Source organism: Loxodonta africana, chromosome 1 (genome assembly GCF_030014295.1).
Source record: "Loxodonta africana isolate mLoxAfr1 chromosome 1, mLoxAfr1.hap2, whole genome shotgun sequence".
Lineage (NCBI taxonomy): Eukaryota > Metazoa > Chordata > Mammalia > Proboscidea > Elephantidae > Loxodonta > Loxodonta africana.
In genome coordinates this window covers 163,373,326-163,511,141 of record NC_087342.1, presented here as the reverse complement: position 1 = coordinate 163,511,141, position 137,816 = coordinate 163,373,326, and the positions used below count along the sequence as shown (strand labels likewise).

The 137,816-nt window shown below is 40.6% G+C and overlaps 1 protein-coding gene across 1 annotated transcript; it reads left to right on the top strand.

Annotated features, from left to right (window-relative positions):
* The first annotated feature begins 19,435 nt into the window (after positions 1-19,435).
* On the top strand, positions 19,436-99,583 carry SIM1 (SIM bHLH transcription factor 1). The gene is made up of 11 exons (XM_003404325.4): positions 19,436-20,169; positions 29,841-29,923; positions 33,337-33,426; positions 33,995-34,103; positions 34,244-34,329; positions 35,006-35,205; positions 35,422-35,528; positions 36,241-36,388; positions 58,630-58,798; positions 90,920-91,322; positions 93,387-99,583. Exons 1-11 carry the CDS (start codon positions 19,995-19,997, stop codon positions 94,112-94,114), a joined length of 2,298 nt encoding a protein of 765 aa, XP_003404373.1. The 5' UTR covers positions 19,436-19,994; the 3' UTR covers positions 94,115-99,583.
* Positions 99,584-137,816: the final 38,233 nt, after the last annotated feature.

The window sequence follows — 137,816 nt, the reverse complement described above, 5'->3', positions numbered from 1 at the left end:
AATGGTGTTGCATTCATTGTCAAAAAGAACGTTTCAAAATCTATCCTGAAGTACAATGCTGTCAGTGATAGGATAATATCCATACACCTACAAGGAAGACCAGTTAATACGACTATTATTCAAATTTACACACCAACCATTAGGGCCAAAAATGAAGAAACAGAAGATTTTTATCAGCTGCTACAGCCTGAAATTGATCGAACATGCAATCAAGATGCATTGATAATTACTGGCGATTGGAATGCAAAAGTTGGAAACAAAGAAGAAGGATCAGTATTTGGAAAATATGGCCTTGGTGATAAACAATGCCAGAGTTTGAATGATAGAATTTTGCAAGACCAACAACTTTTTCATTGCAAATACCTTCTTTCACCAACATAAAGGGCGACTATAAACATGGACCTCGCCAGATGGAACACACAGAAATCAAATTGACTACATCTGTAGAAAGAGATGATGGAAAAGCTCAATCGTCAGTCAGAACAAGGCCAGGGGCCGACTGTGGAACGGACCATCAATTCCTCATATGTAAGTTCAAGCCGAAACTGAAGAAAATCAGAGCAAGTCCATGAGAGCCAAAATATGACCTTGAATATATTCCACCTGAATTTAGAGACCATCTGAAGAATAGATTTGACACATTGAACACTAGTGATTGAAGACCAGACGAGTTGTGGAATGACATCAAGGACATCATCCATGAAGAAAGCAAGAGGTCACTGAAAAGACAGGAAAGAAAGAGAAGACCAAGATGGATGTCAGAGGAGACTCTGAAGCTTGCTCTTGAGAGTCCAGCAGCTAAAGCAAAAGGAAGAATTCATGAAGTAAAAGAACTGAAGATTTCAAAGGACTGCTCGAGAAGACAAAGTAAAGTATTCTAATGACGTGTGCAAAGAGCTGGAGATGGAAAACCAAAAGGGAAGTACACGCTCGGCATTTCTCAAGCTGAATGAACTGAAGAAAAAATTCAAGCCTCGAGTTGCAATAGTGAAGGATTCCATGGGGAAAATATTAATCAATGCAGGAACCATCAAAAGGAGATGGAAGGAATACACTGAGTCATTATACCAAGAAGAATTAGTCGATATTCAACCATTTCCAGCGGTGGTATATGATCAGGAACCGATGGTACTGAAGGAAGAAGTCCAAGCTGCTCTGAAGGCATTGGTGAAAAACAAGGCTCCAGGAGTTGATGGAATATCAATTGAGATGTTTCAACAAACAGATGCAGCACTGGAGGTGCTCACTCGTCTATACCAAGAAATATGGAAGACAGCTTCCTGGCCAACTGACTGGAAGAGATCCATATTTATGCCTATTCCCAAGAAAGGTGATCCAACCGAATGTGGAAATTATAGAACAATATCATTAATATCACACGCAAGCAAAATTCTGCTGAAGATCATTCAAAAACGGCTGCAGCAGTATATCGACAGGGAACTGCAAGAAATTCAGGCTGATTTCAGAAAAGGACGTGGAACCAGGGATATCATTGCTGATGTCAGAAGGATCTTGGCTGAAAGCAGAGAATACCAGAAGGATGTTTACCTGTGTCTTATTGACTATGCAAAGGTATTCGACTGTGTGGGTCATAACAAACTATGGATAACACTGCGAAGAATGGGAATTCCAGAACACTTCATTGTGCTCATGAGGAACCTTTACATAGATCAAGAGGCTGTTGTTTGGACAGAACAAGGGGAAACTGATTGGTTTAAAGTCAGGAAAGGTGTGCATCAGGGTTGTATTCTTTCACCATACCTATTTAATCTGTATGCTGAACAAATAATATGAGAAGCTGGACTATATGAAGAAGAACGGGGCATCAGGATTGGAAGAAGACTCATGAACAACCTGCGTTAGGCAGATGACACAACCTTGCTTGCTGAAAGTGAAGAGGACTTGAAGCACTTACTAATGAAGATCAAAGACCACAGCCTTCAGTATGGATTGCACCTCAACATAAAGAAAACAAAAATCCTCACAACTGGACCAATGAGCAACATCATGATAAATGGAGAAAAGATTGAAGTTGTCAAGGATTTCATTTTACTTGGATCCACAATCAACAGCCATGGAAGCAGCAGTCAAGGAATCAAAAGACGCATTGCATTGGGCAAATCTGCTGCAAAGGACCTCTTTAAAGTGTTGAAGAGCAAAGATGTCAGTTTGAGGACTAAGGTGCACCTGACCCAAGCCATGGTATTTTCAATCGCATCATATGCATGTGAAAGCTGGACAATGAATAAGGAAGACCGAAGAAGAACTGACGCCTTTGAATTGTGGTGTTGGCGATGAATATTGAATATACCATGGACTGCCAAAAGAACGAACAAATCTGTATTGGAAGAAGTGCGGCCAGAATGCTCCTTAGAGACAAGGATGGCAAGACTGCATCTTACATACTTTGGACATGTTGTCAGAAGGGATGAGTCCCTGGAGAAGGACATCATGCTTGGCAGAGTACAGGGTCAGCGGAAAAGAGGAAGACCCTCAATGAGGTGGATTGACACAGTGGCTGCAACAATGAGCTCAAGCATAACAACGATTATAAGGATGGCGCAGGACCGGGCAGTGTTTCATTCTGTTGTGCATAGGTTCGCTATGAGTTGGAACTGACTCGATGGCACCTAACAACAACAACAAAAAAAAAATGCCCTCTCCCTGAGGGCTTTACTAGAGAATTCTACTAAACATTCAGAGAAGAGTTAACACTACTACTACTAAAGGTGTTTCAAAGAATAGAAAAGGATGAAATACTCCCAAACTCATCCTATGAAGCCAGCATATCTCTGATACCAAAACCAGGTAAAGAAGCCACAAAAAAAGAAAATTACAGACCTATGTCCCTCATGAACTTAGACACAAAAACCCTTAACCAAATTCTAGCCAACATATCAAAAAAATAATTCACTTTGACCAAGTGCGACTCATACCAGGTATGCAGGGATGGTTTAACATTAGAAAAACAACCGATGTAGTTCATCACAGAAATAAAAGACAAGAACCACATGATCATATCAATTGATGCAGAAAAGGCATTTGACAAAGTCCAACACCCATTCATGATAAAACTATCAGCAAAATAGGAATAGAAGGGAAATTCCTCAACATAATAAAGGGCATTTATACAAAGCCAACAGCCAACATCATCCTAAATGGAGTCTGAGAGCATTCCTCTTGAGAACAGAAAACAAACAAGGATGTCCTTTATCACCACTCTTATTCAACATTGTCCTGGAGGTCCTAGCTGGAGAAATTAGGCTAGATAAAGAAATAAAGTGCTTCCAAATTGGTAAGGAAGAAGTAAAAGTATCTCTATTTGCAGATGACATGATCTTATACACAGAAAACCCTAAAGAATCCACAAGAAAACTACTGAAACTAATAGAAGAGTTAAGCAGAGTATCAGGATACATGACAAACATACAAAAGTCAGTTGGATTCCTCTACACCAACAAAGAGGACGTCGAAGAGGAAATCACCAAATCAATACCATTTACAATATCCCCCATGAAGATAAAATACTCAGGAATAAATCTAACCAGAGAGGTAAAAGACCTATATAAAAAAAACTCCAAGAAACCAAAAGAGACCTACGTAAGTGGAAAAATGTATCTTGCTCATGGACAGGAAGACTCAACATTGTAAAAATGTCTATTCTATCCAAAGCAATCTATAGATACAATGCAATCCCGATCCAAATTCCAATGACATTTTTTAATGAGATAGAGAAACAAATCATCAACTTCATATGTAAGGGGAAGACGGCCCAGATAAGTAAAGCATTACTGAAAAAGAAGAACAAAGTGGAAGCCCTCACATTACCTGATTTTAGAACCTATTACACCGTCACAGTAGTCAAAACAGCCAGGTACTAGTACAACAACAGATACATAGACCAATGGAACAGACTTGAGAATCCAGACATAAATCCATCCACATATGAGTAGCTGATATTTGGCAAAGGTCCAAAGTCTGTTAAATGGGGAAAAGACGGTCTCTTAAACAAATGGTGCTGGCATAACTGGATACCCATCTGCAGATAAATGAAACAAGACTCAAAGCTCACACCAAGCATAAAAACTAACTCAAAATGGATCAAAGGCCTAAATATAAATTCTAAAACGATAAAGATCATGGAAGAAAAAATAGGGACAACGTTAGGAGCCCTAATACATGGCTTAAACAGTACACAAAACACTATTAACAATGCACAAACACCAGAAGAGAAACTAGATAACTGGGAGCTCCTAAAAATCAAACACTTAGGCTCATCCAAAAACTTCGCCAAAAGTGTAAAAAGACCACCTACAGACTGGGAAAAAGTTCTGGGCTGCACAAATCTAATCGGCATCTGATCTCTAAAATCTACATGATACTGCAAAAGCTCAACAACAAAAAGACAAATAACCCAATTAAAAAATGGGTAGTGGATATGAATAGGCACTTCACCAAAGGAGACATTTAGGCAGCTAGCAGATACATGAGGAAATGCTCGTGATCATTAGCCATTAGAAAAATGCAAATCGAAACTACAATTAGTTACCATCTCACCCCAACAAGGCTGGCGCTAATCCAAAAAATACTAAATAATAAATGTTGGAGAGGTTGTGGAGAGGCTAGAACACTTATACGCTGCTGGTGGGAATGTAAAATGGTACAACCACTTTGGAAATCGATTTGGCACTTCCTTGAAAAGCTAGAAATAGAGCTAACATACTATCCATCAATCCCACTGCTTGGAATATATGCTAGAGAAATAGAAGCCCTCACATAAACAGATTTATGCACACCCATGTTCTTTGCAGCACTGTTTACAATAGCAAAGAGATGGAAGCAACCAAGGCACCCATCAAGGGATGAATGGAAAAATAAGTTATGGTATATTCACATAATGGAATACTACACAGCAATTAGGAACGACGATGAATCTGTGAAACATCTCATTCCATGGAGGAATCTGGAAGGCATTATGCTGAGTGAAATTAGTCAGTTGCGAAAGGACAAATATTGTATGAGACCACTATTATAAGAATTCATGAAAAAGTTTAGACACAGAAGAAAATATTCTTTAATGGCTATGAGGGTGGGGAAGGAGGGAGAGGAGTATTCACTAATTAGATAATAGACAAGAACTCATTTAGGTGAAGGGAAAGACAACACACAGTACAGAGGAGGTGAGTACAACTGGACTAAACCAAAAGCTAAGAAATGTCCTGAATACAACCAAATGCTTCAAAGCCCAGAGTAGCAGCGATGGGGGTCTGGGGACCATGGTTTCAGGCGATATCTAAGTCAATTGGAGTAACGAAACATATTAAGAAAATGTTCTGCATCCCACTTTGATGAGTGGAGTCCAGGGTCTTAAATGCTAGCAAATGACCAGCTAAGATGCGTCAATTATTCTCAATCCACCTGGAGCAAAGGAGAATGAAGAACACCAAAGACACTAGGTAAATATGAGCCTAAGAGACAGAAAGGGCCATGTGAACCAGACACTCCATTAGCCTGAGACCAGAAGAACTAGATGGCGCCCAGCTACCACAGATGACTGCCCTGACAGGAAACACAACAGAGGATCCCTGATGGGGCAGAAGAACAGTGGGATGCAGACCTCAAATTCTCCTAAAAAGACCAAACTTAATGGTCTGACTGAGATTGGAGGGACCCCAAAGGTCATGGTCCCAGGACCCTCTGTTAGCGAAGACTAGAATCATTCCTGAAGCTAACTCTTCAGACAGGGATCGGAGTGGACTATAAGACAGAAAATGATACTGGTGAGGAGTGAGCTTCTTGGCTCAAGGAGACAAATGAGACTATGTGGGCAGCTCCTGCCTGGAGGCAAGATGAAAAGGCACAGGGGGACAGGAGCTGGTTGAATGGACGCAGGGAAATACAGGGGTGGAGGGAAGGAGTGTGCTGTCACATTGGGGGGAAAGCAGCTAGGGTTACATAGCAAGCTGTGCATAGGTTTTTGTATGAGAGACTGACTCGAATTGTAAACTTTTACTTAAAACACAATAAATAAAAAAATGAATTTAAAGTATACAGATATTTTTGACCTGTCAGATTGGGAGGAAAAAGTTATAATGTGCTCTGTTGCAAGGCTATGGACAGTATTGTATAAATGGAAATAGTCAGCCTCAGACATTGCTGGTGGGAGTGTAAATTGGTACAACTTCTGTGACGCAATTTAGTAAAGTTAATCAAAAGTACTAGGAGTTTCTGGGTGGTGCAAATATTTAAATTCCCGATTACTAGCAGAAAAAGTTTGGTGTTTCCCTTCTGGGAGGTCATAGCCTTAAAAACCTTATGGAGCAGTTCTACTGTGCACACATGGGGTCACCATGAGTCACAATCATCTAACGACATCAGAAGTACCCTTTGACCTAGCAACTCCACTTTTGGAAATGTGTCCACGGTTACATGTTTAAACAGGTAAATGACAGGTGTGCTGTGTTATTCATTGCAATATTTTTTGTGATAACAACAATGGGAAACAACCTAAATTCTCTCAGTGAGAGACAGGTTAAATAAATTATATTGGTACATCTTTAAAATGGAATGCTATGCACTTGTCTACAGAAAAAAGGACGAGGAAAGCTCTCTTTGTGCTCTCATGGAAAGTGAAAAATCAAGATACAGAAGAGTATAAAATATCAATTTTAATATTTGCTTAAATATGCAAATACAACAACAGTAAAAAATCTCCAGAAGGACAATATGAAACTAAGTAGCTGTATAGCAGCAGGCACAAACTGGGGACCCATAGATGCGTTTGCTTTGAATTGTGAAGTGTTTTAAAATTTGATTCACTTAAAAATCTAGATTTCCATGTAAGGATAATGTCTTAGTTTCTTAGCGCTACTATGACAGAAATACCACAAGCGTGTGCATTTAAACAAACAGAAACTTATTTTCTCACAGTTTAAGAGGTTGTTGTTGTTAGGTGCAGTCCAGTCGGTTCTGACCATAGCGACCCTATGTACCACAGAATGAAACACTGCCCAGTCCTGTGCCATGGTCACAATTGTTGCTGTGCCGATTGTTGAAGCAACTGTATCAATCCATCTCTTTGAGGATCTTCCTCTTTTCCGATGACCCTGTGCTTTACCAAGCATGATGTCCTTCTCCAGGGACTGATCCTTCCTGACAACATGTCCAAAGTGTGTAAAATACAGCCTCACCACCCTTGCTTCTAAGGAGCATTCTGGGTGGACTTCTTCCAAGACAAATTCATTCTTTTTTTTTTTTTGGAAGTCCATGGTATAGTCAATATTCTTCACCAACGCTACAGTTCAAAGGCATCAATTCTCCTTCAGTCTTTCTTATTCATTGTCCAGCTTTCGCATGCGTACGATGCTATTGAAAATACCATGGCTTGGGTCAGGCTCACCTTAGTCTTCAAGGTGACATATTTGCTTTTCAACACTTTAAAGAGGTCTTTTGTAGCAGATTTTGTATAAATTTGAGTAATAGTTGTATTAATTGGCCTTCCATGTAGGCGTGTGGATATTATCCTATCACCAACAGTGTTGTACTTCCGGATAGATCTTGAAATGTTCTCTTCGACAATGAATGCAATGCCATTCCTCTTCAAGTTGTCATTCCCGGTATAGTAGACTATATGATTATCCAGTTCAAAGTGGCCAATACCAGTCAGTTTCAGCTCACTAATGCCTAGTATATGGATCCTTCCATTTCATTTTTGATGATTTCTAATTTTCCTAGATTCATACTTCGTCCATTCTATGATCCAATTATCAGTGGATGTTTGCAGCTGTTTCTTCTCATTTCGAGTCATGCCACATCAGCAAATGAAGGTCCTGAAAGCTTGACTCCATTCATGTCAGCAAGATCAACTCTAAGGAGGCACCTCTTCCCCAGTCATCTTTTCAGTGCCTTCCAACCTGGGAGGCTCACCTTTCACCACTATATCAGACAATGTTCTGCTGCTATTCATAAGTTTTTCACTGGCTAATTCTTCTCAGAAGTAGACTGCTGGGTCCTTCTTCCTAGCCTATCCTAGTCTAGAAGCTCAGCTGAAACCTGTCTGCCATGGGTGACCCTGCTGGTATCTGAATACCAGTGGCATAGCTTCCAGCATAACAGCAACATGCAAGCCCCCAGAGAACAACAAACTGACAGACACGGGGGTTTAAGAGGTAGAAGTCCAAATTCACGGGAGGGGCTGAATTTGGGAAAGTCTATCAGTTCTGGGGAAAGGTCCTTGTTTTGTTTTTTTTCAGTTCCTAGTCTTCAGTTCCTTGGCATCTGTCTTTCACCCTCTGTACTTTCTTGCTTCAGTGCCTAAGCTGCTCCTTTTATATCTCAGAAGTGATTGGTTTAAAATACACTCTACACTGATATGGTCTCATTAACATAACAAAGAAAATCCTATTCCCAAGTGGGATTACATCCACAGGTACACAGGTTAGGATTTACAACACATATTTTTGGAGGACACAATTCAATCCCTAACAGGCCAGGTTAGTTAAGATAAGAAATGGTGCTAGGAACTTTGTATTTTCACTGTTTTGGGATTATACATTGGACATAACTAGAGCAGAGCAGAGTGGCTCTGCAGTGGGAACATATCAGAAGTGGAGCTGTGACTCATGGATAGATACTTTCCTTCTAAACCTAACTCCAGGTTCCCTCAAGAGGCTTGGGAGTTACAGCTCAGAAAAGGCTTGTCCAACCTGTCCAGCCTGCTTAGCCTCCCCATTCTCCCAGGTGTGCCCAGGAGCAGGACTGACTTACCCATTAGCTGCAGTAAGCACAGTGTATAGGGCCCTCGATAACTTTAGGGCCCCCCCAAAAGTTTTAATTTTAGTGTTTTTTTAAAATTAGCAGAAAAGACAAATATAATACTAGTGAGTATATGATAATGAATCCAACCTGGATTACATTCATCTTTATACCAATGCAGTCATAATGTATAATTTTTTTTTCTTTTTTTTAATGGAGGAAGGGGCCCATGAAGACAAAAGTGTCAAGGGCCCACAAAGTCATAATCTGGTCCTGCACAGGAAGGAACACTCGCCATTGAGAGAAGGTCTAGCCCTCCCAGGCCCGCACTGAGGCAGGGCCCCCTCCCTCCAGCAACCACTCCCCTACACAGATCACATACACCTGGGGCCCTTTACGCTTAAATACTTCACAAAATTGGATAACATTTTCTGGCCAAAAACAGAACCATTGCCCAGCTGCTATTTTTCCAAAGTATCCCGCCCTTAATTGACTAGCCCAAATCCTCTGATCCCTCTACCCCACAGAGCAGCTGAGAACTCTGCAACCCTGGAAGTTTCCAGGGGTACCCTGAGCACATCCATGCCCTTTCAGACCCAGTCTGGCTTGGCTCCAGGCCTCCTCTCTCTCATCCTGAGGCCATTCTCTTTCTTAAGGAGGAGGGAATGACCCTTCTTCAGGGACCCCCCACCCTAAAATAAAGTGAGCCCCACCTGCTTCACAGCCGTATCATTTTATGCCATATGCCTAAGATTCCACAATAGCAGGAATGCCACTTTATATCCTTTTCCCCCTTAAGCCTTCTCTTCCAAAGACAGGCTGAGAAAAAAGCAGACAAAAGTAATGGTTCTCAGAGTCTGGATCCCTGATCAGCAGTAACAACATCACCTTGCAACTTGTTAGAAATCAGACCTTACCCCAGACTCATTGCTGTTAGGTGCAGTCAAGTCAATTCAACAGGATGAAACATTGCCTGGTTCTGTGCCATCTTCACAATCGTTTCTATGTTTGAGCCCATTGTTGCAGCCACTGTGTCAATCCATCTCATTGAGGGTCCTCCTCTTTTTCTCTGATCCTCTACTTTACCCGAAATGATATCTGTGATGGTTAATGTTATGTGTCAACTTGGCTAGGCCATGATTCTCAGTGGTTTGGCAGATATTATGCACTGTGGTTTTTTGCAAATAGTGTGCCCGTGTAATAAGGTGCACTGACATATAACACAGAAATGACAAAACTATGATAAAAGTTCTGGCATAGTGCACCCTTGCATATACTGCGCATGTCTTGTCACATTCAGGAAGTGAATTTTGGCCTCATTCATCTTCATTCAATAGTCTGAAAATGTTACTTTTGATCTTATTTGTATAAGAAAGCTGTAAGTCAAGAAGTCATGGATTGAGTTTGGTAGTACCCCAGTAACTGGAAAATAAACAATTGAAGCTGCGTTTGTTTTTATTAATTTAAGTTGATAATTATATCCCTATCACTTTTGAATAACATTCAGAACCTTGAACTTCCTGAAGCCTGTCCATAAATCACGCACTACCAATTGGAAGTGTAAAGCAATGCGAAGCCTACTCTGGGATAAATGGCATCAAGTGGCTATCGATAGGAATCTCCATTCAATCTGCATTGACATAATTATCACAGTCGTCTTCTGATTCTGGCTTTTAATTGGAGGAGTAAACAAAGCAAAACTGATAAAGGATCACTCTTGGCTCAACAGCTGAATCCCAAAACCTTATCAGATAATCTTAAGTGAAACCGTTACGTCTGCTTATTTCATAAGGTTGCTATGAGTCGAAATCGACTCGATGGCAATGGCTTTTTTTTTTTTTTAATTATGTCTTATTAGTGCCAATGTCTTTGATTAATGATCATAAGTCACCTTAGTCATATGCTTGTGAGCATATAAAATGGCCCTTGCTTGTCATTGTGATCTCTTTACTAGAGTCTGAAACCCTGGTGGCATAGTGGTTAAGAGTTCAGCTGCTAATCAAAAGTCAGCAGTTGGAACCTGCCAGCCGCTCCTTGGAAACCCTGTGGGGCAGTTCTACTCCATCCTATAAGGTCACTATGAGTCAGAATTGACTCAACAGCAATGGTTTTTTTCTTTCTTTCTTTCTTTCTTTTTTGGTTTTTGCTAGAACCAGCCAGTTATAGATTACATTATGCACATTTTTTTCAGTTTATAAACCTAAATCTTAGAACCCTTTAGGATCATGTCAGGAATTAAACGCAAGTCCTACACTGCTGACTTCAAACTGAAAGCTGTTGCAAGGGCGGAAGAAATAAGCAACAGAGTGGCAGTGAGAGAGTTCAAGGTTGCAGAGTCATCCATTCGAAAATGAATAAAGGAGAAAAAGAAGCTTGAGAAAATGAATCCACAGAAATCCACGCCTCTTTGGCCCAAAGCGAAATGGCCTGAGTTGAAGAAAGACTTGAAAGAGTGGATTGTTTTTCTAAGGGAAAAAAATCAAACTGTTTCTACTGTCACAGTTCAAGTCAAAATAATGCTTTTGGCAATTGAAAGGGAAGCCCCAGATTTCATGGCAGACTTCACCTGGATTTCTAAATTCATGAAAAGAATGGTCTTTCTATGAGAATGGGAACCACTGTAGACCAGCAACTTCCAGATGATAGGAGCATAAGATGGTCAGCTTCTGCAAATTCATCACCAAAGAAATCTCCGAACTTGGTATCTCTGCAATGAAGTCAGACGATGATGATAATGAGTGAATAAACTAAAAAGGCATATTTTAAGATGAAAACAGAATTTTCTTCTGGTGACTTTTATTTGTGGATTTCAAAGACATTGATTATCAAAAATTATGTTTCAGTTTAAGATTTATGAAAGCAATAAAATATAAACAACATTTTGTTCTTGTAGTTTTAGGCCTAGGGTCATTTCTTACTTGCTAATTTCTAGCTCTTCATGCGTTCATACTCTTCGGTTTCAAAATGGTGTCCCATTTCTACCATGAGCCCATTCAGTTCACCATTAGTGGCACTTGGTTTTGGAAAATACCTACCTTAACTGAAGTTTCCGTGAGATCAATTTCGTCCCAGTAGCATCAAATCTTTGGACAGAAAAAATTGAAATTGAAGTCAGCACATGTAAAAAAAAAATTGGTGCAGAACACTTGTAAAAACAACCTGTCAGAGTTGCTCGATTTGCAAAAACATAGTAACACACATTATTTGCATAAAATTATGGTACTCATCCTCCTTTTTGTGATCTAATAAGAACAGCCATCAGTTGAAAGCCAATGGGTTTTTAGGGGGTGTGGCCTGCATCCAAAATATGTGGATCTTCTGGCAAAGCTCTCTCTGAATCCTGCATCTTACTCATCATCCTCTGACCTGTGGTTCTTGGGGAATGAGCCAGCAGCCTTCCACCTGACCTGCCAGTTTTGTGTTCATCAGTCCCAGCAACCACATGAGTCAGGAGAAGCCTCCAGCCTGATACCCGACCCATGGATTTGGGGCTTACCAGCCTCCACAACTGTGTGAGCCATTTCTTTGAGATAAATCTCTCTCTCTCTCTCTCTCTATATATATATACACACACACACACGCACACACACTTCATTGGTTTTGCTCCTCTAGAGAACCCAGCCTAAGACAGTGTCCTTCTCCAGGGACTGGTCCCTCCTGATAACATGTTCAAAGTACATAAGACAAAGTCTTGCCACCTTCAGTTCTAAGGAGCATTCTGGCTGTAGTTCTTCCAAGACAGATTTGTTCATTCTTACGGCAGTCCACGGTATATTCAATATTCTTTGCCAACACCATAATTCAAAGGCATCAATTTTTCCGTATTTCTTGTCCAGCTTTCACATGCATATGGGGCAATTGAAAATACCACGGCTTGGCTCAGGCACAATTTAGTCCCCAAAGTGACAAATTCGCTTTTGAACACTTTAAAGAGGTCTTTTGCAGCAGATTTGCCCAATGCAGTACATCATTTGATTTCTTGATTGCTGTTTCCATGGACATTGATTGTGGCTCCGAGTAAAATGAAATTCTTAGACAGCTTCAATCTTTTCCCCACTTATCATGATGTTGCTTATTGGTCCAGTTGTGAGAATTTTTGTTTTTTATGTTGAGGTGTAATCCATACTGAAGGCTGTAGTCTTTGACCTTCATCAGTAAGCGCTTCAAGTCCTCTTGATTTCCGCAAGCAAGGCTGTGTCATCTGCGTAAAGCAGGCTGTTAATGAGTCTTCCTCCAATTCTGATGATGTTTTTCTTGAATATAACCCAGCTCCTTGGATTATTTTGTTCAGCATTACAGATTGAGTAGGTACGGTGACGGGATACAAACCTAACACACACCTTTCCTGATTTTACCCCAGAGCTACCACTCATAAACTCTGGGGCCCAGCAATCTGTTTGTATCTGTGCCTTCCTGATTCCCCCCACCGCCCCTCCCTTCCAGGTGATTCCTTTGCTCGCTCAAATTCCAGAACCACTTCACTAAGAGCAATGATTTCCCAAGGCAGGTTCCCATGTCCCTGAGCCTAGAGGTGATGAGTCAAGGGTGGGGCAGAGGAACTTGACTCTCCACAAGCACCCAGGTTGCCCCTAAGCATGTGGTCCCTGGCACCAACTGACTAATGCAGATCTACTTCCCCCTGCCCCCATCAGAGTCCTGGGGTGCTACTGGGAGGGCAGCTTGGACTGCAGCTACTTGGAGACTCCAGTCTCAGGCAGGTCCAGGCTTTTTCCCCCCAGCTTCCCTCACTGCTTGGCCTGAGGTGGTGCCCAAAACTCTGGCTTTGTAGTGCATCCTCACTCCCACATACCCCTCCCAAGAGCTGCTTGATGACCAATTCTCTCCCCTTTTCCTCCTCCTCCCCACATGACCTTACTGAATGTTGATTTCCGTTCTAACAGAGATTTTGGATTCCTAAACTGGGGGGAGGTCTGAGTGTTTATATTTTAATGAGCCGCCCCCGCTCCCACCCCAGGTGACCCTGAGGCTGACCTTATCTGGATGCCAGTTATCTTTTTATAAATTAGAGGAATCTGCCTCACAAGAATCCCTTACCTACCTTGCCTGGATCTTGCAGGGCCAGAGGGAACTTTTCCAGGGGCTCGCGGCGTATTCCCTGAGAACACGTGGCGCCAGGGGCTACACGGAAAGTTGGGGCTGAAAGAAGGGGAGAACCCTCCAGAAACCTATTTCAGAAAACAAGCCTGAGAGGGTGGGGGAATAGAGTTAGAGACTTAGAGACACGCAGACACCCCTCCCCCCCGTATCCAACCCATTCTGATGCCCTTCACCCATTCCCAGGCCCCTGGCGCCACCCCATCCGCCCCTTACTGGCTCCCCCCCACCCCACCCCATCCTCCTGAGGCCTCGAGGGCGCAGGCCCGGTGTGGTCACTTTTACCAAGAGCATGGTTTGGCCTAAAATTCGGGAACCGATTTAAGAATCAAATTGTCTTTCAACCTGAAATCGCAAACCATTGTACATCATCAGCTTTTGAACACTTCTGTTGTGCCCCTGTGCCCGGCTTGGCTGAATTATGCACACACATCACCCACAATCGATTTCTGGAAAGGAAAATTGTGAGAAGTGTCCGTGCCTTGAGCGGCAGGCACCTGTTCTCTCCAGTCCTCCGAATGCGCAGGATCAGAATTTTCTAGCTACTGATCTTGAATAAATCACGTCTTTCAAAGTTTAAAATTTATGTCTGCAAATACAGGGGTGCACATTTAAGGAACACTCTTCCTTATCAGAGACCAATTCAAGGTTATCTTTTAGACTACGGTTTCAAAGTCTGGGTGAAAAATAATACGCAGAATATTTAGAGAAACTATATAAAATCCTTACTTGCATTGGCCACTCTCACATTCATGTTAGTGCATTTCGTTCTGCCCTTCTTTTTCTTTCTTTCATTCGTTTTTTCCCCCAAAGTGTAACCACTCAAGCTAATTTTTGGACATTTTAATGGTCAATTCAGGCAGAAGCCTGAGAAGCAGTACCTTAGAAAAGTTTGGGGTTTGTTTGTTGCACAAAATATCTTATATTCTTATACCCGCCTAGCTATATTCTCCTATATCAAGATCGGATAAGTAATATTTACTGTAATTTTACAAATATTAAACATGACCCTTTTTTTTGGAGGTTCTTCGCATCCTTTGTATGCACGCGGGCTCACCCCGCTGGGTCGAAGTTGTGGGGGTCCTTGTTTCTGCCTCAACGTCACAACGACTTCACAGAAATGACAATGTCTAAATGTGGTAATAAAATGATGCTGGGCAGAATTAATTCATATACATGGAAGAAAAATGTTAATATTTCCCTAGATAAATTCTCCTTCTCAGTGGTAAATAGTGACTGAACATCTAGATATAACATACTGAGATGTTTTCGTGACCATCTTCAGATTTCGCGTCTTGGTTATAAATATAACCTTCATCCTGACCTTGGCCATTGAGTACAGTCCATATCTGTGTGATCTGTACAATTGTACGCATGTGATGTGCCGGCGTGTAAAAGTACATTTGTGCGTCCGTCCCTAGCAGTCTTTAAAAAGGGGAGAGGGGTGGAGTGGGAAAGGAATCACTCCAGTTCTGATTTTGATAAGATGCCCAAGCAGCAGGGCATAGGAAGAGTTACCAAAAGGCAGGACGCAGGACTGTGCCCGAGCAGAAGCAAAGCTCTTGGTTCCAGGCAGCTCCACAGAAATCTGGCTTGGCGATTTGCACTGGGATCCCGCTGGGCTTTCACTTGCACTTTTACAACCTAAGAGTCAGCTTTTCTAGTCTGGACCCTGCTTGATGTTGGAAAGTGTTAGGAGGCGGTAAGAGGCCCCTCTCCTGTTCATTCTGGGCGCGAGCAACACGCGGGATTCCGCACACACAGGTGCTTAAATTCCCGAGCCGGCCGCGGCGGGGCGCCTACACCAGGTGGAGTCTGGGTTTGGCTGCAGGCCGGCTCCCTGCGGACAGCGTCGGGGAGGGGTGGCCCGGTTAGTGGAAGGGACTCTCAGGAGACAATATCTCTGTCATTCTAGGCGGTTCTCCCTCTTTGGTCTGGGAGGCGGGGAGGGGTGGGAGACGGAGGGGGTATTTTTCTTACAGATTGGTACTGGCTTTCCTCCTGCCTTAGGATAGTGTCCTCGGGCCGCGTAGACAGTGCGGAGGGCGGGCGGGCAGAGGGCTAAGTTTTAAGGCAGCAGCTCAAGGAGGCGACGGCCTAGACCCTGGGGGATTTCTGTTTGTCGTTGGTGGGTCACCAGTGCTTCTCTCTTTACTTTCTGGGGCTTTATTCCTTACACTGGTAAAGAGGTAGGTAGGCTTCGCCTTTCAGGGTCAAGGAAGTTATTTAAAATGTCCCTTGTTAGAGGCAAACACAAATTCTCTGAACACGTGGGAGGCACCTGAGGTTTGGGTTCATGCCCCGGCTCGCAGGGCGCGCGTGCGGGATTGGCGGGCAGAGGCGCCGAGAGGGTGCGGAGCCGGGCCCCTGCGCTTAGGCGAGGGAATGTAGGACCCACGTTCCGGATCCCAGCCGAGGTTCAAAGATTAGAAAAACAGGTGTTACGTCGCCATGCTAATTCATTCTCTAGGTAAACGCAGCTCAGACAGTTGTGTGCCGAGGACTTAGAGAGGGTCTGTCACCTCATGGTCGTGCATTCACTTTATTAAACGACATCTACTCGGTGTGTGGACTGGTCGGCTTCATTAGGAAGCTGGAGCAGCCCACTTGCCCCTCCCCCCACCCACCCCCACCCACTCCCACCCCGACCTCTTCTTTGGCCGGTGTGAAGACTTCCTTACGTAGGGGAAACGCTGCATTTCTTCCACGTGAAACGGGCGGGTAAGAGGAGCCAGGAACCGCCTGACTCCCAGAGGGCCCCTGCTGAGGGCACGAGTTTCAGACCCAGAAAGGCGTTTTCATACCTGCACTTTGTTTGAAGTAGAGGGTTTAAAGCAACCGCAGATTTGACTGAAATCCTCTCTAGAACTCAGTAGTAACAGAAAAGAGCTTCTAACTCCTACTGTGTCGTGGCTTCCCCAGGCGGCTCCTCCTTACCTGTGAGACCCTCCGTGGGGGGTGGGGGGGTCATGGAAGGTTTTCTCTCTCTCCACATTCCCCCCCCCCGCCGCCTTAATGTAGTAGCTAACTTGACCTTTTCTGCTCTCTGTAGCTACTGTGCATTTCTATCTTCCTAAAAAAATTTTTTTCTTTTTTTTTTTTAACCATCTCTGGTTAGACGGGCATCCTTCGGTGGTCGGAACCTCCCCGAGCCGGGTCTCCAAGTGCATGTACAGCCTCTGGGAAAATGACTCCTCCATAGTTGGATTCCAGTCTTGAAACAGCTACAAAATTTCTGTGTTTAGATCTTTTCTTTTTCTTTCTTTCTCTTTATCCAGAATAGTCACCCCCTTTTGCCAGGTGTGGCCCAGATGTGTAAATATCCTCCAGAAAGCTCCGGTTGTCATTCAGCGAGCTTATTGCCATGGAGTGGCAAGGAGGTGGCAGATGTTTGTATTTTTGAACACTCTTAAGGTTGTTCCGAATATCAGCCGAATGGCACACATCCCTCTTCAGAGTATTTGTTTTCTCAGCGGCAATTAGAGCCACAAACGAAAGGGAGAGAGCACGATTCTCACAGCCTTTCATACGTATCTCCAAGAACGGGATCGTGGGCACCAGCGGCACCAAAACCAAGCGATCAATCGCATCTGTAGAGTGATTCGCTAACAATAATAATTGACTTCGGGGCAACTCAACTTTTTCTCGGTTGTCTTTTTCATCACATAACGGAGAGGGAAGGCGCTTCAAATTAGGGGGTCTGTAAGACAATTTATCAGCAATAGGGCTTGCGAGCCTATACGTAAACGGCTCCTAGTGGGAAAATGTGAGTGCTGTAAATTCATTCATGCAGACTGTATTCCTTCTATCAGGAATATTGGTGTTGGAATTTTGTCTCCGAAAACAAAATCCAACAAAAGTCTGACATTTCAGATAACGGATTGTTGTGAGATATCTATCAGTCTCTCTCTCTAACCCTATTTTACCTGAAATGTTACCTCTTTTCCTCTAGTGACCCCTCGCCACTCCCATAGGAAAATTCCCGGCAGAGCTTTCCACGGTGAACAAATCAGCCCCCGCAGACCCGACCCATTTCGCAAAGATGCTCCTTTTTGAAATTAAGTTAATGACAGCTATTCTACTAATCTCCTCTGGCGATGAATTCTGTGGTGCTACGGTTTCACAAACAGAAAAGGGAAAATAAAGCCCAACACCGCCCCGCGCGCCGTCCTTCTCGCTACCTGCCCGAGGGAGGGGCGCGGCCGCCAGGTCGGCCTTTGGGCGAAGCCCGCCCGCAGTCCGGGTGACTCCCGCTTCGCCTGTCGGGAGCCCCAGACGCTGGCAAGACCTCCGCAGCCCGGGGCCTCAGGCCGTCGCCTCGGGGAGGCTGGGCACAGCGGGGTCAGGGAGCGGGGCTGAGCACACAGCAGCCAGACCTCAGGGAGCGAGAACCGCAGGTCCCACACGCCGCCCGCCAGGCCCGGCAGGCCAGAAGCGGCGGCAGCCGCCGGGCGGCGCCGACCTGGAAGCGGGGGGCTGGTTAGGAGCGCGACCGCCACGCGGGTCGCAGGGCAGCAGGCGGGGCGCGCGGCTGAGGAGCCGGGGATGTTCGCGTCAGTCAGCCTGGCCGACCAATGAACGCTGCGCCCTGGGGCGATTCGGACCAATCGGAAGCGTGGAAGGCTTGTGAGTGGCATCAAGGGAGGGCGGGCGAGAGAGGACCTGGGAGTGAAGTTGAGGCTAAACCCTGTACGCTATAAAGAAGTTACGGGGGGGTGTTTTCGGCTTCCAATTAGCTATAATACTAGCTTTGTAGCAACTACAGAAGAGGAGGATTCTAAAACCACCTCACCCGTCCCAAAGCCCGCATTCCCCCTCCTTCTCTCATGCACCCCTCCCCCAGTTCATAACCAGGAAAAGGGAGCCGGGGCGCACTCTGCTCCTCTCTGCGGGTGGAAAGCCGAGAGGCCCGTGGAATTGCTTAGTTGGACGGCAGGCATGAGTGCTATTAAGAGGTGGGCTCCTCCGCACCCTTTGCCGCCAGTGGGGACTGAAGGTAGGTGAAGCAGAAGACGCCCGGCCCCGGCCCCGGCCCCGGCGCCGCAGCTCCCCCGGCTCCGCCGGCTCTGCGGCCCGCGGACGGGGAGAGGCCAGGACGCCCCCACCCGGAGCCTGCGAGGGGCTGTGGTGAGTGTGCCACCTGTTAACCTGGCGCTGCCGCGCCCGGCTCGTTGCCGCCCTGATGGGCAGGAAGAGCGCTGGGTCTCCTCGGAAGTCCCGAGGGACTTGATGTGTAGGTGCCCACTTTCTGAGGAATCTCTTAGACTTGAGACTCAAGTTAGAAAGGGAGCCAAGTCCCAGGTCCTCCAAGGTCGGGGGACTGCGAGCCGCCGGTAGCGCTGCGGAGCATTCCGGTTTGCAGAAACGAGCTTGCCTGGGGCTGCGCCTTGGCCGGGGCGCGGGCCCGGGGGCCGGCGGCGGCAGCCTCCTGAGGGTCTTCACACATCGGCGTTTTGTTGTTCGGGCAACTTCCCAGGGGGCTGGCGAATGTGGCTAGCAAGGGTGAGGGAATGCGAGCATTATTTGCAGGGTCTCAGTCTCGCTGGCTGATTTCTCTGACCTTAAGAACCAAACAAAAACACCGAGTCTGGCAAGGAAAGCTGGGGCTCTCAGAGGCCCTTTGCGGCGGGTTTTCGGGACTATGAGTGACTGTAGAGCCGCAGATGTCTTATGCTCTGGTGTTGTTGTCTTCACAGCGGCCTGAAGGAAATTGTCTGGGATTCCTGTTTTCCCCAAAGGGGCTCGGAGCCGCTTTCAATGCCGCGGGACTGAAGAGCAAACGCCTGGCGTTATTATGTCCATTTTCCGAGGACCCGGGTTTGCAGCGAGGAATCGAAGAAAAGGTTGGCTCCTCTGGGGTGCCTCTGGCATTTGATACTCGGAGGCCCCCAGGATTGCCCAAATTGCCGTGGATCAGCAGCTTTGCTATACTCAAGAAAATATTTTCATTTCGCAGCTCTGGTCTTTTAACTACCATCTGTACGTTCTCTCCGGCGCAAAGACTTCAGCCTCTTCAAAGTATGCTTTATGTTTTTGTCAAATATGATCTCTAATTGAAAGTTTATTTTGGTTTTGGATGAATCTGTGGAGCTTACGCTGTAAGAAAAAAGGGGGAAGGAGACACAATGAAAGAGAAGTCCAAAAATGCTGCCCGGACTAGGAGGGAGAAGGAAAACAGTGAATTTTATGAACTGGCTAAATTACTGCCTTTGCCCTCGGCTATCACCTCGCAGCTGGACAAAGCATCCATAATCAGACTCACCACCAGCTATCTCAAAATGAGAGTGGTGTTCCCAGAAGGTAAGTGACTTTGCCCAGACGGGATTTGGAAGGCAGAAGAGGTACTGGATTTGCCAGGTGGTGAGACTAGACCAGTGGGCAGAGAAATACATACGTATTTACATCTATACTTTCTGCGAAGGGGAAGGGAAGTTTACCCTGGCTGCTTGACTAAGGACCTTCCTGAACTCAGCGTTTGTGTTGCCTTTTCCTGGCTCCTTCTACTTCCCCACAAATACTCTCTCTTCAGTCCCTCAGATATGTTTGGTTGGGAAGCAGCCCAACAGTGCTTTTGTCAACACTTCAGATACTGGACTCAGTTGAAAGTACTACTAATCCAAACAAGACTTTCTTTTTTATTCCTTTTGTTACAATTGTATCCAGTAGAAAGCAGGGACACTGCCAAATTCTTGTATTTTTGCTAGGTATAGATAGACCCATGTACATGGATCTAGCAAAGCTAGATAGTAATTTCTCTGTATTTCTGTAGTTCTGCAAGCAAGGAGCACTCATATTTGTGAGCAAAAATGTCCTGAATCTACCCTGTCTCTTAACTGCTTATAGCAAATTCATTCTGGGTTTTCAGCATGTTCAAAGATTCTGAAACTAACGCTGGGGCTTGCTGATTTGCAAATCTGGGCTTGATGTGTTTCTGAGATAATAGGCTAGTCCCAAAGTGCGTGAGATTAAGTTATGATTACTAGTCTGCTTAGAAAATATCATCTGGGTAGTGGGTTGGCAAATGAATTCTGGGAAAATTATATAGACCTACAAGTTAGAATTGCTGATCTGTTGACATGATTTAAAACTTGTGTTTAAATGATCAAAATTCACTGCTTGAGGACAGAGCAGCCTTCCTAGAACTGTCCTGTACAAACCATTTGTTCTTACTAGGAAAAGGACACTCTTCCATTTATCCATCCTTTCCTTTACCCTCGTACAAATAACATAAACACATTTTTTTAAAAGTGTTTAGATTTGTCTTTGCTGGGGGAGGGGAGGATTCAGGAATGTAAAGGAGAGAACTATACAAACAAAAATCCAAGAGAAAGAATCCTGCTTATTTCCAAATCAAAATTTCTTATTTGACCCCAGATATTTATGTTGTTGATTTCGAGTGTTTGGGATGTTGTTTTCTTTTAAGGAAAACGGGGAGAGAAAATGAAATCGTCATTATTGGGTTTGGAGTTTCACTTTGCTTGATTTTGACTTAAAAGTTATTATCCGAGTCAAAAACTTGCAAAATACGCCTCAAATTATTCAGAGGTATTAAAGGAAAACTTTCAAAATATAGTTAAGTTACACCCCAAAACTATAAGTAGTGTTATGGTCATTTTGTCTTAAAGCTGTTCCTTGGACAATTCTCCTCATCTGACCCTGAAAACCACGGGAGGAGAGGAATCAAAGCCTAAATTACCAGAAAAGTTAAAGAAATAGGAGGGGGGACTTGGATATTAAAAACCATAAAACCATACTTCCCATTCAAACTGTGCTGGGAATTGCTGGTAGGAAAATTACTATTATGCACACTGCCTTCTGTTTTAAAAAGAGATCCCGTTGTCTTTTATACTGTCAGCGCCTGCTTTATAAAAATAAAGCTATCGAGAACTCTGCTGGCCGCGCGGGTCCTAACAGGATTATTAGCAGTGATTTGTCAGCCCCTGCGGTCTCAGTGGGCTCCCTTTCTGCGTGATTTCTAGCGGGTCTCGTCAATTATCGGTGCCGATGTCGCTCGCTGTTTGATCATAAGAAGCATATGGTGCCGCTTGTAGGGCTGAGAGTAATCGCGGGACTAGAAGAATAGCTACGCCGGGTTCTCAGGCGAGCGCAGAGCGGGAGGAGAAGTCGCCGGGCTCTTCTGAGTGGTGCAGAGTGGAACAGGCTCGGCCGGGAGGGGCTCGGCTTGTTTTTGCTTTTTTTTTTTTTTTTAAGAACGCAAGCTTTCTTTTTAATTAAGTGCTAACTTCACAAATTTTAAATCGCGAGCTAAATAAATAGGGACAAAAAGCAAACTCTCATCGCCAACTTCTCGGGTTTTTTTACCTTTTATTATTGTTATTTTTAATTTTTTGTTAGAGAGCTCTGGTGAAGATGCTCACTGGAGTCTCTCTTGGTGGCCAGGCCCATCCCCTCTGGCTACTTGAACAGTGATTGTGCTTTCTGCAGCCCTCCTCACCTTCCGCCCCGGGCCCCTCCCTCCTATCCCTTCTTCAGTGGGTGAGTGTGAGTTTATGGGGAGGAAGGGGATGGACGATGTGCCAACTCCGGACACATCGTTTATTTCTACAGCTACTATTGAGCTCATAACTCATCCGCAGCCTACAACCGGTGAGTTAGGCAGGGTCATTCGAACAGCTGGCTTCTAGGGATGAGGTTTTCATTTTGAGGTTGGATAGGCTTCAAAAACGCCAAACCCGAACAAGGTCTTTAAGAATAGGAAAGAAAAACAAGAACACATCAACTTTCAAAGGAGTGGGTCACAAGTCGCAGAACCTGGCATAACCTGCAGAGGGTGCCAAATTTGGGTTCAGCAAAGTGAGAGAGTGGACAAGATTGGAGTCCATGGTAGTGGGAGAAACTGAATACTTTATATGGGATCAACCTTTTTTAGTGATGAGGAATGGAAACAATAAATTTGAAGATGAATTTTGTCTTTGCATCTATCTTGAAGCCATCCTAGTGCATAGTAGGTCCTCAGTAAAATTTTAAGAATGGGATAAAGAGTTGTTTCAATGTGACAAGCGTCCTATCACATGTAACTTATTTTTTTCCAGGTACATAATCTAAAAAATACAAGTAACTATAAATCTGGTGTCAATTCTTAGCTATAGGCATAACAATGACTGTAAAACCTCTCTGTTTTTGCTCATATCACATTTCACCTAAAATACCCTGTAATGACAAAAAGGCTAGTAAGTTAAATCAACAAACAAAAGCCTTCCATACTTACATTTGAAAAAAAAACGGAAAAAAACCCTCAAAATATAGCTCATTCTCCACTCCTACCATTGCTGAATACATCATCCCCCTCATCTAGTAGCTTCCCTGTCTGGGGGCAAGTTTCAGCTTTTCTTTTTTTTACCTAAGTAGATAAAATTGGGAAATTCTGATGGCATAGTGGTTAACTGCTACAGCTGCTAACCAAAGGGTCAGCAGTTTGAATCTGCCAGGCACTCCTTGGAAACTCTATGGGGCAGTTCTACTCTGTCTTATAGCGTCCCTGTGTGTCAGAATCCACTCGAGGGCACTGGGTTTGGTTTTGGTTAGATAAAATTGAGCTGTTGGGAAAAATGAGAAAAAAAAAAAAACCCCTGGATTTCTTAAGAATAAAGCATTAGATGGGAGATTTAATAGTTAAAAAAAGGAGGGGGGGAGATTTCTGTGAAATAATTAAAATTGCATCTCTCCCAATTGGTAACATTCCTTTTTAAAATTGCCTTGCAAAGGGAAAGTTGACACAATCTAGAAATGCATAAACCTTTGATGCTATCATATCCAGAAAGGCAGAATTAAAAAAAGAGATGGTGTGACTTTATTTGTGCACAGTATAGGACAAAGTCAACTAAAAAGTAATACATATATATTTGCTCTGCAGCTATAATGAAATCTTGACTGGAGGCATAGTAGTTCGCATAATAACCTTTGAAAGGGTCAAGCATGTTTTCACATCTATAGCCATTCAGAATCTTGGTAATATTATGCTACCATTTCAATGTCAAGATGTCTTGAGAAAATAAAAATAATCACAAAGTTGAAATTAATAACTGCTCAAGAGAGAGTCCAAAGACTGGAAGGACTAGGGTGCTTAAACAAACCTCCACAAATACTTTGTATAATATTCACCTCAAGTGAAATTCTTAATAGTGTTATATGTTTTGAGTCCAAGAACTGAAAGAGAGAAAGAGGCCCCATTTCCCACGTGGATCGGTGATTTAAAGCTGTTTTTCTTGCTGTTCAGGGAAATGATTGAGGATTAGGTTTCAATGTTTATTTTTTTACAGAAGTTTTTCTCATTTAAAAGCCTTTAAGCACAGTTTACGCTCCACGCTGGTTTTCTCTGTTTAATTCCAGTTTTGATGTTGACTTAAATGTGGAGTGCAGAGCTGAACTCTGTGCACGGCATTTGCAGGGCAGATTTATGTGCTAGAAATAGTAGATCGGATCAATGGAAGAAATTCTTTTTTTTTCTTTAAAGAGAGGGATCACTAATAAAACCAGTAACGAAAAGGGCATCATAACCTAGGTCAGGGTATAATCGCCCACCCGAAGCTAAAACTGGGCTTGATTTCTAGGCAAGTTGTTTTCAGTCTTAGGGAATCTCGCTTGACAGCCTTGAGCTTTTGCAGACACAAATGTGAGCAGAAGCTGAACCCTTGTAAACTTAAGGCTACGAGTGGACTCTTGCCGCAGTTCTCTATCCATTGGGCCAGGTATTACTCAAGACAATGAGGTATGGGCCCCGCTGACACCTCTTGATTTTAGCGAGCCACCCATTTTTCAGTCCCTGATCCAAGGAATTTTAAATTTTTGTGTGGGGGAGGGGAAACCTCAATTATTGCTGCAAAGAAGGTGCTAAAACGGCGTCAGAGAATTGCAGAGGGAGTCACATTCAGGTAGCCCTACTGTGTGAGAGGCCTCTACTCAGAGTCACTCCTCTCGGTGGCTCGTGCCAGACCAGGGCCAGAAGCCGTCACGGCCTCCGACGCGCCTCCCGTACGGACCAGAGCGCGCAGCCGGGAGGAACTTGTGCGCTGTGGCCGGGCGGGTCGCCTTGGGGCACCCCTGCTTTCCAGGTGTCGGCGGCCTGAGACCCCGACCGCCTCAGCTCCGGAGGCCGCAGCCAAGAGTGCGCCTCGGGCTCGCGACCTCCTGTCAGGGCCCGTTTATGGGTGCCTCTCCGCCCTCGGAGAAAGCCCGAGGACGTCTTCGCCTCCCTGCTGGTAGCAGTGGCCTCCCCGGCGCGGGCCCGCGCCCGCCGCCCCACTTGCAGCCCGGTTACTGCCCGGCGGACTGGCTGCCGCTAAAACCTTAAGCGAACATCCCGCTCAAGCGAGCCGTTTCCGCGAGGGAGGGCTCGGTCCGACCTTCTGGGGCCCCACTGCCAAGTAGAACCGAAACAGGATCCACCTGCAAGGTAGCGCTTGCCTATTGGCCTCACCCGCGCTGACCTTCCGGGCTGTAGCATCGTTGTGGCGCGGTCGGGCTCGAAGGCCCGTAGTTCAGGGGCGACGCCCTGACGCATTTCGGTCGCCACACATTGTAAACTTGTCACCCCCGTGTGCATTTCCGGTCCCATGGTTTACTCGGAATCTGGCGGAATCCCTCCGGCCCTCATTCCTGCAGTTCAGGTCCTCTGGCGCCCGGCTGCGACTTGGGCGCCAGGCTCGGGCCGGACCTGGGAGCCGAAGCTCGGGTGCCGGAGCACTACGAGGGCTCAGACTGCGGGTCAGGGAAGCCAGTTCCCTCGGTAACCGGCGGTCTCCACTCCAGATTTATGCTAATACTGCTGAATCCCCTGGGCGCTGCCACCGGGTCTCTAGCCCTCCGAGACGCTAGCTGGGGGAGACCTGGGTGGAGGTCGACGCTTTACACACACGGTGGGATCCAGCCAGCTGTGAGGGACGAAGTCTGTCCCGGAGATGCCGCGGAAGCCCTGGGAGCTCGGCCACATCCGCCTGGTGGCGGGAGAGGGCTGCAGGAGGGGCGGACCCCAGCCTAGTAGGTGGAGGCGGGTGCACCTCGGTACTTGAGGCATCCTCCTGCCCGGAGATTGCTCCGGGCGCGCAGTCCAGGCTACAGCTGCCCATTTTCCCCCCATTTCTTCCAGGGAGAGCCCAGTCGCTGCCGGGGCGGAATCTCGAACGCGAAGCCGCTTGGCGCCTCGGCCCCAGGGAAGGCTTGGACAGTGCGCACTGAGCGAGGACGTGCACGCCCTGCACGATACATGGGATTTGGGCTTACTTCCCTGGGCCAACCTCCTCTTTCAAACCTCAGGCCTAAGGGAAACGCGAGTGGCTGAGCCAAGCCCCTCCGACACCTGAAGTTAGGAGCTTGGCCTCGGAGGGCTTTTCCCACCGCAGTCACCAAGTTGTGATCAGGTCGTGGACCAGCTCCCTCCTCCCCCTTCCCCCATATCACCTAAAAAACATCGCGATCAGTCGGGGAGATGAAGGCTTAAGAAGCCACTGCAAAGGGGCCACATACCTATTGAAATATGTTTATTTATTTTAAGAATGAACAGTAGAACATGATTCTTTTGCTCATCTTCCTGTCTGAGTGAAGAAGGCTGTGATGCGGGGTCTGTAATCTGTATTTTGTCAAGGGTATGCAATTCATTCCGAAGGAAAAGCTCGATCAATTTATTTTTGCTGCTTGCAATAACACAGCTGGATGAGGCTTTGAGCTCACGCTAGACTGGGGCTCATCATTCATTCGCCAAGAACGGACCTAAATGGTGCCTGTGGGATTAGGTCAATTTTAGTGGATCTACTTCGCCTCATTTGGTTACTAATTGGTTTCTTGTTTTATAAATCGAAATCTCATTTTCAGGAAATTACAAAACCCGTGCAGTCAGTCCATTGAGGTAATCCTTGGGTCAGGGGGTATTTAAATGGAAATGGCTCAACCGCGCACTGAGGGTAAAGCAGCAGGGAAACTTGCCCGGTTTTCACATGAAATGTGAGCGAGCCTTTAGATCCATAGTAGATACTTCCCATCTAATGCTACTTATGTAAATATGGTGAACCAGCCTTTAAGGGAAAAGGCAGGCCAGGGAGAAGCAAAATTTATCTGCTAAAGTTAATGTGGCATATCTTGGAAATCTTCCAAAATAGATTATGTTTTCCTTTGTCTTCGGCCACTTTAGCTGCGGAAAAGCCTTTTGTCTAAAACCCGATTTAGTTATCGCCTCCCTCACAGAGCTCCTTTTCTCCTTTGCAAACCTCCGTTCCCTCAGCGTCACCGAATTACAAGAGAATCTTTAGATCTTGTTCCCACTGTAATCCCGCCGCAAAGGGAGTTGGTTTCCTCCTCATTTTAAACAGACAATCAAAGGATTTGAGAATTTTCTGCGGTAGGTCAAGTGCAGAAACGAAATCTCAGCTTACCCCCTCACCAACTGAAATTGGGTGCGGGAACGCATCACCGCAGGCAGGAGGCAAGGGGGGTCCGGAGAGAGGGTCTCTGGCACACTCTGGGATTCTCTGGAGGGGGGACCCTTTGCCGGGGCTTGGGGAGGCCTCCTCAGCAGCGCGAAGAGTGAGCGCAGCCCTGATGTTGGGTCGGAAAATCTCGGCAGGTAGACTAGTGCTGCCAGCGCGTTATAAAACATTAACTCAGACACAACCGTGTGACGGAGATTTCGACAGAGAACCTAAAGAGAAAGCAACGCTCCGTGAAAGCAGAACTTTCCTTAAAAGGTGGGGCGGAGGGGTGCGGAGGAGGGTTGGAGAGGCCCCAGTTAACCTGCGCCTGGACCGGTTGTTCATTAACTTGCGGGAAGTCTTATTTTCCCTCTTAGGCGCATACTAATGAGGCCGCAACCTGAGACACAGAGGAGGCCTGCGCCGAGAGTTCGGAACTAGTCTTTAACCCCAAGCGTGGCCAGGGGGATTTGCAAATGAATCAGGTGGGAAGGCTGCTCCTGGGCGTCTTCTGGCCACTCCAGGGGGCCCTCACAGTTTTAGAATAAAGACAGGGTGTCTTTCCTCCTCGGAGCGCAGGCGCCTTTTGGGGAGCCTCAGGAGATGTGTCCAGAGACACTAGCCGACCTCGGCCCGCTCCGGGAGCCCCTGAGCGAGAGCCCCGGCCCCTTGCTCCCGAGAAACTTTTGGGTTTCAGGCCTTTGCTAGGCCCAAGGGCGTCCAAAGGCTGGCGCCACTCGTGTCCTGGCCTCTCCCAGCAGGGACCTTTCCCCGCCGGCGGAGCTCATAGCCCGCACGGCCTCCCTAGCCAAGTCTACTGCCACCTGTTCTGGGTGTGTGTATGTAAGAGGAGGGGAGGGTGAACAAATGAGCACTTCGGGCCAGAAACCAAGGAGAAGGATGACTTGTCTGACAGGAGTGAAGGGAAGGTAACAAGAGGGAGGAATATGTGCAGGTAACTGTGTCTGGGGCCAGGGCCCTCCTAGAGCAGTCCAGGAGGACCACAGGGACCAAGGCAAAGGAGTCTCTCTGGGAGGGGAAACTGGGGCGGGCCAAACAGGCAGAAGGGGTTGAAGCTTGAGGGAGGGAAAGAGTCCCGGCACAGGCCGGGAGCTTCGGTGTTTGCAGAGCGGTGGGGAAATCGTTAGATTTATTTAGATGTGCAAACACCCAGAAAGACCCGAATCGAGCTTAAGGGGCGCTCATGGTTACTAGTTGTCTGGGTTTTTATCGCTTGCTTAGGGAGCAGCTCCTGATGAACGCCTTTTAAGAGTCCAACTCCACTTTTTATTGTGAAAGATCAGCCCCCATCCCCATATTACAATGCAAGTGTGTACTTCATCGTGTACTTCATGGTGATTCGCCCCTTAAAGCAGTAAATCACCTTTTTTTTTTTGTCATGTTAAGTCCTGTTTAATGGTGTAGCATAAAAGGGCTTAACTACCTAGCTAAAGTAATTTCAGTAGCAACGCTGTTAAAAGATGTTACCATAGTTTAACCTCGATCTCTTCAAGCTTATTCTGCGTTTGTTTTCATTTTTCTTCTGCAAACAGGCACTATAGCAGACTCCATGTTATGTGTTGTTATTATTTTTACATATTCAGTCCGGGAGGCTTGAGCGTTTTAGTTTTGAGGCATCATCCGCATTCGTGGCAAAGCCTCAACAGATCTTCATGTGGTAGCATCAAGGAGGGAAAGGGGCTGTCTTTGTTAATAGATACTGTACCTGGAAGATAGAGAAATTGAATGATTCTCTGTGTCCTGAAGGATACTAAGAAGGTGTCAGCCCCTCAGAGTAGACTAACTTCAGAAAAGCCAGTGCGTTTTCTGTTTTTCTCCTCTCTTTTTCTCTTTCCCTCCCTCTCTTTCTTTCCTTTTTTTTGGGGGGGGTGGGGTGGGGGAGAAGGAGGGTAGCTGTACGGCCGGGAGCTAGAAGTGGAAAGGCTGAGGGAGAAGGGTTGCGCTGGAATGCTGGTGAGACTCAGGCTGGAAGCCACTCGCAAGCAAACGGAAGTTTCCGAAGGGGATTAAAGTTAGAGGCCGAGGGGCGGAGAATGGCGGGAGAACCCGGCAGCCAATCAAGAAGTCCGCTAGGGATTGGCTGGACTTGGCCCGCTGCCTTGGGTCTTTGGGAGCGCAGTGGCTTTCGCTGGATGTGGGGACATCTTCGGGCTCCTGATAAGGATGATGAAAGCCTGGGGCGAGAAATAAAGGGTCCCTTTTTTTTCATTCCCGTAAGCATGCTAGTGAACCTACCCAAAAGTTATCGCTAGGGTGCGGCTCTGGGGCTCCGCCAGGGTAAGGCTGTCCCCACACTTGGCCACTTACTATGGGGGTGGGGGGGGAGGTGCACTTGGCCAGGGCCCTGCCCTGCCTGAGAAACCTGGGCTCGTCCTGGGGAGGAAGTCTGACCTCTGCTCAACCCTTCAGATGCTGGGATTCAGCGCTGTGGGTGGAGTACAGCGGGAAACCCCCATGATCTCGTGTCGTGAGTGTAGGCTTAACTGCGGGACTCGCCTCAGCACTGCCAGCGTCTTTGTGTCTCCACAGGCCTCGGCGAGGCGTGGGGCCACTCGAGTCGGACCAGCCCTCTGGACAACGTGGGCCGCGAACTGGGCTCCCACCTGCTTCAGGTACCGGCGCGGGTCTCCTGGAGGCAACATGCTTACAGGGCCTGGCCCTATGGGGGACTCCTTGTTTTCCAGGAAAATAGGATGCTGCCTGGATGTGGCCCTCTCGCAGCCCCAACACCTCCTCCAAAGTTAAAGCGTTTAGCTTCTTAACCTTTCTTGCTGTGGTGGCGCCTCGCGTGGTTGAGAGCGAAGCAAGGTGACCACCAGGACGTCGGGTTTACTAGAGAGGCCGACAAGGCCCCATCAGGGCAGGGGAACTACTGAGGGAGGAGGAGCTCCTCGACACCATTCGGCTGAGAAAACCAGGTAGTACCGGGCCAAGCCGCCGAGGCACGGCAGCAGAACCGCCCAAAATGAAGGATTTACAAAGGAAATAAGGGGAATCTGTTAGAAATGCTCGTTAGTGCTTTAAGCCTCTGCATTCTGGATCCAGCTGCGTCTGTAACTCGTTTCATCTCCCTGTAGTTCCCTGGCTTTCTCCTCTCTCCAAGCGCCCTCACCCAGGCCAGCCCAGACAATGTTCAGACCCTCTCATAAGTGCACACAACACACCCCAACATAATGAGTTTAACCAATGTGAGGCGCCCATTACCGCGTTGTTTGCAGTGCACACCGTTTTAAATTACCCGTTGCCCGCTTAAGTCGCAGAGCAAATATTTAAAATAGTAAAACTCCCGGTGGCATTTTTAGGCTTGACACTTGTCCCCTACCCTGCACACCCTTTGTTATTATTCAAGTCCACCACGAGCTCCGAGCTCCTTGCGTGGGAGCTTCGAGCCTAAACAGCTGCGGAGAAAGCAGAGCTGGTTCTCCCCCGTGGGCCAGGACAAGCAGGTCCCCCATACCATGGCGAAAGAGCCACAGCCTTTATTGTTCCAGTGATACCCGGCCCTTCCTCCCTCCCAGATCCGGAAGAGATCATTTCACAGGGCAAAAAAGGGCCTTGGGTGAGTATTCTCTCACCTGCCTGGCCTCCACATTTCTGAATTCTTTTAGAAAGGTGCTGTTCCTTCTTCTCGCACAGATACTTTCTATCATATGTCCCTACCCCCCCCGCCCCAGTTTTCCATATTAGCATCTAATTTCCCGCAACAATAAACAAAAGAACAAACCAGTTTCTCACCCCTTCTAGCTCTTGCTTACACTGCCATTTTCCTTCCCTCCCATATCCCGCAGTCTGGTATCTCTTCCGCCGCCTGTTCACTGACCTTGCATTCCCCATAGGATCCACTGTGTTTTGATTCTCAAATCCAGGATGAGATGCTCATCTCTTATCCTACCTGAGCAAGTTCATTTCACAAATATAAGCAGGCCAATTCTGAGCCAGACAGAGAGCCTTGCCCTCATGGAGTTTACATTATAAGGAGAGCAGAATTGCAAACCACGCAGCTGCACTGCATATTGTAACAGGTTGTGTGCATCCTATGGAGAAAAATAAGAAAGAGAAGGAGGAGGATTATGTTTGAGTGATGCCATTTAAAATGGGCTGGCCAGGGAAGACCTCATTGGAGAAGGTGACATTCAAGCAAAGACCAGAAAGAGGGGATATGGCTGATTGCTCCTCCTACTCCCATGGTTTCTTAAAATAGCATGATTTCCATATTCTGCTTGCTCTCTATTTGCACCTCTTTGATTTTCCCACTGCTATTTGGTTTTTTTTTTAGCTGGTTTAGCTGACCTGTAAAAGCTGGGGTCTCTCCAAAGTTCCAGCTCTGCTTCTCCTTTCACAGTTTAAGGTTTCTTGGATGATCTTAGCCAAAACCACTACCTCAACTCCCTTGCCCACATGTGCATGACTCCAGCTGGTATCGCCAGTCTAGACTTCTCCTGGGGTCCAGATCTTTATTTCCTACTGTCAGCTGTACACATCCAGATGGAAATCTGCATGCACCCTATGTTTAGCATCTCCAGGACAGGAATTCATTGTCTCCCTCTCCCAGACTCCCCCTCATACAAAATCTCATCTTTCAATTTTCAATCTTGGTTAGAGGGCTCAATGCCCTCCCTAAAGCCTTGAAGTCAGCCTCAGCTTCTCTTTCTGACACCAAACAGCATGGACTCCAAAGCCAGAACCATCTTTGAATTAGCCTCTCCTTTTCTATTCCCCTGTGACCTCCCAAGTTCAGGCTTGACCAGCTCTGCTCTAGATATCTTGCCCTGATCTCCTCATTCCCACTCCCTCCTCTTACAGGTCACCATTTGCACTCTGCTAGGAAAAACAAATTATTATTTAAGGAAAAGCAAAACAAAACACCACATTAAGTCATGTTATTCCCTTGCTTAGAAATCTCTGTTGGAACCCTGATGCCTAGAGGAGTTACCGAAAATTCCTCATATTGGCAGCCCAAATTCTCCAAAACCCAGCCCTGGTGTCCTTCCTCAGCCCCTGTCCAGTACACCAAATTTGTCACCGAGAATACCCAGACCCGCCTTCCCCCTAGTCCCTGTCTTTGCTCATGCCATTCCTTCTGACTCGGATGCTGTTTCTCCCTCCTTTAGTCCAAGTTCTCTCTTCAAGGCTCTGTTCAAACAGCACTTTCACGACCTCTCTGATTGTCTCCCAAGACTCTGGCCACCCAGTTCAAGAGTCAGCACTGTCTATTCAGCTGTGTGGTTATTATATCTGTCTTCAGGCCAGTCACCCTCACTGGACTTTGAGCTCCTTGAGAGCAGGGTCTGACTCATCCTTGTCTCCACCTCATTCACAGAGATAAAGGGACAGTGAAAGTCCAATACTTTCCCTCATGAAGAGCCTGTTAGTTTGTTGTATCAATGTAAACACACACACACTATAGCGCTACTCTATGGATTTGCTGCCCGTAAAGCCTCTCATTTCCTACATCTCACTCTCCTGGACTCTTTCCAGGGCTACTGGCTAGCTCCCCTCTGTTTCAAAACTTTTCAGACTGTCACAACTTCCATGTTGCCCAGTGCCTGCTGCCGTGGATCTTTACCAAGCCCTGTTAGTTCTTTTTCTCCTATAAGATGTTTCCACCGTGGAACTCTCCATGACTGATACAGGAGACCTCTGTTCTTTCAGTGACCATTGCCCCAAGAGTCTAACCCATCTCTTATTGTAGGCTTTGATTTTTTCCAGAATGTTTGTGTGTGTGTGTTACAGATGTGTCCATTTTCACCATTCTGGTGAATCCAGACTCTTGGAGGGCAGTAGCCTTGTCCACTATTTCCTCTAGAGCACTCCCAGTGTGTTGCATGTCCCCAGACTCAGATTGGGAATAATAAAAGAGGGGACCCTTGTGGCTAGTTTTCTATATCCTGCTTCCTGCCAGTCCTTCTTCACTCCATCTCCCGGCACTTCTAGTTGAACCCCTCTAACTTCTGCCTCCCTTCCCCAGTTTATCCAAAGTGCCCTAAAGAGGTCTCCATTTACTGTTTCTGCCCCCCCCCCCCAGACCCTAGATGGTTTCATCTTTGTGGTGGCCCCAGATGGGAAAATCATGTACATCTCGGAGACAGCCTCAGTCCACCTGGGTCTTTCTCAGGTAGGTGGTGGTGGTGGGGATGGGGGTGGGGGTTCTGTACCTCCAGCCTGAAGTCTTTATATTTACAGCTAGAGCTGGAGGCAAAAAGGGGTTGGTTTTCCAAAAGCTTTCATATCTGCAGCTCTGGACCTGGAAGCAATTCAGTTGAGAGGGGGCCTAGCTCTTTAAATTAGTGTATATCTTCCCTTTCCTCGACTTCCCTTATCCTTTAACATCCACCCCAGGCCCAAATAAATGGCTCCTTTTTTGAGTCTGTACCATAAGCCAGCCACTATGAGAGGCAATTACATACTTTATCTTATAATGTCCTTACCAGAATATTGCCAATCAGCTGCTGTTATTATCATTACTATTTTCATTTCTTAGATAAGGAAAGTGAGGTTTAGAGAGGCTGAGATAGGTAGCAAGCAGCAGAGTTGGAATTAGAACTTAAGGCTGACTCCAGAGTTCCAGCTTTTATCCCCAGTACTGAGAGAATCCCTAGCCCAACCTACCAGTCCCCCCAACCCTCTGCCCCTGCCATGGGGCAGTCCACCATCACAGGACAGTTATACTCTTCTCTTTACAGGTAGAACTGACCGGGAACAGTATTTATGAATACATTCACCCGGCTGATCACGATGAGATGACCGCGGTACTCACAGCCCACCAGCCCTACCACTCTCACTTCGTGCAGGGTAAGGGCAGACACATGCCCGAGACACTGTGGTCCTCGGGCCCGTCGCAGCCTGCTTTTAGCTTCTTCTCAATTAGCTGTCGCAGGCTGTGCCACCTGCCTGTCTCACATCCTGCGTCCCCCTCCGCTCCTCTCTCCCAGAATACGAGATCGAGCGCTCTTTTTTCCTGAGGATGAAGTGCGTCTTGGCCAAGAGGAATGCGGGCCTCACCTGTGGTGGCTACAAGGTGCGTGGCTGAGCTGGAAGCTCGAAGCCTCGTGGAAAGTCTGTGCTCAGGCCATCCAGTGCGGGCGGCGTGGGCGGGAGGTACCTGCCCCGCTCCTGGGTGGGTGCCCCGTACTAGTCAAAGCGCTGCTGGCTGGAACGTACCTCGTGGGTCACTGAACTCTGTGAACACCTAAACACCTAAGGACTAAGCTTTAAGACTAAGAACAGGTCAGGCTACTGTTCGACTGTGGGGCTCTTAATCTGGGGCCTGCGGATGGGCCTCAGGGTTCCATAAAGTGTCTGAAATGGTCAGTAACTTCGTGGATTGTCAGAGTCTACCCACAAAGTCAGATTGTAACCTGCAAAAAAAGAGTACTTAAAAATCAATGCTTTAGCTCAGAGCTGTGGTTCTCAAGTTTAATACAATTCCAGAGCTCCACCTCGCGATCAGATGCGTTTGGGTTGGAGCGACCCAGCCCCCTGCATTTTTACAATCTCCAGCGTAGTCCAGTGAAGCGATGCAGTCACAGTCACCCCTTGAGAGACCTCACAGTACCAATGACTTTGGACACTTTAGTGCGGGGCGTGGCCCACATAGCCTTTGTGGCTGAGGAAAGTCTCACCGTGTTCCAACCCCTCCCCCTACTTTTTTGGGTGCTTCATGGCTGTAGCTGAGTCTTCCTCCCCCACCGCAGGTCATTCACTGCAGCGGCTACCTGAAGATCCGACAGTACAGCCTGGACATGTCGCCCTTCGACGGCTGCTACCAGAATGTGGGCCTGGTGGCTGTGGGCCACTCGCTGCCACCCAGCGCTGTTACGGAGATCAAACTGCACAGCAATATGTTCATGTTCCGCGCCAGTCTGGACATGAAGCTCATCTTTCTGGACTCCAGGTGGGCGGGCATGGGCGAAAAGGGTCGCCTCTTACAGGGAGAGTAGCCTTACTCAGTGATGGAGAACTTCCCATAGTCCTTATGAGCCCGTTTTGCAGATGAGGTGACTGACCGGGGCCTTCGAAGTGAGGGCAGGCGCCCAGGTCTGAGACGCCTGTCTGGAGTGGGGGGCAACCCCACACCCTGGACTCATACCGCGGGCATTGTTCTCCGCAGGGTGGCAGAGCTGACGGGGTATGAGCCTCAGGACCTGATTGAGAAGACCCTGTACCACCACGTGCACGGCTGCGACACCTTCCATCTGCGCTGCGCGCACCACCTGCGTAAGACACCGCCCTGCCCCGCACCCTACCGTTCCTGCGCGTCCCGGGGTGGGAGACTCGGTTTCAGCCCACAGGAAGTAAACGGGTGGGAGCCCTACGAGCGGGGGTGGTATAAAGCGGCGCTGGGATACTGGGCCCCACCAGGTTTCTCGAACATCTTTGAACAGTATATAGAGGCCGATGAGGAGTTTCTGGGCGGACTCCCTCCACTCCCTGCCCCCACGCGAGGTCTTATTCTCCTGTTGATGTCCTCCCCCCTCCCCCACCAACTTCAACAAAGACACTAACAAAAACCTAGGCCAGTCCACTTTGCTCCCTCCTGCGCATTGACTCGCCTCGGCTTTTGATACAATTTTGGGCTTAATCTCCCGGGACAGGGAACGTGAGCGTCGGAGTTTAGCTGCTCAGACCCTTCCTTCCTTCTGTAGTTAGAAAATTGAATTCGCTGGAAATCCTCACCTTCAGGTGTTCCTCCTTTGGTAGAGGTGCAGCCATCGGCGGACCTGTTAACATCCCCTAAAGGGGGCGGGAGGATTCGATACGAATTAATCAGACGATCAATTCGTTGGAGAATTTCCCTGTTGTTTCTCCTTCCTGCCCGGCTCATATATGAGGTCCCACAGGGACCCCCACCTTCACCACCAGGGGTTGCACTTGGGGCTGTCCTGGGGCGGCCTCGTTCACCACCCTCTGCCTTCTGTTTCCCCATCAGTGCTAGTGAAGGGGCAGGTGACCACCAAGTACTACAGATTCCTGGCGAAGCATGGCGGCTGGGTGTGGGTGCAGAGCTACGCGACCATCGTGCACAACAGCCGCTCGTCCAGGCCACACTGCATCGTCAGCGTCAACTACGTCCTCACGTGAGTGGCCACCCAGGATCCCTCACGACCACTCCCGGAGACTCCCGCCACGGGAGGGTGCGGGCAGGGGCGAGACTAGGCTGGAGTCCACTAGGGACGTCGGTTCGGCCTCCCAGTGCTGGCTGCCCTGGGAGGAGGGAGCTCAAGCGCCTTCATCTTTCTGAAGAGACAGACTTCGTTATTTTCTAGAGAATGATTTAGGAGTTTTTCCTTCCACAGACCATATTTGCTTTCTACCCTGTTTCTTTTTTTAGCCTTTTAAGCGAACTCTGCATTGAATAAAACTTAATGCCGCAGAAAGAGCAAAAAAAAAAAAAAAAAAAAAAAAGGAAAGGGTCGGACGTACGGAGCCATTTATGGTTAACAAACAGGACATCTGTTTCACTTTTTCAAATCTGGGGTTTGAAGTTCTTAATTTTAACCAGAGTCTCCAATCAAAGTTAAGAGTTCAGAGAGAGTGGTTCTTTCCCTGAACCACAAAGCGGGTTTAAGTGACCAGGAGGGTTTGACTTTACCCCCAGAAAGCAAAGGGACCCGAGCTAATGCTGCAAGCCTTGGCCGGCGCCCAGGCCCTGCGCGTTGTGTTGCGGCTTCGCGGAGTGAGGAGCGGAGCTCGAGATGCCACCTGCGGGTGCGGCTGGAGGCTGTGGCGGCTGCGTTTGGGAGGTTGCATTTGAGCCTTATTCATTCTGGAAACAATAATCGTTTCTAGTTGCTGATGTGGCCCTGCAGGCTGATCACGTGGCCTGGTGTGTGGCTGGTGAAAAAAGCGCGTTCTGTACAATGTTTGTGAAAGTCGAGTTGCATAGGGTCCAAGCCTTTATAGAGTACCCTTTTGTGTGCGCAGTTGCCGGTTTTTTTTTTTTTTAAAGGTTGAAATTATAATGATTTTAGGGGACCTCAGGAGTTACCGTCTACTTTGGAAGCGTTGACACAGCAGACACTTAGTATAAATGCTATTTTGACATTAGGAAGTTGGTTAAAGGGTGCTATCTGGAATCCGACTAGACTATATATAGTCGATAAGGACTAGATTAATTTCATGATGTTCTAAATTGCCAAATTAAAAATGTAGTAGGTGGAAGTATTATGCTTGGCGGTAAGAGTATTTACTCTGTTCCCTGTTTAATAAGAAAGTATAATTCAACAGACTCAGAAAATGAATGTGGTTTAGATGAGGATTCAGTATTCAAGAGTAACAACTAGTTATTAAAAAGTCTTTTTATTTCTCTTATTTTAATTAGGAAACAGTGTTAAAGTAAATACTATTAGATTTAGTAATAGCAAGAAGCCTGTGGATTTTAATAGAGCAGAAAACATACTAATGTTTTTGGGAATCGTGAAACAAAACCGTCTATTTTATAAATGCAGTTTGCCGTATTATTAGAATAAACATAAGTGAAAATGGCAAAGCATAATTCATAAAATAAGCCACTCTGTGAAGCAGAAGTATTAAAGGGTGAAAAATTATGTCTGCTCACCATGGAAAGGAAACAGACATTCTTTAAGAAGGTGCTTTGTATGTCTGAGACATCACAAGCATTATACATACATTCTGTTCTCTGGTGGGTGCCTGCGGTTAGTAATCATTTTTTATCAAACAGCAGGGTATACAGTCACACAGACCCATATAAATGATAAGAATGCAAGTTAGACCTCCCAATGGGTAAACTTAATTTATGCTTGGAGTCATTTTGAAATATCCTGTTTTGTTTTCCAGTGAATAAGTGTACTTTCTTTTCTCTGTTGACTGTCGTTTTTCACTTTACATACTTCTTCAGAACTGCAGAATTAGACTACCAGCTTTACATCAGATTAAAAAGATGTAAATCGGAATGACTCAACGGCAGTGGGTTTGGGTGGTTAATGAGAATAAACAAATGATTTATAAAAGGAAAGATAACATGGCATGCGTTTTCCTGAACATTTTATACCGCCAAATGAAAATAGAAATAAACACGCAGAAGTATGTATACACAAGCGCACAAGTTGAAAAGCTGAAATTGATTACCATTTTATGACTCTGCAGCTCCAATTCTTTGTATAAAAATTCCTGGACAATTTTTATAGCTGCAAATGTGGAAACTGCCTTAGACAAAATGTCATCAGGTGGCTCTGTGTGTGTTGACAGGATTTTCATAATGAACAGGTTGCAGTTTGTTTGATGTGTATATCGCACATCTGGCTGGAAGTTACTAATTTACATTGTCTTAGAAAATTAAATAGATGGTTATTGATTCTCTATGGTAGCAGTGAACTACCACATACATTTGTTTTCAGGGCTGGATCTCTATGAAAACCGAGAATGATAAGAGAATTCTTTCCAAATACATTACCTCAAACAATGCATTTTAGACCACAAGCCCCCAAATAATTCGACATGCCAGATGTTTTCCAAATTTAAGCACTTTATTTAATAGCATATATTTTGAAGGGATTTTCATGTCACCAAAGTAGCAATTTTAAATAAGCATTGGATGAATAAGAGTATGATTTTTAGTAGAAGTTACATTCAAAGGAAGCTCATTTTTCTAAATTCCTGATGTTAAATTTATTGTTGAAGTTCTAAAAAAAGGCTAGAAAAAAATCAGTTTTTATTGTCTAACAGAAGCAACAATGAGTAGAAATATTCTATAACTTTGTTTTAATATGCAGTTACAACAGCGAAGACAAGAGAACTGGATTGTTTTAGAGGCAGGTGGCGTGTTTCCTAGCTATTTTACTGGCTCTTGTATGACTTAAAAAAAAAAATTATTTCTTTGTATGACTGCCATGTGTCCTGAAAATCTGGAGAGTAAGAAGACACTATGGTTAAGTTTTAGGAATTCCCCCTTTTTTTCTGAGTGCCTGAGGTTCAATGTAACGTTTATAATTCTTTATTAGAATGCCAGGAAAAAAAAAAAAAACTGACAGTTTATGATTTTCTATGACACATATATACCCTGGTAAATTTATGAAAAAATTTAAAAACACATCTTCAGTGCCCATAGGCTTTGAACTAAATGTTAAGTATGACAGGGCCTGCTCTTTGATTATTTTCAAGAGGATAAATGATTGGAGCTGGCATCTGGTAACAGTGAATGTTGGAGAAAGTCCAGAAAAGTGTGGAGGATAAAAGGAAAGTATACTGTGTAAAAACCTAAGTTATTTTCTGGAATTCATATTTCTTGGAGTTTAATTAAAAGAATTAATTATTCATAGCCAAGATGACAAACATTAGGACTGAATGTGAAGCAAACTGAAAATGTGGAACACCCAAAAAATGAGAAAAGTAATTCTAAGAAAATGAAGAACCTTCGTTTGCTTTATGTTTTTAGACTTGTGTTTTTAAAAAAAGTACATAAAAGACTTATGTACTTTTAAGGATAAGATACCTTGCCTTTTTTTGTTCTTAAAAGCTAAACCAGTGAAGTGTAAACATCCTATTTCAAAAATATAACTTATTATAAACTTTTCAAATGCATAGAAAACTTGAAAGAATCGTACAATGAATACACACAAACACATCATCTGCATTCAACAATGGTTACATTTTACCATATTTGCTTTATGTCTCTGTCTCTATATATGTGTTTGTTTATATGTATATTTTCCCCACTGAATCATTTCAAAGTAAGCTACCAATATCTTGATATTTCGTGCTTAAATACCAGTCTCCTACATAATCACTGTGTGCCATTTAAAATGACACGTTTAGAAATGTTCCATATTACTGTGCATAGAAGCTTTGCAAAAATATAGATGGGATCTAGTTTACTGATGCCATTAAAAACAATCTCCCATTAATGCTCATCAGGCACTCACTGCTATATGACCCTCAAGTAGGCCCATCTATGGACGGTATTCCGTGACGGGATTCCTATAGGATGTGGTTGTAATTGTTAGTGTATTAAAAACTCTTTTTCTAGTGCAAATTGTAAGCTAATGCTTATAACTCTGATATTGTGACTGGAAAACAAAAGAGAGACATTAGATTTGGAGAGCGATTTGGTAATTTTAGACTCAGACATATTTAATATTTTCAACTATTTTCTATTGGTAAAAAAGGACTTCTCTGTTTACTTCCTAAGCTTAGGAGGGAATACTCCTTCGGTAAAAAATCTCACAAGATGTTTTACAGGGATTCACCAAGCACATAGAAGGAAGTAGTTTTCTGTGTTAAAATTTCTTTCAGTGTTACTAGAAGGAGAACACGTACAGACAATTCCTATCAGTGGCGTGCATAACGCTATCTTCTAGACACCTTTTGAATTTATAGAATTTCTTCATGGCAAAGAAAAAAAAGAGGTCCCTACATCCTAATTGTTGCAGGCCCCATAATTTTTGTTCTTGTTTGCAGAAAACCAGTGTAGTTCTCACAATTAAAAATAATTTTTAAATGTTAGTATATTTTGTAAATAAAAACCTTAAGTGCTGCTACCATGAGGAAACAAATATCAAGATATACTACCATATTGGTTTGTACTTTCAAGTACATTAGTGGTACCAAGTTATTTTGGGTGTCTGAAGTTTTTTTTTTTTTTAATTAATTTAAAGGCCCAAGTTGTTATTATTAGAAAATAGATTTTCTGGCTGGCAAAACCACTTTTTTATCTTATAAATAGTGTCAAATGAAGTGCCTTTTGGCTTAGCAGCTACGACAAATATAGAATAATTTGCTCTCCTACTTTGGAGCTATGGAACACTTCTTACATAAATTTATTTTTATTTTTTTATCATTGAAAACAATGACCATATACTAATGTATATCCATAAATTGATTTGATCCTTAATTGTGGCTAACCTCTATTATGACAATATTGAACATCAGAGTCCCAGTTGTCCTTTTCAAATGATTTTTTATGTAACTGAGTGATTACAAAAACAAATTGAAGATACATTTGTATTAATAGTAATTTTATAACTACCAAAACATTTTATTAAAAAAGAGTTGGGAGATTTAGTCTCATTTAAAATACATAATACTGGCACTGACTTAAATCACCTCACCCTTCACACATTTTTCACTTATTTTGATTTTTATCAAAAATATCTATATTTAGTTTTTGATTTATTTTGTATGCTCGAACTTAGTTTTTTTTTTTTTTTAATAAATGCTGAATGCACGTCTCTTTTAAAATGCTGTCATGTTCCTTGCCTGATTTGTTCTTTGACAACCCTATATGACACTCCCCATTTTTCCAGTAAGGAAACTGAGACTCAGAGTAAGCAGTGGAGCCAGATTTAAAGCCTGGCACATCTGCTGCATTCCGTGGTTCTCTGTCTGTGAGGTGGGATTGAAGGCAGTGCTGGGGAGAAAATGTCTGGGAGAGTGGGATGGATTTCAGTGAGTGAGGCTGTAGAGATCAGCCTGCCCAGCTTCAGGATAGTCTTTGATCGGATTTCATGGTCAAAGATTAAAAAGCTGCCTCTGTGTTGATGCTTCGCAAGTGTGTGCAGATATTGCCATTTTAGTGCCTAAAATTTAGCGTTGCTAATTTCTCAGTGACATTTAATTAAGAATGTATCATTTTTTCCCTATAGGTCTCCCTAAGGACATTTTCATTTTGTAAGAAAAAATGTGGCCTGCAAACATTTTAGTTTTTTTTACTGAATTGCTTGCCTCTAATTTACACATGGCACTGGGTTTTTTGGGGTGAGTTTACACAGATACGTTATTCTGTTACTAATTTGTTTCTGACACCAGATTTTATGTTTTATTTTCTTGTTGAAAAAAAGTGTTAAAATCAAATGTCAGTGGATTGGTAAGCCAAGTCATTCTGTTTGTCAGATGGGGCACAAATTACCTCTGTTGTAGCATCGTATTTTCTAGGTGGTATGTGTATGCGTGGGTGAGTGCATGTGTGTATGTGGGTGTGAATTGAAACTTTTCTGCTTTTGAGGGAGAATGGAGGAGATCCAGTGACAGGAGAGGCTGCCCCCTAGGGATTCTCTTCAGGGGCTGGGGATGGAAAACTTCCCAGCCTACTCTGGGCTGGTGTGCCAGCCTCTGGCTCCTTGGCACTGCTGCTGCCCGGCTGCTTCCCCTGCCCCAGCCCTCTCTAGCCTCCACTCCTTCCTTGCTCTGTTGTTCCCTGACCTGGAGGGCACTGACTCAGAGCCTCTCTTTCAATTCCTGGGTGAGGCCACTTGGTGTGTGGCAAATTACCAGCCTGGACCACTCTCCTCTGGCTTTTTCTTAGCCTGGCTGTTGGGAAAGGGTTGTGATTTTTGAGTCACATCATGAAAAAACATTAATCATTGCCTAATTTTCAGGCAGGGCTTCATCCATGTTTTTGTGAGTGTATGGACAAATTCAAATGGGGCTTTACTTGAACTCCAGAAAAACGTGTTGTTGGGTTCTGCTGTTGTTAGTCTACTTTTGTGGGGAAATCTGTTATGTTTGGTAAAAGATATGTGTATGTTGGTGGGGGGTTAGGCATATCTGATCATTTAGTAAAAGACAGTTGATGCTTTCCTATTGTCTAGTGCTTCCCTCCCTGTTCTCTGTTCTCATTGGCTGTGACATCTTACCAGCTGAGCAGAGGGTGATGGAAAATTAATTTGGGCTGAAGTGCTGGTAGGTGTGCTTAAACCTATATGCAATCAAAAATTGATTAGAGGTTAGAAACCTGAAAATACAGGAGTGGAGGAGTTTAACATTCTGCCTTGCCTGAAGGGGTGACCTCAACTCTCTTTCTCCTGTTTCAGGCATTTCAAGGGCTAGGGGGCTGGCAGGGGAGAAGAGCGATCTGGGGTGATGGCAGGGCTGAGGGGAATGATATGGGTACTTACGATCGTAGGACAATGTTTGGGGTCTGAGACATCTGTTTACCATCTGTGACATTTTACTTCAGAAAGTGATATTTCAGTAGGATCATGATTTTTTTTTTTTTTTAATAAAGACCCACAGTATTACTCCAAGCAACTTGTGAGAGAAACGTATGGGCTTTGGTGAAGATGGATCTGGGTTCAAATCATAGCTCTATTGCTAATAGCTGAGACCTTGAGCAGTTCACTCTGTCCTTTGACCCTGTTTCTCCATCTGTGAAATGAGGACACTTGTACACCACCTTTTAGGGATATAAAACTTGTTGCCGTCGAGTCGATTCCGACTCATAGTGACCCTATAGGACAGAGTAGAACTGCCCCATAGAGTTTCCAAGGAGTGCCTGGTGGATTTGAACTGCAGACCTTTTGGTTAGCAGCTGTAGCACTTAACCACTACACCACCAGGGTTTCCTTTAGGGATACAGGGAGGATTAAATGAGATAATTTATATAAGGAGCCTAGCACAGTGCCTGGCTCAAAATATCTTAGGTGTTGTTACTGACTTCTGCCAATTGTGTGACATGAAAAGAAATACTTTGGAAGGAGATACATCATTTTCTCCTTAACTTGAATTTCTAAATTGTCAAATTCACAAATTTAGGGGTCTCCCTCCCCAAATCCTCCCCAACACACACCTTCCTGATAAACATAGGGGTACATTCCAAGGTATTTGAAAAATGTATTACGGAATGAGATATTACTAAATTATTATGCAACATAGCATATTAATTAATAGCTTGAGCTCTGGAGTCTATTGCCTGGGTTCAAATCCCAGCACTGCCACTTACAAGCTCCATGACTGTTGCTGAGTTGCTTAATTTTGCTCTCTCTTTTTTTTTTTTTTTTTATCTGTAAAATGGAGATAATAATAGTATCTACCTCATAGAGCTATTGTGAACATTAAATGAGATTATGTGCATGAGGTTCTTGGCACTATGCCTGACACAAAGCATCAAGTAAAAGTGAATTATTAGGGTGGTTATTTTATTTATTATGATTTAGGTGAAAGTTTACAGAGCAGGTTAGTTTCTCATTCAAAAATCTGTACACAAGTTGTTTCATGGCGTTGGCTACAAGCCTGCATTGTGTCAATACTCTTCCCCTTTCCTTTTCTGCCTCGGCTTCTCTGGGTCCATTTGTCTAGTTTTCTTGTTCTCTCCTGCCTTCTCATCTTTGTTCCTGGGCAGGTGTTGCCCATTTGTTCTTGTATAATTGATTGGTCTAAGAAGCATAATCTCATGTGTGTTATTGTCTTACAGGCCTGCCTAATCTTTGGCTGAAAGGTGAACTTGGGAAGTGGCTTCAAATCTGAGTTAGAGGAGTGTCCAGGGTACATAATCTCAGGGTTCCTCCAGTGTCAGGGTGTTATTTTATTTTATTAAAAAATTTTTTTTTGTTGTGCTTTAAGTGAAAGTTTACAAATCAAGTCAATCTCTCACACAAAAACTTACATACACCTTGCTACGTACTCCCAGTTGCTCTCCCCCTAATGGGACAGTCTGCTCCCTCTCTCCACTCTCTCTTTTCATTTCTATTTCACCAGCTTCTAATCCCCTCTACCTTCTCATCTCCCCTCTAGCCAGCAGATGCCAACATAGTCTCAAGTGTCCACCTGATCCAAGAAGCTCACTCCTCACCAGCATCCCTCTCCAGCCCGTTGTCCAGTCCAATCCATGTCTGAAGGGTTGGCTTCGGGAATGGTTCCTGTCCTGGGCCAACAGAAGGTCTGGGGGCCATGACTGCCAGGGTCCTTCTAGTCTCAGTCAGACCATTAAGTCTGGTCTTTTTATGAGAATTTGGGGTCCGCATCCCACTGCTCTCCTGCTCCCTCAGGGTTCTCTGTTGTGTTCCCTGTCACGGCAGTCATCGGTTGCAGCTGGGCACCATCTAGTTCTCCTGGGCTCAGACTGTTGCAGTCTCTGGTTTATGTGGCCCTTTCTGTCTCCTGGGGTTGTAATTACTTTGTATCCTTGATGTTCTTCATTCTCCTTTGATCCAGGTGGTTTGAGACCAATGGATGCATCTTAGATGGCCACTTGCTAGCTTTTAATAACCCAGACGCCACTCTCCAAAGTGGGATGCAGAATGTTTTCTTAATAGATTTTATTATGCCAATTGACTTATATGTCCTCAGGGTGTTATTCTTAATGAAATTAAATAGGATATTTTTTGGCTTGCCAGAAAACACAGAATAAAAGTCTGTGGGTCTTTGTGCTGAAAGAGGGAAAGCATGAGTCTTAGGAAGGCAGAGGGCTGGCCGAGAATGAGAAGTCACTGATCATTCTGAAACATCTGGAGAGGACTGTTGGCTCTTTCTTCAATTGGTTAGTACAAGTGGGCCTGTAACATTCATAAAAAATAATTGAACACCTATTATGTGTCAGAAGCTGTACTAAGTTCTGGGAGCATCAAAACAAATAAGATGGTATCTTCAGGAAAAATAATTAAGTACAATCTATATCCTAGCTAGATTTACCCATAGTTTTGCGGATGACTGAAATTCTTCCATCTACAGTTAGAAAGAGGGCCCATAGTGCCTTGGCACAGGTTGGATCACCACTGGGGAATAGCTGGCAGGTGTGGTCAGACCCTACTTGGTTAGATGGTATGGAGGGAATGGAGACAGTGGGAAGACCTGGGCCCCTGGGTCTGTGTGGTTGAGTGGGCATTCTAACCCAGGGCTCCAGTGTCCATAACTTTCTCTTTGGCATGCTCTCTTTAGGCGGTATTAGGTACCAGGGTAAGCCGTATGAAACCGTTGTTTTTATACACTAAAACAGTCCAGTATTGGCAATTTCATATGATTCCACATAATAGGAAGTAATTTATGATGTTTTGTGGAGATCTTTTGAAGTTCTCTGGATAGATTACAACCTTGTTTGTTATGGGACCATGAAGTCACTCAAATGCTTCACAGTCTAGGTGGACTTGGAACCTAATCAGCTGCTAAAAAATATCCTCTCCCCCAAGGCCTGGTTCCCTCTCCGCTTCACCCATTTAAGCATCAGCAATCATGATGTTTTTCATGAAACAACAATGGATAAGTCTCACCCATATAACATTATTTTGTTTAGAACATCTGTTATCTTACCAGGATTCAGATGGGGTTGCTGTCTTCACTAAAAGAATATTTTTCCCTTTGGTTGATCACCAAATGGATAGGGCCTGTGAAAGGATCTCCCCCCCGCTCCCCAGGGATTTCTTGTTCAAACAGAATTTGTTGTATCCACATCAGTAAAGCCTTGTTAATATGGGCCGCTGGCCAAATCTTGGAAATAGCCTCATTATATTGAACTGGATGTCATAATGGTATCCATTATGGTGGGCTTCTCTCTTTGTTTGTACTTTTAAACCCAAGTCCCTTGCCACTTTTTACATCTCTCTGAGAAGAGCAGCATTCTCCAGTAATGCAATTTTAGAATGTGTTGTCTCTCCTCCTACTGAAAACCATTAGAAAAATGGAGTCCCTGGTTCTGAGCATTCTTAGGTTAGGGGTTTGTGGCTTATTCTGCTGTTCTTCAGTCATTTGTTTTACTTTCTGTGGTCATGATGACTGTAATGTGTTTTGGTGGCTGAAGGTAAGAACCCATGAGATTTACTTCTTTCAACACCCCCATTAATTGATATTTGTGTCCAAATATATGACAGTAAAAGAGCAGCTTTTTTTTTTTTTTTTTTTTCCAGAATTCATCAAGTGTAACACAGTGTTTTTCATTTTTAATTCTTATAAGCCGGTAAAAGACTGATAGTGTTGGAAGTCACAGCATTTATATTAACTGTCGAAATCTTACTGCAGTCATGGCAAAGTGAAGTATTTGTTGTGCTGGATTTTGGTAATGGACCCCTGCAGGGTTACAGCTCAGGAATGCTGGAAGTATGAAGCTCACAAAGGGGAGGGCAGAGAGGGTGTCAATTTCATTCCTCCAATTAGGCAGTTAAAGAAATAGCAAAGTGCAGAGTAGTGTTTTATTGTGAGGGCTAATTGAAAACCAGAGGAAAATATTTAGAGACCCTACACAGCATTTTGCGTTTTTTAATCTCTTCTATTTGTGTCTCTTCTGGTTTGACTCAGTAAGACCTTCATTTTAAACAAATTTCTATCATTAGAACCAGCTTAATTTCTGTTGCTATAATTAAAAGGATGGTAAGAAATGTTTTAAAGTAGGCTTTCCACAGCAAGCTCAGGATGGTTCAGTCACTCAGCAAACGCTTCCTGAATGCCTGCTGTGTGCCCGACTCTGTGGTAGGGTTATGGTGTGACCGAAATGGGTAAAATCCCTGTCCTTGTGGGGTATAAATTTTACTGGGAAGAGCCAGACAGTACTTATGAACAATTATGTCATTTAATGCTAGGAAGTGATTGGAAAAAAAAATTTAGTAGGGCAAAGAGATGGGGGTGGTGAGTGAAGTATCCTGAAAAAAGGGAGGGGGCCTGCCATGCTGAGACCTGAAGAGAGAGCATCCCAGCAGAGGGAAGCAAATTCAAAGGTCCTGAGGTGGAAACCAGCATGGCATGTTTGAGGAACCAAGAAGGTCACTGTGGTGGGAGCATCAGGAGGATGAGAAAGAGTGGGAGGAGAGGATGTTAGAAGAAAAGGCAAAGTCAGATCTTGTTTCATCTTGAAAGCTCTGGGAAGCCATTGAAGAGTTCATTGAGGCAGGGAGTGGTGTGATCTAATTTAAGTTATAAGAGATCTTTCTGGCTGGTATGGAGACTAGGCAGGGAGACCAGTTGGGAAGTGATTGTAATTGCCTAGGTGAGTGAGGATGGTGCCTCCAAAGAGGGATGCAGAGGTAAAGGGAATGAGAGGAGGTCAAATCCAGGACAAGTTTTGAAGGTAGACCCCACGGGGTTTGCAGATGGATTGGATATTTTGGGTAGTATGAGAGTATGAGAGGAGTCTAGGGCGGTACCTAGGTTTTCAGCCCAAACAACCTGGGTGAATGGTGGGAAGGAGCAGGTTTGTGGGAAGGGACAGCAGTCAGGGGTTGTGTGTGGACATGTTTAGTTTGAGATGCCTGGTTCCACATCAGAGTGGAAGTGTCAGGTAGGTGGTTGGATCTGGGAGTCTGAAGTGGGGAGGTCTGGGCTGGAGTTCTGGGGTCATCAGTATGTGTATTAGATGAGATCACTAGGGAGTGGGTACAAATAGAGAAGAGAAGCAGCCAGAAGACTGAGCCCTGTGGCTCTCCAGTGTTTAGGGATCTGCAGGAGCAGGAGGTACCTGCAAAGGAGGCTGAGGGGAAGCAGCTGGGAAGGAGTAGGAGAGGTTTGGTGCAAGGTATGCTGTGGGCTCAGCCCCTGGGGAAAGTGTGAAGCTTGAAGTTTGCTTTCAGAATGTTCCCTTTTCAGTGGGTTTCTGTCTTCTCTGTGCTCCACTTTCACTTCATGCCTTTAGTTTTTTTTCATCCCAGATAACAACTGCTTTAGAGAAACAGTCCAAAGTACAGTCTTACGACTGGCAGCATCAACACGAGTTTGTTAGAAATACCAATTGTTGGGCTCTACCCCAGACCTACAAATGAGAAGCTCTAAGGGGTGGGACCTAGGAAGCTGCTTTAACAAACTTTTCAGGTGTTTTCGACGCAGGCTGAAGTTTGGGAAAAGAGCTGATAAACTGATCAAGGAAAGATAACAGGTGTTGTTGTTGTTGGGTGCTGTCTAGTCGATTCCAACTCATAGCAACCCTACAGGACAGAGTAGAACTGCTTCATAGGGCTCCAAGGCTGTAATCTTTATGGAATCTGACTGCCACATCTTTCTCCCAGGAGCGACTGGAGAACTTTCGGTTAGCAGCCAAGCATTTAACCAATGTGCTCATTCAAGTATCCCTTTCAGGGTCATCTGCCTAAAGCTAAAAAATAAATATCTAATGGTGGATTTTAAGCATTAGCCTGCAGACCACTGCTGAGACATATTCTTGCGGGGTTGGGGAAGCTTCCTGAGCCCAGAAAATCTAAAAACTGGCAGAAGACTATTTTGTCTTTGGCAATTGTAGTATTATACAGGCTCTCTGACTTCAAATATAAAGACAATACAAATTTTGGCACTTTAGTGGGAAATCCATAAATTTCTAGCAGCCATTCAGAATTTATGCTATTTAAACACAGTGTCTGAGCCTGCAGTTGTTAAGAGCTCAGCTGTTAACCAAAAGGTCAGCAGTTCGAATCCACCAGCAGCTCCTTGGAAATCCTAGGGGGTAGTTCTATTCTGCCCTTTAAAGTCGCTATGAGTCGGAAGCGACTCGATGGCACTTTTTTTTTTTTTTTAACAAGGTATCTACTAGGTAATTTTCAACAATGTCTGAATAGCGAGGCTAATAATAAAAATAGAACCTTTGTTGAATTGTGAATTTTTATTCGTAAAATACATCTCAAATATATTTTAGCCATTTAAGTAATGGAGCTTAATGTATATTTAGTCAAGCATTACAGTAGTGAGGGCTTAAGGAGATTAGAAATAAATGAATCCAATTAAAGAACATGCCTGTGAGGTTTGATATGTCATAGGTATGAATGAACTGTTTGCACAGCAACTGTAAAGAAACCATTAATGATTAACTATCTAGAAGAGGTTTAATTAAGGATAAATGCTATAGGACATATTGTAAAATGTTGAAGTTAAACAAGTGAAGATTTGTGCATTTGAAAACATTGCATCACGTCATCATTTTTGCTGTTTTTTTCCTGGGGAGATCATATTTGAGGCTCGATTTTTCTATAATCTGAGAAATGCCAATGCCTTTGTCTTGTGCAGAAAAGGGCAGAGCTTCCCACAGTGCCCTGGGGTTTGACCTTGTCACACCTCCCTGCATCAGGCCCTAGGGGAAATTTGGGGACCCTGTGACCTTGAGTATGGGATCCAGATTTCCCAGTGTTGTGGGAAGATTATTTTGTTATGATTACAGGTATCTTTTCTGTTTCTAGAATTTGTGTGGAAAAGCAAACTAAAAAAAATAGGAGGTGTGCTCCTTTCAACCTCTCTGCCAGAGGGTATTTTCAGCATTTAGGAATCACTTTCTAAGGATCAGGGGGCTCTTTATTTTCCCAGAAGAACTAGGTAGGCAAGTTATTCCTGTGAGGATAGAGTCTCAAACAAATAAATATAAGGTATAAAAAAAAAAATTTTTTTTTTTATTAGGTAATGGGTTCTCCCTTTACTCATCTAACTTAGTAATGGAACATACATCTGAAGGGAACATACATCTGAAAATTACCAGTTTAATTAACAAATGACAGTAAAGTGCCTGGTGAGGGGTGGGCACAAAAGGTAGGACAGAATGGAAAGAGGTGAAAAAGAGAGGGCCAGAATAATACATGTGGTGTGCATTTTATTTTTTGTTTGCTGAAAATAAGGAAAGTAAGACAATCAAACATGGCTGATATTAGTATCACTTTATTTTTCTTTACATTGGGCTAAAATTAGGGGTTCAGATTTAGGAGAGGAGACTGATAATTTTTAATTTATGCCTTTAATAAAGGAAGTAAGACATTTTGCATTAACTTGTTTGAATCTGTCTTTTAAAGACCAACGTGAAGAAATAAGAAACAGAAACGCTCTATGTTCAATAGATTTTGATTGGAACTTTGACCTGGAAGATTCACAAATACACTTAAAAGTTTAGTGGCTAAATATAGGATGAACTTCTGAGCATGAAAAAAATTAAGTTCTTCATTACAAGAAATATGGCCACAAAATTAGGTTTGCTGCTTTTGAGCAATGACAAAAATGCTATTTATAACTCACATGAAACTAAATTGTTTTAAGAAAATGCATGGCAGGGCAACATGGCCTTCTTTTTTTTCAATTATAAGTAATAATTTAATTCTCCAAAGAAGGAAACATAGAGTCATATAGCTCCTATGAAAGCCTTCAGAGACAGATAGTTCTGTACAGTAGGGTGGGTAGAGAAGAGATTAGAAAGGAAGTGAAACATATAGGCACTGTGAGAGCGTGTGGACATTTATAAATTTTAAGTGGCACAAGTTGAACCTATGAGGCAAGAAATTCAGTAGTGCTTTCTCTTTTGTAATTTAATATTATTCGCGAGGAAGAAACTCTGGAAATATAAAGGAAATAAATGGAGAAACCACTTTAGTATGAGGTGGGAGTACCTGAAATTTGCCTCAGTTAGTTTTTTTAAGAAATATTTTTCTGATTATAAAAGTCAGTTATTATAGAAAAAATTAAGACAATGCAGAGAGGTAGAAAGAGAAGATAAAGAATACCTTTAGTCTACTTTTCAGATAGCCAGTCTTAATATTTTAGTTAATTGTCTCTAAGTATCAGTACATATTAATTAAAAAAGAGATAATTTTTCATTTTATCAATAGTATTTTTCATGTTATTACTCTTCAAAAACATTTTAACGACTGCATAATATTTTATCATATGAATATACCATAATTTAGTAATTCCTCTGCTACTGGTTTTTCTTATTTAATTATTTTTAATTAAATATAAGAAACTATGCTGTGATAAGCATCTTTCCGTATCTATTTTTTGATACTTACCGCTGATTATTTTCATAAGACATATTCCTAGAAGTGGAATTACTGGATTTAAGTAATCAATTATGAATATTTATAAGACTCTTGATAAATACTGTCAATTTACTTTCTTACCTGTTCTGTATAAGAATGATCATTTATTTCATCTTCTCTTCATTGAGATTTATTGTCATTTATAAAATTTTTGTGAATTTGAAAGGAAAAAGAATGACATGTTAGTTGCCTTAATTCATATAGATTATTACTAGTGAAGCTAAACCCTTTAAAAAAAGTGTCTTAGCAATTTGTGAATTGTTCACAACCTTGTGGTGATATTATATTATCAATTTGTAAAAAGTTATTTCTCTGGAAGTTTGAAGTACTATTCCTTCCAACTCCTTCAATATAATTTTGATAGTCCCAGATAAATGATTGTAAAATCAAATTAATTTAGTGTTCTGGTTTGCCTAAGTATCCCATATGCCATGCCTGAATTATAATTTGATAGAATAAGTGTATATTATATAATGTACATTATACTAAAACAATAAAATATTATTAGTTTCTTTGATTCAGGCTCTCAGAGAATTTCAGAATAATTATTATTAATTATTACCTGATAATTAAAAAATTTCTTATATAAACTTGGTTACTTATCAGGCGTCTCTTTCTAATTTATTTAAAAGGTTTGCCAGTCTAAAAAATTTGGGGACCATTTGGATTTGGGATGTAAGTTTGTTGTGATGAAAATAATTTTGTTGATTACTTGCAAATGAGCACCTGTTCTGTCTAAGATATTGTGTCAGGCAGTAGAGACAGTTATCAGAAGGAACTTAGGAGGTGGTTGTCAAGATGTGGCATTCACTGTGCTATAAGGCAGAATGTAAGAAGTGCCAAATGAATGGTACAGGTAGCAAATGGCATAGGAATTCATAGGAAAGAGCAGGGAGAAATCACAAATTCAGATGCAGTTTGGTGGCAGGTCTGGATTTATCCATATTTCAACTTTGGTCATGTGTTTGGTATGAAGGTATTACATAATCCCCTTGTAAAAATGGTTGATTTTGCCACATCTTACCAACCTGTTATAGGTTTTAACTTACATTTTGGTTGTTATTCTTTGTTTATTCTTCATACCTTTGTCTTTCCATCTTGGAATTGCAGTGAGATAGTAAACTTTGTGCTGAAGCCATCTCTTACCCTTGTGGTGCCATCCACTGTGTAGATTGTTGAATGAGATCTACGAAATGGAGGCAGATGGTTTCTAAGCAGAGGCAATGTTTATGTAAAACCAAAGACCTTTGGAATGACTAAACTTGCCAAATCAAATGGAAGAAACTACAAGGAGTAAACACAAATCCACTTACTAGTATGAGACTATTACATTTCCAAGGGTGCCCTAGCCTAACTTTCTGATAGATTGCCTTAGTCTGTGAGCCCTTCACAGTAAGGAATCCTCCTAATCATCCATCTCTGCTGTAGGAGCCTGAAAATGAAACATAAAGTAGGCCTCTCTGCTGTGGAGGTTTGCCCAGCGGCCAGGCAGCAACTCTGCCAGAATATAAAGAAGGTCATGCACTTCGTGTAACAGTGACTATAGAATCCAATTAAAAAGTTTAGTATAAGGCACAGTCATTTCCACTTAATCCGATCACGGTTTAATGCAATCCTCTGCTTATTTCAGTCAGAGCCTTTGGAGCCAAATCACTTGTATGTCTTTGTTTCCACGTTTTCCTGGGTAATTTGATCACCTTCAGCTGTTTGAAAAAAAAGCTCAATTGGGAAATCTGGCAACATCTTTTAAGAATTGCCACATAACATAAAATCAGTAAAGAAGTTCCAGAATAGCCAGCAAATTCAAAATTGGGACCAGCAAATTCGAAAATGATAGAAGCAAAAATTCAGGGTTGTCTAAAATGGAAGCGAGATAGGCTATGGTGGAGTCAAAGAGGAGAATCTTTGCAGAGGATGGTGAATCAACGGGACTTGACAAAATATTGTTGATGGCTTCTCTGTACACTCATTCCAACTTATCTGAAGGTTGTAAATATGTTAGTGTTGCTGTTGGCATTATGGAGGCCAGTCTATCAGTTGAAACGATGTAATGCATTTCTTTGAAGCTGATGGCAACCTTTTAGTGCCAAAGACACCATTTATATATTTGCTTTGCACTGGAATCACACTGAGCTTCCCATATTAATGAGTTGGCATTTTCTTTATGAGTGGTCATGGCATATTGCTTAAGGGAAAACTGAGGAAGGCCAGTGGTACAAAAATGTCCCCCCCTTTTTTTCTATTGGAATTTGAGTAATTCCAAATATGTACATGACTATTATAAAGTTTAGAGTAGACTCAGATGGTTAATTCTGCAAACTGAATGATTTCTGACTGTCCATAATGAAATAAGAGGATTACTTTGGTCTGTGCAAATATGGGTGAGATTGACAAGCCGCAAGCTCCAGTGATTGCGAATTAACCATTTCACATCGCTTTCAGAGCTGAGGTACCTGAGGATGTGTGCAGCTCTGGCACAAGTCATTAAAGGAAGCAAAAAACGCAAATTGCCATTTTGAATCAATAGCTGTTTTGAAAAATATGCCAAGTATCGTATACCACAGTTCCCCTTTCCATATGCTGCGCATATCTGGCAGAACAGCATGAGCTGCCCTGGAGAGGGTTACTTACAGAGCCCCAAACAGGGTCTACTGGACGCTTTTAAAGAAAGCTTTAGAAGTAGAGCAGTGTCATGTCCTTCATTTATTAAAATCAGCTAGTCAAGCTCCACCATACTCATTTTAGAGCCCATGTTCTATGCAGCCGAGTATTTTATTTTGTCCTGTGCTACTAAACAGAAGCACTAAATGGTTTTACTCAGCATGCACGTAACTTTGAGGCCACGTGTGCTAGCAAAATGTGCCTCATTGAGGGGAAGGGAGAGGCAGGGCCAGACTCTTCTTTGTGTCTGAGTTTGGAGGAGGGAAATGGAACACTTGTAGTGCGATTCCTGTCGGCATCTAACCCTTTAAGCTAGACAAATGGAATGTTCAACTTAATAGAATTCTATAAGTAAAACAAATGCTTTGTTCTTAGGGAATCCACCATTCAGAACTGCTCTTGGCAGCACATCAACCATACTTGAGATGTCTTTAAGTGGGTCTTTTTTTACTGTGCTTTTCATCTTAACGCATCTTTTGAGCTGTTGGAGTTTTGAACAGAGAAACACGAAGACCAAACTCTTCTCAGAGGGAAGTGTCCGTGTTGCTGTACCGTCTGTTTGCTGACTTGGCAATATGGAACTTACCTTAATAAATATTTGGCCATATTGCAATAGGGTTTAGAGGCTGAAATGTAACAGAGCAAATTACAATGCATTTGGAGTAGAAAGGGCAGAAATACAAAGCAACAGAAAGAGGTATTTAAAATGAAGTGTATCACAATCACTGTCAAAGTGGAACTATTGTTCTGGGAAAATCAGGTGCCAGAAAGCGCCACTGAGTGTGGAGTCAAGAAATAATCATTACTATTTATTCAGCATTTACTCTATTGTAGGTACTGTGCTATGAGATTTCATATACTATTTTGTTTCAACCTCACAATGACCCTAGGAGTTAAAAAGAAGAAACTGAGGCTTAAATCGGTTGCTGCACAGTTAGAGGCAGAGGTTGGCTAAAAACCTGATCTACCCAGCTTCATGGTCTACTGCTGAATTTTGGTGGATTCTTTCTGTATTTTTGGTGCACGCTGAAACAGCAATTGTTTTTAAAATTAACTTATCAAGTGTATTTTTATAACTTTTTATATTTATTAGAGTTTTCACGCAAATTTGTAAAACTAAATCATTGGTTTGAAAATTTTATTTCTGACTAATTTCGAGTATTTCTCTCACTGGAAATTATGTAGACATTTTGCAGTCTTTTTCAGTCATTGAGATGTATACCTTAAAAAAAAATTTTTTTGGGGGGGTCTGAAAATGCTCAAGAGAAAAGTGAATCCTTGTTCACTCTGTCCTCATAGCCCTGAAATCCCTGTGCTGGAATGTCACAGTAAGAATGGTTTTGCAAAGTTATTTGGCCACATATCTGGAAACCCTGCCGGCGTAGTGGTTAAGTGCTACGGCTGCTGACCAGAGGGTCAGCAGTTGGAATCCGCCAGGCGCTCCTTGGAAACTCTATGGGGCCGTTCTACTCTGTCCTATAGGGTCGCTATGAGTCAGAATCGACTCGATGACACTGGGCTGGGCATTAAGGTCTGCATGATTTTCTAGGTCCTGGGAGGCAGAGACTGAATGGATGCTCTGCTGTCCAGTGGACAGAAGTGCATTTGATACAGGAGGTGCCCAAGGGGCTGCTCCACCTACGTTCAGAGCGTGTGATCTAAGGGCAGGCGTTTGGGGGACTCACAGCTTTCCAGGCTGTTTTCCTGCAGAGAAAGGCTATTGGATTGCAGTTATTAGTAGCCATGGTAGGGAAAGATTCTTTCATAGTTGCATCCTTGTCATCTTCCTCCTCTTCCATGTTTTTGAAATACTGGCAAATGGCCATCGGGATACAGAAAAAATATCACTTGGCTTTTGTCCACCAGGAACTTAGAATCCCCTTGGAAGGACAAGACAGAATCGTTTGAAAAGTACAGATTAGGAAAGGAAAATGATAATTTCTGATCCCCTCCCTCTTCCCACAGGAACTGGCCCTGGCGCCTTCTTCATAAAGGCAGGAACTTTGTCCTTCTGTTCATTGATGTCTCCCCAGCTCTGGCACAGAGAAGATGCTCAGTAACTATTTATTGAATGAATGAATAAATGGTCTTAGCAGTCGGGAAAAGCTTCACAGAGGGAGTATGATTTAAGATGGTTCTTTGTAAAAGGAGTTTCATAGGTGTGTGTTGGGGAGGGAGAGAATCACAAAAGTGTAGGGTCAGTTTGGAGAGAATTATTTTGGATGAAGTGAGGGGTTGATGAGGGAAAATTTTGAGATATTGTCAGAAAAATAGGTCGGAGCCACATTTTGGAGGCACTGAATTTCTGACAGAGGAGTGCTCGGAGTCTGTGTCGTTTGTTGTTCTTAGAAGGAGTTGACGAGAGCAGTAAAGCAGATTCATGATGTAATCAGACTTCACAAGCCTAAAGAACAAACTGCATGGCCACCTTCTAAATTTTTGTTGCTCATATAGGAGATTGTTTTTTTAATACTTGCACTGATGGATGGATTATTTGATACGAAGCCTTTGTGATTTGCTGACATATACCACCACTACTTAGTTTGTAGCCGTGATATTATTGGAGCTCTTAGCCATTTTGTATTCCTAGTCATTTGAGAGACTCTTTGTCTGAATTAGACTTTTGCCTTTGCCTGATCTCATTATCGAAGGACCAACAGGGAAAAGGAAAAGAAGATAAATGAATATTTGGTGATTCATTGAAATGTGTCAGCCTCTTTTACACATATAATTTTATTAATTTATTAAATTTTATTTAACTGCCTTAAAACAAAGAGTATTAAAAATACACGTAAAATTTTAAAAAAGTAAACCCATTAGAGAAAAGGGAAAATAAGATAAGAAAATAAAGGAAGCCTGTGGCGTGGGTGGCAGAAAACGTCTGCCATGAAGATTTGTACGCTTGCTGGATGTGGTTACAAATTGGATCCAGGGCTTGGGGCTTTTTGACTTCCAGTGCAAAGAGGGAAACATGATGACTTGTATGACTCACACTGTCCATGAGGTAAAAAGAAATCGATTACCCAGGAGCAGCCCAGCTAGTTCTGGAACATGAGAGAAAATTCTCCCATGAGTCCTCATAAAGAAGATTCTCTGAAACATTTTATTTCGCCTGTCAGTGGGAGGGGTTGATATCCTCTGATGAAAACTGAGCAGTTAGACAAGATCCACTGTTACCTGGTAGCAGAGTAACATGTCCTGTTCGCAGGACCCAGGCTGCCGTCTTCATCCTCTCAATATCTCAAGCAATACCTTTGTAATGCACTGTCTAAGACAAAATCTTTATCCCCTTCATGTCACAGTCTGCAGTTATTATGCTTGTTTGCTTATTATCTCTTCTTGCAAATAGACTGTAGTCTTCACAAGGGCAAGGACAATAGCTGTCTCGTTTATCCTTATATTTCCATAATTCACAAAGTCTGATATTAGGAGCTCAATAAATACTTATTGGATGAATTTAGGAATAGAAAGAACTGGTGGCAAAATGTACCCTAAAGTAACTGAATTAGTTAGCTTGTTGAACCAAACCAGTTACCTTTAGTTGACTCCAATTCATGGTGACTCACTGTGTGTCAGAGTAGAACTGTGCGCCATAGGGTTTTTAATAGGGTTTTCGGAAGTAGATCTCCAGGCCTTTCTTCTGAGGCACCTCTGGGTGGGCTCAAACCTTTAACTTTTTGGTTAGCAGCAGAGTAGGTTAATTGTTTGTACCACTGAGAGACTCTAACTACCTACAAGCGTGGTTATACCAGTTAACTAGATATAATAATATTTGGAATATTTACCAAAATGATTGATCTTGGAACAGTTAATAGAAGACGTTTTTCCTATCGATAGTCAGATAGCATTCCTGTTGAGTTCACTGCACTTCAGGGAAACTTTAGACTAGGTTTTATAACCCATAGCTTATCAACGAGAACATAAAATCTCAGAGACGTTGAATTATGGATTTAATTTTCTACTTAATGTATAAAATTAATGAAAAATTCATTTTTAATCAAGACGTTTTCCTGAGCATATCATGTAATTTGGCTGTGACACATGCGGCAGCTATATTCATACGGTAAGCTTTTCTAGAATAATCAGACTGTTTGAGGAAACCGGCTATATGGATAGCTTCTGCTTGCTTCCTTTTCCGATACAGATAACTGTCATTTCTAATGAGAGAACACATGCATCCATTTTCTTTGGTGACTGATTAAGGATTTTGTCCTCCCGTCTTGCAGAGACACAGAATACAAAGGGCTGCAGCTCTCCCTGGATCAGATCTCAGCCTCCAAACCAGCCTTCTCCTACGCCAGCAGCTCTACCCCCACCATGACTGACAACAGGAAGGGGACCAAGTCCCGGCTCTCCAGCTCAAAGTCAAAATCCAGGACTTCCCCGTACCCTCAGGTAGGTGAATGCTGTTTTTTGCAGCTTTCTCTTTTTGTGGCCTGGTTTGGTCTCACAGCCGAGGAAGTATTTAAACTGTTTGTAATTCACTATCTGGTTCTGATAAATTTCAAGCTTCTGTAAATCTGTCGAGTTTTCCAAACTATGTTCTTCCTCCTCCTTATCGTTTAAACTAACTGTGCCAGTAATAGACATTTTTATGTTGTTTGTTAGCTCAGAAAAATTTGAAGCAATTTTGTGCTTTACTGCATTTATATAAAGGCCATGAAAGCCTCAGTTGCAGTCAGAACCATTATATCTTTGTTATTTCAAAGGGATTGATTCCAATTTTTTTCCCCATAATGATTAACCAAAAGGATGCAGCCAGCATAACAAAATATGGAAAACAAGAGTTTGATGTAGAAAAGTTGAATCTTAAAACAGCAGCTGAAGAAGAAAGAGAGTAAGAGGTGGAAGCAGAGATGCATTTCAAGGATGGATTTCACCATGAGATTTGAGCACAGATGGACTGTTGATGAGGAGAAATGAAATAGAGAGGATCTTCCAGGTGGCAGGAATGGTAGGAAAAGCAACTCTCTTCTCGTCTTTGCAAGGTGGTGAGATGGTGAGACCCAGAGAATGGCAGCAATTGTAGGAAAAGGTTTTCAGGAGGTATTCCAGAAACATTGAAAGATACAAATAGGAATCCTGATTCTTAGAAAGGAAAAAATATTATTTTTTAATCTAGTTTGATATATAGAAACTAGACTGTGGATGTGTGTGCACAACTGTCTCCTGGCCTGAAGGACACTTGACAAAATTGAGAATTCTTCACTCCCACTATCCTGTGGGCCCCTCACCTCCATCCTTTTCTTTTAAGAGCACCATGCCAAAGTCCCTGCAGTTCACTAGAGTAACTCCAGGAGATGATCCCTGTGCTCAGAAAAAAAACAAACTGGGTTCTGAGTCATTTCATCATGGTGGTCTTTACCATTTACATTTCAAATATATTTATAATAGTAAAAATGGCAAGCAGGTGGGTACAGAAACGATTTCCTTACTTACCAGAGCTATGTTATATGTATTATGTCAATATCTACAAGTGTACACTGCTTGAGGCAATGCCATTAATTGATTAACTGGTTGCTAAGAAGCTCTTTGCTAGATTATTTGAGGGGCTTGATATGCGCAGATGAAAAGACCAGGTTCCTGCCCCCAAGAGACTTATGTCATATGATTTGAAATTTTCCACAGAAGACCAGGTCTCGTTACTCTGACAAAAGAGAGGAGAGCAGACGTGTGATGCCTAGACCTTTTTTAAGGTACACCTTAGATTATGAGGATTGAGCACTTTACTTATAAAGTATATTTTAATCTAAATCATTGTGGAGGAGTTACCTCTTTTTCTTGAACATCTGATGAGAAGCTTCTTTTTTTCTTTTTAAATTATTACCTTACACCTTGGGCAAAGAGTGTTTACTGTCTCTTTTTATTGCTTGAAAGGATGGATTATGCCTTTGGGTAATTCTATCCTTAAACATACAGAAGTGTTTGGCACATAGATGAAGGAATAATTTAAATTAGGAAATACCAACTTAAGAAGGGATTTGTCCATTGTTATATGGAAATTAAGCCACAATGTTGAGAACAAAAACCAAATCTTCCCATTGGGCCTCCAGAACGTACTTGTCTGATTCATGATTCTTCCATGCTCAAGTCATAATGTCTAAACTTTCTATTACCTCACTCTAACAGTAGACTAACTACTCGTTTCAAAAAATGGTAACCACCATTAGACTACTCTTTGTGTATGTGTGTGTGTGTTTAATTTTAAAGTCACACATGTTACATAGTTTTAAAAAAAAGCAATATGGAAAGGTGGGAAATAGAAAATACTCTTCTATCTATTTGTTCTCCATCTTGAAAATTGTGCTTTCTTCTAGAAATGTTCTATGAAGTGTAAAACCATGCACATGCACACATGTATGTCAATATAGGACTTCTCTTGAAATTTGTGTCTTTATTTTTGAGGTTAATACTTACATAATGCAGTTTTTAGAATTTTGGCTGTATGTCTCATTTGAAATCACACAGTCATGAATTAAGTTTTCTTAACATTTATGTGCCTAAAAAAGGTTATCCTTTAATGTATATACTTTAGTCATGGTCTTAGGCCATTCATTGACTGAGTTTGTATTATCTGGCCCACTAATACATAGAGATAAGAACACATTCTCTTTGTTTTTTTTTTGGGGAGCCACTGGTATAGACAAACACATGAATGGGCATTTGAAGTGAATTTTCGTGGGATAAACACAGGGTGTTTTGGGGGCACAAAGGAAAAGCATGACATCCAGGACAATCCCATCACTGTGTCCACTGGAAGAAAACAACTTAGGACCGTCATTTTGAATGCTAAAGCCTCAGGAATTTTGTAGAAAAAAAAATTTAACATCTCAAAAGTCTTATTTGGAAATCCTGTGGGGCAATTCTACTCTGTCCTCTAGGGTTACCATGAGTCGGAATCAAATTGATGGCAACGGGTTTGGTTTTGGTTATACACTAATTTTACCACTCGTTTGTCAGTTTGTCATACTGTGGTGGCTTGTGTGTTGCTATGATGCTGGAAGTTATGCCGTAGTGTATCAAACACCAGCAGGGTCACCCATGGTGGACAGGTTTTGGCAGAGTTTTCACACTAAGAGATACAAGGAAGAAAGGCCTGGAGATCTACTCCCCCAAAACTAGGATTTCCAAGAAGCGGCTGGTGGATTTGAACTGCTGGCCTTTTTGGTTAGCAGCCAAGCTCTTAACCACTACCTCACCAGGACTCCAGGAATTAGTGGGAGGTGATATATACTAAGGGCTTTACAGGTAGTATCAATGGCAAGCATTTTGCCCTGGTTGGCTAGAGAAGGTATTGTGGGTGACCTGGCTTAAAGGTAGGGTTCAAGTATGCGGGAAGAACGGAAAGGAAAGGGTGTTTCAGGAAGATCAAAATTATGAGGAAAGACAGGAACACATTGTTAATGTGGTTGGGTCTGGTGGTGAGTGGGGGGAGGAGGACTGGTTTCTCTAGATGAGAACTAGAGGTGAAATATTTGGAAACAGATTGTTCAAGGAGTTTAGGTTTGTTTTGTGAAGAACTGGTAAAGGTTTTTGAACAGGTAATGAGAGCAAAACTATTTAGGAGACTAATTTTAACTGTCCTCTTGTGAGTTTTTAGAGAAAGATGTGACAGTCTGCTTCTGTAAAGATTTATGGCCTTGGAAACCTGTGGGGAGGTTCTACTCTGCCCTGTATGGTCTCTATGAGTCAAAATCGACCCCACAGCAGTGAGTTTTGGGTGTGAGCTTATGAAGGTCTAAACTAAAGTTCTTTACTTAAAGGACACTGCAGAGAAAGAATAGATACCTTTTTTTTTTTTTTTTCCTAAATCATTGGCTACTTGTACCCCTTATCATTATGGATACATGTTTTTTTTTTTAATTATGTTTTTAATGCTTTCTTTCCGTAGTTAATTATACGCTTGTACTGAATTCCCTTTTATGCATTACATAGGTGCTTAATAAGTGCCTTTTTAGTGACTAACTGATCAAACTTTTAATTATATTTAAATGCTTTTTAAGTACAGTTAAGTACTTCTGTAAGGAGAACTTTTCTTTTTTTTTTTTTTTGCTATTTCCACAGCCACATATTTTTGGTATGTAAATTATCATCGGATCTTTCAAGAAGCAGTTTTCTGAGCAAAATTGAGCTCATACAGTAATGTCTTATGCCTCTTGTTAGTTATGTAAATAGTGATTTGATGATTGTATCAATATTATTTATTAGACTCTTTGTTATGACTGTTAGGCATATCTAGAAATTTCTAACAGATGTCTGATGAATGGAAAACAGAAACACTGCTTTTGGGAATTATGTAGACATCCTTATTTGAACATGCAAGCCATGCACACATTGTAATTTGATGCCACCACCCAGTTTGTCTGCAGTAGTAGGTGGACCTTCAGGTCCCTTTCTGGTATGAGATGTCCTTGGGAATGATTTTAGACTTGATTATATTATGGTCACTTAATGAATGACTCAATCACCTTTGCACCTCTATGTATTACTCGGGACAAGAAAGGTCAAAGTAGAATTCTCTTGTTTTGAAGGGTTTTGGAAATATTGTTGTAAGAAATATGGTAGTTAATTTTCAGAGATTCTGCACATATCTACTGTGCTGCTGTGCAGCGGCAGTCTTACCTTCTAACAGTTGTATTTTCCTATTGGATTTATATTCATGAAAATAGCAGTGTTTTTCATAGTTCTGTTGAATTAGAAATATTAAATTTATGGAATTACTTTTCAGATCTTATCTACTAGAGATTGCTCCAGTGTTTCTCACCTGTTTTTATGGAACTAGTCATGGCTGCCTTAATACCAGTTGGAAGTTATCTTGCCATGCCTCAGTAATGTCAATCACGAATAAATTGCCTCCTGATTCCAGAGTTTCCTTTTAGACATCTCTTGTTGGCACGTTTATGGTTGTTACGTTTATTACAGATAGTTTGTGCCATCCTGTTTTATTGTATCGTTCTATCCTCTTGTTTTTTCCCTAGTCAGCAATAACCAATATACTATATACTTCCGAAATAACAGTCCATGCGTAAGATAGTGTATGCTTCTGAAACCTGAAAGTATTTAATCACTTGCTGTGAATACACTGTAACACTTGCAGGTTTTATCCCACATCTGTTACTTTAAATAATCCCATAGAACCCTCTTAATTTTCATTGCCAGCAACCTGGCTTCCTTTTGGTAAAGGTAAAAACTCTCCTTCTGCAAAGGTTCTTTCTGCCCTTAAAAATACACCAGCAGCTACTACACCGAGAGCCTGGCATTTTAGTTAGGGAGAAAAGAAGAGCCACTAAATCCTCAAGCATAGTTGTCCCTTATGCATGGTACTTTTATCACCACCAGACATCCCTTCATTTCGTGGATCACACTTAACGTAAAAACATATAATCCTTGACCTTTAACAACAAGGTCAAAAACAATGCATCTTGCAAAAAGTGAGGGTGTCTTCCCAGAAATTCTTACACCACACAGGCTTATTTATATTTCCTGGCCATGTATTAACTCAGGATTAGTCTCCCTCTCCTATAGAAACACCCAGAGATTATTAGAATGAACCTTTATGGTCTTCTTAAATTGTCTTCATAAATGAGCCTCTGAGTATGTATTTTTAGAAAACATTTTGCTTGATAAGGTGAGATCTCTGTGTTACAGGTTAGTACTTTGGTTTTTACTAACGTGTGTTTGGTTAGATACCTATTGTGTGCACTAAATGTGAAAGGTAGGCCTCGGCCTAGTTGGGGAGATAAAACCAACATTTTAGAGAAGAAGCATAAGATCTGGTCAGCCCCAGCCTCTGCCGCTTCATTCCCTTGGTACTTGGTTGAGAGGAGGAGCAGACTCCAGTAGCCAGGAGCCACCCATCACCCTGTCCCCACCACTAACAGGTTTTCTTCATGATCATTCTACATGATCACTCCCTGGTCACACACTTCCCCATCAACGAGTTTCCTTAATCCCTCAAGTTTACCTGTCACTACTCTGCTTCTACATTTCGCCCAGCACATAGATTTCAGGAGGAACTAGGGGGTCCCTTTTTTAAAATAGGTTAGTGAAGTCTACTATAAAGGACACATAAACTTGCAGAATAAAAGAATTGTCTGATTAAGGGAGTGGACAGAGAAAGGTGAAGTTTCAGGAGATATAATGGACAGAATGGGTGAAGAGATGGAAAGGGACTAATGATGGGGATAGGCAAATATGATTATTTCCAATAATTTACCTAAGAGAATTTACTTGACCTTCACCTTGCTTTGGAGCATGACAGTGTAAGATTTTGGTAAAGTTAAGATAGCTGTTTGTGGTAGATAAGCAAGGTACACATGTGATTAGATATAGGCCTGTATACTTTCTTCTTAAATACTTAAGCGATCAGATATCTTAATCATGCTGTTCTCACTGATGTTTACTATCTTATAACATTACAGTTTACAGTGTATGCCACTTTAAATACATTCCCAATGGTGAAAATGTAATGGCAAATCTCACAAAAGACTAGCTAAACAGATGGCTGCATTGAGTGACATTATTTATAAGTATGGCAGCAGGAGGTTATTGAATAAGAAAACGCCAATGAGAACAAAAAAAAATGAGAAAAAGTAGTATGAATGAGGAAGGTAGAATGAGACAGCAAAAGTGGAAGGTGAAAGGAAGAAAATTTAGGGGCAGTAAATGGGAACCCTAAGGTCTGAGAGGTTAGGAGATTGCCCTTGGTAACCATATGACCCTGGACACCCAGAAGTCCTTCACAGAGATTGAATAAGCGCATGAATGAATGGATGAATGAGACCATGAAGGGGATGGGCTTGATTGAGAAGGTAGCAGGGGAATGATTGTTGTTGTTAGTTATTGCCCAGTCAGCTTCTACTCATAGTGACTGTATAACAGAATGAAACGTTGCCCAGTCCTGTGCCATCTTCATGATAGTTGCTATGTTTGAGTTCATTGTTTTGGCCACTGTGTCAGTCCATCTCATCGAGAACCTCCTTCCCTTGTCTTTGCAAACCCTCCAGTTTACCAACTATGATGATTTTTTTTTATGTTAAGTGCTGAGGATATATAGTCCTTGCCCCAGAGGGCTTATAGTTTTAGTAGGGCAGATACAAATATAAGCGTATAATTTAAACACAGTGTAATACATAATATGATGACAGCAAGTGGTAGTGGCAGGGGCAGTAGCTAGGGTATTGGGCTGTGGTGGTGGTGTGTGCTGGGGGCTGATCTACTCTTCCAGCAATGGCCCAGAGGTGAGAGTAAGCGTGTCATTGAGAGCATCAGTGATCTCTAGGCTTAGGGACCTAGCATGCTATAGGGCATCTTCAGTGAGTTTGAATTTATCCCTGTTGGTGAAGTTTGCTGTGGGCCTGCTGAATGACAGTTAATTAACCCCTGCCTGACTTGAATGTTTCTCAGAGTCCAGAGACATGCTCTCTAGATTCCCAGCTGTGCTTTTCTGTCTTCTCACCCATTTTCCTTTCTTCCTTCACTGGCTATGTCCTAGGAATTCCTTCACTCTGGAGGATTGCAATAGCATTCTAATTTTCTCCCACTTTGGGGAATTTCCTTCTTTAGTCTGCCCTGCCTCCCAGATTGACCTTAAAAGACCACTGATCATGCCACTGCTTGGAGACATGCCACAGCCCTAGTGGTCACCCCAGGTTACCTATTATCGGGCACTAAATGACTCCCCTGCATTCTCTCTCACTGACTCTTACCTGAACCCTGGGATCCAGGGTGTCTTTTTAATTTCCATACCCCCCTCTAGCATCTAGTATGGTGTCTTCCATATGTTTATTTATTCACAAAATGTTAATGAAATGAATGAATACATTAAAAATTGTGGAACTACTTTGTTAGTTACCTGAACCCATTGCCATCAAGTCAATTCTGACTCATAGTGACCCTGTAGGACAGAGTAAAGCTGCCCACATGGTTTCCAAGGAGCAGCTGGTAGATTCAAACTGCCAACATTTTGGTTAGCAGCCACTGTGCCACCAGGGCTCCCAGTTACCTGAAGAGGTATAAAAACCCCAAGAGGGGAAACCTCTTGGTTAATAAGAAATTTATAATCTGTGTAAATAGGCAGAAAATATGGGAATGGTTTCACGAATGCAAAATATTGCAGTATAAATCAAACATCTAAATACTGAGGAAGAATTAATAGGATAGAATCTACAGGTTCTTTTAAGGGTAAAACTTTAACCAAACTCTCTCTGGCTCACACTGTAGGTAGGCACAGAGAACTATCCACATCTAGTTCTCAAGTAAGCTTTCTAGTCTTCATGTCCCGCTGTCATCTCCAGTGTAACAGAGGAGGGATGTGACAGCTGACATTTGTTTTCTCTCTCTCTGTGTTTTGATTACAAAATAACTGTGTGAACATTTATCAGTCACACTGATAAATATGGCCGTGTAAGAATTACCATTTGGCTCTATCTTCCATTTCAGTCATCCATCTTTGTTTATAGGCTCAATTCTAGTTCCAGGGCTCAGTTCCCATTATCAGTAGACTCCTTCTAGATCAGTCTTCTCATTCTTCTTTAAATACACACACACACACACACACACACAAGGAAACCCTGGTGTGTAGTGGTTAAGAGCTATGGCTGCTAACCAAAAGGTTGGCAGTTTGAATCCACCAGCTGCTCCTTGGAAACCCTATAGGGCAGTTCTACTTTGTCCTATAGTGTTGCTATGAGTTGGAATCAACTTGATGGCAATACACACACACACACGCATATATATATATATAGAGAGAGAGAGAGAGAGACATTATGCTTGGTAAAGTGGAGGTCGAGTGAAGGTGAGGAAATCCCTCAATGAGATGAATTGACACAATGGCTACAACAATGGATTCAAACATAGCAATGATCATGAAGATGGTGCAGGACTGGGTAACATTTCATTTTGTTACAAATGGGGTCTTCCTGAGTCAGAGGTGACTCAAGTATACATGCATGCACACACACACACACACACACACACAGATACACACATTGGACTGCACCTTTGTTGTTTAGCTGTTGAGTTGGCTCTGACTCATGGTGATCCCATGCTGGCAGAGTAAAACCGCTCCATAGAGTTTTCAAGGCTGTGACCTTCTGGAAGCAGATCACCAGTCCTTTTTTTCCGAGGCACCTCTGAGTGGGTTTGAACTCCAACTTTTTGGCTAGTGGTCAAGCACTTAACCTCTGCTCCACCTAGGGACTCCTAGGACTACAGCTTTAGCAGTGTGTTATGCTCCATGAGGAATAGATTTCCACTATAGAAAAAGAAGTCTCTTTGTTGTTTGGTTGGTTGGTTGGTTTTGTTTTTCATCTTCTGATCACAGAAGGCCTTGTGAAGGTCATGTTTGTTCATGATGTTTTCTGTTGTTTCTTCATGTCCTTCTTCTACCTCATTCTCACTACCTTTGTCTGGTTCCAGACTTACTAGAGCAAAACAGCACATTTAGACTGCTCCATCAGCCTCCTTACTGTGCTTTTGGCCTCTGGTCATTCCTGCTGGAGTAAGCTTTTTGAAATATTTTTATCGTGCCGCCCCCCCCACCCCCCGCCCCCTGGCTTAAATGCTTTTCGTTGTTTACAGTATGAAGTCCAAGCTCCATAATTTGACCTGAGCTACAATTCTGCTTGCTTTGCCCCTGCCCTTTCTGCCCTTTCCATGTCAGTTCTCCACTCTAGTCAAAGTCTCTGCACTCTGCCCTGAGCACACCTGCCTGTTGAGCCTCTCAAATCCTACTCACCCATCAAAGCACAGCTGCAAGTATACCTCTCATCCCCAGTGACTGCCCCTTCCTCTGGGTCCAAAGTATTTAGAGTGCAAACAAGTTATTAAATACTTACTCATAAGCCATAATAAACCTATGTCTTAAAGTATTTGATACAGTTTTTAATGATTCAAACATGAAATTAGTTTTGTCTCATTTCTTATTTAAAATGATGTATACTGTCAAAACGCAAGCAGTACATCAAAATAATAAAGAAAATAGTAAAAATCTAAAATCTTATCACCTAGAGCAGGAATCAGCAACTTTTTCTGTAAACGGTGAGGGAGTAAGTGTTCTTTGGCTTTGTTGGCTACATGGTCTCTGTTGTGACAACTCAATTCTGCCATCCTGGTGTGAAAGTAGCCAAGGAGGAGAGGAGTATGGCTGTGTGCCAATGAAAATGTGTTTATAAAAACAGTTGGCCAGTTGAATTTGGCCCACAGGCCATGCTGACCCCTGACCTAGAGATAATTCTTTTGGTGCGTATCCAGGCAGGATATCCCTCTATATGTAAACACTCACACTTCAAGTTTACAAAAAATGGGATCACACTCTTTTCTAATGTACATTTTCACTTAACAATAAAGTCCAAATGAATTCACTTAATAAAATCTATGTAAAGCTAGATTCCCATCATCATTTTTAATGATTGTATATTATTTTCATTTATATATGTATGTATTAAACCTGTTGCCACTGAGTTGATTCTGACTCATATCAACCCTATAGGACAGAGTAGAACTGCTCCATAGGGTTTTCAAGGAGCGCCAGTGGATTTGAACTTTTGGTTAGCAGCCGAGCTCTTAACCACTGGGCCACCAGAGCAGGAGGGACCACTCCCTGGAAAAGGACATCATGCTTGATAAAGTAGAGAGTCAGCAAAAATGAGGAAGACCTTCAATGAGATGGACTGACATAGTGCCTGCAACAATGGGCTCAAGCATAAAAACGATCATGAGGATGGCACAGGACTGGGCAGTGTCTTGTTCTGTTGTATGCAGGCTCGCTATGGGTCAGAACTTACCTAACAACAACAACATGTATGTATTATATTGTTCTTTACTTTTTTTTTTTTTGGTTATTAGCTTTTCATGTATCTGACACTTGTACAACTGGATAGATGCTACTGGAGGATGGGATTGTGTATTAAACTTCCTTGTATCACAGCCCCCCTCAACCCAGTAATAGAAATATGTTTGAATGACATTTTTTTGAATGAAATTGTCTGAATAAAATTTTTTGTTCATTTTTTAAAACTTGAGAATTACTGGGCATTTACTACATATTATATATGTGTATTTTTTTTTTTATGTATACATATATACACATATACGTTTGTGTTGTTTTTAGGTGCCATCGAGTTGGTTCCAACTCATAGCAACCCTACGTACAACAGGACGAAACACTGCTGGGTCCTGAGCCATCCTTATAATTATTGTTATGCTTGAGCTCGTTGTTGCAGCCACTGTGTCAATCCACCTCATTGAGGGCCTTCCTCTTTTCTGCTGACCCTGTACTCTGCCAAGCATGATGTCCTTCTCCAGGGACTGATCCTTCCTGACAACATGTCTAAAGTATGTAAGACGCAGTTTTGCCATCCTTGCCTCTAAGGAGCGTTCTGGCTGTACTTCTAAGACACATTTGTTTGTTCTTTTGGCGGTCCATGGTATAGGCAATATTCTTTGCCAACACCACAATTCGGAGGCGTCAGTTCTTCTTCGGTTTTCCTTATTAATTGTCCAGCTTTTGCATGCATATGATGTGATTGAAAATACCATGGCTTGGCTCAGGCGCACCTTAGTCTTCAAGGTGACGTCTTTGCTCTTCAACACTTTGAAGAGGTCCTTTGTAGCAGATTTACCCAGTGCAATGCGTCTTTTGATTTCTTGACTGCTGCTTCCATGGCTGTTGATTGTGGATCCAAGTAAAATGAAATCCTTGACAACTTCAATCTTTCCTCCATTTATCATGATGTTGCTCATTGGTTCAGTTGTGAGGATTTTTGTTTTCTTTATGTTGAGGTGCAATCCAAACTGAAGGCTGTGGTCTTTGATCTTCATTAGTAAGTGCTTCAAGTCCTCTTCACTTTCAGCAAGCAAGGTTGTGTCATCTGCATAACACAGGTTGTTAATGAATCTTCCTCCAATCCTAATGGCCCGTTCTTCTTCATATAGTCCAGGTTCTCGTATTTGCTCAGCATACAGATTGAATAGGTACGGTGAAAGAATACAACCCTGACGCACACCTTTCCTGACTTTAAACCTTGTTCTGTCCAAACAACCACCTTTTGATCTATATAAAGTTTCCTCATGAGCGCAATTAAGTGTTCTGGAATTCCCATTCTTCGCATAGTTTTGTGATCCACACAGTCGAATACGTTTGCATAGTCAATAAAACACAGGTAAACATCCTTCTGGTATTCTCTGCTTTCAGCCAGGATCCATCTGACATCAGCAATGATATTCCCCAGTTCCATGTCCTCTTCTGAAACCAGCCTGAATTTCTGGCAGTTCCCTGTCGATATACTTCTGCAGCCGTATACATACATATATATACACACACATATTAATTACATAACTGTTACATATTATATGTATATATATATATAGTTATATATTTATTGCAAAGCATGTTTCAAGTCCTTGAAATTTGGAGTGAATATGGAAGCGAATAATGCCATTATTGTCTTCAAGATACTTATAATCCAGAGGAAAAGGTGGTAGTAAAGCTTTTCCTGTGAAGGAAGCAGAATGTAGTGAGTGCCTTTCTAGATACCATGGGTTCAGTGATTTGGGTGAGAATGCTTTTGACTGATCTTAGGAGGCCCCTGAGGCCCCTGATCATGCCTTTCCTGCATCAGAAATTATTTTGGTCAGGTGCTGGAGATAGTGCCTGGTCACAGATTCCTGGCTATAAGGCATAATTCATGTTAAACACATCTCTCCTCCATAAAGTAAGATGTTCTGGATCTGAGGAAGAGTTGACGCCTCCAAACTGTGGTGTTGGCAAAGAATATTGCCTATACCATGGACTGCTAAAAGAACGAACAAATGTGTCTTAGAAGAAGTAGAGCCAGAATGCTCCTTAGAGGCAAGGATGGCAAAACTGCGTCTTACATACTTTAGACATGTTGTCAGGAAGGATCAGTCCCTGGAGAAGGACATCATGCTTGGCAGAGTACAGGGTCAGCAGAAAAGAGGAAGGCCCTCAATGAGGTGGATTGACACAGTGGCTGCAACAACGAGCTCAACAGGGCTTCGAACTGGTTCATTTCTGGTTTGAACCCCTGCTGAGAGCTTGTATTTCTAACAAGTTCTTAAGCATTGCTGGTTAGGGACCAATTCTTTTTTAAAAAAGCTGTGTTTTAGATGAGGGCTTACATAGCAAATTAGTTTCTTATTAAACAATTAATATGCATATTGTTTCGTGGCATTGATTGCCACTTGCATGGCATGTCAACACTCTCCTCTTCTTGACCTTGGGTTCCCCATTACCAGCTTTCCTGTCCCTCCCCCCGCCCCCCCCCCCGCCTTCTAGTCCTTGCCCTTGGACTGGTGTGTGCATTTAGTCTTGCTTTATGGGCTTCTCTAATCTTTGGATGAAGGGAACCTCAGGAGTGGCTTCTTTACTGAGTTAAAATGGTGTCCAGGGGCCATACTCCTGAGGTTTCTCCAGTTTCCATCAGACCAGTAAGTCTGGACTTTTTCTTTTTTCTTTTTTCGTGAGTTAGAATTTTGTTCTCCATTTTTCTCCAGCTCTGTCTGGGACCCTCTATTGTGATCCCTGTCAGAGCAGTCGGTGGTGGAAGCTGGGCACCATCTAGTTGTGCTGGACTCAGTCTGGCGAAGGCTGTGGTAGCTGTGGTCCATTATTCCTTTGGACTAATTTTTCACTTGTGTTTTTGGTTTTCTTTATTCTCTCTTGCTCCTGATGGGGTGAGACCAGTGGAGTATCTTGGATGGCTACTTGCAAGCATTTGAGATCCCAGATGCTATTCACTAAAGTAGGATGTAGAACATTTTTTTATAAACTGCGTTATGCCAGTTGAACTAGATGTTCCCCAAGACCATGGTAGGGACCAATTCTGAGAACCACTAGTAAAGCGATGGTTCTCAAAATTTATTATACATAAGAATCACCTGGGGATCTTGTTAAAATGTAGATTCTGATTCAGTATATGTGGGGTTGTTGTTGCGTGCCATCGAATTGATTCTGACTCATAATGACCCTATAGGACAGAGTAGAACTGCCCCGTAGGGATTCCAGGGAGTGCCTGGTGGATTTGAACTGCCAAACTTTTGGTTAGCAGCCTGAGCTCTTAATTACTTCACCACCAGGGCTCCATATCTGGGGTGGAAATGCAAATTCACAGCACAGGTTCAAACAGGAATGAACCTATCTGAAGCTGTACAGAAAAGGAATTAGGCAGCAGGGCAGCAATTTTGCTAAATCAAATTGGAAGCCTCTGCTTCTCTCACAGTGGAAGTGATGGCTGAAATTTTTGATCCTGCTCCCATGCTGAACATATGAGCAAAGAGGAAGGGGTGAATCTACTATCAAAATGTATGCAGGGAAATTTATCTTAACAAAACCTGTAAAATCAAATTTCATTAAAAATAAATAGTGAAATTAAGGAGAACAATACTTTCTTTGACAATTCATAGTGGGATTTGACTTACTCATAATGGGAATCTTCTAGACTTAAGAACGTTGGGTCAGAATATTTTATCTAAAAAAATCTAGATTTCTTTCACCCTTCTTTCAGAAGTTTTTAGGAAACTGCTTTAGCATGTCATAGTGTATTGAATTGTGTTTCTCTAGAAGGTCAAAGTTCTGGTGTATATTGTTTAACAGATAGTCTGTGCTGTTTTAGTTTTCCTCATTATTGTATTGTGCTTGGCTTAGAAGAAGAAAAGGTAGACCCCACTCTTCCATTTACAAGCATCAGTTTGAAATTGATTAACTCAGTGGAGTGCCTTCAAACTTCAGTTTCTTTTCACAAGATTACAAATCCTTAGACCTCTTTCAGCATACAGAAGTCCAGTAATACGCCTGCCAATCTGTCGGCACAGACCTAGGACACAACCAAGAGCAGCTTGAGCAGCCCCTCTTCTGTCTAGACCCAGAATAAACCAGTGGAAAACCAAACAAAGCTGTAGTACAGTAAAAGGGTTGGGGCAGCTGGCATATCTATACCCATCTAATTCAAGCCCACCTAATCTGACACATATGTGCAGAAAATCAGAGTAAGTCAGAGCATCAGTGAAAGGATGAAAGTGGTTCTGGCTCATGCCCAAAGTGCATTGTGAAAGAGCATTGCCATTAAAATTAGTACTACTGGTTCTGGACACCCAGCATTTACCTAACAGGCTAGAGCTATTTCTGTATTACCTATGCAAGTTGCCGTATTCTTTATCATTTACAGCTGTGGATACCATGACACAAAGGGCTTAATTAAATGTTTATTCTGTGTTCATTATTACCTGTTTAAAATCTTCAGCAGAATGAAAATGCTTCAGCCTTTAGGACACCTTTGGATTTGCAAAAGGATATGGTTGTAAATTTCCATGGTATGGGAACAGCTCTCTCCATATGGAACCCTATAGGGGATTCCTTATAGAATTACATTGGAAGAAATCCGGCCTCTGGTCCGGAGTGCTGATTCCCTTCCAGCTGCACATCACCCTGACAGCTAATGAGATGCGGACTATGGTTACTTTCTGTGAGAAAAATGAGTGAACCAAATCCCAGGAACATTTTTGTAACTGTGGCCAGGGGGCTGGCGGGGGGGGGGGAGTGGATTAAGAGAAGGCCTATGACATTTCAAACCACATTTGAAGCATATTAAAACAAAACAAAACTTCTCATGTCTCTATGAAATATATCAGAGAATTTACAGGTATGAAAGGTTTTTCAACAGAATATTTTTAGAGCTAAAAATAACTAAAGTGTGGATTAAAGTTAAAAAACAGTGTCACAATAAATATTACAAGTAGATCAAATCAGAAAAATAATGAGTGAAAATCTTTCAAATACATTCTTAAAAACTGCTTTTGGGAAGCTGACAATTTACTATTCACTTTTTTGTTCCTCTAGTGAATTTACCTTCAACTCCGGAAAGCGACTCAAGGCTAATAATTTTTTTTTTAATAGTTTTTATTGTGCTTTAAGTGAAAGTTCACAAATCAAATCAGTCTCTCACACAAAAACTTATATACACCTTGCTACACACTCCCAATTACTCTCCCCCTAATGAAACAGCCCGCTCCCTCCCTCCACTCTCTCTTTTCATGTCCATTTCATCAGCTTCTAACCCCCTCTACCCTCTCATCTCCCCTCCAGGCAGGAGATGCCAACATAGTCTCAAGTGTCCCCCTGATCCAAGAAGCTCACTCCTTACCAGCATCCCTCTCAAACCCATTGTCTGGTCCAATCCATGTCTAAAGAGTTGGCTTTGGGAATGGTTCCTGTCCTGGGCCAACAGAAGGTCTGGGGGCCATGACCACTGGGGTCCTTCTAGTCTCAGTCAGACCATTAAGTCTGGTCTTTTTATGAGAATTTGGGGTCTGCAACCCACTGCTCTCCTGCTCCCTCAGGGTTCTCTGTTGTGTTCCCTGTCAGGGCAGTCATCGGTTATAAGGCTAATAATTTTTCTTTTTAGAATGTTTTCTGTAATTTTTCTTGAAGTTTTTTAAGCTTAACTCTTTGGGAGTATATGTAATTAAGCTTAATTTCATAAAAATTTATTAGACTTCTTTTCCAATGCTAAATATTTGTGAGACTTGTGTAGAAATCATGTTATACTTAGCCTTTCTCAATGTATAATCTATACAGAATTATTCTCACTATTAATGACAAATTCCAAATAGGGCAACAATTTTTATCTGCTCCTAAGCAAAACTATTGAAAATAATTTCTACTTGACACCTTCTTTTCAGTTTCAGCTAGTTGTTTTCTAGGTACTAAACATTTTTTAAACATTTTCAAGTTAGAAATGAATGTCATCATTTAACTGCTGTTCAGCTACATTGTTCACAGGCACATGGTTTCAGTCAGCCTCTCAGATTAGCAAAATAACTTGCATTATTGTCATTTAAAAATGCATTTGATTCTGACATTAGTTTTTCTCTTACCCTTAGGTTTATTCTTGAGAAAACTCCCGGCAATTTCCTATGTGTGTAAGGCAAAGCCGTTCTTTATAGTAAACATGACTCCTGTTTGAGGGAAGCATCCCCAGCAGTGGGGGTTATTTTAATGGACATGCTGTATTACTTTAATCTAACCCTTTCACCATCTGTTCTTCCCATAACAGTGAATGAAAAAAAGAACATATTTTATGTTTCAGGGTTACATTAGTAAAAAGTAAGATAAAAGTGATTTAAAAGCCTGCATATGTTCTTAGTACAGTGCAGTCTGCATCTGTGATTTTTTTTCTCATGGTTCAGACACAAATCAAGAGGAAAGCTGCTCATGCCTGATAGAGTGAAAGTTTTTCATAGAAAACAGGACTTTACCATAAGAGGGTCTCTCTATATATTTTACAGCTAAAAATAATTTTAAAAAAACCTCAATGAGCTGCCAGAATAGAAATAGATAACTGTAGCATCTATTGTTGGAACATCTGGCATCTGGCATTTTTTCCTGAGCTGGATTGTTGCTGCCCCATTCAGATGAATGCAAAGCACCTGTCTGGAACATGCTGTTGAAGCAGGAATGAATACTATGGCTGTTATCAAAAGAAGAATATCTGTGGATGTAATTGTGGTAGAAGACGGCTTCAGGGATGAGAGGACATCACCCAAGGGTGTGCAGAGATGGTTTTCTGGAGGTGTAGAGTTTTGAAAAGAATCCCTTTGTTAAAATATGCTTGGGGGGCCTAGGATTTAATACTGCTTATAATTGTTGTTGTTGTTAGGTGCTGTCAAGCTGGTTCCGACTCTTAACGACCCGGAGTACAACAGAGCAAAACAGTGCCCGGTCCCGCACCATCCCCACGATTGTTGTTATGCTTGAGCCCATTGTTGCAGCCACTGTGTCAATCCATCTCATTGAGGGTCTTCCTCTTTTTTGCTGACCCTCTGCTTTACAAAGCATGATGTCCTTCTCCAGGGACTCCACTATTTTCATTGTTATTTAAGTATTTGATATGGGGTAGTAGAAAGAGCAAGGTCTCTGGAATTGCATATCTCCTCTTGAACTTCATTATTGTGTGACCTTGGGCAAATTTTTTTCGAGCCTCATTTGCTGCATCTGTAAAAGGGGATCAATGATACTCTAAAGCTGTTGCTAGCATTTAATAAGATACTGCCTGTGTAACCTTAGCGTAATGACTAGCATGCACCAAGTATTTGATGATGGTAACTGTTATAGTTGTCATGGGTATAAGTTAAAAACCCACTCCAAAAGCATATGCAAATCATATAGTAAATTGCCTCGTAATCAATACATCACGGTTCCTTTCCCCCTTCTAAATAATTTATGGTGTTAAAGGAGAGAATAATGGCTCTTTCCTTGGAACTGCAATATTATGTAGTTTTTTCCTCTATTCATGTCCTTGCCACATCCAACTTGTATTAAAGTTCCTCTAGTGAAATCATCCTCAACCCTGGAATGAGACTCAAGATTTTATTTTTTTCATTTTAGAATGTTTTCTCTACTTTTTCCTGAAGTTTTGAAAAGCTTAACTCTTTGGGAGTAATATGTAATTAAGCTTAATTTCACAGAAAAATTCATTAAAATTCTTTGCCAATTATAAAATATTTGTGAGACATGTAGAAATCATATTACACTTAGCCTTTCTCAATGTATAGTCTATACAGGATTACTCTCATTGCTTATTAATAAGCCATTATTTCTAATTTTTAGTCTTATATTCTGTGCATTATTCATATCCTAATGTGGACACCTTGAAGGTGGGGCTGTATTCCTTTTTTCACCTGGCACACTGTCTTGAAAATAATAGGCACTCAATAAATATGAGAATAAACATTAGAATGAATGATGGTAAATAGTTCCCATTGGATGTGTGTTAAGGCCAACTAATGGCTCAGACCTTTAACTGGATGAGATATATGTTTCTTCTAGAAAGAATGATTCTTTCATGAGCAGAAATCTGGAGGGGGGCTGGGGGACTGCGGATGTCATATAGGACATTTATTTCTGGCAGTCACCCCATTCCTTACCTGCCAGTTTCAGCCCACCTCAGGTGGCACTGGTTTCTTGTTTCAGGTGAGAAGGACATACTTCATCCCTCATCTGACTCCTTAATTTGCCAACATAAATGCCTTTAAAATTTTTTTTTAGTTTTTATTATGTGCTTCAGGTGAAAGTTTACAGCTCAAGTTAATTTCTCATTCAAAAATTTATATACATATTGTTTTGTGACTTCGCTTGTAGTCCCCACAATGTGACAGCACCCTCCCCCTTTCCACCCCGGGGTTCCCTATGTCCATTCATCCCATTCCTGTATCTTCCTGCCTACTCATCCTGCTTTCAGACAGGAGCTACCCATTTGGTCTCGTACATCTGATTGAACTCAGAAGTGTGTTCCTCTTGAGTATTTTTTTGTGTATTATCGTCCTGTCTAATCTTTGTCTGAAGAGTGGGCTTGGGGAATGGTTTGAAAGTTAAATTTTAGATAAGAAATATGAGAAAATTAAGGTAGAGAGTATTCACGATGAGAACAAATTTTCCAGGAAGGAAAAACAGAGGTTTCAGAAAAATTAACCAAAAATTAGTTTCCAGTGAGCTTTGTTTAGTTAATTGGCCTAACTCTCCACATTTATCAGTTGGCACTTTACTGTATAAAAGATCACTCTCTTCTTCCCCCTTCATTAGTTTGCTATCAGTGTAATCTCATGGGTTCCTATTTTATTTAGTGGGTTATAATTTATTCATTACTAACCTTATATATTTTTGCCTAAGTTTTCCCAGACTTGGCTAGTGGAACTCCTTTAAGCTGACAGGCCCCCATCACACTCCTACTTTCTGGTGCACCAAGATGTTCCAGGTTCATCTTTTAGGTTCACTGCCCTAGCCCTGGAATCAGCTATTTCCCAAGGAGCTGTGGTTCCTTTCATTGGAGAATGGTATTTAGAAACTAAGACATGTATACTAAGTGTGCTTCTGCTACTGGTGTGCTCCTGACCCTATCACCAGACAGAGTAAGGCAATACATTTTTATTTCCCTCCTCTATCGCTGCCACCACATTTCCTCCTCCCCCATTCCCTTAAGTAACCAATTTCCTTGTTTTCTGGTTTATCCTTCCTGTGTTTCTTTTTGCAAAAGCTAATAGATACATGTGTATATTTTATATCCCTTATTTTTTTGTATAAAATGTAGCATATTATATATACATATGTAGTCAATTCTATCTAATTTATGTGGTTTATATATTACATTTAATATATATAATTTACAATTATATAAGCTATAAAATAATACATATATTTATATAATATATATATTATACATGTATACATATCTGTTTTTTTTAACAGCTGCATAGTTCTCCATTTTGTTTATGTTCTATAGTTTATTCAACTAAACTTCTATGATTGAACATTTAGGCAATTTATAATATTTTATTGTTGCAGATGATGCTGCAATGAATAACCTTGAGCATAACCCGTTAACCCATTGCCATCAAGTAGATTCCAACTCATAGAGACCTGTAGGACACAGTAGAACTGCCCCATAGTGTTTCCAAGGAGTGCCTGGTGAATTCAAACTGCTGACCTTATGGTTAGCAGCTGTAGCTCTTAACCACTATGCCACCAGGGTTTCCTCCTTGTGCATAGTTATTTTCTGTAATTGGGGATGTATTTTCAGGGTAGCATCTTTGAAGTGGGATTGCCAGGTCAAAGAGGAAATACAGAGGTAGTTTTGTTAGGTATTGCCAAATTCTGCTCCATAAGAGTTGTACCATTTTGCATTCCCACCAGCAACATATGGTAGTGCCTGCTTCCCCACATATTGTCAATACGACGTATTGTCAAGCTTCTGAATTTTTGCCAGTCTGATGGATGAGAAATGTCATTTCAGTGTGTTTTTTTACATTTATATTATTAAGGAGTTAAACATCTTTTCATATGTTTATTTTTTTTTGTGAATTACCAGTTTATGTCTTTGACCATTTTTCATTATAGTTTCTTTTTGTTCTTATTTTCCTAGGTTTTAGAACTGAGAATTGAATTTATTTATTTTTTATTGTGTCACTTTTATTATATAGCTATCCCAAACCTTGTGTCCCATAGAATCTGATATGTAGTATTTTCGCTATCCTTTTTTTCCAGAAATTATTTTATGTTTATATTTCCCCTTTTTCTAAAAAGTTATTTAGTACTTTTTTTTAAGATGGAAGGACCTTTATAACATTTTGTATTTAATTTCAATTTTTATTGAGTTGTGATCAGAGAGTGTGGCTCAAAATATTTCTAATTCATGAAACTTACTGATATTTCTTTTGAGATCTAATATTTGACCAGCTTTCATGTTTAGTCATCTATACCTGAGAAGGCTTATTTTTAATTTTCAGTGTATAAAGTTATATATATATATAAAACATTTACCTTATTGTTTTTGTTTTTTTAGGACTTCTGTAGGCTTACTTATTTTGTATCTATTTTACTTGTCTGAACTAAGAATGGTGTGTTAGTCTTCTTTTATCAGGTGTTTCTCTCCAGTCTTGCATCTCCTATAGTTTTCTCTGTATCTTCTTGCATATAGGTGGTTGCTATGTTATTTGGTGCATAGATATCCATAACTGTAATATATTCATTTTGAATTGTGTCTTTTAGCAGCACAAAACTTACTTATTTTGTTTGTTTCATTTAATATATAAATATTTATTTATTTCGCCTGAATTCTACTTTCATTTTAGGATCCCAATTTCTGCTTTCTTATTGTTTCCACTTACCTGGTACATCATTGCCTATCAATTCTTAACACAGTGTTTAAGTGTGTCTCTTATAATCAGCAAAGAGTTAATTAACAAATATATTTTCTTTTCGTTGGTGACATAAGCCCTTTCAGTCTGTTGATGTGGCTGATACATTTGGCTCAATGCTGTCATATTATTTATGTGGTACTGGTTTTAGTGTATGTATTATGCTATATATAATGTGTTTTCCTGATTTGTCATCTTTGTTACTTTTTATATTAAGCTTTTTATTTTTTTATTTTACTGTACTTTAGATGAAGGTTTACAGAAAAACTAGCTTCTCATTAAACAGTTAGTACACATATCGTTTTATGACATTGGTTAACAACCCCACGACATGTCAACACTCTCCCCTCTTTACCTTGGGTTTCCTATTACCAACTTTCCTGTCCCCTCCTGCCTTCTAGCCCTTGCCCATGGACTTGTGTGCCCCTTTAGACTTGTTTTGTTTTATGAGCCTGTCTAATCTTTGGATGAAGGGTGAACCTCGGGAGTGACTTCATTACTGAGCTAAAAGGTTGGCTGGGGGCCATACTCTCGGGGTTTCTCCAGACTCTGTCAGGCCATTAATGCTGGTCTTTCTTTGTGGGTTAGAATTTTGTTCTACATTTTCCTCCAGCTTTGTTCAGGGCCCTTTATTGTGATACCTGTCAGAGCAGTCAGTGGTGATAGCTGGGCACCATCTAGTTGTACTGGACTCAGTCTGGTGGAGGCCGTGGTAGATGTGGTCCATTAGTCCTTTGGACTAATCTTCCCCTTTTATCTTTAGTTTTCTTCATTCTCCCTTGATCCAGATGGAGTGAGACCAATGGAGTATCTTAGATGGCCACTCATAGTCTTTTAAGATCCCAGACGCTACTTACCAAAGTAGAAAGTAAAACATTTTCTTTATAAACTATGTTATGCCAATTGAGCTAGATGTTCCCTGAGACCATGGTCCCCACAGCCCTCAGCCCAACAATTTAATCCTTCAGGGAGTTTGGATGTGTCTGTGGAGCTTCCAAGATCTTGCCTTGTACAAGTTGTGCTGGCTCCCTCAGTATAAGCTTTTTATTTTGATATAATTGTAGATTCACATGTAGTTGTAAGAAATAATATAGGGAGATCCTATGTACTATTTATCCTGTTTTCTCCAATGGTAACATCTTGCAAAAACTATAGTACAACATCACAACCATGATATTGACATTGATACAATGTACAGAACAATTCCATCACCAAAAAATGCCTTATGTTATGCTTTATAGCCACAGCTACTCTCCTCCTATCTCATGCCATCCTTAACGTCTGACAAGCACTAACCTGTTTTTCATTTCTATAATTTTGTCATTTCAAGAATGTTATCTAAATGAAATCATATAACTTTTTGAGATTGACTTTTTTTTTTTTTTTTTTTACTCAGCATGATTCTGTGGAGATTTATCCAGATTGAGAATATCAATAGTTCTTTCATTTTTATTGCTTAGTAGTATTCCATAGTGTGGATGTACTGCAGTTTTTAAGCATTTACCTGTTGAGGACATGTGGGTTGTTTCCAGTTTTTAGTTATTAGAAATAAAGCTACCATATACTTCTGTGCACTAGTATTTGTGTGAACATATTTTCCTTTCTCTCAGATAAATGCCCAGAGTTGTATGGTAGTTGCACATTTAGGCTTTTTTTTAAATTGTGCTTTAGGTGAAAGTTTATAGCACAAATTAGCTTCTCATTCAAAAATTTATACACTGTGACATTGGTTGCAATCCCCACAGTGTGTCACCATTCTCCCCCTTTTCCTTTCCACCCTGGGTTCCCTGTGTCCATTCATCCGGTTTTCCTGTTCCTTTCTGCCTTCTTGTCTTTGTTTTTGGACAGGTGTTACCCATTTGGTCTCGTATACTTGATTGAACTGTTTAGCAAATATTTTCTCCCTCTCTGTAGGATGTTTTTTTATTCTCTTACCTAGGGCCTTTTGCAGAGAAAAATTCTTCAATTTTGCGAAGTGCAGTTTGTAAATTTTCCCTTTTATAGACTGTGCTTTGGGTGTCAAATCTAAGGACCCTTTACCTAGCCCTAAACCTCAAAGATATTCTTCAATGCTATTTTCTAAAATTTTATACTTTTATGTTTTACATTTAAGTCCATGATCCGTTTGAGTTAATTTTTGTATAAGGTATGAGACTTAGGTTTAGATTTTTTTTTTTTTTTTGCCTATGAATGTCCAATTGCTCCAGCATCATTTATTGAAAAGGCTATTTTTTCTTCAGTGAGTTGCTTTTACATCTTTTCAAAAACTATTTGGGCATATTTGTGTGGCTCTATTTCTGGGTCCTCAATTCTGTTCTGTTTATGAGTATGTCTGTTGCCTCTGCCAGTTCCACACAGTCTTGATAACTGTAGCTATATAGTAAGTCTTGAAATTGAATAGACAGGGTCTCCCATTTTACTCTTTTTCAAAATTGTTTGAGATATTCTAGTCTTTTTCTTTCTATATAAATGTTAGAATAATATTGTCTATATCTGCAAAAATATTGCTGGGATTGGATAGGAATTATATTAAACCTGTATATCAATTTGGAGAGAGTTGACATCTTTTCTCTGTTGAGTCTTCCAATCCATGAACATGGTATGCCTCTCCGTTTATTTAAATCTTCTCTTTCTAATTTCTTGCATCATTTTTTAGTTCTCAGCACAAAAGTCCTGGATATGTTTTGTTAGATTTACATCTAAGAATTTATTTTTTTTAATAGTTATTTTAAATAGTATTGTATTTTTTATTTCAGTGTTCATTATTATTATATAGAACTATAATCGATTTTTTAAAATAATTTTTATTGAGCTTTAAGTGAACGTTTACAAACCAAGTCAGTCTGTCACATATAAGCTTATATACACCTTACTCCATACTCCCACTTACTCTCCCCCTAATGAGTCAGCCCTTCCAGTCTCTCCTTTCGTGACAATTTTGTCAGTTTCTAACCCTCTCTACCCTCCCATCTCCCCTTATAATCGATTTTTATATGTTTATTTTGTATCCTGTGATCTTGCTCAACTCACTTATTAGTTCTAAGAGTTTTTGTTTTTTCTGGTAGGTTCCATGGGTTTTTATAAGTAGATAATCATGTCATCTGCAAACAGGGACAGTTTTATTTCTTCCTTTCTGATGCGTTTACCTCTTATTTCCTTTTCTTGCCTTATTGCACTGGAGAACTTCCAGCACCATGATGAATAAGTGTCATGAGAGTGGGATTCCTTGTCTTATTCCTGATCTTAGGGAAGAAAGCATTTGGTCTTTCACTATTAAGTACAGATAGCTGTAACTTTTTGTAGGTGCATTTTATCAAGTTGAGAAAGCTCCCCTCTATTTCTATGTTTTCTGAAAGTTTTGATCATGAATGGGCATTGAAGCTTGTTAAATGCTTTTTCTGCATTGATCAATATGATCATGCAACCTTTCTTGTTTAGTCTGTTGTTATGACAGATTATTGATTGATTTTCAAATATTGAGCCAGCCTTGCATCCCTGGAATAAATGCCACTTGGATGTGGTGTAAGGTTCATTTTATATATTGTGGAATTTTATTTGCTAATATTTTAAGGATTTTTGTGTCTGTATTCATGTTGGATATTGGTCTGTAGTTTTCTTTTTCTACTTTTTTTGTACTATCTTTTCCTGTTTTAGTATCATGATAATACTGGCCTTATTGAATGAGTTGGGAAGTCTTAGTGATATGTTAGGGCTTAAGTCTGCTTTTTATTTTTTGCTTTCTGCTTGTTCTCTATATTGTTTTTGTTTCACTTTTTATTGCCTTACTGTGGGTTACTTGAACATTTTTTAGAATTTTATTTTGATTTACTTATATTGTTTTCGAGTGTGTCTCTTTGTATATTATTTTAGTGGCTTCTTTATGTATTATATTATAGACATATAACTTACCACAGTCTACTGGTATCATTTTACTGGTTCAAGTGAAGTATAGAAATCTTACCTCCCTTTACGTCTTTTTAACCTTTTATAATTGTCTAATTATTTCTCCCACATACATGTAGAACCACATTAGACAGTGTTACAATTTTTACTTTAATCATCAAGCATAATTTAGAAGATATAAGAGAAGGAAAGTCTATTTTATTTACCCATGTTTTTACTTATGGTGTTGTTTCTTTATTCCTCATGTTCCAAAGTTTTTTTATTTTATTGTTTCTTTCTGTTTAGAGAATTTCTTTTAGCCATTATTTAAAGATAGGTCTGCTAGTGACAATTTTCCATCATCTGAGAATGTCTTGATTTCCTCATTCCTGCAGGATATTTTTGTTGGTTGTGGGATTCTGTTATGCCATTTCTTTCTGGTCTCCATGGTTTTTGGTAAGAAAATCTGCTGTCATTTAATTTTTTTTTTCCTACAGATATTTCTTGCTTCTTTCAATATTTTTTGTTTGTTTCTAGTTTACATAAATTTGACTGTTATGTGTCTCCATGTGAATTTCTTTGAGTTTACCCAGTTTGAGATTTTTTCAGCTCTTGAATCTGTAGACTTCGGTCTTCTGCAAAACTTGGGAAATTTTCAGTCATTTCTTTGAGCACTTCTTCAGTCCTGCTCTCTTTCTTCTCTCCTTCTTGGGGATCCAGTGACACAAATGTTAAATCTTTTGTTATAGTCCCATGGTTCCTGAGGCTCCGTTCTTTTTTATTTTTATTTTTTTTTGGTCTATTTTCTCTCTGTTGTTCAGATTGTGTAGTTTCTGTCATCTGCCTTCAAGTTCACTGGTTATTTCCTCTGTCCTCTCCATTCTTCTGTTGAGCTCATACATTGAAGCTTTTATTTTGGTTACTGTATTTTTAAGTATAAAATTTCTGTTTGGTTCTTTGTACTTAGTGGGAAGAATAGGGAAAAGTATATCTACTCCTTTTTTCTGTAGGCAGAAGCCCCCATCTTTACTATTTAAATTTTTAGCATTTTAGAAGGCTTGTTTGTTTCCCTTATGTTTGTTCTTTTTAGAGTACTCCTAACCACCTATTTTTTCTTATTTCACCTTTCACCCTCTGTTCTGTCAGTTTTAAATAATACCTTTTGACTGCCTCCTATTATCCACAGCAGTCAATAATATTTTTTCTTGTTTTTCCTTTCTCTTGCTCTTTTCCTCTCATTTTTAAAGTTATATCTTTCTTTGTCAGAATATATAACACTTACATACTATTCTTTCATCCATATCTCTACCCTTGTTTTAGTCTTAGTTCTACAATTACATATATTAAATGCTCATCATTGGTTCTTTTGCTGAAGATTTCTCAGTCTTCTATAGGTTGGATGAAACTCATCCTATGGTAGACTCCTCAAGAAGGAAAGATTTATACAGTGTTGTCTGAGTTCTTGTATGTTTAGAACTTCAGAACTGTAGAAATCATGCCAGAATTTTTTTTTTTCTTACAAATAATCTGATCTTTTTTGCCTAGGAGGTCCTGTAGTTTTTTCTTTATTTTCCTTTGTCTTTAAGGTGTCACAGTTTTATTATGCTATGTTCTTGGAACCTAGCATTTCAGAATACTTTTCCTTTGTGAAAGTTCGATCCTTTAAATAGATAGATTTAAGATTTTCTTATTTCTCAAAAGTTTCTTGGTTTGTAGTTTTAATGTTTCATTGTTTTATTTTTCTTCTTCAGGACTTCAATTATGCATATATTGAACCTTTTCTGCTTGTCTTCTTTCAACTACTTTCTCTCTGAATTTTTAAAATTTATCTAAGTTTTGTTTTCTTAGATGTTTTTCTGTCTTCCTTCAATTTCCCTTATTAAATTTTCATTAAAATCTATTGTCCTTTTGGCAACTTGTTATTATTCTTAGATTATTCAATTTCTTTGAGTTTGGTCAGTTTTTATTATTTTTTTTTCTATTTTGTTGTTAGTTCTTCTGCCCACTTCTTAGTTTAAGAATGTTTGTTCCAGGTGTGTGTGAATTTGCATATGTGTGTGTGTACATGTGCACATCTCCAGATGCTTGTTGAGGGAACTTAGGAGTGTTGTCTTACAATTTCCTTTCGTTTCATGGTTGCTTATTTGATGAGAATTTTTATTAGCTGAGATGTTTTTATTTACATTTTCATGTTTTCTTCTTACAGGATCTTATATGGAGTTTAATTTTTTTCATTTCTTTCACATTCCATGCACTGGGTTACTAGTTCAAGAGTGCCCTTTCCTGTCAGTTTTGCAAATACAGTTTTTTTTTTTTTTTTTTAAATGGGTGATGATGGTGGTGGGGAGGAAGGGGGTAGGATTGGCCTGACTTGTTTTACTTTTGTGTCTACTGGACCCATAATTCTCCCTCTTACTTCCTTTATTCCCTTCACTTCAGTGTCTCTGAGGGACATAACCCATTCTCTATTTTTATTTTTCTCTTCTAGGAGTCATGGTTCTCTAAGACTGCCACTTTGGATTCTGCTCACTGTTAAGCTCCTTCCCTGTAGTTAGTACTGTGAACCACCAAGGACTGACTTGTGTTCATATTTTGGAACTTAGTATTTTACTTTTTCTTTCTGAGGGTGATTGTGTCTGAGTGGTGTCTACATCTCCATGCCCTTCTCTTTTTCTTTCAAGGGGTCTCTTAAGCTTCCTCTCACCCTACTCACTGTATCCGTAGCCTTATAGCAGCAGCTATTGTGCTTTTTGTTTATATTTTTACTTGTTGGTAATTTGAAGTTTGTTATATTCTCTATTTCCTTGTAATGCTGATGGCATGGGTCGTGTGGGATTTAATATATGCTCCTTGATAAACTTATAAGTTTTTTTTTGAACTTGCATAGAGAGATTCAGATTCAGATGGCTGCCATTATCCTCCTTACTCAGAAGACCCTAGGATGTAATAATTCGTTGACTGAAATACGTTGTATAATCACTATAAAATGTGTGTCTCAGTGAAATACTGATATTAAATTGGCATTATAGTAAAATTATAGCTTACATAATAACTTTCTTCTTATAACCATTATAATAAAAATTCTTGGACTTTCCTTTTAGTTCTAAATAATTATCTTCTTTAAATAAAGCAAATATAGGGACAGGCATAGGAACCATAGGTTTCAACACTAGAAAGGGTATTAAATAATTGTTGTATAATACAGAATATTAGAGCTAAAAGAAAAGCTAGAGAAAGACTAATCCAGACCAATATGTCATTCTACAGTTGCAGTTAAGAAGGATGAAGTAATTTGCCCAAGGTTACCCACAGAGTTAGTAGCAGGGCTGAACCTGGAAACAAGTTCTTTCAGCTCCCTATCCCCAGTGCTTCTTCCATTGGATGTCACCAACTCTTGTTCAGCATTTGGTAGTTCAGCATTTGGTAGGTAAAGTATCATTATGCCTATTTTCTTGATGAGTCCAAAGAAATGAAATCACTTTCCCAAGATCATGGATATAGTAAGTGTCAAAAGTAGGTGTGAAGAAGACCAGGGGCCTTTTTATGTGGCAGTCCTTCATTACATTACGCATTCTGCATGTATTGGCTGGCTGCCTTCCTCGTTTCCTGCCCTATCTTCTTCCTCAAATATGATCATGAACATCTGAAGCATTTCAGGTCAAATAACGGGGTTGTAGTGACCTCAACTTGGTGGTGTAGTAACTAAGCGTATGGCTGCTAACCAAAAGGTCAGCAGTTCGAATCTACCAGCCATTCCTTGGAAACCCTGTGGGGCAGTTCTACTCTGTCCTGTAGGGTCGCTATGAGTTGGAAACAACTTTACAGCAACAAATTTTTTATTTGAATGACCTCAACAGTTTAAATGTAGTACACTTCTTTTTAAAGGGATGAATGTGGCTCAAAATTTTAATAGTGCACGGTAGCGCTAGTTTACAGGTCTTCCCCTTGAAAAACACAGGTTTAGTGCTAGACTTTTCTTCCATACCTCTAAGGCAGTGTGAGGTCTTGGTCTAACTGAACAAGCCAGCTTCTGCCTGCTTGAATATCTCAGGGCAGTATAATTGCTGTTGTAGTTTCCTGACTATTGACGAGAAACTTATCTTTTTAAATTCTTCTGGGTGCTCTTGAAATGTCTGTCTCATGTATGTCAGGGTTGCCTAGTGTTGAATTTTCTTTGTGAGTGAAGGACAGAATGTTCTTGTTGCACCAATAGCACTTTCCCATATACACTCAGGGGAAGCTTTTTCCCCTCTCAACAGGGCTCAAAAGTCTTGACTGGAGTACTTCAGAAATAGACCTGATTTATACTTTTATAAAAACAAGCAGAGTCTGGGCAACTCTTAGCTTGGAATAATAGCTTGGAATAGCACTGGTAAACTGAGATTCTCCTAGGTAAGCTCATGGATAGATGGTGCTACCAAAGGCACATGTATAGCACTCTGATCCCCACTCAGAGTAAGGGTAGTGAGTGCTCACCCCTTGCCTTGGTGAAAGTAAAAGTGGTGTATTTTGGAAAGAGAGGATGGTGTCCATTGGGAGCAAAAGCTGATGGCACGAGAGGAGTTTGATATAGGGAACTGAGCTCAGGATGCCTGAATGTGTTCCATCATTGAGTCCTCCAGGGAAAGAAGTTGGATTTTTTTTCTTGATGGAATATGTTGATAGTCCATATGTACATTTGGAAAATAATTAGAAAGGGTAATGGAAAATCTTGAACATGGAATTTGCATAGAACTTTGTACTGAGCATGCTATATTTATTAGCATGCTTTTGAAGTTCCCCAGACGAACCTCTGTACCTCATCTCTCTGGCTCCAAGAGACTCCCGCGAGGCTGAGGTGCCTGTTTGCACCTCAGTGGGAAGAATCAGAATTCTTCCTAGTGAGGGTGGGCCTATTTTGAATGGGAGAGTTTGCCTGTCCTAAGAAGGTCTCATCATGAGTGAAACTTTTTTAACCGGCACGTGACAAGGGAAGAATAGTAGAGACTAGGAATTTTCCCTCTTCTTTCCACAACAACACACACTTCTCTTTCTTCTGGGGTAAGAAAGAAAATGTAAAATGAACTTACACTTATGTTCTTGGGCTGTAAAACAGATTCTACGAGTTCTCTGAAAAATCACTCTAACATTTGATCCTTTTTTTTTTTAAATCCCCTCTTCCTTAACAGTGTTTTTCTCAAGTGTAAAATCATGATTTGGAGCCCAGGCTTTGAGGCCAGATAGACTGTGGGTTGGTCATAGTGAATTATTAAAAGTCAGTGATACATTTTGCTCATCTATAAAATGGAGATTGATGTTTTGTCCAGATGATTGTGAGGATTAAATGACATAATGTATATATAATGGTTAGGTCTGAAGCACATAGTAAGCTCTCAGTAAATGGCATCTATTATTATCATAGCAGGTAATCGCTATATAGAACCTCGACTCGTGCTCAACATTGTGCAGTCAAACACTGGTAGACATTATTATATTACTCATTTCAGTGGCTCATGAGGACCACCTGTTAGGGAGCTCTGCTGGGCATTTTACACTTTATTTCAACCTGACCAAATGCTCTGGGAGGAGGTGAGCAGCACGATTCTAACGAGGCACAGTGCCGTCTGCAGCTTGTTTGCTTCTGATGATCCTGTGCATGTTTGAAGTTTTACTTCTGAAAGCAAAAAGCACAGCCTACTGGTGTGAATAGGCCCAGGTTATATGGGCAAGACTTTTTGGAGATGACATTGCAATTGAATTTGGTAAGCATTTATTGAATATTTTACATGTGTCAGGCACAGCCCTCAGAGAGTTAACAGTCCAGTGTGAAGAGTTAAGGTTCAGCATATCGGTACCCTAAGCCTTTTTTTTTTTAATATATGTATTAAGGAAAAAAAGAAAGTAATTAGAAGTCAAATATGGAGCTCTCTTGGAATCTTGCTTTAATCATACCCATCTGGGAAGTGATGAAGAACTTGGGTTTGAGTCTTGGATCTGCCACCAGTTAACCCTGTGGCCTCGGGCAAATCATTTTACCTCTTTGAGCCTCAGTTTTTCTATCCATATATCGAAGATACTAAAGCCTTCATTAAAAGATTACTGTAAGAACTAAATGGAATAATTCATGAAGCACTTGGTACAGTGCCTGGTCCTTAGTAGGCTGTCAGTTAATTTTTTTTTTTTTCGTTGCGGTAAATGTATATGTAACAAAACATTTGCCATTTCAACATTCTTCATATGTACAGTTCAGTAATATTAATTACATAATTCATCGTGTTGCTCAAACATTGCCTTTATCCATTCCCAGATTTTTCCATCACCCTTAATGGAAGCTCAGTGTCCCCTAATCATTGAATCCTCTTTTCCCCCTCCATCCTTCCTGCCCCTGGTAACCATAATAAACTTTGTTAACTATGTATTTTCCTATTCTAGGTATTCCATATAAGTGGGATTATACAATATTAGTCTTTTTGTGTCTTATTTCACTCAGCATGATGTTTTCAGGGTTCATCCATGTTGTAGCATGTATCACAACTTCATTTCTCTTTATGGCTGAGTTAAGGTTCAGCACATTGGTGAACATTGTATGTATATACCACATTTTGTTTATTCATTCTTCTGTTGGTGGGTATTTAGGCTGTTCCACTTTTGGCTATTGTGAAGAGTGAATGAATATTGGTATACAAATATCTGTTTGTGTTCCTCCTTTTAGTTCTATTGGGTATATACCTAGGAGTGGAATTGCGCATCATATTTTATCTCCTTCTTTAGCAGCCAAAAAGATTTTCTTTTGAGGCATCATGACTGATTAAGTGATTCTGAGTCAGGGGTGTCCAGAGTAGTCCTAGAGTGAGTCTTATTTTGGTGTCTTTGGACCTATAAGATTTTAACTTATAGGCTGTGGTTTTTTATTGAAACACACTCTTCCCACCCTCTCTGTTTTAGTATTCAGGATTTCACACGGAAAGATCTGAAAGTGATCATGACAGCCAGTGGGGTGGAAGTCCTCTGACAGACACAGCCTCTCCGCAGCTCCTGGACCCCACCGACAGGCCCGGCTCACAGCATGACACGTCGTGTGCCTATAGACAGTTCTCAGACCGCAGCTCTCTGTGCTACGGCTTTGCACTCGACCATTCCAGGCTGGTGGAAGAGAGGCATTTTCATACCCAGGCCTGTGAGGGGGGCCGGTGTGAAGCAGGCAGGTACTTCCTGGGAACACCACAGGCTGGGAGGGAGCCCTGGTGGGGCTCTCGAGCAGCCTTGCCCCTAACCAAGGCCTCCCCAGAGAGCAGAGAAGCCTATGAAAACAGCATGCCTCACATCGCCTCAGCCCACAGGATCCATGGTAAGAGCAGCTGAAATGACTCTTGAATGCACATCATTAGGCCCATAGTCAATTTTAGAACATTCTGGCTATGACATGTTGTGACTGACCTAAATGGCTTTCTCTTTTGAATTTACAAAGCAGAAACTCACACCGGAGGGGTTTTAAAAACCAAACCCATTCTGTTTAAGTGTATTGATTTTGTTAATGTTTGCCAAATCCATTTCTTTTGCTCTCTTTTACTTGAGAGACAAAGTTGATCCCCATTTTAACCATCAAATAAGTATAGAAATGAAGTTAAAAATAAATTGAGTAAGAGTCTATTGAACTTGTAGTATGTGCACATTTAAATTTCTCTTGTATATTTTTTTCTGTATTCTCATGCTTCAAATGTGGACTTGAATGATGTTTGGCTTCACTTATTTATAGGTGTTCTTTCGTGAGAGCACCATTGGTATTTTGGGAAGTGCTAGTCTTTGCTTTATGGATTGTCATTCGTATCACAGGATGTTTAAACTTTCTGGTCCCCTGAGCAGTAGATGCCAGCTGTCCTCTTTCCCTCATCAACATGATAACCCATGATATATCCCCAGTGAGTAAAGAATGGAGTGATATGTAGAACTCACTGAAATTTTCACCTTGGGATAATTCTATGGCTTTAAAAAACACGTGGAAATGGGAACTACAGTTAAAGCATTTAATATTAGTGAAGTTTTTCAGCGTTGACTTTAAAGTAAACTGGTTATGGAGAGTCCATTCTATTCATTCCAAGGCTGAGTCCAGGCAGATCTTCGAAACTCCCCTATTTTGTTAAAAGTCAGTGACATTAGTATTGATCCAAAGGTCCTGATAATACTTTCTGCTGTGTCTTTAAGAGGAGATGTTGTTGTCCCCACCCCTAATGCCTCCTGTCCTGACTTCAAATACCACTCATACAGGGCTCACCTTTTATGAGCGATTTTAGATTTATTTCTGCCCTTGCTTTTTATTTTTCTGCTTATACTTTTAGTTTCTCTGGTTTTGTACACTGGCAATGGAAACCTAGCGCGAAGGGCAATCGCTTTTCAAAGAAGGGAGTGAAGTGAAAATCCTGGCTTGACCTACATAGTCTGAAAGGAAATATTAGAAATAAAATAAGAAGAAAAGGAAAAAGGAAAGCAATGAATAGTGTGATATAGGGCTTCTCAGCTGCATTAAGCAGTTTACAGCTTTCATCTGTCCCTTTCTGCTTCTCTTTTTATATTTTCTTTGGACTGTTTTGAGAATAATCTAGTTTGTGGAATATATTTTGCGTACACTATTCCTCAAAATTAGATCTCTCTCCTTGGTTCAGAACAAGTTGTGACTAAGACGTTAAATACTTATTTATTCTTCATCTTGTTTCAGGAGGAATCTAAGATACCTAAGTTGCTATATGATATCTGTGAAACTGAGAATTTCACCCCTAGATTTAAGAAAATAATATCTGTATTTTTTGGTTGGGACAAACCCTCAAATACTCCCCCCCCCCACCACCACACACATACACACACACACAAAAACTAACAGTGATTTAGAGTAACTCTAGTTAAGGTACATTTAGCAGTATTACTGTTTTAGGTGATTTATTTTGAATTGAGAGAGTAAGTCCAACCTATATCATTATTGTCTTCTTCAAACCCAAGTGAAACTATTTTTCAAGCATCAGTTGAACATGACACGGCTTTAGAAAAATAACACAAGTCAAATTCTATGTCTTCTCCTTCTATTATTTATATTGATAAATGATTCAATGATATGCATACATAAAAAGTATGTACATTTTACCACTTTGCTAATCAGCATTCACAAACACATGAACAAGGTTAACCTTCTGAGAAACTTGTTATGAACTTCGTCTGTACTTAAAAGCCACTGAGAGATATGAATTCCAGTACAATATGATGACACGTGATCTGTCACGTGAGCCTGTGTCTGTTTCAAATATCAGTGCGTATATTAAAAATGAAAGATAGAAGATTTCTCCCACCAGGAAAAAGAAATGTACTCAAATTTTTAGGGGGTGATTTTCAAGACCACTTACTTTTTGTTTTTTCTAATTTCTAGGGCGAGGTCATTGGGATGAAGATAGTGTGGTCAGTTCTCCAGACCCCGGGTCTGCCAGCGAATCAGGTGACCGATATCGCACTGAGCCGTACAGTAGCCCACATGAACCTAGCAAAATTGAAACTCTGATAAGAGCCACCCAGCAAATGATTAAAGAAGAAGAGAACAGATTACAGCTAAGGAAAGCACCCCCAAATCAACTAGCTTCGATCAATGGAGCTGGGAAAAAACACTCCCTCTGTTTTGCAAACTACCAGCAGCCCCCACTGACAGGTGAGGTCTGTCAAGGCTCTGCTCTTGCCAATACTTCACCATGTGACCACATCCAGCAGAGAGAGGGAAAGATGCTGAGCCCCCATGAAAATGATTATGACAACAGCCCCACTGCAATGTCTCGGATAAGTAGCCCTAATTCGGATCGCATTTCAAAATCCAGTTTGATCCTTGCTAAAGACTATCTACATTCAGATATATCGCCTCATCAGACAGCAGGAGACCATCCTGCCGTCTCTCCAAACTGCTTTGGCTCTCACCGGCAGTATTTTGATAAGCACGCTTACACATTAACTGGGTATGCCCTGGAGCACTTATATGACAGCGAAACCATTAGAAACTATTCCTTGGGCTGTAATGGCTCACACTTTGATGTAACTTCCCATCTAAGGATGCAGCCAGACCCTGCACAAGGACACAAGGGAACATCTGTTATAATAACCAATGGAAGCTGATGTTTTTCTACAATATTTTGTTCTTTAAGGATCTCTGAAACATATTTATGTTTGGATGCCCTGTTACCAGCATTTACTATGCCACAGATTATTAGAAAGGATAACCTAAGTTACTGGGTATTTGACATGTGTTCATGTAAAAACAAAGAAAATTAGCACTAGTATTCAGAGTTATACGCAGATAACAGAGCTAAAGTAAATACACAAATTGCCCCTCTAATTATATGGGAAGTAGAATAGATAAATTCTGAATTGAAAAATACTCATGTAGTTCAAGTGGTCAGTCTGTACATCCCGTGAAAGGACTGATAGATGACAACATTGCATCATGACGATCTAGTGAACATCACACACTCAGACTGCTATTCCCAACTGCTGTGTACACTTCACATGTAGAAATACAGAATCTGTGCCATAAAATACACCAAAAGTATGTAACTTTTCTTAACCCTAGCCTTTTAGGCTTCTAAATGTTGTAAAGAAATTTCTGTACCCAAAATTACTAAGAAAGAGAGAGAGAGAGATACATCTTGTGAACTACTTTCTTTGTGGTTTCAACCAGTGAGCTCATTTGGCTGAGGCATAAATTAAGGAAATCGTTCTGGATATGGTACAAAAATGAATTCTCACCTGGTATCCATTATCAGCAATCAGGAAGTGGTGATTTTTCACCTTACTTTGGAGTTCGACAAGGAACAGTTGCATTGACATAGCAGTAAGGGCTTTGCTAAGTAGAAGCACTGAGACGTTGGGACACACATCAAAAACCTCAATTGGTGTGCTCAACTGAAAGTAGTTTAGTGAAGGTGCAAATACTGTAGGCAGAGAAAAATGAAACAATATCTAAAAACAAACAATTTAAGGCTCAGAATATGTGTGCCACATAGTAATCAACACATTCGGGGCTTATAAAACCAACCAAACAAAAAATTCAAACCAATTCCCCAAGAAAAAAATGCTGATAAGCAAGTTTGAAAAATAACCAAGGGAAACCAGGCAAGTCCTACATCACAGCAGTCTAAGTGTCTGAAAACGTTTCAAAGCACAGATGTGCAAATGTGACAACATGTGGAACGCCTCAGGAGAGAGTCTAAGATAAAAGCTTAGGCTGGTAGACAAGTGGTTAAAAGGGGCAAGAGTAGTACTCTGATGGAAGGAACAGGCAAAGTGTTCATTTTCCTTATTGTTTGTAGACAAACACAGACTTGTGGTATAGTAGAGAGACCAGCAAGACTAGATATCAAGATATCTGGGTTCCAGTTCTGACCCTGTCTGTAATTTATTTTGTGACCATAGGTGCGTTACTTATTACATCTAAATGATGTTTCCTGATCCGTAAGGAAGCTTCAAAATTCCGTGGTTCTGCGGTTCACTGATGCCTCAGAACTGAACTTGTTACCTAGTTAATGCTCTGCTGTGAGTTGTTGAGACTGATCATGCTGGCTTTTCTGCACTCACACGGAAGTTTAGATGCCTTGTAATTCAAGCAGGTGCATGGGCTTTTTTTGGCATTTATAGCTATGGCCAGAGCCCTGGTGGTACGGTGGTTAAAGCATTTGCTAACTGAAAGGTTGGCGGTTCAAATCCACCAGCCGCCCCTTGGAAACCCTATGGGGCAGTTCTACTCTGTCCCGTAGGGTTGCTATGAGTCAGAATTGACTCGATGGCAATGGGTATAAAAAAAAAATGGGTATAGCTAAGGCTAAATTTCTAGATTCAGCCAAACAGTAGATAGTAGAAACTGATGAGAGAGAGGAAAAATAAGGAGGATTTATTAATTATACTAGTCTTTAGTAATCAAAGCAAAGTGACATAAATGATTAGAGAAGTTTCATAGATAATATTTCCTAGGAGTCCCATGCCTGAAACTCTTGCCATATTTGAGGAGGGGGATGTACTAAAAGAACTTGACTTATAATTTTGAAAACAGAGCACGACATTGAACTCTCAGGGATTAGTACTATATTTTCATCAGTTAACACAGTTATTTGAGAGTCCATAGGTAAGTGACAATCTGAAAAATGATAATTGAGAGATAAGCACTGGGCTATTTGTACATGAGAGAGAAGGCTTCATAAAATTAAATACTTCTTGGGTATGACAGAGCAACATTTGTGCAGTAAATGGGAAAAAGTGCAAGCAAGTGAGAAACTAAGTGCTTCTAATATGTTCTTTCAAAAAAGCTCAAAGCACAATAAGAAATTCTGAATTATAAAAGCAACTATTCAGCAATTTTGAGAAAAATTTGTGAGGAACCATTGGAATACTTAAAATGGATTTTTGATCAGTTTGCAACATGAAGTAAGGTTTTAGGAATGCTAAAGTTTTTATAGAATTGTGTAGATGGATAAATGGTTCAAAGACATAAATATCTGAAAAATATGACATATTTTGGAAAGAAAACTATACAGATGGGCTTTACTGATGGATATACATTATACCAACTATCTCAGGGACAGATGCTAGAAGAGAGGAAATTTAAGAATCAAGGAAAATGAACTGATATTAAAAAAAAGACTTTCACAAAAGGAATTTCAGTGGCATTTTTCCATGGAAGGTAGTTAATTGGTGGAAGAAATAAATTATGAATTCCATAAATAGGGGGTTACTGGAAGGATAATGCTCTTTAAAATGGTGTGACCAACACTTTGAAGGGAAGAAAATTAACCAAATTATATCTTGATTAAAAACTTTTGGTAGATTGACCCAGTTTTAAATATATAGCCATTCATTTGATTTACTGAATGTCAATAATTTTATAATGCCTTAAAGGCCCACAATATTACATACCGTACTTTTTTTCTCTCAATATGGCATACTTATTGTAAAATGACCCATAATAAGTTAAGACGTTTATGACAAGATACCTTCTTAATATGCACATACCCAAAAAACTAAACCCATTGCCGTTGAGTCGATTCTGACTCATATGTTAAAAAGTATTTATAATCCACATTATTTTCTTCTGTGCAGGAACATATTTCCTCCAAATGCAGATATATCATGTGTCTTTAATACGGAATATAAAATAAATGTGCCCAATAACTTAGTTAAAACTAAACTAAAATTGGCTTTAGTTTTAATCTTTGATTTCCATAACTTTGCTAAATGCTGAGAACTATGACACTTGATTGAAACAGCAAGAGAAGTATGATTTTTATTCACCGGGAAGATTCATAAAAATGTGCTATATCCAATTATCAGTACAATATGTATCAATTCATTAGATGTAACAAAGCTCACACTTTCTAGTAATAGTGAGAATATCCTTATGACTCCATTTTACCTGCCCTATCTAATTTAAAGATTTGAGTAACCTAAGAAATAAATGAATACGTCTCCTGTCTTCTTTGAAGAAAATTTTTTTTTGTTAAAACTATTATTGAGAATATAGTCAGATTGGATGTATTATTTTTAAATGCATAATGTTAATGTCACAATCACTACAGGTCAGACATTTAGGTGTGCTTTTAAATCCACAAGTCTTTTGACATACTATATTGAATATAATGTGCTAGCTTTTCTAAACTATAATTGCTTGATGCTGAATAACATGACGCAGTGTTAATGTGACATTCAAAAAGAGTCAGGATACAATAAATGATTTGCCTTCAGTATTTATACAGTAAAACCACTTATTCTCTCTTGATTGTATTTTATAGGACTGGACTATTTCCATTCAGTCCTATTCTTAATTCTCTTTACACCCTGCTGCCACGTGCTGCTTCTGGCAGGGAATCTCACTTAAAATAAGCTTTAATGGGATCTTCTAGACAAGGAAAAATGCCCCATTTTTCTTTCTTTTTTTTTTTTTTAAGTGGGGGATGAGGCTTAGTTCTAATAGAATATCATTTGGAAAATATGCATAGGTATTTTAAAATAAGACAAAGAATTTTTTTTCAAGATTTAGACCACATAAATTTGATGGAAGATGGTGTAGCTAAAGAGACATTCTGAATACAGATTTAATATTTTATAGCTCTCTCTCTCTTTCTAGAGCAGGATGTTACTAAGATATTTGGTGCAATTCTATTAGCACTGATAATACCTGGGAGTGATAGTGAACGCTGATATTTGGAAAACTGAGTATTTGGCCGTTTTGGGATTGCTCACCTTGCCTAGTGGAATAACTTACACTTTAATAGCACTCTCTTTGATTTAAAAAGTTCAAGTGCCCAGATTTGGCTCTCCAATTCTCTCAAATCATAGGATGTAGATACACATTCTATTTTCTGAATGACTTAATAAAGAATGTAAATCATGTGGTCTCCCAATTAAGTGACTCACCTTTCATGTAAACATAAGGTTTTGTGAATAGGGGTTTGACTCTAAGACAGCAATATCTACTGGCTAGTTCTTACTGGAAAATGTATTATGGATAAAATGTTATCATTTTAAATTTGGAAAGAATCACGGAACAGCTGTGGACACATGCAAAGAGTATCATATATAGAAAATGTTCTTGGGGGGGAATTTCCATATGGTGCTCATTTCTTGTGCACAAAGTTTGTACGGGTAGTGCTTAACTCAAAAGGTGAGATTGTGTTCATTTCCAAACGGGTTTGTTCAGAGTTCCTTCTCTAGGTCTCTATGAAGAAAGGGTAATCGTAAAGCAAGTAATAAGATTCTATTCTGCTGTGCTCTGTAAAAACTAATAGTTCACATAAAAATCCTAAATGATGATTTTAAACCAAACATTTATAGTTTTATCTATTGCAATCTTGCTGCATGGGACTTTGCTTTATAAACCTATACAGTGGGGGGTTTGTCCTAATTTGCTGATCTGGGACACATTTATTCACAGTTGAATTTACTCTGAAGAACCCTGGTGTGTTTACATTTCAAAGAAATGAAATTGACTTGGAAAAATTTTTAGAAGTACTGTAACTTGTTTTTTTTTTTTTAATCTAGAGGGAAATATTTCAAAAAATGAAACATATGAGCAGGCACTTCAAAAAAGATAAAATATTTTATGTTTGTTTTTTTGACTGACATGCTATAAAAAAGGATTATATTTGTGAAAGAAGTTACTGACTGTCAATATTTCAGATACCATCTTGCAATGTATAGTTTCTAGTGACATCATAGTATAAATCTGTAATTCGAACTTTTACTTTGGAATGTAAAGTAGAAAATATTAGTTATGTCAATGATAACTTACAAAGTGTTCCCATTTATAATTATTTATATTGTAAATAGCTTTCTGAAGTAAATTTGAAGTTAATGTGCATAAAATGTATTTATTATGTGAGGAATTTTTTTGGTTTAAAATATAGTTGCCATTATGCAGTTTCAGTCTGAATTATTCATTGAAAGAAAATTCTCTATAGGAAAAAAATAGCCTGTCAATTAAAAGGCTAGTACTGTAAGTTAACAAGGACCATTTTAGCTCTAGATTCTTTTGGAATGGGTAACACACACGCGCGCACACACACGCGCACACACGCACGCACAAAACTTTGAGACCTAGCAATAGAAATTTATACATCTGTACAGTAACTGGAAACCCCGGTGACATAGTGGTTAAGAGCTACGGCTGCTAACCAAAAGGTCGGCAGTTCGAATCCATCAGGCACTCCTTGGAAACTCTATGGGGCAGTTCTATTCTGTCCTACAGGGTCACTGAGTCGGAATCGACTGGATGGCAGTGGTTTTGTTTTGGTTTTTTTGGGTATAGTAACTATTAAGTTATGGGCTTGGTTTTCATTAGACACTGGAGAATTGTTTCTCAATGTCTCATTATGACATCTTAAGCAAAATCTATTTAGTTTCCTCTTTGCTAAAATAAAATGAGAAATTTGAAAGTACAGATTACGTTTTTCATGCCCAAGGGAAAGGAAAACCTATAATATCAGGATTATATATTTCACTAGCATTCAGAATAAAAACACATCCTGGATAGTTTTTATTTTGGAATCCACAGTATTTTTTAAAAATTCAGAATTAAAAATTAGGGTCAAACAAAATAGATTTCTAGGTGTTCTCTCTTTCCCATTTCATAGTGTCCAACACATTTTTTTTTTCTGATTTCTGATTAACCCTGATGTGTTTTAGAATTTGTCAGTCATTGACCAATTCAGCAAACCTACATAATATCTTTTTTATTCAACGGATATGATGTTTGTATTCCACAAAGCTTTTTTTTTTTAACAAAGCTGCACAAAATATTGTCATTAATATTAGAGCAATTATTAGATATTTTCTAACATAATTCTTCAACATACTTATTTTAGTGCTTTTGTTTCTGAAGAGAAATATTGTTTTCACCTATTTCATTATTCACAATAACTAGGCTTCCAAGTTAATTTGCAACATTTATTGACTACCTACTATGCACCCCAAGTGGGATAGGCACTAAGAATCTCTTGTTGCAATATATCATGGGAGAATACATACAGTGGGTCTTTTAGTTTCCTTATGTGCTTTGGAGGTGTAAATTCTTTGGCTAAAAAAAGAAAAAAAAAAAAAGGCCAGCATTTATTGAACCATCAGGTGCCAGGCACTGAACCAAACTCAGACCATCATGAGCTATTTCAGTAATGAGGAAACAAGACTCAGATTAGTTAGGTAAGTTAACTTAGGTCCCATAGCTAATAAGTGGAGATGAAATTTGTAGCCAGGAAGTTTTACTCTAAAAATGTACTTCTTTCTGCTTTCTTTATATAACTCAAGAAAAAAAATTGGTGAAAAATTAAAAAAAACATTGTCCAAAAGGTGGTTGTGTAAAACAGATCACTCAACCTAGTCAAATGGTGGCTACAGTAGCTCCATGTATGGTCTCAGGGGCTGGGGTTGCTATTTAGCCTTTTAGCACACTGATACATGGTGACCAGCCCAGAGGGAGGTGGAGGCCAAGCCTGCTGCCCCTTACAAGACATTTTTCCCTTTCAGCTGATTGAGAGTTCTGATGTTTCTGTTATATGAACATGTATCTAGGGCACAGTAAGCTTACTGGCAAATTATCCTAACAGGCTCCCCATGGTATTTGACTCTTGTCTACCCATTTTTGAGGCTTTCTCAATGAACAAATTACAAATAAATAGCAATTAAAAGCTGTATACATCCATTCAACATTTCCAGGATAGGAGCCCAAACTAAAGTATTACAATCTTTTAAAAAATACATTTTATTTTGTGTGAAAATACATACAGCAAAGGATACACTGTTTCAGCAAATTCTACATGTACAATTCTGTGACATTGCTTACATTCTTCAAGTTGTATAACCATGCTTGCTATCCTTTTCCAAATTATTCCACCACCATTAATGTAAAGTCACTGCCCCCTAAGCTTCTCAACTAACCTTTGGAGATGCTGTTGTCAATTTGATCCCACAGGTCATAGATAATCATTAAATACTCTGTTTTATTTCACAGAAAGCTTCCCATCCTCTTTGGATAAAAACCAATCAAAGCTCACTCAACCAAGAGCCAATATATAATGGCAATGACTGTATTATTTCAGGGCCTGGTTTTGAGGATACTCTGCAGATAAATCTTAAGAAGCTGTTGCAACCACTACATTGAGTGTTTTCTTTATTTGAAGGGAAACTGCCTGCAAGTTGTCTGACAGAAGGATGGCTCCTCAGAACACAGATGATTCCTATAAGATACCTTTAATAATGGGGTGTGCCTGTTGGGATCAGTCTGTCTGTGACTGCCTTGGTGATTGCGCCAACTCCTAGGTGCTAGCAACTGAGGCAGCCTGCCCAGTCATGCATGGCCAATGGCCTCTGTTTACTGTGTCAGGAGGGCTGACCCTCTGTAGTGTGTCTTGGCCTTTTCATAACTATGCTTTATAACTTAATACGTGCTGTATTTACTGATGGAATTAGATCCAGGGTGGGAGAAATGTAAAACAGTCCCTGCTTTGGGAGTTTGTAAATAATCTCCGCTTTGTTCAGCTTCCCCCAGGTCAGGCTCCTGTGTGGGGAGTAATTCCATATGGGAGTCTTACTTGAGTGCCATCTAAGTAAACCTTAAAGGGAATCTTGGCAGTATCTCCCCAGCCATAAGGAAATCATTCTCAGTTTCTGGTGAGCATTTCCTGGTAGCTTTGTTTGGCATATAGAAAAAAGCTGAACTCGAAGAGTCTTTTTATGGGTAAGGTCTCCAAGGTACGTTTGGGAATGGGTAATTGAGATCTAATGTGAGAAGAAATCATTCAGACAATAATTGAGGTTCATTATTCAGTGCTTTCTACATTTCTAATTTCCAATTTCAGCCCTTGTGTTAGTCATATGCCCTATTAGTTAGGCTAGACAGGGAATGTCTATGGTGCCATACTAAACCCATTTTTTTTAATTCAAAAGGTCAGAGGCGCATTTTTTCATACACATTTGCAATTCTGTTACATAATTAAAGGTTATCAATAGCCAAGTTTTTTTTTTTTTTTAGCATGGGGAGAAGAAGCCATGGGAAGCTTAGCAGGTTTTTACACGACTAAATACATTTTTCAGTCACCTATATACCTTGTTTAAACACCCACATCTCCTTTATTATTAACCTTGGTTTTTTTCTTCATAAAATTCAAATATTCAGAAAGTACCTCTTACTACTGTAAGACATAGAAGGTCTCATTTTTGACATTAATATTTCTTTCATGGACACTGATGGTCTTCCACTTAATATCACAAAAAAGGAAATAAGATGACTTAAGGATTCTACCACTTATTTACCTTCTTTCTGGGTGAGTTATGTGACCAGCTCTTCTTTAGAGATTTTATGTTGTATTGCAGTGCTGCAAATTTTTACTTTTTCCCAAACTTCCCTCCATGCCACAGATAACATGTCATTTTATGTCAGTGAGCACCTCCAAGAACTTTTAAAAAATTACCATCATGCCACTATCACATCTACCAAAATTGAACAATAACTTCTTGCCATCTAACATGTAGCACTTTTAGAAAGGAGGAGGCTGAGGGTAGGTATGGAATTTTCTCCATATGTCTTAAAGTTCTGACTCCTGTCTTTGGACATTCCTGGCCTTGGGATCTTCACTAGCTCTCTTCATCTACTTACTCTTATCTCCTTTCTCTCGATTTTGACTCTTCTTAACTTCTGTCCAGTATTTTTAAATCTGCTAGTGTTCATTTGACACACACAGACACATATATACATACATGTATACATATGCATGCACACACATGTGCCCATGCACTCCTGGATGAATACAGCCTTCAGTTCATTGGAGCCTCGTAGCTGCTTAGAAACTTGATTCACAGCTGTTGTTTTAAATCCTGGGAGGAACCTGAATCCTACTCTCCACTGAAGACTGCGCTCTTTACAGTCCTTGCCTTTCTGAAACATTCTGATATCTCTTCCCGGTATCTCAAAATATACCTGTATCTTTGCCCTTCCTTTTCTGCCTGCTTTTCTCATGAAACAGGTGACTCTCCTCTCTGTGAGTAACTCTTTTGCTCATTCCTTTTGTGTCCTGACACCATTAATTGCTCCTTTTTTTCTCTCTTCACAGCTCTCTCTCTACATCTGGACAGGTTTTAGTGTCTCATTCTTTAAAAGAAATCAAGAAGAACAAAAATCTAAGCAGTTCTCTGGCCACCATCCTATTTTTCTCTTCCTTTTAAAGTTTTTTGTGTGATATGTTACACTCCCTAGTTCCTCTTTTGCACACCCTCCCCATTTTCTTATAAAGCACCAAAAACCCAACAACAAATAAAACCCCAAATATATTGCCATCAAGTAGATTCTGACTCATGGCAATCCCATGTGTTACAGAGCAGAACTGTGTCCCATAGGGTTTTCTTGGCTGTAGTTTTTACGGAAGCAGATCACCAGGTCTTTTTTCTGTGGTGCTGCTGGGTTCGAACCACCAATCTTTAGGCTAGTAGTTGAGCACAAACTGTTTGCTTCACCCAGGGATGTTTTTTCTATATATAAAAAAAACACTTTTTTTCATGATATTTGCCCGTACTCATAAGTCATCATCAACTCCTCATTGCCTTTCAAATAACATTCTAACCCCTTTTTTTTGGTATTTAAGTATTCTTGCAATCTGATTCTCTCTCACTACTCTCCAACATGATTAGTTCCCTCCCAACACCTGGGTGCACTCATGATTTCCTGATCCCATGATTTGTCTTGTCAGAGAGGCAGTATAATCAATTTATACATACTTAGATGCTGGTTCGGACCTGGGTTTGAATCCCTGCTCTGCAACTAACTAGTGGTGTGACTTTGGACTCTCTAGCTCTGTTCTTCCCCCTGTAAAAGGGGGATGATAAGGATTCATGCTTTAAAAAACTGTTGTGAGCATTCAACGAGACAAGGCCTGTAGAGCCCACAGCATACAGCAAATGCTCAATAAGTGCTATGGGCCTCTGAGAATACGGTCATGCAGTTTTTCACTTCCCCTTCACTCATTGCCCAGTGTCTCCATACACTGACATTCAAGGATACAGACAGAAAACGTGTAGCTCCTGACTCAAGATGCTCACGCTAGCTGCCCCTCCCCTCTTCCTCCACTTCCCTAGGTGATTCCCTCTACTCCTTTGAGCTCCTGTCTCATGGCCTCTCCTTAGCTGCCCCTCTACCGCTTCTGTCTCAGGAGTCATATTTTTTCTGAATTCCCAATGTTCGGGGCTAACTTGACCATAGCTCCCTCACTCTCTATCTAGTGTGTTTGTCTAGGCTTCTTAATTAACTAGAATAGCCCCTGATGCAAGGACTGTTCTCTATGTCTCTCTATCTCTAGCTCCAGCACCCAGACCAGTGCCCAACACATGATACAGACATGATAAATATGCATTAAGATGAGTGAATAAATGCTCCCTCACAAATGGTGATGTATGTCAGGTTATTTGATCTTAGTCTATATCAACAATAAAACTTTTGTGGTTTGTACTACCCAAGATAATACTCTGGATTCTAAAAACACTATTATAGCCTCTTCATGCTTCCTTGGGAGTCCCTGGGTGGCACAGTTAATGGCTCAACTACTAGCCGAAAGGTTGGTGGTTCAAACCCACCCACAGATGCCTTGGAATACAGACCTGGTGATCTGCTTCTGAAAGGTCACAGCCTTGAAAATCTTATGGAGCAGTTCTACTCTGCACGCAAGGGGTTGCAATGAGTTGAAATAAACTCAACAGCAACTGACAACAACAACAAAATGTTTCTTTCTTTTTTTTTTTCTTGGAGGGTAGCAACTCATTTCCACCCTTCAGGTTATTAAGACTTGAACAGTAATCATTCTGAGTCTCATCCTTGTTGATGATTTTTACCTATTACTTGTATATTAAAGGAAATGATATATGTGACACCTTTGCATAGTTCCTGGCTTATGGTGAGAATTAACACTGCTTCTCCACCCCTCTTAAACTCTCTTTTCCCCCCAACTCACCCCTAAATCTGCCTTTCTGATGCACATTCCATATATATAAGCAGTATTACGTGACAGAACCATTTAAAATTTTTTTTCCTCCAAATCTAAGCCTGTCATTGAACGAGGCTCTACCACAAATTAGAATTCCTTACTTTCTTTCCAAAATTTCTCTCTTTCCTCTCAAACTGCACTCCCCCTGTTCTATATATCTCTCACACTCTTGATGGGATCACCTTTCTAAAGAATTTACATCATTCATCTGCTTAAAAAGCCCCTTTTTGTCCCCTCTGAAGGTGAATGGAACCCAAATCCCTTAGCTTGCCATATGCTCCCCAACTGAACCCCAAACCACCCCATATTTATTTGTTTAGCCCAGACCCTCCAGGTTTCCGGTACACTGGGTTTTTTTTACTCTTCCTGGAACATGTCATACCTTTCACTCCCCTAAGCCTTGGCACACGCTGTTCTTTCTGTTTGGAATGTTCCACAGCCATTGTACATTGGGGAAATTCCTCTTCACCCTTCAAGGCACACAGTTCTCACATGAGGTCTGAGGCTACCTCTGATCCCCTTTGGGTAACTTTTGCACTTCCTTTCTGGGCTCTCACAGTACATCACTCATATTTCTATTATAATATTTACCATGTGTATTGTGAGTTGTAGGAATTTTTTAAGTTATAAAAATAATAGCCTATTTGAAAAAATGACATAATGCAGAAATATGTACAGTAATAAAGAAAATACATATTCTTTTGGAATCTCTTTTTCATTCAAAAATACATCTTGGGCATTCCTGTATGTAAGTTCATATGTGTCTCCTTTATTTTCTTTAATGGATACGTGGTATTTTATAGAATGGACATGCCATAGTTTCCTTATGTATTCTTCCTTTGATGGACATTTATTTGTTTGCATTTTTAAATTATTATTTTTTAATACATACAATAAACTCTGTAAATAGATCCTTTTGCATCTGTGACTGAAGTTTCATAGGATAGATTCCTGGAAGTGATATTGCTAGGTCAAAGGGTATGTTCAAATTTGATACCAAAAACCAAAACCAAACTCATTGCTGTTGAGTTGATTTTGACTCATTGTGACCCTACGGGGCAGAGCAGAACTGCTCCATAGGGTTTCCAAGAAGCGCCTGGTGGATTCAAACTGCTGACCTTTTGGTTAGCAGCTGAAGCCTCAAACACTATGCTGCCAGAGTTTCTGATTTGATAGGCACTGCCAAATTGCCCTCCAAGATGTTATATCAGTGGAAACTCCCCCAACAATGTATGAGATTGTTGTTCTTTAACAGTGTTTCATAGTTTGTTTCATATAGGTCTTGCATGTTAACTTTATTTGTAGGTATTTAAAAAAAAAAAATTTTTTTTTTTTTAATAATGTTGTGATCTATTAACGTGGTTTTTTTCTATAACTTTTTTTTCCATGTTAGAATTGATCATGTACAGGAAAATGTTTGATTTTGGTATATTTATCTTATACTAACCACATTTATTGGACACATGATTTCTAATAGTTTTTAACTGATTGTGTGAACTTTGTGGGTAGACAATGATATTATTTCCAGGATTTACGTTTATTTATTTTATGATTTCTAGATTAGTAAGCTCTTAAAATCAATAGTGGATGTTGAATTTTATCAAATGCATTTTCAGCATTCAAGATGATAGCATGTTTCATTCCTAATTTCCTTTCCTAATGTTGGAATGTCTTTGTAGCCCTGGCCAAAACTGCTTAGTCCAATTATTATTTTAATATGCTTCTGTACTCAGTGTGCTAATGCTTAATTTCAGATCTTTTTTCTCTACATTTTCAGTTTTTTTTTTTTTTAATATAAGCTCTTTGAGGGCAGAAACTACACACTGCTCAGCTGTGTGTGCCTGTACCTCACATATATCTGGCACACAGTAGATGCTAAAGCTATGCATGTATTCATGCTTGAAGACCTATATTCAAATCTCAATTCAGCCTCTTACTAACAATGTGGACAGATTACTTAATATTAGTTTATTTATTTGTACAATGTGATGTTTTAAACATGGCCTTGCACAACTAAGGCAACTGGTAGGGGCAGCTTGGCTTTCTAAACAGTTCTTCTCACATTTGAGACCTTGATTTGGTTTCCAGAACTTAATTCATATCTACTCTGCCAAGCTTATGGTTCTGACATAAGGTCTCCTATGTAAAGGGCCCACGTAAAGATTAAATGAAAGAACATATGTATGGTATACAGGCTATTACAGTGTTTGGAGCGTAGAAGAAGGTAATTAAGGTTAGCTCCCTTCCTTTTTCCTTTGGAAGAGAAAAATAACCTGAATTTATCTGTCACAGCAGAGTTATCAGGGCAATCCAATAACTTGTTAACAAATAAGATTATGGGTGACTCTGAGCCTTCAAAATGAACTACTGAAAGTCAGCCTTCTTTTGATCGCTGTCGTCAAATAGACGTGTGTTAAAAAAAAAGTGTTAGGTGGCTTATAATTACAACCTCAGAAAAACTTAATATAGTATAGATGCTAGGTCAATTAGTAGGAAATTTATGTTTCTTTAATATTTCATCATTTCTTGTTTCCTACTTTAACCATATGTTATGCACACACACACATACATATATATATATATATATATATAATACATACATTTTAAATCTATCCCTTATTTGTTAAGTCTCAAAAGGGTAGAGTTGATTTGTTAAGTCATCAGTTCAGCAGTAGGCTTGAGAATTTTCTGATCTGTGTTGTCTAATTTTGGCTTTATGTTTTAATAACGAATGTAAAAAAAAAATAAATAACTGGACTGTTTTAACCTGAAATCTTCCTCCACCAAACTTAAATATTAATATTTTCTCATATACAGGAGAGTAAATTCTATTGCCTATGCATGAAGCTGAATCAATGCCTCAGTAAAACCCTCTGGTGTCATCTCACTGAATGGTTTCAAATAGGAATACAAAGCCCAGATGAAACTAAGATGAGATAGTAGAAATTGTGACAGGGCTATTTTTGAAATGATGCTCTTAGGAAAAGCTGCTGATTGAAATCAATACCTCAAGACCTGGAATTTGAAAAGACCATTTCTGAGACCTGAGAGGGTCACTGAATAGAAGTGTCAGTTGATGGTATTCAGACCATGCAATTGCTTTCACCAAGGTGCCTCTGTGTTTACTTAAGTGACTTGTGGTAGCTGGTGGCTGAGCATACATTGAGAGAGTCTCCCTCAATTCAGGCTCAGGGGAGGAGGAGACTGGAGGGGACATTGTCTGTGGTTTAAATGAGTAAGTCCTAGTGTGCTATAGTGGAGGAAGTGAATTGAACTGGATTTTCTTTTTCATTTATTCGCTGGAAAAAAAATCTGTGAAGGATTTGAAGAATATAACCCTTTTAAATACTAAAAAAAATTAACGTACCCCAAACCTTGCAATATTCATTTCAGACAAATCCTATTTTATAAATTATAATTGATCAGAAAAAAAAAGAAATCCATTTGCACAGATCTCTACTGATGTTTCCAATTTTCTCCAAAGCACATGGAATCATTTTCTTTTTGTTAAGTGTGAGGTTTTGTTTGTGATGATGTCCTGGGGTGTGGAGGTAACACAGAGGCTATATCACGCAATTTCAAGTTGCTTTATGTAGAAGTTGCTAGATCACTTAATTATACTGAATAAGGCTTGAGACTATTTTGTGGGAGGAAATGTAGCTTTTAATAAGCTATTAACCTTTCAGTTTTTTACAGCATCAGATTTTAAAATTTAAATTACAGAGAAATTTGGTTTGCCTTTCTTTTTGTATGTCAAAACGAGTAAATTACATTTCATCATCCTCTGCACATGTGATGTATCTTAGTTATTAATTTTTTTCACTCTGTTTAGCATTGTTCGTTTGAATGAAATCAAATCCATTTATTCCAAGTGCTCTCAATCCAGCAATCCACTTTCCAATCAACCCATAGGACTGTCCTAGATTCATGCCACAGGTATAGGTGACCATTACAGATAGAGGAGTAATGACCCTGCTTCCACCCCCTATTCCCAGGCTTCTGCCACTTGATGTAGGTCTAGATATGCTCTTCAGAACCATAAGCTTAGACAGAGTAGATGTGAATTAAGCTTTGGAAACCAAATCAAGGTTTATAAGGTCAGAAGAACAGTTTAGAAAGCCAAGTCGCACCACCAGTTGCTTTAGTTCTATAAAGCCATACTTAAAGGATGGAGCCTGTTATTGCTGCCACTTTTCTGGGAAACTGTTCTAGTGGAGAAGCTGTGAACAAGAAGCGTGAAGGAAAGCAAGGCTGGACAGACAGGAGCAAGAGGAGGAAAGCAACTAGCAAAGGGTCTTATAAGTTGTCCAATTGTGTCCTTGTGTAGCAACACATCTTGCCTTGGTCAGAGTCTGAATCTTGGCCTTTTACATTATGATACTACTACAGCTACTAAGACTGCCAATAAGACTCACTTAATATGCCTTTTTAGAAAAGAGAAAGTTGATAGGACAAGTTAGAAGCCTAACTGGGGAAAATATCTGCAATTTCCTCTTTTTTTTTTGGAATCTGAGAACTCATAGAGCCAAACAGCCGAAATGTGACCTCAAGGCCAAGGTCTTGCTAATCCACACTTTATCACACTAGCAATATGACCTTGAGCAAAGTATTTGATCTCCTTCAGTCTCAGTATCTTCAACCATGAAAGGGGCAAGAGCCCCTGCTTTAAAGGAATGATAAAAGGTTTATAAAAGTATAGGGGCATACCTCGTTTTATTGTGCTTCACTTTATTGTCCATTGTAGATATTGAGTTTTTTACAAATTGAAGTTTCGTGGCAACCCTTTGTCGAACAAGTCTATCAGCACCATTTTTACAATAGCTTGTGCCTGCTTCATGTCTCTGTGTCACATTTTGGTAATTCTCACAATATTTCACACTTTTTCATTATTATTATATCTGTTATGGTGATCTATGATCAGTGATCTTTGCTGTTACTATTGTAATTGTTTTGGGAAGCCAAGAATCGTGTTCATATAAGATGGTGAACTTAATTGATAAATGTTGTGTGTATTCTGACTGCTCCACTGACTGGTCGTTACCCCTTTTCTCTCCTTCTGCTTGGGCTTCCCTATTCCCTGAGACATGATAATATTGAGATTAGGCCAATTAAGAACCCTACAATGGCTTCTACGTGTTCAACAGAAAGGAATAGTCACACGCCTCTCACTGTAAATCAAAAGCTAGAAATGATTAAGCTTAGTGAGGAAGAAATATCGAAAGCTGATAGGCTGAAAGCTAGCCAAGTTAATCAAGTTGTGAATGTAAAGAAAAAGCTCTCGAAGGAAATTAAAAGTATTCCTCCAGTGAACATGAATGCTGAGAAAGTGAAACATCCTCATTGCTGATATGGAGAAAGTTTTAGTGGTCTAGATAGAGACAAAACCAGCTACAATATTCCCTTAAGCCAAAGCCTAATCCAGAGCAAGGCTCTAACTCTCTTCAATTCTACGAAAGCTGAGAGAGGCAAGGAAACTGCAGAAGAAAATTTGAAGCTAGCAAAAGTTGGTTCCTGAAGTTTAAGGAAAGAAGCCATCTCCTTAACATAAAAGTGCACGGTGAAGCAGCAAGCGCTGATGTTTGGCTGCAGGAAGTTCTCCAGAAGATCCAGCTAAGCTAATTGATGAAGGCGGCTACGCTAAGCAACAGATTTTCAGTGCAGACAAAACAATCTTCTGTTGGAAGAAGACGTCATCTAGGACTTTCATAGCTGGAGAGGAGAAGTCAGTGCTTGGCTTCAAAGCTTCAAAGGACAGGCAGACTCTCTTTTGGGGGGCTAATGCAGCTGGTGACTTGAAGTTGAAGTCAATGCTCATTTACCATTCCAAAAATCCTAGGGCTCTTAAGACTTATGCTAAATTTACTCTGACTGTGCTCTATAAATGGAACAAAAAGGCTGGATGACAGCACATCTGTTTACAACATGGTTCACTAATATTTTAAGCCCACTGTTGAGACCTACTGCTCAGAAAAAAGATTCCTTTCAAAATATTACTGCTCATTGATAATACACCTGGTCACCCAAGGGTTCTGCTGGAGACGTACAAGTAGATTAATGTTGTTTTCATGCCTCCTAACACAATATCCATTCTGCAGCCCATGGATCAAGGAGTAATTCTGAGTAATTTCAAGTCTTATTATTTAAGAAATACTTTTCATAAGTCTATAGCTGCCATAGATAGTGATTCCTCTGATGGATCTGGGCAAAGTAAATTGAAAATCTTTTGGAAAGGATTCACCATTCTAGGTGCCATTAAGAACATTTGTGATTCAGGAGGTCAAAATAGCAATATTAACAGGAGTTTGGAAGAAGCTGATTCCAGCTCTCATGGATGACTTTGAGGAGTTCAAGACTTCAGTGGAGGAAGCAGCTGCAGATGTGGTGGAAATAGTAAGACAACTAGAATTTGAAATGGATCCTGAAGATGTGACTGAATTGCTGCAATCTCATAAAACTTTAACAGATGAAGAGTTGTATCTTATGAATGAGCAAATAAAGTGGTTTCTTGAGTTGAAATCTACTCCTGGTAAAGATGCTGTGAACATTGTTGAAACTACAACAAAGGATTTAGAATATCACATAAACTTAGTTGATAAAGCAGAGGCAGGGTTTGAGAGGATCAGCTCCAGTTTTGAAAGAGGTTCTACTATGGGTAAAATGCTATCAAACAGCATCACACTCTACAGAGAAATCTTTGTAAAAGCAAAAGTCAACCAATGTGGCAAACTTCATTGTTGTCTTATTTTAAGAAATTGTCACAGCTACCCCCCAACCTTCAGCAACTACCACACTGATCAGTTAGCAGACATCAACATCAAGGCAAGACTCTCCACCAGCAAGATTACGGTTAACTGAAGGCTCAGATGATGGTTAGCATTTTTTAGCAATGAAATATTTCAATTAAGGTATATACATTGTTTTTGAGACATAGTGCTATTACACACATAATAGACTGCAGTACAGTGTAAACATAACTTTTATATGCCCTGAGAAACCAAAAACTTCATATGACATGCTTTACTGTGGTGGTCTACAACCAAACCTGCAATATCTCCGAGGTATGTCTGTAATGTTTGTATAGCGAGAAACCATAGTACCTAGGACGTAGTTAGCTCAGCACTCAATAAATAGTATTTATTAAGATCAATACTATGGTTATTATGATTATTATTATTTTGACATTGTTCTTGACTGGACAGCACCTAACAACAACAACAGGGTTAAATGGCAGTCAGAATTAATATTTATTTATTTAGTTTAGGGGTGTTTTAAAGTATGTTGCATATCATCAAAAGCATTCTTTGTAAAAGAAAAACAAACAGAATGTATGTGATAGTTTTATTTTTATTGCAGTTCTTTAGTGGGACTCCAATATTATTCAGCATGTTTTGTGTTTACAGAATTATTTAGGGTATAATCAAGAATACCATAATACTGTCTTCATAAATGGACACTGTTTTAAAATCTAGGCATAATTAGCTGGAAGATATTCATAGTGTAGGCCTGACATTATTATGACTGCAATATAAATTCCATGAGGTGGAGAAGACCCAGAAAGGGAAGGCTACAGATTTATCATGGTAGGATGCATTTCCAATATGGATTGTACTTATCTTTTTATTTGCCACAGACAATGTAAATTAGGAACATCTGAACAGAGATTCAAATAATTTAGCATCTGTAGCCCACTATAAAATATGCTGTCCTGATGCCCAGAAAGGAAACAGAAATTTATTGCTTTCTAACTCTACAGATACGATATGGCTTCAGGTCCCAGAGGTAGCCTTCTACAATGGTGGACAGGGAGCTGTTCTGAAGGAAAAGTGGGGAAATGTCAGTGATCACTTATCATTATTTCCTCTTCTCCTCCCTTTAATGCTCTTTGGCCAAGATGTCATCAGTGAATAAAATCCTTTTGAAGGGGTGAAGTTTTGGATAACGATGCCTCCAATTCATTTCCCACCTTCCTGTTACTTACTCCTGTACTGCTGAAATAATAATGTAATTGAGCAGCTGAGCACTTACGTTTATATAAATAGTTGAGATTTGGTGGTGTGCCCTCAACATCTCTAAGCATTTCTGGTCGGATACCATTCCTAGCACATATGAAGGACTCCATTGTTCTTCATGGATCATGGAGTTAATCACTGTGGATACAGGCAAAGGGAAGAGTGCCTGCAACCTGCCTGCAACCTTATATGTTATCATCTTTGCTCTTCCCTCAAACTTCATTATCCTCATTTGACAGGTGAAAACATTGAGGCTCAGAGATTTTTAAATGACTTACCCAAGGTCACCCAGGTCACAAGTCAGACTTTTTATTTCACAATAAAGATGAAATGTCATTTGGCTAAGGGTAAAATTGTGGGCATATATCAAAGTGATGGGTGTCTGATCCTTGACTGTATTAGGAAAACCTAGATTGCAACAGTAGCTCTGAGCCCAGGAGCAAATGTTAGCCATGAAACTGCCATGGTGAGAGTATTGATATGTGTATGTGTGTGTGTGTGGGGAGGAGGGGTGGAGAGGTGGTGGGGAGCTGGCAGTGGTCAGAGAGCTTTCAGGGAGAAAATGGGGGTGGGAGAGAACACAGAAAGAGTGTGTGTCTCATCATAGAACTTAAAATTCACAGCTAAAGCTTAGTTTTCATGAAGGCGTGCTGGCGAGAAAGCCCAATGGAAGACGACACTTTCCTCTTTTATGGTCAGGGACTGGTGTGTTTTTGAAGTGGTTTCCCAAGTTTTCTCATTGCACAAAAATTTGGAAAGTTTGAGTAAAAACTGTAGCTGTCTAAGGCCTGAGAGATTGCCTCATTATTGTCTAGTCTGTAGTCCGACAGAGGCATTTTTCCTACTCTCTGACAGTCCCGCTGGAGACAAGACGGCTTCTCCCTGCTGTACCCATTTAACAACAAACAACAGCTGGGTAGCTTTGATCCAATTATAGCTACTAATTTGCAAGTGGCTCTAAGCGAACCTGAGGTAACCTCATGACTTTTTCTTATCCGTGAGTCTTGAGTTCAGAAAGTGGAAACACGATGTCCCTCTGGCCTCCCAGGCTACCATGAGAGCCTCGGCTTAATGCGGAACTGATTTCTTTCTTTGAGCGAAAATAGCAAAGCAAGCACTTCAAAAAGACCAATCCATCTCCTCTCCATAAAACGTTAATACCCTTCAATGTACAAAAAAGGAACAAGCTTCTCACCCTTTGCATGGCAAACACCAGCTGAGAAAAGTAAAAAGGAGCAAGAACATTTGAATAGCTTCTTTTGCAATCCATTCCTTATCCATTTATTTCATTCTACAAGAGTTGGAGACAGCCCATTCTCTCTGTGGCTTGCCTGTAAGCTAGAGCTTTTCTCCCACCTGGTGGGGTCAGTGTCCTCAGTGAAGTAGCCCCTAGGCCTCTCCGGGTGGCTGGCTTCTGGTCCTGAGGCGCTGCTGTGCTCCTTCACATCGAAGATTGAAGGAATTGTTGTTGCTGTTGTTAGTTGCCATCCAGTCGATTCTGACTCTTGGTAATTCTGTGTGTGCAGAGTAGAACTGTTCCAAAATTTTTTCAAGGCTGTGGCCTTTCGGAAGCAGATTGTTAGGCCTTTACTTCTAAGGTGCCTCTGGGTGAGTTTGATGGGAGGTTAACCATTTGTGCCACCTAGGGTCTCTCCACCTGGAATTTGGGCCAGACATTTTGGCAGTGGACATACTGTTTTCTAGATGCACATGAGCCTCAACTTCTGAACTTTGAAGTGTCTGCAGCACTGTCATCTTATCCTGTCCTATCCCCCTTTGGGAGATTACGCCATTGAGTTCTTAGTTTCTCTTTGCCCTCACCAACTTTCCATACTGTCTAGGGTCGGACTGACATGGGAGCTCACAGTCACTTTCTGAGGGAGGTATTTTTGGTGAAGAGAGAAAGCAGGAGAGAATTAGTGAACGGTTTCTTAGTTTCATCACTCTTTTTCTGCTTTATGATAAGGTGAGAGGATCCATAAGTTCTTTTTTCTTTCCTATATTTTATCACCCCAGCAAAGCCTGTGAACTCTGTTTCATTCAGAAGGAACTCTGCAGGCCCTCAGAAGAGTGGGAGAGAGGAACCAAATCAAAACAAAAACCCCGATCAGTTACTGTTCAGTCAATATTGACTCATGGCAGCACCTAGTGTTTCAGAGTAGAATTTCACTCCCTAGGGCTTTCAATGGCTGTGATCTTTTGGAAGTAGATCACCAAGTCTTTCTTCTGAGGCTCCTTTGGGTGAATTCAAACGCCAACCTTTCAGTTAGCAGCCGATCTCTTAACTCCAGGGACTCTGGAGAAAGGAATACACATAGCGTATTCAGAATAAAAGTGTTTGAAATCAATTATTTTTTTCAGAGAGACATAATGTTGATTTCAGTTTACCCTAATTTCATCATAGAATTCAATAGCAGGAATGGAACTGGCGTTATCTAGCCTAGTCCTCTACTTGTACAATAATAATGATGATCGTGTATCAATGCTCACTATGTGGCAAACAGTGATCTAGGACTTATATGTGTTATCTTCTCCGATCCTCATTATGTGCCTATGAATTAAGTACTATTGTTCTCTCCATTGTGCAGACTAAGGTTTTAGGGTGATAGGTAGCTTGCTCACAGTATCACTGTAGTTAGTGAGACTGGGACTCAAAAATAGGCTCTGACTCTGGAGCTAAAGGTCTGAGCCACCATGTTGTAGAAACCAAGGCCCTAGGCTTCCTAGGCCCACATTTTAATATATACAAAACCAGTACACCAAATTGGCATAGGTGTGTTAGCATAACTGGGCAAGTTCGTCAACAAGGTTGATGGCGCCTCCTCTTTCACGAGGAAAAATTATGTCACTCACATATCCCACCAAAGAGAAATTAATTTGAATTAAAAAAATTCCTGTTCTACTCTACAAATCACATCATGGAAAATGAGTCAGATCCAAGTTCATTAATAACTTTGGGAAGATCATGTTCTTGATTGGTAACACAACAGTGTTATCAGGTTACATATAACATCCCCACACCATTACTCTTTTCTATTCTCAAGACTTTCAGAAAAATAACTAAGAGAAGCTGAGATAAGGTCTAGGGGAAATAAAAAGCAGGATTATTAGAAAACATAGAATTTAATGTTGTTTTCAGGCTTTGGTTTTACCTTCTTATTGCAAAGGATATTCTGGTTTTCTCTGACTAAAATAAAGGGAGAGTGTAAAACATATACCCAGGTTGTGAAAGGTCTCTGAAATGATATTTTGCAGCCTTATGCAAGGTATTTAGTGTATAATGTGACTGTTGTTGTTAGGTGCCACTGAGTCGATTTTTGACTCATAGCAACCTCATGTAAATTCGAATAATAGACATATTAGCTGGTCTCCCTTGTAGGCATATGGATATTGTCCTATCGCTGACAGTGTTGTACTTAGGATAGATCCTGAAATGTTCTTTTTCACGACGAATGCAACACCATTCCTCTTCAAGTTGTCATTCCCAGCATAGTAGACGATATGATTGTCTGACTTCAAATGGCCAATACCAGTCCATTTCAGCTCACTAATGCCTAGGATATCGATGTTTATGCATTCCATTTCATTTTTGACAATTTTCAGTTTTCCTGGACTCATGCTTCGTATGTTCCAGGTTCCAATTATTAATGAATGTTTGTAGCTGTTTCTTCTCATTTTGAGTGAAGTACAATGCTGTCAGTGATAGGATTATATCCATACGCCTACAAGGAAGACCAGTTAATACGACTATTATTCAAATTTACACACCAACCACTAGGGGCAAAGCTGAAGAAATAGAATGTTTTTATCAGCTGCTGCAGTCTGAAATGGATCAAACATGCAATCAAGATGCTTTGATAATTACTGGTGATTGGAATGTGAAAGTTGGAAACAAAGAAGAAGGATTGGTAGTTGGAAAATATGGCCTTGGTGATAGCAACAATGCCAGAAATCGAATGATAGAACTTTGCAAGACCAACAACTTCATTGCAAATACCTTCTTTCACCAACATAAACGGTGACTGTACACATGGACCTCACCAGATGGAACACACAGAAATCAAATTGACTACATCTGTAGAAAGAGATGATGGAAAAGCTCAATATCAGTCAGAATGAGACCAGGGGCCAACTGTGGAACAGACCATCAATTGCTCATATGCAAGTTCAAGCTGAAACTGAAGAAAATCAGAGGAAGTCCATGAGAGCCAAAATATGACCTTGAGTATGTCCCACTTGAATTTAGAAACCATCTCAGGAATAGATTTGATGCATTGAACACTAGTGACCAAAGACCAGATGAGTTGTGGAATGACATCAAGGACATCATCCATGAAGAAAGCAAGAGGTCAATGAAAAGACAGGAAAGAAAGAAAAGACCAAGATGGATGTCAGAGGAGACTCTGAAACTTGCTCTCGAACGTCGAGCAGCTAAAGCAAAAGGAAGAATTGATGAAGTAAAAGAACTGAACAGAAGATTTCAAAGGCCGTCTCGAGAAGACAAAGTAAAGTATTATAATGACATGTGCAAAGAGCTGGAGATGGAAAACCAAAAGGGAAGAACACGCTTGGCATTTCTCAAGCTGAAAGAAATGAAGAAAAATTCAAGCCCCGAGTTGCAATAGTGAAGGATTCTATGGGGAAAATACTAAACAACGCAGGAAGCATCGAAAGAAGATGGAAGGAATACAAAGAGTCATTATAACAAAAAGAATTAGTCGATGTTCAACGATTTCAAGAGGTAGCATATGATCAGAAACCGATGGTACTGAAGGAAGAAGTCCAAGCTGCTTTGAAGGCATTGGCGAAAAACAAAATAAAAAAAAAAACCAAACCCAATGCCGTTAAGTTGATTCCAACTCATAATAAACAAGGCTCCAGGAACTGATGGAATATCAGTTGAGATGTTTCAACAAACAGATGCAGTGCTGGAGGTGCTCACTCAACTATGCCAAGAAATATGGAAGACAGCTTCCTGGCCAACTGACTGGAAGAGATCCATATTTATGCCTATTCCCAAGAAAGGTGATCCAACTGAATGCAGAAATTATAGAACAATATCATTCATATCACATGCAAGCAAAATTTTGCTGAAGATCATTCAAAAATGGCCGCAGCTGTATATCGACAGGGAACTGCCAGAAATTCAGGCTGGTTTCAGAAGTGGATGTGGAACCTGGGATATCATTGTTGATGTCAGATGGATCCTGACTGAAAGCAGAGACTACCAGAAGGATGTTCACCTGTGTTTTATTGACTATGCAAAGGCATTCGACTGTGTGGATCATAACAAATTACGAATAACATTGTGAAGAATGGGAATTCCAGAACACTTAATTGTGCTCATGGGGAACCTGTACCTAGATCAAGAGGCAAGGGGATACTGATTGGTTTAAAGGAAGGAAAGGTGTGCCTCAGGGTTGTATTCTTTCACCATACCTATTGAATCTGTATGCTGAGCAAATAATATGAGAAGCTGGACTATATGAAGAAGAACATGGCATCAGGATTGGAGGAAGACTCAGTAACAACCTTGTTATTGCAGACGACACGACCTTGCTTGCTGAAAGCGAAAAGGACTTGAAGCACTTACTAATGAAGATCAAAGACCACAGCCTTCAGTATGGATTGCACCTCAACATAAAGAAAACAAAAATCCTCACAACTGGACCAATGAACAACATCATGATAAACGGAGAAAAGGTTGAAGTTGTCAAGGATTTCATTTTACTTGGATCCACAATCAACAGCTATAGAAGCAGCAGTCAAGAAATCAAAAGTCACACTGCATTGGGTAAATCTGCTGCAAAGGACCTCTTCAAAGTGTTGAAGACCAAAGATGTCACCTTGAAGACTAAGGTGTGCCATGGTATTTTCAGTAGCATTGTATGCTTGTGAAAGCTGGGCAATGAATAAAGAACTGACCCCTTTGAATTGTGGTGCTGGTGAAGAGTACTGACTATACCATGGACTGCCAAAGAAAGAACAAATCTGTCTTAGAAGAAGTACAACCTTAGAAGCAAGGATGGTGAGACTGCTTCTTACATACTTTGGACATGTTGTCGGGAGGGACCAGTCCTGGAGAAGGACAGCATGCTTGGCAAAATACAAGGTCAGAGGAAAAGAGGAAGACCCTGAAGGAGATGGACTGACACATTGGCTTAAACAAAGAGCTCAAGCATAACAACGATTGTAAGGTTGCAGGACCAGGCAGTGTCTCGTTCTTTTGTGCATAGGGTTGCTATGAGTTGGAACTGACTCAATGGCACCTAACAACAACAGCAACCTCATGTGACAGAGTAGAACTGCCCTATAGCGTTTTCTAGGCTGTAATCATTGGCACAGAAGTTAAGCACTCACCTGCTAACTGAACGTTTGGTGGCTTGAACACACCAGCTACTCCACAGAAGAAGGCTGTGGCTGTCTACCCCCATAAAGATTTCAGCCTTGGAAACTCTGTGGGGTAGTTCTACTCTGCCCTACAGGGTCACTATGAGTCAGAATTGACTCGATGGTAGTGAGTTTTTCAAATCTTCATAGGAGCAGATCGCTAGGTCCTTCCCCGTGGAGCAATTGGTGGGTTCGAATTGTCAATCTTTCAGTTACCAGCTGAGCAGTTAACCCTTGAGCCACCAGGTCTCTTAAAATGTGACTAATATTTGTAAATTCATATACAATAATTATTGAAATAGCTAACAATTACTGGGCACCTACTATATGCCTTTTTTTTTTTTTACTATATGCCAGGCCCTTTACATATACTCGTTTTAGTGCTTGCAGAATGTTGCATTATATACAAACCAATGCTTTGATAGATTGTAAAGACATTGCTTTTTCTTTCCACCTTTAAGTCCCAGGTAACACACCTACTAGTGCCCTTTGTGTCAAGGGTGACTAGTTAGAGCGAAGGGGTCTTTTTGCCACAGAACCTGCAGTAGTCACCATGTCCTCTGCTTCCTTAGCGTGAGGTTAGACTACATTTTCTAGCCCCTTTCTATCTAGATGGAGCCATCTGATTAAATCCTAGCCAATGAAAGTAATGCAGGCTTCTTCTCTGCCTGGTCCCTAAATCTCCTTCACTCCCCTGAGCTCTCTTTGGGCAGACTGAGTATAAATGGTCCCATGGAGGACCTCAAGACCATAGAACATGGAGAAGCTGCTAGGTAGGAAGAATCAGGGTTCCACACTCACTGGGTGAGCAGAACTACCCCCACACTCTGTCCTGTGACATTCATGAGAAACATACTTTTATGATGGTTAAGTTTACCAAAATTTTGGAGTTGCTTGTTATACCAGCTAATATTACTTACCCTGAGTAAAACAGTTATTATAAATGCTTCTTTACAAATGTAAAAAAATTACTCAAAAATAGTAAGAGTAGCTAAAATCTACTGGATATTAATTAAATGCCAAGGACTGAAGCTTAGAGAAGTTACCTGACAAAGGCCACAACTAAAAAGAGATAGAGACAGGATCGAAAGCTGGGCAGAATGACCCTGGATTTCATGCACTTAATGATTTTGCTTTGATATTTATCTATGAACTATAGCATACTATTATCATTATTTCTGCATTATAGAATAATTCATGGGGTGAAGTGAGTTTCAACTAATTTTTCTGTCCCAATCATCATTTAAAAAATCTGGTGATAAGTAGCTACAAGTAACTATAATTTTCATAGTTCAACCTCAGTCCTTAGGTCATCGGGTCCTTATTTCAACACTTATAACAGTGTAGATAGATAGGCATCTTCTTTATAGTTTTCTTTCCCGGATGGATCAGGATACCTCAACTGAGAGATATCGCACCAGGTCTACCCACTCTTCTGTTTTCGATTTGGTATGTTTATGTTTATTCCCATTAGTTCAACATCTTCCATGTCCCTCTCTGCTCTCTGGTTGTCAAGAGAGAATGGCCTCTGAAATACCAAGGCTCCTAGTGGTGGTGGAGGTGGTCTGTGAAGATTTGGAGTGGGGGTGGGATGAGGTTAGGAGAAATGCCAGATAAAGGGTAGGACGGGTCTGTGTAGCCCTCTCCTTTTTTATTTCATGGGAACCTAGTCCTTGGCCTTCTTGTTTGTTAAGCCTCCTGAAGGTCATTATTTATCTCCTAAGTAAAATATACACACTCAAACTTCATTGACCTTAAGGAATTTTAAGTACGACTATATGTGGTCCTTGTAGACAAGCCACCTTTAAAGTGTTAGAAAAAAAAGTTTTTTTGTTTTTTTTCTTAAGTTAAATTAGAAACAAAAAAATCTGAAAACTCTGGAACCTGTACATATAGAAATAGTTTTTTGGGTGCCATATGTTCTTCTTTATAATACAAATGTGTCGAAAGAGCAAATATCTGCAAAAATTAACTACAAAGAATACCATGTGAGTTAATGCATATCCAGCAATCCTGTCATGAGAAAAATCTGGAGTAACCAGCAGTGGGTCCATCCAGACCCACCCTTTGCAGCAGTGATAAAATCCCAGATGCTGTGCCAGCCGCATGTGAGGAGACTCCTGGACGGAGACACCCCTGGGATGTGTACATGTGGGGAGAGGGGCAAGACTAGCTCAGTCTGGCCATTTGGAAGCTTCGAACAGCCTGTGTGGAATGCTAATGGGTTATGTTTTCTGTTTGTAGAGTAGAATGATTTTTTTCTGCAAAGTGTTAAATTATTTTTTCCCCCAGGGCTTTCAAGTAGTGGTTCTATCAAATTCTATCAAGCAACTCTTTCTTGGATGATTTTTACATTCTAATTGGGAGACTATATGCCACAACCCAAAGGGACAAAAGAAAGGTGTAATAAGAAAAGAAAACCAAGTTAAAAAAAAAAAAAAGTAAGATGGGAAAGTACTCAAATGGTCACTCAAGGAGAGAGGGAGAGAGACCGAAGAGAGAAGGAGGGTAACGTGGAGTGAGTTAATGTGAATGTTGTAAGGCTGAAATATGGCGTTCCTAAATATGTAACGGACCTTAGCCTAATAACGTGGCTATGTCGATATTAGCTGTGGTTTTGACTTCGGTTATAATGTATTAATTTATATATAGAACACATATTGCAAACAGTGGAAGCTGGTTTTTAATCTGACAGACCCAAAAGGAATTGTGTTAACTAGCACTTTCACACATCATCAGCTGAATGATAAATGGTGTTAAATGATGTTGCGCCTGAAGCAGAACGAGCTCCTCAAGGGCCACCCACACCATTAAGGAAAAAGAAAGTTTACCCTGTTTCATGCAGTGAGTGTAACTTTTTTTGCATTATAGCTTTGAAAATCGGCAATCCATATAGCATATATGATAACCAGAGAATTTTACTAACCAGAACATTTCTAATAAGACTGCGATTAGTTTATACTCATAGACTCTGAGTTTCTCTAAACTTCGTTATCATATTCCTTCTTATACCGAAGTGGAGTTTTTTGAGGTACTTGGCCATAGTCTTGGGATGATGTTGAGGTTTAGTTCCTGCGTAGTGCGAATGGTTAAGCATTTGATTACTAACTGAAAGTTAGCTTGAATCCACCCAGCAGCACCTTGTAAGAAAGGCCTGGTGATCTACTTCTGAAGTATCACAGCCATTGAAAGGCCTGTGAAGCACAGTTCTACTCTGACATACATGGGGTAGCCATGAGTAGGAGTCGACTCCACAGCAACCAGTTTTGGGATTCCCTGGATGGGGCAAAAGGAGCCCTAGTAGAGCAGCAATGAAGCACTCAGCTGCTAACCGAAAGGTTGGCAGTCCAAACCCATCAGCTGCTCTTCAAGAGAAAGATGTAGCAGTCTGCTTCTGTAAGGAATACAAACTTGGACACCCTATGGGACCCTGTCCTACAGGGTCTCTATGAGTTGGAATTGCCTTGACGGCAGTGGGTTTTGGTCTGTGTGGTACAAATGCATTGTCTACTGACCAAAAAGTAGCCCTGGTGGCACAATGCTTAAGCACTTGGCTGCTGACCAAAAGGTTGGTGGTTTGAGCCCATCGGCAGCTCCATGCAACAAGAAAAGGCCTGATGATCTGATCTAGTGAAGATTACAACCTAGGAAAGCTAGGGGACAGTTCTACTCTGTCCTATAGGGTCTCGGTAATTTGGATTTGACTTGACAACACCTAACAACAACTGCAACAACTGACCAAAAGATTCAAGCAATCCACCCAAAGGCACCTTGGAAGAAAGGCCTGGTGATCTGTTTTAGAAAGATCAGTCACAACACAGCAGAGCACAGTTCTACTCTGACATACATGAAGTCACCAAGAGTTGGAATCAACTTCATGGTAACTGATTTTTTTTTTTTTTAAGCTGTAGTCTCTGGGGATGATGTTGAGGCTTATTTGCTGAGGACCAAGAAAAGTTCATTTTAGGGCTTGCCACTCTGTATTCTTCACATTCCAGTCAGCCTCTTTCCTTAGGAAGCTCTGCGATAATTATACTCTGTTTCTGCTCTCACTTGACGCTTCTCTTCAGCCCTACGGGTCTCTTCTTGAGTTGTTTCCTACTCTAGTGTCTCCTAAACTCTGAACTTTTGTTTTTCCATCTCAGCTGTCGAAACCTTTGGTGCCTTTGCAGTTCCATAAACAGGATTGTATTGTAAGAGAGTAGCCTCACCTCTTTGAAAATCATTGTATTACTGGACAGTGTATGTATTTTTTGAGAGCAAGGTGAGGCCATCCATAAGAAAGCACACCCAGGTCCCCTAAAAAGGTAACCAGAGGTTGCAACAGTGATTTTGAAACATGGAGAACATCACTTGTATCACTTTGGGGCTGCTTCAGCTTCTCTGTCTTCCAGCTAAGGCAAGATGAAAACTAATACTCAAGTATCTACTAATTGGCTGAATGCTAAAAGGCTGGTACAGTGCAGACCTGCTTGATAGACACTCTCTACCATCTGCCCCTGTTTTGGGAAATCTCTGGATCCTACAGTGTCTATCAGACCTGGCACCAAGCTGCTATCACACAACTGAAACATTTTATTTTTCATGACAATTTTATATCACTTCCAGACTTTAAAACTTTTTCCATTTTACTGAAAATTCTTGGTTTACTTGTTGGCAGATCAAACGCTGTTTTTAAGTGCACATGTTTTAAAATTAACTGTCTTTTAACTCCAGTGAACAAAACCTGGTTGGAAAGCTTTTTACCCCAATACAAACTCTTCAAGTTCTTTCTCAATTCTTATGAACTGAGGATAAAAACTAATTCCTAGGGCCTGTGGATTGAATATCTCTCTACATACGGTGTACAGGATGTGGGCCTGATTTTGGAGGCAATAAGTTTTAGTTTTGTATTGCTTGCAAATATAGTATGATTCGTAGTCTTTGTTAATGCATTGATTTAAATTTCTTTTTTATTTATTGTTTTTAGTACACTGTCTTAGTCATCTAGTGCTGCTATAACAGAAATACCACAAATAGATGGCTTTAACAAAGAGAAATTTATTTTCTTACAATCTGGTAGGCTAGAAGTCCAAATTCAGGGCACCAGCTCCAGGGGAAGGCTTTCTCTCCCTGTCAGCTCTGGAGAAAGGTCCTTGTCGTCAATCATCCCATGGACTAGGAGCTTCTTCGCACAGAAACCCTGGGTCCAAAGGATGCATTCTGCTCCCGGTGCTTCTTTCTTGGTGGTATGAGGTCCCCAACTCTCTGATTCCCTTTCCTTTTATTGCTTGTAAAATAAAAGGTGGTGCAGGCCACACTCCAGGAAAACTCCCTTTAAATTGGATCAGGGATGTGACCTGAGCCAGGGTGTTACATCTCACCCTAATCCTTAACCACAGGCAGAGATTATGATTTATAACACATAGGAAAATCACAAAATGGAGGACAACCACACAATACCGGGAATCATGGCCTAATCAAGTCGACACATATTTTTGGGAGACACAGTTCAATCTATGACATACACTTTATTTTTTTAGAGCTGCTTTAGGAGTATGGAAAGTACAGAGTTTCCACATACCCCCTCAACACCCCTCCACACAGTTTCTCCTATTATTAACATCTTGTATTAGTGTGGTACATTTGCTATAATTGATGGACCAATGTTGATGCTAAATTGCATTTTTAAGTTTGAATATATTTTCCTTACAAGGAAAGTAGTTGATGTGTATCTATGCTGAGAAGGGACTTAGTCATATGTGACTATGCAGCTCTGTGCAGCCTCAGTTTACCTCTTTTCTCTGGATTTGACAGACTGTTTACTCTGAGGGTTCCAGTGCTTGTGAAGAGAAGCAATGATGTGCAGTGGTGAAGCCTGCAAGCAACAGGCTCTGCCATCTACTAGCTGTGTGCCTTTGGAAATTTATTTCATCTCTCTAAGCTTCAGTTGCATCATTTGTAAAGTGGGGATAAAACTAGTACCTAATCGTAGAGTTGTTGAAATTATTGAGTGACTACACCTAAAAAGCTTAGAACAGTTGTTCAGAAAATGTTAGCCGTTATTAAGTGGGGCCATATCTGAAAGAAAATCTTAAAAGTATTTTCCTTATTGAGAAAATTAATCCATGCAGTCAGAGGGGAAAGGATAAAGTCTCTCTTTGGATCTCCTTCCCTGAAGTGTGATTATTACATACTACCCATTAAAAGTTGTCAGGAGGGATCAGTCCCTGGAGAAGGACATCATGCTTGGCAGAGTACAGGGTCAGTGGAAAAGAGAAAGACCCTCAACGAAGTGGATTGACACAGTGGCTGCAACAATGAGCTCAAGCATAACAACAATTGTGAGGATGGCACAGGACCGGGAAGTATTTCGTTCTGTTGTGCGTAGGGTTGCTATGAGTCAGAACTGACTCGACGGCACCTAACAACAACAACAACAATAACACCCATTAAGAACAAAAAACCCAAACTCACTGCCATGGAGTTGATTCTGACTCATCGTGACTCCATCTGTTACAGAGTAGAACTGCTCCACAGGATTTTGTTGGATGTAATCTCTTATGGAAGCAGTTCCCCAGGCCTTTCTTTTGCAGAGCTCCTGGGTGGGTTTGAACTGCTGACCTTTAGGTTAGCAGCTCATCGCTTGTGCCACTCATGCTCCTCATTATGTCCTACAATGTACCAAAATTCTGCTCTTACCATTAATTTGTATCTCAGGCCCTTCCATTATCAGTTTTAGTAATGGTATTTGCCAATCTTCCTGCCTCTATAGGAATCTAAGGCCTGTGTGTTTTCTGAAGGCATAAATTGCTAACCCACAGTCATGATGGGCTGCAGTTGACACTTAAGAAGAGTCTCCTTAAACACATGTGTTATCTCTGGTTTTTTGGAAACTACTCCTCAGATCCACAGTGTGGGTCCCAGGCCATCATATTTACATGCTTGCCTCTTTAGCCAAGGCTGTCAGGACACCTGACCTACATGGACCAATCATATTCTTTCTCCCAGCCATTTGGGTTTGGATCTGAGACCTCTTGTTACTGCATGTGGTTGGCACTGAAACATGTAAACTTAGGAGCTGTGGCTGCCATAAGGGTCACGAGTGCAGAGAAGTAGAGAAAGTCCATCTGCAGAGAGAGAGAAAAGAAGGGAGCAGACAGCAGAGGGATGCAAGGTGCAAATCCGAGAAATCCGAAGACAGCTTACCTTGAGAATCCCAAGTGGTTTGGCAGTGCCAGCTGCATTCTTTCCCTTCAGTTTCATGACACATGCAGTATTTATATAAATTCCCTGTTTTTAATTAATGTAGCTTGCATAGCAACCAAATACCTTAATGACTCCTGGCTCTGATTAGTGATGATCTCAAATCAAGTTCACAAATGCATTGCCATCCGCCCACAGAGTCTCATCACTCACCTGTGACCTTCTGTCATTTTGTTGCTATTTGTTTTTTTGTGCAATGAAACTTGATATCTGTGTGTGTTTCAAATAGTTTTTTATATATATTTTTTTAACATTTGGAACACAGAACATTTCATCTGCTTTAGTAAAGCAAATTTAGAATTAGTCTACTTTTATAATTGGGCTGAAAGTTTAAGAAATAGTAATTGATTAAATTCATTTATTTCTAACCCAGTTTTTGAGAAATGCCCCAAATTCTGTGAAGAATATTTGAAATAGTTTGTGCCAAGTCATGTTTAAGAAAAAATTGCCTAAGGGTTCTAGTACCTATTGAAGCTGATCTTCAGGGCAAAGAAATCCTCACATTGGTCCAACTAAAGTCCCTGATTGACACCTGGTCCCTGAGGGTGGCTGTTATGGATTGAATTGTGCCCCCCAAAGTGTGTGTCGAATTGGCTAGGCCATGATTTCCGGTATTGTGTGACTGTCCACCATTTTGTCATCTAATGTGATTTTCCTATGTGTTGTAAATCTTATTTCTATGATGCTAATCAGGCAAGATTAGTGGCAGGTATGTTAAAGAGGCAAGGCTCAATCTACAAGATTAGGTTTTGTTTTGAGGTAATCTCTTTTGAGATATAAAAGAGAGAAGCTAACAGAGAGACAGGGGAACCTCATACCACCAAGAAAGCAGCACCAGGAGTGAGCATGCCCTTTGGATCCAGGGTCTCTGCACTGAGAAGCATCTAGACCAGAGGAAGATTGATGACAAGGACCTTCCGCAGAAACCTACATAGAGAGAAAGTCTTCCGCTAGAGCTGGCATCCTGAATTTGGACTTCTAGCCTCCCAGACCGTGAGAGAATAAACTTCTGTTTGTTAAAGCCACCCACTTGTGATTTTTCTGTTTTAACAGCACTATTCTACTCTGTCCTATAGGGTCACTATGAGTCGGAACTCGACTCAACGGCAGTGGGTGGGTTTAGATAACTAAGACTCCACAGCAACGGATTTATTTTAGATAAGTAAGACAGTGGCCCACATCAGAGTTGTCCAAGTGTATCCTTAGAACTCGTTTTCAAGACTGTTTATGGGTGTAACAAATGTCGTGGTTCCATGTTCAAATTGTTGTTGTTAGGTGCCATCAAGTTGCTCTGACTCATATCGACTCTATGTACAACAGAATGAAACACTACCTGGTCCTGCACCATCTTCAAAATCATTGCGATGTTTGAGCCTATTGTTGGAGCCACTGTGTTAATCCATCTCATTGAAGATCTTCCTCTTTTTTGCTGACCCTCTACCATGTTCAAATATGCTGTGAAATACTGAGTTTAAGCGGAGTTCAACTCCTTTTTTTAGTCGAAGGTTTTTTTTTTTTTTCAGAATTTATATAATGATATACATTGTGATTGTCCAATCGGTATAGAGTTGTACCATTCCCTAAATTAATTGACCATGGAATTCTTTTTCTGCAGAGAGCATCTTTCAGGACTAGTGTTCCATGGAACATGTTCTGAGTGCACTATCCTAAGGAAAGTATTTGGGGACGGTTGGAAGCTGCCTAGTGCTGCTAGGATTGCCCTGCTCTCTTATTGTTTACAGAAAGTGCTTTCATTTATAAAGGCTGCCAAAACCCCTTTGGGTTTTTAGATGACATTGGCAATAATGAAAGGATAATATTAATGGCACATTTTGGGGGCACATATATCACACTACTAGATTGCAATCTCCTTGAAGTGTCTTATTCATCTTTGAACCTCTTAATCATAGGGCTAGGCTCAGAGTTGATGCCAGTAATACTGGTTGAATTGAATTGTTCACTTAGAGAAGAGTTAAATATTTTTCATTCCTTCAGTAATTAGGAAACTCTACATTTATTTTTCCAACAATAGATGTTTTTAAAAGCATTTGCTTTAATGCAACCAAGCTATTACTGAACTGGCTACATCAAGTGGTACCATTTTAATTCCCAGGGATAAGTTGCCAGCAAGTGCTTTACTATCTTACAAGTTTCTTTCACATTTAATGAAATATCCACTATACCTTTGGTAAAGGAATGAAAGAGAAATCTTTGTTAGTTACAGAAATTAAGATTTTGCTTAAGCACTAATAAGAAGCCCTTAAGCAACATTAGGCCATCAATACAATAATCCAATAAAATCATAAGAGAACGTGATGCAGAACAGCTCGGTGTAGGATTTTGCTGTTCTTATGCCATTAACAGAATCAAGTCCAGCAGTATGAAAACAAGCTGGGCAAAGTTAAGATGCTTTAGATTACACGAGTATTCATACTCATAATGTATATAACATACACATTGCATTTTAATGTATTGGCTTAAGGGAACAGTGATTAAGTAGGAGAGAGAAGAGCTTTTTAAACACCTTCTGAGGAGTGATTTCTATTCTTTGCTGTCACATCTCCAATTATTCTTTCTCTTCAAATAGTTATTCTCTTTCTTTGAGTTTTCCTGGTACAGGTGGCTGCCATTTGCAGAGCTATCAATTTTGCTGCCCCCTTTTAAGGCAGCTATTATTTATGCCAGTTCCTGCTTATCCTTCTTTTGATTCATTTAGACAAGAACAGCTACAAAACATTTTAAACAGCTTGAGAAAAAGGTTAACTTTAAGGATCACATGTTATCATGCATAGCCTCCAAATTTAATGTTTAAGTCGGCTGCAGCACAGCTCTCAGGGTCTGTGACTTTAACATGCTTTTAATTTGAGCCACTCTTTTAAATGCTAGAAATGTGAGGATCATAACCATCACGGCAGCCTAACGGCCAGCAAGGCTATCTATTGTGTGTACTGGCCGAACACATAAGCTTGTCAGAAAAAAAAAAAAAATTTTTTTTTTCCTATCTTTCAAAGATAGTGTGAAACTTGTGTCATTTGGAATGATTGTTTTCCTTTTGTTAATTGTTGCTGCATATCGCACTCTTTCAAATTATTTGGTTTAAAGTTTGTATGTTAGAATTAATGGCAGGTTTTGTAGTCTGTTAAGTCATAAATTACCACTCCTTGTCTTCGTACTGAAAGAGATTACTTAGCCATTCACAATTTTCCATGGGATGTTCTCCAGATGTGTGCCATCTGAAGTCTCCTAACGCCTTTCTCCAGTGGACTAAGCTGGCCTCTTGTTGAGGAAACAAAGAACTGGAAAATATATACATCAATGTTAAAACATGCAGGTCTTCAGACAATTTTAAGATGCCTTCACACTTTTCTCTGAGTCCATTTGCGTTTCTTAACAATGCCCCTACTGTGGTGAGCAAGTGCCACTGCTGTACTTACCCTCCTTTAAGGATAATTTTATGCTAATCCTTGAATTGTTCAAGGAACCTTTAACAGTCAGCTGCCTTTCTCTGTCTTTTGAGGTATCAAATGATGTTACAACTTGGAAATCCCATAGATGTGAGCAATTGTGTCTCTAAACAATTCTGGCCCATTGGGTTTTCTAATAAGTTGTGTGTTAAGGATGTGGTTCTCTCCAGTCCATCCTGGAATACTGCAGGGATTCTCCATTTCAAAGTGGCCCAAAAGAGATGGCCATTAAGACAATGTTACCTCTAATCCAATTTCCCATAATCTCAAACTCTATGCAAAAGCAAATGTTGAACCTGTAGCTGAACCCGGTCTTTTGAATATCAAACCAAGACCCACAGTGTATTATCTTAACTATTTCGGGGGGAGACTGATTGTTTGCAAAATATCTTTGGGTTGCCATTAGTTTGGGTTTAATCCTTTAGAAATATTCAGCGCTCAGGCCTATTCAAGCGCGCCGAGAACCGGCTCATCCCAGCAGCTCCAACTGGCCTGCGCGATTGCTTGTGGACTCAGACTCCACTTATTTTGTTCAGGTTCACGATCAGGCGAGACGGCGCTGTCAATTCAAAAAGACATTCTTTTTTCAAACTATTGATCTCTGTTGCTCTCACAAATCCTTTAGTATTGGCTCTCAGGATTACTATAATGCTATAATCATTCTGTTAAGGGTTCAGATTTGTGGTGGGCTAAAAGATGGGAACATCAAAAGGATTGAAATGCCCTTGAAGCAATCAATTTTTGTTCATCAAATACAAATGCTGAGAGGCTGCTTTCAGCTAATAATTTATAACTGAATTAATGACACATGGCTTCCTTCAGTCTTTTTTTCTTGGATCGTTTCTCCCCCTCCTCTTAAATAATCTGATTTTATATTCTGAGAAGTGAATTTGAATTGCATAGCATTGTAAACAAGAATGCTTTGGGAAGTGAAAAGCTTGTTTCACTTGCTTTCAGATTCCTAAAGCAGTAGAAACTTTTTCTCCTTTCTTCAGGCTCTAAGAGAAGGAAAATCCTAACACCACATCTATTCTATTTCTAGCAGCAGAATCTCCTCCCTTGATAAGGAAAAATGCACTTGTGTTTTCTGTGTGGGTAACATCTTGGCAGAAGCTTCCAGCAGCAAAATAATTTCTGTTATAATCACCAATGGCCTGCTGTGGCCCAATTACTTTCACACAAAACAGGTGCAACAAACAAAAGTTTATTAATAATAAGAAAATGACATTGTAACCAGGGCAGATTTTTCTTTGGTGTTAATAAATATAATTTACAGATCTCTGTTAACTTGACGATTAAAACTGCTGAACGTTTTAAAAGTCCTAAAGGCTTTAAGTTATTTCCATTTGCATTCTTCATTCATCCTCCTGTTTCCCTGGGAATGTTGATGTTTATATTTTATTTTGGGCTGCGAGGAAACCTTCTAATGGGAGCACTCGATGTCTGCACACTCTTATGCGTCCAGCAAGCTTCAGAATTAATCATGAAGACTCTTAAGAAGAAAAGTTTTAAATGTGACGTGAGCCTGACTGAAGAGCAGTGTGTGGAAGAGTCCATAGATGCTCAACAAAACCTTACAACTTTGGTCTCTACCTATGTAGAAATTTTGATTATTTAGATAGAAACGGAGCTGAAAAAAATTTTTTTCACTCAGAAAATTATAAGATAGTAGAAGTTAATAGTAAAACAAAAATGTGGAGGAGTAAAGTGGTTGAGAAAGAAATGGTTTTGAATGTTTTAGAAACATTTATTTACATACAAAATCTGATTCCCTAGTTATGTGCTGGAGTCCCAGCTTGGCACAAACATACTTATGTGTTTGATACTAACCATAAAGGTTGGTGGTTTGAACTCATCCAGTGACATCTTGGAAGAAAGTTCAGGAGATCTGCTTCTGAGAGGTCACAGTCTTGAAAACCCTATAGATTGTAGTTCTACTCTGACACACGCGTGGTTGCCATGTGTTGGAATTGACTGCACTTGACAGCAACTGGTTTGCTTTTTTGGTATGAGCTGCGTCAATAACTGTTTAGTAATATTTTGTTAGCTCAGTCTGAGTTACTACACATTTGAAAATAATAAAACTGTAGTCTGCAATAAAGATTTCCATTTGCAATACCTCTTACCCCTATTTCACTCCAATTTTGGTTCAAATGAGTCACAAGAAATACTTATTGAATGCCTGCAATGCTATCTGAGTTTCCAGAGCCCAGCTGCTAGCCGGGAACACGTTCTGCGTTCAGTGGTCATTGTAGAAAGAAGGAAAGCCCTGCTTTGTGTAGGTCTTGGATTTGAATCAAAACATTGGAAGGTTCTGAGTCAAATTAATATTTTAGATTTCCTGATCACACAGATTCAAAAGGAGAACCATTTCTAAACATTCTGAAAGTGTTGGGAAGTCTCAGTTTTCTTATAAGAATGGACAAAAATGCATAGCAATACAGCTTATGTCACCTTTGCCTTTGGGCAAGAGAGAAAGTGAAAGCTGGAGAGTTTCCTGTAGAACAATGTGGTTGGAGAAAACTCCAAGTCACGCTTTTTGGACTTTAATAGAAATCATTTTACTTGTGGAAACTATTTTTAACTTTTCCAGGCTCATGACCCTGTATTAATTATTTTTATTCTCACAGCAATCCCATGAGGGAAGTAGGTCAGGTATGATTCTCTCTCTCTCTCTTTTTTATATAGAAGAAGGAATTAGCTCCAGAGAGATTTAAAAAACAAAAACAAAAACCTTGTCTGTGGTCGCATAGCCACTTTGAGGCAAAGCTGAACTGGAACCCAAGGGCCTGACCCCCAAACTTGGATTGCCATGCTCTTCTTCATAGGCCATGTTAGCTCTAGCAAATGTGTTCTTGCGTTTTTCTTTCACTTATACATATACATTCTAGTATTATATTATACATTCCTGGCTGTAACAGACATTTCAGTAAGGCTGAAAATTTGCTGAAAATGGGTTCCCATAGTTATACTTTGATGGTTATTTTAGAGATCTTATAACAAAACCTTTTTTGCTTAAATAATAGCTCTCAAGGTCTCCTGTTCCCTTCCTTACTCCAGTTGTAAGCTATTCTGAGTATATAACAATATATTTTCCATCAAAGAGTAAATAACACCTTTTGATGAGAGACAAACTGTAAGCTACAGATGTAAAGCTGTGATGGACAAATTTTCCTTCTCAACAAATAAGTGAAGTCTTTTTAGAAACTAATGCCCCTGGAATCTTATCACAGCCCCGTAACTGCTGCTGCTAATTTCACGGCCTTTTAACAATTAATCTCAGTGGCCTACTTTCAAAATTTCTCATTGTCTCGGTCAAAATCCACTTCCAGAGATGTTTAATTTAACACTTACACGGGACTTGTATTTCCTACAAATTGTTACAAAGCTTTCTATGAAACTTGCTTTCTCCTCCCTTAATTTCCCATTGCTTTTCACACATCTTTAGGCTCCTTTCCCGAGTTTCTCAGTGTTGTCTGTCTTAATCTTTGTAAACTCAGATTTATCTAAGGCTGTGGCAGAATGTTTGTTATCCCTCATGTCATGTGATATTTGTCTAGCTGCAGCACTAATACTGCTGGTATTTGGAAATAAATACCAGGCCACTTGTTTTAAATACCCCTGGCACTTGTATGCAGGTGTTGGGGATAAGGGAGAGCTTCCTATCTTGCAATAACTGAGTTATCTTTTAAACAGACTATTTACTACCATGGCCCTTAGGAGCTCACTTTGCACAGGTGTGTGTGTGTGAGTGAGAGAGAGAGAGACTGAAACTGCCTGCTACCCTGGCAATGGACAGGATACTAATATGGGGTATTAGAAATTGGCATCAACAAAGAGTGATATTTTTCTTCCTTTAAAGCAAGAAGTGTTGCTTCCTGATTTGTTACTTACGCACTCCAACTACAAATACAGGTAATCCATACACACACACACACACACACACACATACACACACGAACATTGTCGTTATCATTAGCTACCCCTGAGTTAGCCCTCAATTCATGGTGACTCCATGTACCATGGAACGAAATGCCGTCCAGTCCTGGGCCATCCCCAGGAACAGGTGTGGATTGGACCATTTGTGATCCATAGGATTTTCATTGGCTGATTTTCAGAAGCATATCACCAGGGCTTTCTTCCTGGTCTGTTTTAGTCTGGGTACAGACTCATAGCAACACACAAGCCTCCACTGACAGACAAGTACTGGCTGCACATGAGGCACATTGGCTAGAAATCAAACCTGGGTCTCTCACTTGGAAGGAGAGAATTCTACCATTGAACCAACATGCCCCAAGAAAATCATACACATCTCTATTGATCCATCCACCCATCCGTCCGTCTGTCCATTCACCCGTCCATCCGTCCACCCGTCCGTCCGTCCACCCGTCCATCTATCCATCTGTCTATCTATCATCTATTTTGTGTTCCCCTGCAGAGGCAGGAAACTGTTGAAGGTGACTTTAATATGAAACATGGTTTCAAAAAATAGGCACTAATTCTGTCATCTTTACACACTTTCAGAGAGGGGGGAGTGTTGGAAAAGAAGCACCACTCTGTAAGTCACTGGATACAAGCCACACTCTCCCCGTCTGCTTGGCCTAGTGTCTGGGCCCAGATTCTTTGCATGTTTACAGGCATCTCTAGACTCAGTGAGTTTAATAGCACTGGGGTATAATTAGAGTAAATAAAATATGGTATGTTTTAAAAGAAAGTCTACAGTGACTGACCTCCTGTGCTTGATTCGTTTATGGCAAACACAGTGTTGTTCTGTTCCTTTCACATATATTTTATTTAATTAGGGTGGGGCAAGATGGGAAGTTAAAAGCACTTTCTCTTTCCTATTTTGAAGGTTTTTTCTCTTCTTCAGTAGTTGAAAACAGAATTCTATTCAGGAAAGTAAAGCCATTTCTTCCTAATACCAAGGTATTTTATATTATTTTTCTATCTCTTTCTCAGTTATATAAGAAGGAAGATTGGATTTTCCTGAATAATCCAGGGGAAGTTTCATAACATTTCACTTCATGAAATCATTGTGTTTGCTCTTTCAAGCTGTAAGAACAGACATGCTCTGGGGTCTCAGGTTTTCTCTAAGGGCTCATGGGAAAGTAAGGAAGCCAGGAAGCCACCTCAGGATTGAAGAGCCAGGGCTCGGGGAGGACCGGAGCATTTTCCAGGATTAGATGGCAACTCTATCAGTTGAATACTCCTGTGACTTAACATTTTCCCTTTACTTTTCTGTCCGCTCTCTCTTCCTGCTTTATCACTAACTTCTCTCTCAATGGGTCATATGCTCCAAACTCACTAGAGAAAAGATCTCAGTCAACTGGTTAAGTACTATGTGGTGTGGTATAGTTGTGTGCCGGAGTATTCCCTGGGCTCTGGGGCTCCAGATCTAACCAAGGCTGGTCAGGCTAGCACGGTGTCAGAGGACAAAGCAAGCATGGCAGTCTCTACCACAGAAGAGTAGACATAAAAGTGAGTCCTAAAGTATAAATCTCTTTATCTGTATTACATAATACATACCTATTTATTTTACATATTGCCAGACCCTGGGTGGTTGAAATCGTTAATGTGCTTGGCTGCCTACCAAAAGGATGGGGGTTCAAATCCACCCAGATCAAAACAAACCTAACCCATCAGTGCCAAATAGAATTTCCCCATTGGGTTTCCAAGGAACAGCTGGTGGATTTTAACTGCTGACCTTTCGGTTAGCAGCTGGACACTTAACCACTGCGGTGCCTCAAAAGAGAGGCCTGGCAATCTACTTCCAAAAATTCAGCCACTGAAAACACTAGAGAGCATTGTTCTACTCTGATGTACACAGGGTCTCCACGAGTTGGAGTCGATTTGATAGTGACTGTTTTTTTTTTTATTATTATTAGATATTATATAGTAAACATGTATGTATTACTACTGTATATTCTTGAATGTAATCACTTAGTTGCTTGTTCCTGGCACATATACACTTTCAATACACGTGGGCTATAATTTGGAGAGGAGTCTATGATACTGTTTATCAGGCTCACCCTTCTGTAAGAGCAAAGATGTGCCTCTTAAGTAAAATATGGTAATTATACCTAGTTTTGCAGCCCTGTAGGATGATTGTAAGGCTCAAATCAGTTATTCTATGTAAAAATACTTTGGAAATCATAAATTATAATTATTATTAGACACATATTCAAGGCCAGATTTAGGAAAAACTGTAAAAGAGGGAAAATTGGATTTTGGAAAAACCATGCCCCTGTTTTTGGAAACTTGTGCTTAAGTTTTGGAAACATATCTTGTCGTTACTTGGATAGTATGAAAGGCTCCATCATCTCAATGTATTCAAATATCAGCATGTTGCTCCTCTCAGTAACGCAGAATATATCAACACGTTTTAAACATGTATTGGTTCCTTTAAATTGAAATCCCTTTTCCAACTAGAAGCAGAAAAGGGCTAAATCATGCTTCCACTGGAAAGAGTGATGGAGAGGAATGAAAGGAGATGGACTGTTTCAGGAAGGGTGCGTGGGTAGAGGTTGGGAATGAATCAGAGAAGCTTTTGGGGAAACAGGAGACGTTCTGTGTAGAGGCTATGAAGAATGGTAAAGACAGAGTGAGAGGACTTTTAAGATGTTTTATTGTGCAGTACTCTCCCTCCCCAACCCTACCTGTCCCACGCATTTTTTGAAGAAATTAAATGAAAATATTTACCAAAAAAAAAATGTCAACACAACAGAGGTCAGGCTCCAGAGCCACCCATATTATTTGGATTATACTATCAAAACTATTACTATCTGAATGAAAAACATTTACTATGCATCTTTTATATTCCAGGAACTGTGTTTAGTCCTTTCAGGCTATCTTGCAGCGCTCAAACAGCAACGCAACAAAGTGGGTGTTATCAACATTTTATAAATTAGTAAACTGAAATGCAGAAAAACAATCTGCCTAAGACAGGTGTTCTCAAACTTCAGCCCATGAGAATCACCTGGAGGGCTTGTTAAAATGCAGAGTTTCTCATTCAGTAGGTTTGGGGTGGAGCCAGAGAACGTGCATTTCTAACATGTTCCTAGGGCACGCCAAAACACTGCTCTTTGAGAATCACTGATTTAAGGTCATTTTTAAGTATGGCATCCAGGATCTGTACTATGTTCGTTTGACCACAGAACTTGTTTCCTTCCCATTGACCCCTATACTTCTACAAAGGCAGCAG

Coding starts and splice junctions, on each gene's coding strand:
- SIM1 (XM_003404325.4), top strand. CDS start 19,995: ATGAAAGAGAAGTCCAAAAATGCTGCCCGGACTAGGAGGGAGAAGGAA. Junction 36,389..58,629: donor AGCGTCAACTACGTCCTCAC/GTGAGTGGCCAC, acceptor CCCGTCTTGCAG/AGACACAGAATACAAAGGGC. Junction 58,799..90,919: donor GGACTTCCCCGTACCCTCAG/GTAGGTGAATGC, acceptor TCTCTGTTTTAG/TATTCAGGATTTCACACGGA.